Source organism: Corythoichthys intestinalis, chromosome 11 (genome assembly GCF_030265065.1).
Source record: "Corythoichthys intestinalis isolate RoL2023-P3 chromosome 11, ASM3026506v1, whole genome shotgun sequence".
NCBI classification, from domain to species: Eukaryota; Metazoa; Chordata; class Actinopteri; order Syngnathiformes; family Syngnathidae; genus Corythoichthys; species Corythoichthys intestinalis.
The window spans coordinates 22,172,769-22,316,947 of NC_080405.1; the positions used below are offsets into that span (position 1 = coordinate 22,172,769).

Genomic DNA, 144,179 nt, shown 5'->3' on the forward strand with positions numbered 1-144,179 from the left:
GCCCACTTAAAATGAAGAGCCACGGGCAGGCAGGGAATCCTTGCAAGTCTTCATTTCCATTTCTCCATTTCCAAATACTCGTATGATGATATTGCGAGACATTTATTTGCACCCGAAAACATATATATATGTATATGCAAAAATGTTTGCATGGATTAAAATTTAATGTACTAAACTGAGAAAAGTCGAAGGAACGACACATACACCAGCTGGTACAACGAACAGCTATCGTTTATTACATAACACACTTTTCTGGGTTGACAGGCAGCCAAGGAGTGAGTTACAACTCATGACCAAAAAAAAAAAAAAAAAAAAAAGAATAAAAATAGAATTGCACACATTTTCAGAGTACGCACACACGCACAACACAATCACACACAAATCATGACATTTGTGACATCAAACAAGTCTTAATACTTTTAGTTGTCAGTGAAACGCGTGTAATCTGATTTTTAAATCCTTACACAGGACCAAATTAATCCCCGGCACGAATTTTATAACGTTCAAATATTACTCACAATTTAACCATTTTAAATGTGGGACGTCTTCTTTTTGACCACCAGAGGGTAGTACAGCGTTGAAAAAAAAACTATCTGGCAAAAACACGTCCTGATTCATACAGCAATTAAAAACAAACAAACGAACAAACAAAAAAACAATACATTGAGGGGCAGGTACATACCAGGCAGGGACACATTAAAAACTGTTTGGATTCACTCAATTCAATCAAGGTGACAAATGTTTGAGGAATCCTTTGAAGCAAAAACACCAGACAAAGACATTTTCTATTTAGAATTTAACATTTAGAAATTTAGAATTTAAAAATTTTAAGTTGATGCATAATACCTCTTATGAGAAGAAGCTGTAGAGATAGGAGAAGACCACGATTCCAATGATGGCACAGCACAAAGTTATCATCATCTTTTTCTGCAGGTACGAGCAAAAAATAATAATTATTCGTGCATTTGTTACTAATTGCATGAGGTACATTGACTGGGAATAAGGAGAACGAGGGGGAAGATGTGTGGGTGTGAGTATGTGTGTGTGTGTGTGTGTGTGGGCAGGGGGGCTTTTTTTTTTTTTTTTTTTAAATCACATTACAGAAAAAAACCCTACCTACAGTAATTATTCATAGTACTTAACCATAATAAAGTGATCCAAATGTGGCAATTACAAGGAAACACAAATCTTTTCAGAAAATAACTTCAATTTGCATGAAAGTACTATATCCGTGAATGTCAAACAGTGTATAATCACTCATTTTTCCTTGTTAAAGGTGACTTCAAGCAATCTTTTATACAAACGTAACATTCAGACTGCAATCCAATGAAAATGTCTTTTAATGGCAGATGTTCCTGATTACACTGTGCAACTGTTCTACTCATTGATGGCTGTCACCGAGAAGGCCCACTGCACAGAAATCTGTTCTGTTGGGACTCAGAAACAATTTTTAAAGCTAAAAACACATGCAACCCGACATCAAATTGCAGGAATAAAACTTTGTTGAGAATTATTTTTCAGTGTGTTGTGGCTGGTGCCTCACAGAACGTTCACTGCTATGAATGATAAGTACAGTGTTAACCAGATCTTTGAATATCGATTGGAAAAAAAAAAAATCCAATGAAAATAAATTTGATAGGGTATGTCATTTTAGAATTATTTGGTCAATAATCAATCAACTAATTTCAATAAAACAACACCCATGTGACAGGAAGTCACCAAGCAGGCTACAGCTTTGAAATGTGTCCCTTGTGTTTGTGCAACTTTATTAGCATGGCGTTTATCAACAAATAAATTCACATACATTTTGAGTACTGTTAGTACCACTTGTGGCCTTTGGCATAAAAATGTTCACCGGTAATCAAATGGATTTTTTTTGTCTTTCTCCTTTTACGGTATGCTTGTTTGTTGTACGTTGTGTATGATAATAAAATTATTCAATTCAATATTCAGGGCTCAAGGTTGGCAACACACAATACGGAATAATCTGACAATTCGTGTAAAATTCACAAGTTTAATTACAGAAACAAAGTGAAAGTGCTAAAACTCCCAAGAACCTTAAAATTCCCAGTACATTGTGAAATGTGTCAAAGGCTCATAAAAGGCAAGGCGTTTCAAAAAAAAAACAAAAAAACAAGTGGACCGAGATATACTTTAAGAAGAGTGCCAGGTCCTTAGGTTTTTGGGCATTAAAAGTCATTTCCCATCACTTGATACTGAAATGATGCGCAACAATGGAGTGGCAGTACATTGATGAGCCTCATGTTAGGTTCCGTCTTGGGTTTTGTTTTGAGGCAGGGAATAAGCTCAATAGAATTAAGGTCAAAATCCCTTTAGTTTACATGCTTCACTGATTTTCTCATTCCTCTAGACATTGAACAAGATAATGAATGAGATTTAAATACGGTACAGCTGCGATAAGTGTCTTTTCTTTGGTTTTTACGCAGGGAATGGATGGAGTGAAGATGATCATGATGACTGAGGTCCTGCTATAGAGTCTGTGAGAGGATGATGGCGAGGAGGATGACAACAATCACCGCTATGATGACACCGATAATGATCATCTTCTACAAAGAGGGAGAACAACATTAGGGCAAGGTCAAATCCTCAACTTGCATAGGAGTGGCAACTCAGTTGCCGCAAGCACCTTTACTTGTTTGTTGAATAATTGAGAGAAAACACCCACCGCCCACAACCGTCACACCACAAACACTTACAGCAAGTCATCTACACACAAAGCCTTAGTGGGAGAGCCAACCCATGAAAACCCTTGTTCAAAGAAGGCTGAACTCTTTGTGAGAGATTATTTGCTCCCGAGTTACTCACCCTTAGCAATCGTCTTACTCAAACATCTCGTTGGTTGCGCGTCAGGCCCACAGACAACCCGATTATGAGAGCTAGCAGGGCCAGCAAGACCAGAACAATCAGCACTACATACACCAATCTCTGTTGAGAAGTACAGATGGGGGGCCCCTTCAAAAAAACTTTCCACCATGCAGTGCTAGGCATCCTGTCTGGTGGTTCTTGTGTACGTCACGGTATGAGTTTTTGCGATGAAACATGAGACGTAGTTCCTCAAATGGTGGCCTTCATTCTAATGGATGTCATGCTGCAACTAAATGTATGACTCCCTTTTTGCCCTCCAATTGCCATTTTGAACTTTTATTATCATATAGCTTAATTAATAATAAGATAATTTAGCTTTAGTATGTCAGAAAGGTAGCAGAGTAAGACATCATTGACAAGTTTGAGATAAAATGCTGCTCTGTGTTTGGCCAAAGCTGCTGAACACTTCAATTAATCTCCCTCATTAATATTATACTTTCCTACTGTGTAAAATATTACCGTAATACAATTATAAAAGGTTCAAGTACCAATTTTAAGGTACTCACCCTCATTTAAAAATTCAAAATTTCAGGTGCTAGATTTTTCTAGCAACAAAACCAACACTGAAAAATGACATGATAAATCAACCCTCCAATTGTTGGAAATTAGCGAACCTGATGACTTTTCCCCCTTAAAGAAAAAAAAAAAAAAAGCCTTGTGGGAATTTTCTATCATGAACATTTGAAACGTGCTGCAAGAGTTTGCATGTCTCCAATTCCTGAAATAAATGCTAAAACTTGCTACTGAGGCAGATAACAGACAGCATTGATTTGTTTTTGCTCTGATTTCTTTAAATGAGGAACAGAGCAGAAGAATAGCTACCTATTTTCTATGAAAGATTACTATTGTGCTACATTTTCAAAATACTCCTTAATGTTGATATTCCATTTGTTTGTATCTATATTTAAATAGGAGTGCATTTCAGAATATTGCTGTTGTGAAAATATTACATAATTACAACGTCTGAACTCTGATCATTTGTGTCACTCAGAAAATGGACACCTGGCAACCATATGAGGAAATGTGATATTAAAGATAACGTGTAAATTCAAAGAACCAATAACAGTGACTCATAAATTGTAAATCTACAAAAGAAAGTGGGTCAGTTTCAGTACATGAACTTTGAGTTCGTAATTCTTCCTTCTTAAAGGAAACAGTCCACATCAAAACACCCATCAAAGAATGTTAACAATATCATACATATAAGTTACACTCCATTTAATGTCAAAATTTGCAAATTTCAACGAATTGTTAAAATACAGGTACACAATTTTATCACTGATGTTATATACCTTCTCAAATTAAGAGCTTTTAAAAACACAAGCTTAACAAACAACAAGCAAATAAAAATTATAGAAGAGAGGATAGTAATGTGTGTGTGTGTTTATGTATGTGGTATAGTTAGGGGTGGTCTAGTTCTGTTCAGGCTAGGTTAGGTTGGTGGGATCACAGAGGAACAGGCAGGATCACAGTAAGGGTGTGAGAAAGGCTACTGATCTCCCAAAAGCATGCTTAAAGAGGAATTTGCCTTATATGCACTTTTCTTGTACTATCAGGATGTTAGGGAAGGAAACTGATAAATGTAACTATTACAGTAACCGCATGTGTGTGTGTATCATAATGTGTGGTGGTAGAAAAAAAAGGAGTTCCTGACATGAGGCTATAAGTTTAGTGAAGTCAGCATTTTATTTTGCCCATCCCAACTTTAGCTAAATAAGGTCCCCGAAAATATTGGAAACAGGATGCAGTGGAGGTTTCTATCCTGAAAGAGAATACCTCTCTGATCACATTCGAAACGTAGAAATTATTTTCATTGCATAGGCAGGATTTATGATACAGCTCTCGTATCAAATCTCATTGTGATATAATGAGTGTAACGGTTCTTCATAAGATTTTTTTCAGTCTTCATTTCAACAACAAAAAGTGTTCACAATACTGTTCAAACGGTTGACTACATTGTCAATATTAGCCTTACTGTTGTGCTATACCATGTGGCCACCTTCATTTTATCATATTCATTGACAAGAAAAACAGTATTCAAATGACTGAAACAAAATTATTTCCATGCTTTTGGGAAACAGAACCACTCATTTCCACAGCGGTAACTCACGCGTCGAGCCTCTTGCTGAAACTTTGCGGCTTTCTTAGTGTCTGCAACGGCTCTCTCGACAAAGCCCACCGATTGGTCCATGTTGCTCTCAATCCTGTCAATCATTCCACCCTTTCGTGGCGCACGGTTCCCAAAGCAGTTATAAATAATTAATTAATAATAAATACATAAGAAGGCGCACGTTGAGATGGAGTGTTAACTGGTGTGTGTGTGTCTAGTCCTGTGTGTTGTGTAAAATCAGAAAACTGGCATGTAGAATACGTGAGTGGGGGGAAAAAACAACAGGAAGTCAAACTGATAGATAATCAGTTGGCTGTATGGCATTACCTTACGTGCTTTGGTCTGGTACCTAATAGCCTTTTTGGTCTGCTCTTTAGCAACCATGACGTGGTCCACTGACTTGGAAACATTCTGTTCTATGTTGTCTACTATGTCACCCTGAAAAAATCAGAAAAGTCAGTTCGGTAAAGTTTTTTTAACAAGCAAAACAAATGATGCATAAGGATTCAATACATTTTTCGAATGTATGCTTTCTATGTTAAAGTCAGAAAGAAAGAAGAGTTTCTAAAGAAATGGTGTAGTGCGAATTGTATACGTCCCTTACCTCATAAGGAATTTCTCCTCAGAAAGCATGGTGCAAGCAAATATATTCAATTATACAGCATGTGTCATTTATATGCAAAGAATCATGTGACTATGAAGGCTAGTGTGAAAGCTACTCAGATGCTAGGTGTCTTACAATTTTTTTTCCTGTTGACCCACAAAGGATGAGTGATGAGGTAAAGTTGGTAATACACAGTTAAAGAAAAGGTGAAAATGTCATGGCGCTGGAAAAGACAGAAGGGAGATCAACAGTCAGAGCACGGCACAGGAGGTACAACAAGCGGAAACAAGCTGAATGTAGTCAGGATGTACACAAATCAGAGGGAAAGACACCAAAGAAAGGATATTGTGATGTAACCAAAGATGAAGCTAAGAAAGACAGCTGGATTTGGATTGTGGGGCGGGGGCATACCTGGTTCTCCACGAGCATGGCGATGTCTACGAACATGTCATGCAGCTCCTTGATACTACTTTCCAGACGAACAATGTCTTTGTGCCGGGCTTCTATCTCACTCAGGGCTTGTTTGGAAATGCCAGAGTCCACAATCTGCAGTCAGTACAAAAACTATAAGCGCACACTCTTAATTAGTGGTTGAATATTTTTATCATAAGAACCTCCTAAAATACTTAGTGTTCGTCATGATGGTGGAGAAACTATCAGAGCATATCTATTTCATATCAAGCAACTGTCATAGTTTGAGCATTTATAGTATTACAAAACTATACCTGAATAATGAGTCAATTAAAATCTAATAAACATTAGAGCCAAGAAAAAATGAAATAAAAATGTATTCAATATTTAAGTGCCTATGACAGCAAAAAGCATGTTTATTTGAAGCAGTATTTTATGCTCCTGAACTAAATGGACCGCTTAGATTTGTGTGGAAGCAATCGTTTTATTTATTCAATTTTTTGAATCCCGCGCCATGAAAATGAGTGACTTCTGGCTCAGGCCTCGGGTTAAGGAAGAATGCGAATATGACGTCACCCGGGTCAGCATCTCACAACACAGCCATTGCATTATAGGATGTAGATGGACTGCGGATTCAGCTGATTTTGCGGATTAATTTGTTTATTTTTCGCTTCACGCCAACCCAATGTGCTGCAGGCTTTTGTTGCTGCACCAGAGAGAGTGGCGTGAGGCTTTTTGGATTTCCAAAAGATTCTTGTTCACCGCGATGAGCAAAACAAGTCCGACAATCAAGAGACCATTGGACGGATGACTAAGTGAGTAAGCTTCGTGTTTTATATTACGTCAGATACTGGGATCATGGCAAACTTTTTTATAAGGAGGCGGCTTGTATTTTGTGATAATACTACTCCTGTTTTGTCAATATTTTCGGCATTTCCCCTTCTCTCCCCGGCCACGAGCACTGCCTGCCCGCCGCCGTGTGCTGGCCGATCGGTGAAGACAATCAACATCGCTGTCGTGTGTGACATGAGTTGGGGTAGTTTTGTGTGATGTAATTTTCAGCATTTCCCCTTCTCTCGCCGGCGACGAGCACTGCCTGCCCGCTGCAGAAAAAACCTGGAAACGCTGCTCGGTTGTGGTTAGCATGTCGGCTAGCTTTCACGCGTCCTGCTTTGTTTACTCTCTTTCCTCCGTCTCCGAAGCCGGGTCTGGGAATTGACAAAAGCCTAACTCAGGTGGCATAAAATACCGTTCGGGAGGTGCAAGAAGTCTACAGCATTATGCAGTAATTTTGCCCTGTTGTACTGAATAAATGCAGTTTCAATATTTCATACTCCGTTTAGCACAAGACTTATTTGTCATGACCATATCATTTATTTAGCATTTGGTAAAAAAATGCTTAAATAAAAAGAATATCCTGTAAAAATATTGGACAGATTGAAACAATGACATTTTGCTGCTCTCTGTCGCAATTTTCCTCGTTCTGAATCGTCCCCCTCAATGCGCTGAATTCTAAATCAGATAAAATCATGAGTTTACAGACGTCATCCCCCAACTGTGAACACTAGAGCACCTTTATGACAGGTGGGGGTAGACGTCAGAATAAAAGACTAATTTCTTCTCACCTGCGCTTTGCCAAATTGTTGTACTAGTATATAGTCGAATCGTCTCAAAATAGGATTGAAATTCACATAATAATGCTGTTTAAGATTTTTTTATGCTGTCACAGGTACTTTAAATATACAAATGAGTTAAAGAGAACTGAATTTCATGATTTCTTCATAATTGTACTCCAGAGGAATCTGAGCCTGAGTATTACAACAGAATCATAACTTTAAATGTTTGGAATAAAGACACGATCTTGTTATGGAGTCACTCTTCACAATAGCAGTGTAAACCCGCACAAATGAACGATATCCTTTACAATATGTCACCAATTAAGCTTTTCCAAAGATGTTGCTAATTTTTTAATGTCAGATATACTGTACATTGAAAATGACTATTCTACTCTTTGATTGCAAACATGTAATGAATCGAAACCATAGAGTTCATTATTTTGTAAAATTAAAATTGTGAACAAAAGAATATTTGAGGTCTAATGTTGAGACTTAAAACAGCAATGCGTGTTTGCGTACATTATGTAGAATGAATTATTCAAATGCGTTTGGCTCGTTTTATTCTGGTTTTACCCAGATTATGATTACCCTGATTTTACCTCATTTTGCACACTGCATAGCATACCTATATGTTATACATATTTAAATGTATATATTGTATTTTCATACATTACATAATTCAGATTTTTTTATTCTATTTTAGTTAAGTATTATTATTCTTTTTACATTTTTATTTTATTGTTGTGTGTTCCTTTTTACGGTTATTGGGACTGAAAGATCCAAGCATTTCACTGCCAAATTACTTTATGTAATTTTTAGTATGCGACTATAAAACTTGAATTATAAAATTCAGTGTGGTGTTTTAGTAGAGCTTGGAACGAAATAAAGTTACACGTATAACGAGATTCATTATACTGAAAATAAATTAATGAATAAAATAATGAATCATGATACGAAAGCCCCTCTGGAACGAATAATTTCTTGAGGTACCACTGTAGTCATCTAGTATAACCAGTGTTGTTAATAACGGCGTTACAATATAACGGCGTTACTAACGGCGTTATTTTTTTCAGTAGTGAGTAATCTAATAAATTACTTTTCTCATCTTGGCAACGCTGTTACCGTTACTGAGGCGGGAAAGGCGTGCGTTACTATGCGTTACTAAGTTGGTTGAATAAAAAAAGTCAGAGAGACGGACTCACGGAGACGAGAGAGCAAAGCAGGAGTAGGGAAGGCGCCGTTGCAAACGCGATGCTAGGTGGCTCCAATAATACCTGACTGTAGCCTACAAACTACGCCCACATGATACGGTAGATATCACATATTATAGAACTAGATGCAAATCGGACACGGCTGCATTGACAACATGTTTTAAGGACTACATGCGTTACTAAACAGCGGCCATCTTAAAGCAGTAGACCTCTCAGGAAGGCTCTGTTGTAGAGATCCTGCCTAGCGAACCCACTTTTTTTTTTTTTTAAATCTCAAATGGTCCTAAATCGGCAAAATTTTGACTTAAATCTATCTTTAAATTATGAAACAGTTTTAAAACTTACACATGTTGAAAGTAGACAGAAAGGAACTAATGCAATAGCGGAAGCAATTTTAACAACTTTAACGGTTGATTCACAACTTTAAATGACTTCCACACATAGCAAAGGTTACTATCTAGTTATCGCAATACCCTTGTGTCTAGTTAAGTGGAGGGTAAAGAATTGGGCTAGGGCCAATTGTCCCAAAAACCCTTTAAACTTCACATTGTGTAACCTTTTTTTTTTTTTTTTTTTTTTTTTTTGAGGAAAAAAAAAATAAAACATGAAAATGATCACTAGTTACTTTGCCAAGTAACTAATTACTCTTAAATTCAGGTAACTGAGTTACTAACGCAATTACTTTTTGGGAGAAGTAATTTGTAACTGTAATTAATTACTTTTTTAAAGTAAAATTAACAACACTGAGTATAACTAACAGAAACGTCCTGTTAGGGTTTCTGTTCTGATAAGATTCAGTGGTCAACAATGCGAACAGACTTTTTTGCTCACTAGACCAAATCCAAAGCTAAACATTAACCAGTCGTTTTGCGTTTTAATGAGAAAGGCAGCTCGACTTGTGGTAGTTAATGAGCAAGGCAAAGTGCAACACCACATTACTGTAACCACACTCACCCCTGCAGTAAACACAGCGGCATTGCCGCTCTCCAACATCTCCTCAAGTTCATCATCCGTCGTCGCCTTGCCAGCTGCGCATAATTAGCAGTCAAATTGTTTCAGACAACCAAAACCATCACATTGCTGTCCAGAATCTGTACATGGCATCACTCACTGATTTCTAGTTGTCTCTGAATACGTCCTTTACTCCTCTCCCTGAAGTCCACCTGGGCTTCATTATACTTTGTCATGACCTCCACAAACTTCCTAGACAGCACTGCATGCTGGGAGACAGCAACATAATTGTGACGATTGGGAAGGAAGAGCCATTGACCATTCAAAGTCCCATTAACAACGTTATTTACAGTACCTGTGATTTACGTATCCGCATGTCAGCTGACACCCTCTCCTGTTCTTCCGACTCCAGATTCCTCTCAATAGCTGCAGGACAGTTCAGATTAATCATTCATGGTAAAAGGGTTCAAATGTTGCATCAATTATAAATTAAAATTTAAACAATGATGACAATCCCGTGATGATGATTGTATAAAGAGTGCACAATCTGAACCCAACTCACTCTTAATTTACATATACAGTATATGTGAAAGTTGCAAACTCACTTTTGAGTTTATTTCTTGCGTTGTTTGCCATTTTCTTGATGTCATTGGTGATTGCCTCCAAATCATCTTGCGTTTCTAAAAGGAACATACGTGTTAAACAGGCACTCAACTGGAGTTTACCTTCAAAAGTTTTAAATGCAAACTACATTTATCAGAATGATAATAGTAATTTTTAAAAAGTGTTTCTTTGTGGCTACAGAAAAAAGCAGCATTCTCAACAGACACATTAGGTACACCAACATGGGCTAAACTGCATGACTGTATACACATTAGGTAAACCAACATGATGGGCTACACTGCATTACTGTGGACATGTTTTAGAAAATTAAAATTAATGGCACATAACTAAACGTATATAGTACGTGGTACATCAGTATCTTACGTTACAACCACATTATTACATTTACTTTTAAGCATCTATTAAAGCTCTTTAAACTCGAATTTTATCAGTGCACCAAATAAGGAGAACAATTATTGAATTTCTTAACAATGACAAAACCATACAAAAAGTATATAGCATAATATCTAAGCGGAATATGTAGGCAAATCAAATGGCATTACAATTAAACAGTGTCTAAATGTCTTACTCTGATCTGATGTGGGAGCAGATAGAATGACTGAGAAAAGCTTTTTGACCTCAGCAACATTCTCATCAATTTTCTCAATGCTGTTCCTGATGTCTTCGATCTGAAGCATACAAAGCAAGTTAAGTATGTCACTGTCGAGAAATTAAAGAACTTGCAGCAAAATATGAACTTTGAAAGTTCACCTGAGTGAAAAATTCGTCCATGAAGGCTGCATTGTCCATAGCAATCTCCACTTCATCGTCATCTTGATTGCACGTCTGAACAGCAAAATCAGAGCAATTGTCAGCAATAGCAAACCAAAGCAAGTGTGTGAAGAATATCCAATACTTAATAGGATATTTACATACAGTAATAGGGGGCATGGCTGTCTAAGATCTTGAGATTTCTTCTTTTTTTGCTGAAAAGTATTTGATCTAGATTGTTGTGCAGGCACCAAATTTAGTTCTTCTTGAGCTCATTACTCAATCAAATGTTCAAACTTCCTTACACCTTTTAAATCCACTACAGTACATTTATTCATTCGTTTAACAGAAGTTAAAATCCTCTGTGTAATACAATTTAATGAAATCATTAGGTACATGATATTCAGTGTTGTCACTGATTACTTAAAAAATTACTGATTACACCCCAAAAAAGTAATCTAGTTACATTACTGAGTTACTTTGATAATGAAGTAATAAGTTACTTTAAAAGTAACTTATCAGTTACTTTTTACCAATTTTTCTCCTTTTGCTGCCTCAACATAAAAATAACAGAAAAATGTCATCGCGTGTAATTGAGTTTTTCACATAAGGCTTAATCTTTGAGTTAGCGGGGGTTTAATTAGTCGATGGAGTTCATTTCCACCACCATTGACTCGCCCTACCTAGTTTAGCCATTCCGGAGCCCTAAAACTAACAAATAACTGACAAACTGCACGAAATTTGTTTAAATCAACTCCAACCACTAATTAAACCCCCGCGAGTTAACACAATGGCTGAAAGTGGCAACACTTAAAAAAAAAGTCGCTAGTACTTCATCTACCTAAAAGAAACAGACAGCCGCGAGTAAGTGGAGGAAGGACAGCAGACGTGCAAGACATGCTTGCGGAGGGTGGTTGCAAAGGGGGCGGGGGGGGGGGGGGGGGGGGGGCAACACCTCGAACATGATTTCACGTTCATGTGACCATCATCTGTCACTTTATACAAAATTTAAAGTAAGTCAATGCTGTCATTAACATTTCCCAACATTGACGAGAGTTCAGCGTGTTTACAGTAGTGTGTCCAGCGATGGTAAAACAAATACTATAAAGTAATGTAGGCTAGTTAGCATGCCAAGATGGCGAACTAGTTTCCTCTCACCTCACCGCTCCAAACTTAACCCAGAAAAGGTGAACACGCTCACATTCCTGCATCATAACTTGGACTGAGAGAGAAATATGTAGAAAATAAGCAAGTCTCTAAAAATGTTGAGATTAAGCTTTAAAGTCAGTGAAGTGCCTGCAATTTATATATACAGTAGGCTATATATTTTAAATTTTATTTAGAAGTGTTTTTACTTTTTTTATGGCAAATAATAATTTTTGTTCTTGCTCTAATCTTGAGCAACTTGAACTGTGGCTTGTGGATATAGTCTATACCAGGGTTCACTAAATCCGGACTTCGGTGCCACTTTTCCTGACGTGTTTCGTGTCGTGTTTCCTGTCTCCCTCCTCCAACACACCTGAATCAAAATAATCAGGATCATTATCAGGCTTCTGGAGAGGTTGCTGATGACATAATCATTTGATTCAGGTGTGTTGGGGGAGAGAGACGTGGAAAACACGACAGGAAAAGTGGCACCGAGGTCCGGATTTAGTGAACCCTGGTCTATAAGTTCTATTTTAATTTTACTTACAATATTTCAGGTATTTAATTGTTGTTATTTTAACATTATTTTTATGTTTCAATTTGCAAATATGTTGTGGGAAAAAAAAAAATCGTTTTTTTTTTTTTTTTTTTTTTTTTACCCATACATATCAACACATTTTAGACCTATAATTGCAATACCGTGATACCATGAAACCGTAAAGTTTTTAAGCGTTCCTCCAAACCAGTTTGTCACCTTAAAGTTTAAGGTGTTTAAGGCTTAAACAATTGCTATACATCTGAATAACAACATACAGTACATCAAGCAGGATTCACTGGTTTTAGTAGATCGCATGGGGGGACATTATTGTAAAAGTGCGGGTGAAACAAATAGGGCATTCTGGAAATGTGTTGTCCCACAAGGTGAACAGCCCAACAGCTGACTGCAAGACCATGGTGGACTCCAATGAAGCATGGCAAGTCAGTGAACATTTTCTTGCATTACATGGCATAACAGGTGAAGCCACCTTTTCTTCAAGACGTACTGTACATACAAGTATTACAATCCAACTACCTCAGTAAACCACTCAATGTTGTTAAACACATCCTCTTGAGCAAACTAACCTAAGGCTAAAGTAGCTGAGTGATTCTCATTAAGCGAGCCTGAACTATCCTTTTGAAGATTTTAGGGATATAGTCATTCATTCCTTCATCTTCTGAAGCACTTGTTCTCACAAGGGACAAGAGTGCCAAAGCCTATCCCAGCTAACAGCAGGCAGGGTACACCCTGAACTGGTTGCCAGCCAGTCGTCGGGCAGAGAGAGACAAACAACCATTCATTCACATATTACACCTACGGACAATTTGGAGTGTTCAATCAACCGTCATGAAAACCTCCTAAACTAGTTCATTTTTAGTTGATAGATGATTACCGTATGTCTGTTATGTTGCTCAGTCGATGATTTGTCACCAAAATAGTATTTTTTATGTTTTCTTAACTGATTTTAGAGTCGTAAACTAATGACTGTAATGGGCCCATGAGACGCTCTGATGTTTTCATCTCAATACAGAATCATAAGTATTCAATTCTATTAAAAAATATAAAAATGCATTTAAAATTTAGCAGATTACGATAAATTATAATCGTTTATTTTGTATGCAATTTTTTTTTTGCTAAATCTAGTGTCTAAGCATGCAGCTTTCATTATTGTTGCACTGTGTTCATGGTCCCATCAAAATCCTTAAATAGTTATTCTGACCCATAATGTTCTACACAGAAGGCAAGACAAAAATTGGCTACAAAGGTAAGATTGTTTGGCCTTTTCTGGTATTGTTAAATTGTTTTTTTCATGTACTGTACCTACTTCCCCACTATAAGTGATCTTTGCCATAATGTGTAATATTAGATGTTTTTAGACATTAATTAGAAATTTTACTGCAAATAAAATATTAGGGAGCTCAAACTGTTGATGAAAAAAATAGTGAGTCATTATAGCATTCAGCTATTTTAAGCTGGGTTAGGTAAATGTCCTTCATTACCGTAATCCATAGCGTTCATGAGAATCACCCAGCCAACACAATATACACAGAGAGGGTTGTAAATTAGTTTAGAAAAATAAGGAAGTTGGAAAACATATTTACTACTTTTGTGTGTGCATATGTGTGTGTGTGTGGGGGGGGGGGGGGGCTGAAAGCTTGAAAAAAAATGTTTGTTTTCTAAAATGCTAAAATCGTTTCATTTTTGCCAGGTTCTCGACTAGCAAAAAAATAGATTCTATATGAATGAATATTCCACCATGGTGTATGACTCAATTGTTAAGTCACATACAGCACCATTAAAATACTATTGTAGAGGTAGCACGATTATTTAAAAACGATCGGTAATCAAATTATTCAACATATTTTATTCAGTTAAATTCAGAGGATTTGGACAATTTGAAGTTAACTCTGAATTCTGCCCTCCATGAAAGCAAACTGAGTCTTTGTTTAATCAAAATAAGTCGATTGAAATAGTTTTTAAAATATACACACAATGAGCAACATTTTTGCTTACATTTTCCAAGCTGTCAATTTGAAATAATGTTCTGTATTATAATAAATGGATGAAATCTTAATTATCGATCATTACAACAATCTTCACTTGCAGCTCAATGGTATTGTGCTGAGACAACATGGATGGAGCTACCTCATTAGGAGCTTTGAACCAGATACACAACACCAGTCTGACCCTGATCACACCAAACCCATCTTGCACGCTTGAAAAAAAGTCACAAGGTCAGTAAACACAGATGGCACAGCAGGTTGAACAGACAGCTCTCAGCAATGTTGATAAATTGCATTGCCAAAGTAGAGGAGCTCAACCTAATTTAACCAACAACCTTTATTCATAAAAATAAATAAGTCATGCAGAGTTAAACGTAGGCAGTGTAGTGTGACACTGGTCTTTCAAAGGTTCCCATGCAACAAAGTATATATAAGAAATGTTGCTATTACTGAGTAGATCCAGAACTAATTTGGATTGCAAATGAAGCTTTGAAATTTGACTTTGGACCTATTGTGGCAGCTGTAAATGCATACAGGAAGAGTAAGAGGTTTTTCATTTTTCTGCTACCTCAGCAAGTCAAAGAATATGAACCTCGAAGGAAAACGTTTTGAGGCATAAGCGAGCTAGATAAGAGCAAGTGCTCACTTCCTTCCACTGCCCTTGACTCAGCAATATGAAGTAAGGAAAGGAATGCTGTGCATTAGGCATGTCCCGATACGCTCATGTGATCAGAAATTGGGCCGATCGCGCCATTTTTTAGAGGATTAGGATCTGGTGAAAAGGATCGGGTTTTTAATTAAAAAATATATTTGTTTTTCTGTTTCATGCTCGTAAAGCGCCATAGTCTCTCACCCTACCTCCTGCTCAGCAGTGCAGCCAAGCTGTCCGGCTTGCATTTGGTACTAAAGTTAACGATGATTGACAGCTTTTTATTGATCTTGCCAGAGAAGTTTGGTAGCTCTACGATCAAAGGCACACATGTGTCAATCATCGTTAAACTTTCGTAAGTGTGCTGTGGCAACTCATTGTGTAAGTCAAAGTGTGAGTGGATTTGAGTGGACTCACTCAATGAAGCATTTAATAAAAGACAAGCATTTTCTACGTTATTCTTGTTTCAAACAAAACACAAAACACTTTTTTCATGGCATCAGATCAGGACTCTGTATCGGCAGATTCTTAAAATCAGGTGACTGACTCTGTTGCAAAAATATGCGATCGGGACATCCCTAATGTGCATGATGAACGTCAGATGTCTCCAGTAGCATTAGAATAGGGACCAAAGGTGAGTATAGTAGCAAAAAATTTTACTCAAGTAAGAGTAGTGTTACTCCAAAATAATATTACTCAAGTAATCATCCAAAAAAATTTACAAGTAAAAAAGTATCCATTGAAAAGAATACTCAAGTAATGAGTAACATTGTAATTGCTTATTTTTGTCTGATTTTTTTTTAAACATTTTTTTCTCTCATACACGCTTATCTATTTGAACTGTTATTATAATAATACTGTACAATAACCCATTGCATAAGCACATTGTGTCAAAGAAATACTTAAAAAAAAAAAAAAAAAAATTGAATTCCTGCAAGAAAAAAAAAAAAAAAGAAACATTATTCGTCCAAAGAGCATGTATGCCCTCTAGTGGAGAAAATAGTTCCTAGTTTGAATAGTGAAAAGTTCTTTTGTAGTCCATGGTCAATCGGTGCCAAATAAAGACTGGAAGAGAGTTTAAAATCCGAGCTGTCAGTCATGTTGAGGGCAGCGCTCTATGTCAAATACTTCATTTTTTACAGTGCTTTAAAGACGACACTTGATTGAATAGGCTGGCACGATCACAGAACGGCAAGCTTGCGTCTGATTGGTTTAACGGAGTCATGTGATTATTTTTGCGACGTCTCAATGGTGAAATTGGTAGAGCTAGTCTTGGTATCGCTGCCAAAACAATAATAAAGCTAATTTGTAGAATAAAGAGGAAAAATGTAACGACTCTTGTGTAGTCCAAAGTAGCGGAGTAAGAGTATCTTCACAAATTCACTCAAGTAAAAAGTATTGCTTAGTAAAACTACTCTTAGAAGTACATTTTTCTCAAAAAGTTACTCAAGTAAATGTAACGGAGTACATGTAACCCGTTACTACCCACCTCTGATAATGACAACATAGATCGGGGCTGACGCATTTACCACTTAAAAAAAAAAAAAAAAAGAACGGAGGATGAGGGTCGCAGTACTTAGGGAATTTAAGCAATACATGCATGGAGATGACCACACAAATTCTACAAGGTGAGGCACAAACCAATATTCGAAACATAAAGCTTGTTGTTGTGAGAGATATTTGTCCAACCACTGTGCTGCCACATGTGCATTGTACTGTACTTTTTTTTTTTATTAATGACACTACAATTCCAAAGGACGTTTTACCTAGCCTTAATAATGGTAAATGGTGTTATACTTGTATAGCGCTTTTCCACCTTTCAAGGAGCTTATCATCCAACAAGCTTTACAATGGCTAATTAGTAGTTACTGTGATGTTTGCTCATAGGACATTGGCAGTTTCACATCAAAGAAACATTACTGGACCTTTGAATGCATTACAAGTATACTTAGCTGTCCAAAGATTAACCCTTTATTGTACTATACTGGAAATTGTATTTGACACCTGTACTTGAGACACTGTCAATCAACTGTTCATCAAATACACAATAAAACATTACAAATGTAAAAACCACAGAATTCCATCACATGAAAATTATTTCCCTTATCTTCTCTGCCACTCTTTAAAAGGTGCTAAATCGCCAGACTTTGTCTCCAAAGCACATGACGCAAGAGCAGGACGCAGAGGCAGTGACACACATCTAGCGAAAGAATGCCACAATAACATATGGTGAGACTCACAATTAGTGTTGTGACATTATCAAATTATAGCAGATATCTGTTAATGCAGTAGAAAGTTTTGATAATGGGATTTGAAAAGTGACTTTACACATCTTTAATTTTAAAATGTTTAATTTTATATGACATGGATCTTGGTGCTTGAGTCGATACTGCTTTGAATGAGAGTTCATTCTAAATGCTTCGGTTCGATAAGATGGTCTTTTTTGGTGTGGACTACTGAAGTAGCTGGGGGAAAAATGCCACAGAGATGCAAGGGACAGTTGTGAACTCAATCATTTGATGCCCACCTAACTACGCATTTTTGCATGTGTCAAAGATCCCTCATTACATCACCTATGATGGCTCCCTAAGTTCTATGTGACCACAGAGCTTTGTCACAAATGCCGACTCCTGTATATTAGCAGTTCAGCATTGAAGGCTTTTAAGTAACTACTTGAGGATATTTTTGTGTAGCCAATTCTCTATTATATGTATATTTTGAATTATACTAAGTGTTGTTATATAAATTGTTTAGAAATGTTTCTGAAGCATTTGTGTCTGGATATGTATTTATACTCAGCCTTAACTAAACTAGAAAAGGTGCATCAATCGATTGGCTGATCGATGGGTACAATTACATAAATTTGGGGACATGGTGATAGTTTGCTTATTAAAAGTAAAACCGATCTCGTCAGTTAGCCACATTAGTCCGTTAACATTTGGTCTCAGACATAATTGGTCATTGCTATGCGCATATAAGTGCACTTGTTGAGTATATTCATACTTTTGTGACCCCAACATAACATTTGCAATTGTAAGGTTTACCACTCTTTATTGTGTTAACGTGGGCAGGAGTGAAATTTGTACTGTCATTACATATATCGTCACTTTGTAGTATTTGTTTTGCGGCCTCATTCCTCAGTCTTTCCTTTGTGAGTGAATTCAGTCAGTTAATACCAGTTTAGTGAAAGCTCACATTTGGCGGACAATCTCACTGTTGCAGTACAGTGGTGCCTCTACATACGAAGTTAATTCGTTCCAGGACCTTGTTTGTAAGTCAAAATGGTCGTATGTCGAGCAGGATTTTCCCATAAGAATACATTATAATTCCATTAATTCGTTCCACAGCCTGAAAACCTGCACTAATTCCTTAATAAATACTGCTGTTACCATTGCAAATAACAATTACAAAGAGCAAAACAAATACATTATGAATGAAAATCGGAATAATAATAGTAATAATTATACCTGTAATAATGTGACAAATCGGGTTCTAATGTGGCGGTTGCTGACAGCTAAGTGAGCGAGAGTGCAGTTGAGATATTACTTTCTCTTTTAACGTCCTGTTGTTGCTGGCAGTTGGAGTGTTATGTTGCACAAGTTCTGAAATGAATGATTAAAAACCTGACAAAGCCTGCGATCTCTTCGGCGATGGTAACGCAATAATAACTGTCACCTTAACTTATAAAGACTGGCGAACGGAGGTCAGAGGAGTTTTGTCAAGCAGTTCACAGACGTGCACCCCACGCTCATATTTTTCCATCTTCATTTCAATGGTAAGCTTTTTTTTTTTTACTTTACACAAAACTGCTGAGTTTCAATTTTTGGTAATGAAAATTATAATTTAGCAGTTGGGAAAGTTGATAATTTTCCTTTTTTTTTTTGTTTTTTTTTTGTTTTTTACATGTATTATTCAATGTTTTGGCAATTAAAAAAACAAACAAACAATAAACATTAATTGGAATTTGCTGTTGTTTATGAAAAAAATTGCGACCTGCAAAAATCTAGATCGGAAGGTAAATCTTTTCCAAACATTGGTGATTCGCCAGAAAATTGTGATCTGTACACCCCTACAAACTAGTTTTCTGCTAAAGCAAAACTCCACAGTGGATGGCAGGAGAATGATGTGTGTATAGGTGGAAGTCCCACCAACATACATACTTACTCATCCAATCAAATAACTGCAGCTATGTTACATTTGTAGTTGGCAGTAGCAGAAGAAGGGTACTAGGACGTCTGCTTAACTCTTAATAGCCAAACTAGGACTAATCATTGCATCAAAACTAGTAGTCTGTAAGAACATCTCCAAACCAACAGGCCAATTTGTCACAGTGTAGATATTGTGGCTTGGGCTCACCAAACACCGATGCACTAACTTAGTAGGAGATGGCAGACGCATCAGCAATATACCTTTAACTCCGGCACTGTGCTGTGCCGTCAAGTCACCTGACTGCATCGTTAAATTCTTTTTAAATTGTCATTATCAGAATTGTTGACTTCTTCGTACAATTACTGTATATTATGTATCTGCGTGCTTGGAAGGAAGCAGTTTACTACGCCATATTTTTAAAAGGTACAGCGATATTTTTTAGATTTGTGTTTGAATTGCTACATAGGTGTTTTGACATCACAGTCGTCAATTTTAGTGATATACTATTGATAAAGGGCAGTATAAATCACATTTACTGTTAGAGTTAAATATTCTTAATTATTACTGCTACACCACTGCTTCAGTGGTGTAGCAGTGTAAAGTTCAGAATAATTTTAAAATGCAATGAATTTTCCACTTTTTTATGATGTTTTTTTTTGTTTTTTTTTAATGTGATGAATTTCACATTGAAAAAACACATTTCGCATTAAAAGTTTCCACCTTGGGAAGTGTTTACTATTTGTAGATAATCTCTATTCGTGGTCAGGCTAGGTCGCAAGTGTACAGTGCTGGCCAAAAATATTGGCACCCCTGCAATGCTCAATCTCTCCCAGAAAATGATTGCAATTACAAATACTTTGGTAGTAATATCTTCAATTATTTTGCTTGCAATGAAAAAACACAAAAGAGAAGGTAAAAAAAAAAAAAAAATCCTTATCACTTTACACAAAACTCCAAAAATGGGCCAGACAAAAGTGTTGGCACCTTCAACCTAATACTTGGTAGCACAACCTTTAGACAGAATAACTGCGAACAACCGCTCCCGGTATCGATCAATGAGATTCTTACAATGCTCTGCTCAAATTTTAGACCACTCTTCTTTAGCCAACTGCTCCAGGTCTCAGATTTGAACGGTGCCTTCTCCAAACTGCCATTTTCAGATCTCTCCAAGGATGATCTATGGGATTCAGGTCTGGACTCATTGCTGGCTACTTTAGTAAACTCCAGTGCTTTCTCTCAAACCATTTTGTAGTGCTTTTTGAAGTGCGTTTTGGGTCATTGTCCTGCTGGAAGACCCAGCTTTCTCACACTGGGCCCTACATAATGCTGCAAAATTTGTTGGTAGTCTTCAGACTTCATAATGCCATGCACATTTACAAGCAGTCCAGTGCCAGAGGCAGCAAAGCAACCCCAAAATATCAGGGAACCTCCGCCATGTTTGACTGTGGGGACAGTGTTCTTTTCAATGAAGGCCTTGTTTTTTTCCCTTTAAACTCTATGCTGATGCATTTTCCCATCCGCACGATCTTTCGTTGAAATCTCTCATCAATTTTTCTTTTCCGTCCACATCTAGGGAGGTCAGCCACAGTGTCATGGGCTTTACACTTATCGATGACGGTAGACACAGGAACATTCAGATCTTTGGAGATGGACTTGTAACCTGGAGATTGCCCATGCTTCCTCACAATTTTGCTTCTTTAGTCCCCTGACAGTTTTTTGGTCTTCTTTTCTCCATGCTCAATGTGGTACACACAAGGACACAGGAGAGAGGTTGAGTCAACTTTCATCCATTTTAACTGGCTGCAAGTGTGATTTAGTTATTGCCACCACCTGTTATGTGCCACAGGTAAGTAACAGGTGCTGTTAATTACACAAATTAGAGAAGCATCAATGATTTTTTCACAGGGTGCCAATACTTTTTTCTGGCCCCTTTTTGGAGTTTTGTGTAAAATGCCCATGATTTAACCCCCCCCCCCCACACACACACACACACACACATTCTCTTTTGTGTTTTTTATTGCAGGCAAAATAAATGAAAAAGAATTTATTTATAAAGAATTTATTTCCAAAATTAGAGTGGAAAAGAAGTATTTGGTCACCTACAAACAAGCAAGATTTCTGGCTGTCAAAGAGGTCTAACTTCTTCTAACGAGGTGTAACGAGGCTCCACTCGTTACCTGTATTAATGGCACCTGTTTTAACTCATTATCGGTATCAAACACACCTGTCCACAACCTCAGTTACTCAGTCACACTCCAAACTCCACTATGGCCAAGACCAAAGAGCTGTCGAAGGACACCAGAGAAAAAATTGTAGACCTGCACCAGGCTGGGAAGACTGAATCTGCAATAGGTAAAATGCTTGGTGTAAAGAAATCAACTGTGGGAGCAATCATTAGAAAATGTAAGACATACAAGACCACTGATAATCTCCCTCAATCTGGGGCTCCAGGCAAGATCTCACCCCGTGGTGTCATGATAACAAGAACAGTGAGCAAAAATCCCAGAACCACACGGGGGACCTAGTGAATGACCTACAGAGAGCTGGCACCAGAGTAACAAAGGCTACTATCAGTAACACAATGCGCAGTCAGGGACTCAAATCCTGCACTGCGAGACGTGTCCCCCTGCTGAAGCCAGTACACGTTCAAGCCAGTCTGCGGTTCGCTAGAGAGCATTTGGATGATCCAGAAGAGGACTGGGAGAATGTGTTATAGTCAGATGAAACCAAAATATAACTTTTTGGTAGAAACACAGGTTCTCGTGTTTGGTGGAGAAAGAATACTGAATTGCATCTGAAGAACGCCATACCCACTGTGAACCATGGGGGTGGAAACATCATGCTTTGGGGCTGTTTTTCTGCAAAGGGACCAGGACGACTGATCCGTGTAAAAGAAAGAATGAATGGGGCCATGTATGGAGAGATTTTGAGTGAAAATCCGGGGCATTGAAGATGAGACGTGGCTGGGTCTTTCAGCATGACAACGATCCCAAACACATAGCCAGGGCAACAAAGGAGTGGCTTCGTAAGAAGTATTTCAAGGTCCTGGAGTGGCCTAGCCAGTCTCCAGATCTTAACCCCATAGAAAATCTGTGGGAGTTGAAAGTCCGTGTTGCCCAACGACAGTCCCAAAACATCACTGCTCTAGAGGAGATCTGCATGGAGGAATGGGCCAAAATACCAGCAACAGTGTGTGAAAAGCTTGTGAAGAGTTACAGAAAATGTTTGGCCTCCGTTATTGCCAACAAAGGGTACATAACAAAGTATTGAGATGAACTTTTTGGTATTGACCAAATACTTATTTTACACCATGATTTGCAAATAAATTCTTTAAAAATCAAACAATTTGATTTTCTGGGTTTTTTCCCCACATCCTGTCTCTCATGGCTGAGGTTTACCCATGTTGACAATTACAGGCCTCTCTAATATTTTCAAGTGGGAGAACTTGCACACTTAGTGGTTGACTAAATACTTATTTGCCCCACTGTCCGTATTTGCCTAATTTTACCCCCCCCCCCCCCAAAAAAAAATAATAAAATGAAGTTCTTCATAAACATAAAACATTCATGACATATCCTTAGGCGACTATTTTAAGATAATGTGGATATGTATAAGGTCTGTGATATTGTGCAATGTGCATCTTGACACAGAAACATTTTCCTCACAAAATGGCAATACAATGGAGAAAAAAAAAACAAAAACAAAAAAACACTAATTATCATGGCTACATGTGATCCAATGAATTTAAACACATTAACTTCCCAGCATGCTTCAGCTGCTATTTGTTCTTCGTTTCCCTGAAAAACTGGCCAGCTGTGGGAGACACAGAAGCCCCAGGTGATATCGCAGTAGAACTACTTCAAACACAACAAATATTTGGTCAGGACTTGGATGTAGCTATGGCAACACATCCCGAATTGGTACATGACACAGTAAGATTAAGGCCTCACCCCATGTTATATTGGCTCATAATCACCCATATTTGAAGTCATGTGAATCCTAAGGAAAGGGAATGAAGCCACATTTAGTCCACCTTTGTTGCGTTTTGTCCTGTTGGTGCTGTAAGCAAAAGTCACTTCATCCTAACTTGAGTTTAACAATCATCAAGAGGAAGCAGCATTTAATGATGTTTGAATTAAAATCCAGAGCCAACTATCTGATCAAGTGTAAACCAATTATATTTAAAATGGTGTATTTAATTGATTAATGACACGAGTTAATCATATCCTGGACACAGACGATTAAGGGATATACCATGTTGTATATCGCTTAACATACAAATTGATGACAACAAATCGATCATTACTATTGCATTTGAATTTAGTCCCGACTGCACGACACATTTGATACTTTAATTATTTTAAAAAGCTATTTTTCAGCTGTGAAAATTACGTGAGGACTGTGAAGATGTCGAACTTCTGTTTGCATTTGATATTTTCATTGACGCAGGGCAGTTTTATGAGCTGTGAAATAACAAGGTTTATAATTACAAGAAAATGTTGCATTCGACTCACCGCTCTCAGTTGCTCCAATCGGTCCTTCATCTTTGAGCGTGTAGAAAGAACACCTCAAATCCAAATAAATATACCGAAATAAAGAACACTCGCCTCGGTTTCTCTTCTCAGCCAGCTGGCGAAGCAACTAGCTGCCCGACATGAAACCCACCGCCAGTGGCCTTGAAGGCGAATTTAAACTCCTCAAAAGTCCTGTCAGGTTTGTTGGGGGAAAGTACTTTTTCTCAAAACCGGACTCCCCTCGTCGTTTTTCCACACAATATGGCAGCTGGGTTCGAAGCCAGTGCTCTCTCCTGTCTAAATCTCCTCGCTCAAGGGATTAAAACAACAGTTGTGTAGAGCTGTATAATCTGTCTCCACTGGCCACCGCCGGTAATCATTCTAAAACGCACTTTCAGACTCGCGCATGCGCAGATTTAAATCTCAGAGCACAATGAAGCCACGCCCACAGACACCTGCGCTGCCGGTGCGTTCAGGTATTGTAGGACGAAGCACTTACCATTTCTCAATTTTTGACTCACTTATCAAATGGTTTCTTTTTAGGGAACCCAGAGAATAAAATTCCAGATTACGTTTATTGATCATCTGAAGAAAATTTATCCCAAAATTTAGACTGGCAGACTGAAAGAACCGTAGTATGAATAATAATGCGTTATCCATCATTTGGCTGGTCCATACAAACTGCATTCCTAAATCCTTAGTGTAGTGGGCATCTTAGTGCCACAGTGGTCATAATACCCTTATGTAACAAAAACAATGCTGTTGCTGTACACCACACGACTGACCTCTGGTGGTCTAATAAATGAAGACGTTTTTGAGTGTATACTTTTTTTTATTGTTATTTATTAATAATGGCGTCAGGGAGAGAGGAGAGACATCAACATCCAAACTTTTGTCTTTTGCATTTATTTACCAAAACAAGTTGAAATTACTCCAACACAAAGCTCTTGTGGCAAACTTGGGCATCTACATAGCATTGAAAAGCTACTGTGCCAATAACCCCCCCTCCCCGACAAAGCAGAAAAGATAAAAAAAAAAAAAGTAAATGTTTTGAGAACGTCTTTATTCAAACTATTTTAGTGCTTTCCAACACACCGTACAACAGCATTACAAGCTGACTAAGTGCAGTGGATGGTGCGCAAAGAGAAGCATGTTGTCATGCTAACACTGAGGTGGATGGTGTCTCTACAGCGAAATTTATCAGCAACTTTTTCCAGGATCTGCTTTTTTTTTTTTAACTGAGTTTTAAAACAAAAATAAATCAAAAAAATAAAAAATCTGAATGTTTTACAGTTACAGGGGCAAAATTCCAACAAGTTGACTTCCACGGGGGGAGGGAGAGCAAAGGAGGCTCGGGGAACATGTTAGAGGTCTTCGTCGTCGTCTGGGAGTGCCGTTTGCGCAGCAGCCTAGAGGGGGAAAAAAAATTTTTTTTAACGCTTTCGCAGTTTATAGTAGACGTCAGCATGTTCAACATACATTAAGCTCCTTCTCATAATGAGCAGCCATGGCTGGGTCCATTGCAACTTCTGGAGGCGCAAGAGCAGGCATTTCCACAAACTCCATGTTGGGGTCTCCGGCTAATTTTTTTGCTAGCCACAGGAAAGGCTTCTCAAAGTTGTAGTTACTCTTGGCAGAAATGTCATAGTACTGGAAAAGAGAATTAATATGTAACATTTAGGATTTACACATAAAGTGAATATTGCTTGAGAGCATTACCTGCAGGTTCTTCTTGCGGTGAAAGACGATGCTTTTAGCTTTGACTTTCCTATCTTTGATGTCAACCTTGTTACCGCAGAGCACAATGGGAATGTTTTCACACACGCGGACCAGGTCACGATGCCAGTTGGGCACATTTTTGTAGGTGACTCGCGAGGTGACATCAAACATGATGATGGCACACTGGGCTGAGGAAAGAAACCATTGTGTTGGCTTTAAAACAAAAAAAAACAAGCAGAGGATGATGACATGCAAAAAGAGTAGGGCAGGCACCTTGAATATAGTAGCCATCTCTCAGACCTCCGAACTTCTCCTGACCAGCAGTGTCCCATACATTAAACTTGATGGCTCCTCTGTTGGTGTGAAAAACCAGCGGGTGCACCTCCACTCCCAGAGTAGCTACAGGTACAAAAAAAAAAAAAAAAAAAAAAAAAAAAAAAAAAAAAAACAATTAAATACAGAGATTGTCAACATATCTCCAAAGATTCGCTGTATGAAATGTGTATTTCACAACAACGACAAAAAAAGCTAACTTGAAGCTCAAAAAGTCACAAAATTGAAACTTATTCCAGTTAGGAAACTTCTGCAATTTCATTGAAGTTTTATTTAAATGGCGCACTGACAAAGAACAAAAAGTAGTAAATTATTTTGTTATATTTTTATAAGTTATTTTTTTAATGTTCTACTGTGTGCAACTGCTTTGTACCTGTGTTTCGCAGGCTTTTTACAACAAACACCGCCGCAAAAAGAGCATGAAACAGAATTGTTCGTCAAAATAATATTGATAAAATATAAGGTCAAACGTTCCAACTGAAATATATAAAATGCATGATTTCAACTGGAATGTAGAGCACAATTTCTAACAATGCAGATGTTGGGCTAACTCTTTTCAATGAATCTGTTGATTTGTCAAACTAAATGACAAATGTGATCATTTTTACCCCTTAATTCAAAATTGACCAGAAAATGCACAAATAATTTGCTTACTGGTTTACGCCACTACATGCTAGAAAAATAGAAGGAAACAAGTGTTTTTGTTTTCCAAAGTAAAGACGCATTTGTAAATGTCTTGTCCTGCTCAAAGATTTAGTTTTCCTTTATCGAAGACTACAGATATCTAGAATATTTTACTGTCAAAAGGCTGAAGCCAAGTTTTTGAAAAATATCAGCATAGTTTCAATATTAATTTGATGGTGAATCAACTGGTACACTTTTGCATTTTAAAAAGTTAAATGCAACAAAATTGGACTTGGCAAATGTACTTAACAGAATTTTATAAAGCTGGAACTACTGCAACATTAGTTCCTCACCAACTACTGGCAGCATGTAGAGATGCGACTGAAAATACGGCACCGAAAACCATCTGCCAAAAAAAAAAAAACTAAAAACGCATTGTTGGTTTTTGGTTAAAATGTTTTTAAGACCTGAAGTTTATTTGCCTGGCACGGCCAGACTGTTCTCCCTGTATTTTTCAAACAATGAGAGAATAGTCTGGGACCCAGCCCATTAACGGCCTCTCGAGCAAGTACAAGTTCAATCGTCAAATCAGATTCGTTTATTTTCGTGACGTGTTCTTAACGAGCAACGTCACTCTTTCGTGTCGGAAGTCGTCTCCACAACAACACAGATGGCGAACAGGAGAGCTGACAATATGTTCCAATTCACGGTAAAATCAGTTTTAAATGACCAAAAACACATTGACACAAGTCATTGACAACAGTCTGTCTTGCGCTAGCCATGTTGAATAAACTCCGCTCTCCTCGTATGTTTATTCCACGCGCAAGTCCCTCGTCGCTTTGCTAGCGTCACGTTCGCCCATCGCTGATTGGCCCACTCTGCTGTCTGTTTGCTGTGGCTTGCTCCGCCCTGGAAATTATATCCGCTTAATGGTGGCCAGACTCAATAGCTGGAACAGCGGTGAGTCTGGAGTACCAGGCTATAAGTTTACCACCTTTTAGTTTGAAGACACTAGGTCCTCTTGTGATGACGTAATCAAATCATGAAGCAAGACGCAGATGCGACACTTTGGGCTCAAAGCCAACATGTCCGCAGGTTGTAAATATTTTGAGATATCAAAGAAATATGTTTTGATAGTTGTCTGTAAAATCACTTCTGCTGAACTGTCTCGAGGGAGTACAATGCCGAAGAATTTTTTTCACCTTAGGTTTACTGTACATAGCAACTTGTCCTACAAATAATATGACAATGTATAAAAAGCTGACAGAAACTTGGGAAAAACCATGTGCCTCCAGAATACTTCTGAGAGGGTGAAAACATTTGCTTAGGATATGCCAAGGCAAAAAGTGTAAATTATGGGGGGAAAAAATAATTGTACACGCGTGTATTATTTGGTCTTTTGGGGGGTTTTTTTGGCCAAGAGTTTCCAATATTTGGTTTTGGCCAAGAATTTTGCTGTTGGAACATCCCTAGTAGCTTGTGAGATTTGTCTCTGCTAAAATTACTTAAGTCTGAATTAATACTGCCAATAATCTAGTCAAGTAAGCAACCAATTAAAATCCTTATTTCTGCTTTTAAGTAAATTAAACAAGTTGCTTTGATTTAGCTGACAATTGGGGAGGAGAAAAAAAACATCCCTTTGATGTAACTGACTGGTTTCCCCTCAGTTAAACTTACCAACATATTTCTTCTCAAACTCTCCTGTAAGATGTCTCTTCACAAATGTTGTTTTACCAGTACCTCCATCACCGACCAGCACAAGCTGACAAACAGATCATGAATACAAATTGAATTAACTTTTGGTAACTTTTTAAGCTTTTTAAAAATGAATTCATGTGTGAGCAGACGTCACTTACCTTAAATATAGCTGCTGCAGAATCTTCCTGGGCCATCTCTGCGAAAACTGAGAAAACACGGCAGGATTATTTGCATGTTTGGACACCATCATTGGCTACAAGATCCTCAGCAAAGTGCAACAATCCCAAACCTGCCATTTCATTGCGAGTTTAACCCATTGGCATCAACAGAGGTCCAATCAATTTTGACTAGGAGGTATGCAAGTTAACTATCATGTTTCAGTGCATTTATCGACTATAAACATCCGTCCACTCCATATTAACTGGGAGATGTTGACAATGAATAATCACTGCCATGCCTCTAAATAAAAATGGAGTGGACCTCTATAACTGTCAATGGCAGCCAATTACTAAAGAGTATCAACAGTGCCCCCACCCAAGTGAAAACGCTTGGTGGTACCAAATGGAGCACGTTACTTCTTCCAGTATGTTCCATGATAGCTAGCTAAATGGCCGACCTGCGCACTTAATAGCACATTCAATTTTGAATAACAAAATGTTGTGGGGAAAAACAAACAATCGAAAAACATCGTGACAAACAAATTTTTATTGTGAGCCATCCAGTTTGATGAATAATCGAACTACAACTAAACAGTCCCCAGACGAAGCGCATTTACGACGGAAAATAGCTCACACGGCAATATCCACCGTGGACGAGAAGACATTTATCCTGATAGATTTCAAATAATCGATAAGTTTAAGAGAGGGAAACGGCGCGACAAAAGTCTAACTGGCAATCCGGTTAGCACGCAGCATGGGCGCCATTCTTTCTTTATGTCGAGCTAACATGCTAACACGGCTAGTTAGCCAAATGCCAACCTAAATTGTTCCACTCGTCGCACGCGAGGACAAGAGACAATGCCGCAGCCATGTTAAAAAGACACAATTATACTTACCGAGCTATTATATTAGACTGAAAAGGTTTGCCTGAACAGTTGAAAAGCGGAGAGGCCCACGCGGGAAGGACAAGGCAGACTTACCAGTGGCGCTGCGAAGCGAGGAAAGGGTAAATGGCTGCGTACGCGGGAGAATCGGCGTGGACGTCGGACGAGTCAGTTTCCGCCCTTATCATGTGACCAACGCAGCGGCAAAATCTCCCTCCAAACGTAGCTAGCTAAAGTTCTTGTGACGTCACCCTATTTTGTTCCCCTTCCGCTATGATTTCATAATTAAAAGTCGGCCGATTCAAGTGACGTTTGAACGTGTCCACTTTGTTATGTTTGGGGAAAAAGGACAACATACGGCAACGCTTCTGCGAATTTTTGCTTATTCCAAAGCACACGTGTGAACGTGTGTGCATAAATTGTATGTATAATAAATATATATATATATATATATATATATATATATATATATATATATATATATATATATATATATATATATTATAATTCTCAGAATGATTTATCGAATATGAATATATATTATAATTCTCAGAATGATTTATCGAATATATATATATAATTCTGATTTATCGAATATGAATTATAATATATATATATATATATATATATATATATATATATATATTATAATTCTCAGAATGATTATAATTCTCAGAATGATTTATCGAATATGAATATATATTATAATTCTCAGAATGATTTCTCGAATATATATATATAATTCTGATTTATCGAATATGAATATATATTATAATTCTCAGAATGATTTATCGAATATATATATATAATTCTGATTTATCGAATATGAATTATAATATATATATATATATATATATATATATATATATTATAATTCTCAGAATGATTATAATTCTCAGAATGATTTATCGAATATGAATATATATTATAATTCTCAGAATGATTTCTCGAATATATATATATAATTCTGATTTATCGAATATGAATAATATATATATATATATATATATATATATTATAATTCTCAGAATGATTTATCGAATATGAATATATATTATAATTCTCAGAATGATTTATCGAATATATATATATAATTCTATAATTCTCAGAATGATTTATCGAATATGAATATATATTATAATTCTCAGAATGATTTATCGAATATATATATATAATTCTGATTTATCGAATATGAATATATATTATAATTCTCAGAATGATTTATCGAATATATATTATAATTCTCAGAATGATTTATCGAATATGAATATATATTATAATTCTCAGAATGATTTATCGAATATATATATAATTCTCAGAATGATTTATCGAATATATATATATATAAATATATATATATATATATAATTCTCAGAATGATTTATCGAATATGAATATACTGTATATTATAATTCTCAGAATGATTTATCGAATATATATATATATAAATATATAAATAAATAAATAAATATATATATATATATATATATATATATATATATATATAATTCTCAGAATGATTTATATAAATAAATAAATATATATATATATATATATATATATATATATATATATATATATATATACATATATCTAAAAAATATATATATATTCGATAAATCATTCTGATTTATCATCATCGATTCTCTGATTCGATTCTCAGAATGATTTATCGAATATATATATATATATATTTATATATCTATATATATCATTCTCAGAATGATTTATCGAATATATATATATATATATTTATATATTTATATATATCATTCTCAGAATGATTTATCTAATATATATATATATATTTATTTATATATATGATTTATCGAATATATATATATATAAATATATATATATATATACATATATCTAAAAAAATATATATATATTCGATAAATCATTCTGATTTATCATCATCGATTCTCTGATTCGATTCTCAGAATGATTTATCGAATATATATATATATATTTATATATTTATATATATCATTCTCAGAATGATTTATCGTATATATGTATATATTTATATATTTATATATATCATTCTCAGAATGATTTATCGAATATATATATATATATTTATATATATCATTCTCAGAATGATTTATTGAATATATATATATATATATACATATATCTAAAATATATATATATATTCGATAAATCATTCTGAGAATCGAATTCAATGTTATTATATTTCGATACTAATAATAATTGAATTTTATTTCATTTCATTTTATTAATTACAAATTTTACGCCACAGTAATGAAGACGAGATTCATGGCGAGTCTAATTTGTAGTTTACCGTAAATAGCGTGACAATGTTTTTTAATCCCTTTATCAGGCAAGTGACTAATTTTGGTAATTGGGAAAAAAAAAGACAAGGCGTCCACATATGTGGACATCACATTTTGGGTAATTTAAGTCAAAATATAGCTATCCGAGTGTGGGCTTATAAAATACGATGTTCACATACAGTATGTGGACGCCAGGTCTCAATTAAATTACATTATTTATCATATAATTGGCAGGCACAGTCAGGGCTGTCAACAGACTTATAGGGGCCCAGGGACAAGAGACCATTGTAACGCCCACCCCCCTCCTGCCACCGGCTTGTCATGACAACATATGCAGTACTTTTAACGCTTCACAAGCAATAAAAGTGTTAATTTTCAAATTATTTGAGATGGACAGTTAAATTTAACAGACTGTTATGTAATGTGACACAATATAAACAAACAATTTCCATCTATTGTCCCATGTAGGCTACAATTAAATACAACTGAGGGTGCTATGTCTGCCTCCTATGCAACAAAACATAACTAAACATCCTGTGCCTGCCCCCTCCACATCCCTGGGGTTATTAAGCCCTCAAACAGTGATGCGCCTAGATTTTTTGACAGCAAAGTCATTTATAACATCAGTGAAATCCAGTTTTTGAGCAAGCTCACGCTCAATGGAGAGCATGGCTAGGTTGTAAAGCCTGCCCGGACAAGAGTCTGTTCAGCCTCGCGCACCTGCTCTCCACAGACTAACATATATCCCTGACATCCCATCACCTTCTCTCTCCTCGGCTCAACGCGAGCAGCATGTCTTGTCATACCGCAGCTCAATAGGTTACAAGCAGCTGGTGACAGACTCGAATCGGGCTTTGGTCACGGTGATCGCAAATGCAAATGTTCAGTGTTAGTGGCTGTTGTTCACTTACCGACATCACCGTCCACAGCCAACTCTAGCCCTAATTCTCTGGCTTTTTGTCCCTCTTTTAAAAACTTCATCATTTTTTTCTCGTTCACCTCTATGATCTTCATCTCTCTTTTTTTTTTCTTTTCTTTTCTGTGTACCCGATTTATGATGGCTTGCCATGTTTAGAGTTTGTAACAATGACGGATTTTAATTTCCCGCTTCAGGGCACGTACGTAGTGTAGCCTTGAGTGCGCCAGAGCGGGGTCAAACCATTCTCTGCTAAGACAGAGGGGGTAGGGGGTGGGGCGTGGTGCAAAAAAAGGAAAAAATATATATTTGAAATATTTAATATGTTAACGTTTTTAAGTATGTATTGAGTAAAACATAATATTTAATCAGATGGTTTAAATAAAAAAGAAAATGTGAATGTTGAGTAGGATAAATTAAGGGTGATTCAGGGGCCCCTAAGGTCCCCCTGTCGACGGGTTTGGGCACGGTAGAAGAGTGGTTACATGCACCCAAGGGCGTAGGTTTGGTCTGAACATTGGTAGGGACGATGGAAGAGCATAACCTTCATGTACACTTTTTGCTCGGAATGGGACATAAATAAGACCAAACAGATTGGGTGAAGGGGGTCAGGGCTACATTTCTCACGAATATGAACCGAATTAATTGATAGGCTAAATCAGGGGTGCTCATTACGTCGATCACGGTCGACCAGTCGATCACAACGCTAGTGTGGATAGCTCACGACATCCCAAGATTTTATTTGTACTCTTAATGTACATAGTTAATTATGATTATGTTGTGTGTATGTTGTGTTGTGTGAGCAACATATGATTTTTGCAGCACCCCTCTCTCGCTAAGCAGCTTCTTGCTCAAGTTTTTCTGGTTCTATTGTTTTCAGCAGAGTTCGCTACATTGCTCAGTTTAATTAATGTTAACAGTACAAAACACAAACAGAAGGACACTTCTACCTAAGCAGCTTGCTACTCAGGTTTTGCAGGTTGGCAAGTTCACACAGATTAATGTTTATGCCAGCTCTGATGCAGGTCGGACTTTCCGTAGCAGAAATAGTGGTGGGTTTCCCACCTTCACAACATTGATGTCTTCTGAAATTACTTAAAGTGGCTGCTGCTGGCTGAAAAAAAAACTTCTAATTTCCCTCCTCTTCGAAGGGGGCGGAAGAGGCGGCATGTTGTCGACATAGGGGCTGTGCGAGTGCAAGCGTGCATGTGTGTCGGGGGCGGGTGAAGTCATCAGCCAATCAAACGTGTGTTTGAGGGAGAAAAAAATGGACCGGCGCATCCAGCAAGTGAAAAGAGGTAAATGTAAGTTTTACCTTACTGAAAATAATTCACTTCATGATGGTAGGGTCAATTCTTTTCTTGCAACATATGGAATGACAATCTAAATTACCTTTATAACTGAACCCATTATATAATTGATACAAGTTTGCTTAAAAGTTGGTGGGGACAGTTTGAGCATCCTGAAAAGTTGGTAATGTTATGTCCCTACTATCCCTATGCAAACCTACGCCCTTGCATGTACCCCTCACAGTTCAGAGGTCAAGGGTTTAAGACCAGGGAACGTAGGACCTTCCAATGTGGAGTTTGCATGTTCTCCTTGGTGTTTCTCCAGTAGACATGTGCCGATTACCGGTTTCAACTTATACGGTGGTATAAAAACGTCAAGGTTTCAAAGCCGCTAAAATTTTTCATCAAACCGCCCCTAAAGTATTAGCTATTTTTTATGTCCCAAAAACGCATGGAGAAGTCCCTCACTTGCAGCTACAAGTCTCAACACTCCCCCACCAGTTGTTGCTCAGTGTCAGTGAGTCAGCTGTCAGTCAGATGAAACTCCTGAACTTTTTCCCATCATCAAAGAAAATGAAATCGCTGGTATGGGAATACTTTAGCTACAGAAAAAGTTACTGACGCCCGGGGCTTAGAGGAGGAGGGCCAACCGACATGTAAAACATTTTTGCGGAGGGTGGCTGCTGAGGACGAAATACCGCTGATTTTGCATTTATAATTAAAGTTTAGTAAACACTGTCATGAACGTTTCCCAACAGCTACGAGAGTTAACTCAGGCATGTTTAGTGTGTCTATCGGTGGTAAGACCTTTTTTTCTCTCTATGGCAACTGTCTATGTTGAAAAAGAGAGTATGTAATAATTCAATTATTTTTGCTCTGATGCTAATAATGTTGAGCTGTGGCTGTGGATTTAGGCTCACCCAAAGGGCTCCATTTATTTTTGTATTACACTTACAGTGGGGCAAATAAGTATTTAGTCAACCACTAATTGTGCAAGCTCTCCCACTTGAAAATATTAGAGAGGCCTGTAATTGTCAACATGGGTAAACCTCAACCATGAGAGACAGAATGCGGAAAAATAAAAAAACAGAAAATCACATTGATTTTTTAAGAATTCATTTGCAAGTCATTGTGGAAAATAAGTATTGGGTCAATACCAAAAGTTCATCCCAATACTTTTTTTTGTACCCTTTGTTGGCAATAATGGAGGCCAAACGTTTTCTGTAACTCTTCACAAGCTTTTCACACACTGTTACTGGTATACCAAAAAGTTCTATTTTGGTTTCATCTGACCATAACACATTCTCCCAGTCCTCTTCTGGATCATCCAAATGCTCTCTAACGCACCGCAGACGGACTTGGACGTGTACTTTCTTCAGCAGGGGGACACGTCTGGCAGTGCAGGATTTGAGTCCCTGGCGGCGCATTGTGTTACTGATAGTTGCCTTTGTTACTGTGGTACCAGCTCTCTGTAGGTCATTCACTAGGTCCACCCGTGTGGTTCTGGGATTTTTGCTCACCGTTCTTGTTATCATTTTGACACCATGGGGTGAGATTTGCATAGAGCCCCAGCTCGAGGGAGATTATCAGTGGTCTTGTATGTCTTCCATTTTCTAATAATGGCTCCCACAGTTGATTTCTTTACACCAAGCGTTTTACATTTTGCAGATTCAGTCTTCCCAGCCTGGTGCAGGTCTACAATTTTGTCTCTGGTGTCCTTCGACAGCTCTTTGGTCTTGCCCATAGTGGAGTTTGGAGTGTGACTGACTGAGCTTGTGGAAAGGTGTCTTTTATACCGATAATGAGTTAAAACAGGTGCCATTAATACAGGTAACAAGTGGAGCCTCGTTAGAAGAAGCTAGACCTTTTTGGCTGCCAGAAATCTTGGTTGTTTGTAGGTGACCAAATACTTATTTTTCACTCTAATTTGGAAATAAATTCTTTAAAAATCAAACGATGTGATTTTCTGTTTTCCACATTCTGTCTCTCATGGTTTTAAATATCAACAATGTGATTTTCTGTTTTCCACATTCTGTCTCTCATGGTTGAGGTTTACCCATGTTGACAATTACAGGCCTCTCTAATCTTTTCAAGTAGGAGAACTTGCACAGTTGGTGGTTGACTAAACACTTATTTGCCCTACTGTATGTTCCAATTTGCTAATGTTTTGAAAAATAAAAACCCTGTTCAACGGAAAAAAGTTTGTTTTTTAACCCAGATATTTCAAAGTAACACATTTTAGAGCTGTAATTGCAAAAACAAGATATTGTGAAATTTTGGCTAAAGACAAATTGGCTAAAAGAGTTATCATACCGTCAGAACATCATACCGGCAAATGCCTATTCTCCAATCACTACGGTTTACTTCACCATCCGGTGGGCTGGTTGAACTCGCCAAATGAGTGTGTACGTGAATGATTGTCTTTGTTTTTGTGCCCTGCGAATGGCTGGCCACCAATTCATTGTGTACTCTGTCTGATGCCCATAGTTAGCTAGGATAGGCTCCAGCACAACAGCAACCCTCATGAGTTGGGTTGCCAACTCCCTGGGGGGAAAAAAAGGGACACCTCATTGGTAGAGCCGGCCGGCTGGATAACAGTCACTTTTGAAATTTTTTTTTGTATCGGAAAAGTTTTTTTTTTTTAAAATAATAAATTTTACTCAAATCCAGAATTGGGTACATATTTGATATAAGCATATAGAAAAACAATATCATTGTTATTGTGTTTCCCTGCATATTCTTGTAAAGCAGCATACCAGTATTCGTTCATTCTACAAATAAGACACTACTTTCGAGTTTCATGATTAGACAGGACAAAGTGTGTCCCTTGAAAGTTCAATACGGGATGCGTACTTTTGTTTTAGAATACAGAAAAATTCCAGTTTTCAAGGGACAGTTGACACCCTACGTGTGAGGATCAGCAGCATGAAAGATTAATTAATGGATAAATACAATGCAATTATTATACTTGTACAATGTAAAAACAAAATGAATAAAACTAATAGGAATAAAAAAAGACAGTACTCTGGGAATGGCTTATAACAATAAAGTTGTTTTTTTTCTAATCGTATGTAACTCATCAGCTGCCATTGATGGCGTTAGACATCCAATTAATTTATTATTTAATGCTCATCTTCCATCCATTTTGATTCGCTTTTCTCGTTCAAAATGGATTGGATGTCAATCGCCATCAATGGCACCCAATGAGATAATGAGTACCCTAAACATGAGAATGCTTGGGACAGTCATACGGAGTACTTTTTTTTTGTACACAAACACTGCAATTATGCCACAATTTGTGATCAAGTGTTTGTACAAAATCAAATCCAATTTTGAAAGTTGTGGCAGTCATACTACACCGCAGATCATTAATAACAAGGAAAATGCCGTGGAGACATTTTTGAAAACCTACTTTATTGTGATTTTCCTGGCATAAGCAAAAACACGAACAAAATGCTGCTTTAAAGTACTGGCTGTAAAACAAATACAATAAGTTATTTATGTAGCTGGACATGGGTAGAGACTGTTTAGGTTGTAAAACAGACATGGTGTAAGACTATTGCTCCCAAGTGACAAATATTTGTGATATAAGTCTCTCTGATGTACTGTAGGATAAATGATCTTTTCACGAACATATACAGACAGCGCCAACCCATTGATCTATCTGTAAAGGTAATCTGCTTGGATGTTGGCAGCAATCTCAGCCTCCCATTTGTCGCCATTGTTGAGCAGCTTTTCCTTGTTGTACAGCAGCTCCTCATGTGTCTCTGTAGAAAACTCGAAGTTTGGACCCTGTGTGGAAAACAGAACAGTCAAAAGTTCCTTTATGCATTTGTACTTGAGGAATTAATATGCAAATATCATTGCTCACTTGTATTTGTGCTTTTCACTCACGCTATGCATTTAAAATGTGGTTTTGGAATTTCATTTTAAGTCCTTACTCTTTTCAAAAAAATACAAGTAGTTTAAAAAAAATCCTCATCTAATAATAGCTCATTTTCAATCAAATTAAGAAATACTTCGAAATACGTATTTCCAAAGCTCCCACCTCAACAATGGCATCTACAGGGCAGGCTTCCTGGCAGAAGCCACAGTAAATGCACTTGGTCATATCAATGTCGTAGCGCGTAGTTCGCCTGCTGCCGTCAGCGCGAGTCTCTGCCTCAATGGTAATGGCCTTTTTAAAAAAACACATTTTTTTGCATTGATGAATCACTGATTGAAAAAATGGGAGAACAACGGATACAAAATTGCAGGATAATGTTCACCTGAGCAGGGCAGATTGCCTCACAGAGCTTGCAAGCGATGCAGCGCTCCTCCCCACTAGGGTAGCGACGAAGGGCATGCTCCCCACGGAAGCGAGGTGAGAGAGGGCCCTTCTCAAAGGGATAGTTGATGGTGGCTGGTTCACGGAAAAGGTAACTCATGGTCATACCCAATCCTGAAAAAAAAGAGAAGCAAAAGCAAAAATAGTTAATTCTAAAGCTCCTCGTGATCCCCCCTCCACCTCACAAACAAAAAGGGTAAAGAAAAAATGTCTGGCTTATTTAAATGATTCCTAGATATATTTGCTTTAGACCCAAATAATTGCTTGTTATTAACAGGCTTTTTCTTTGACTGGAAAGTCCCAAATCATTTTGTCTCTACCTCCCAAGAGAATATGTCATAAGACATGGAGATTTATGAGTCCATGGGCTCTGATTGATGTTATATATCTATTACCAGTACAGTATTAGAAATCATTTAGAATAATTTAATAAATTCTAAAACTTGACATATAAAAGGCTTTCAGGGCCCAAAATGTTGTTTGTGTGTTTTCCAAACGAAGTAATCATGTTAGCATATCGCTATAAGACACCTCTGAAGAGTTCTGTCCATAGAAGAGTTGTTGCAGCACGGTCGGTGATGGACTTGAGGTCATTCTGCTGCTCCGTGGCATTTACATATTCTATAATTTGAGGGACAATTTTCAAAACATATTGAACACAGACAAGTAATAAATGATCAATTCGCCGTTTTTTTAGGACTCACTAAAGCCATTCCGCTGCACGCTGACACTGAAGGGACGGGAAGTAGTGCATCCCAATGTGGCTGCAAACAAAAAGAAAATATTTTCTTTGTAAAATTAATTATGCCCATATTTTGTACCCAAGTGTTGAGTAGGCAGTACCTGGCTTGGAGCAACAGTAGAGAAGACGCAGCCCCAGTGAAGCAGACATCTGAAAAGCATCATTAATAAGATCCAGGTTGTGTTTGGAATCACTCACTCAAGACTTAAGATGCAATATTAATTCATTCTGTGACTATGCTCCCAAATTCTACCTCAAAACAATTTCATTTCACATGATTTTCCTCCATTGATATGAAGGGAAATTCCATTCATCTATTCCTGTTTTAAATTTGGGAGACAAAAATAAACAAATTTTGTGATATGTATATGTAAAACTAATAATGATCACCATTTAATACTCAAGCCAACTATGCTGCTTTTTTTGGTGTGACCTCCTTTGCTAACACTTGTACATTGCTGTCCGACAAACAAAAAATGGACCGTCTATGACAGTTACTCAAAAAGGTGCTGAACTATCAGCCATTATTTTGTAGGATAAAGAATTTACGCATGCGAGTATTGGTTTATTATATGTGTATATGTTGCCCCACTGTATTTAAATATATACTGTTTGAAAAGGTGTAACACATACAGTACTACTCGGGTGCACTGTTTATTCAATAATTGCTCTCGCCTTATTATGATGTAACGGCTCACCATCTTACATAACTACAGTGGTACCTCTACATCCGAAGTTAATTTGTTCCAGGACCTTGTTTGAAAGTAGAAATGGTCGTATGTCGAGAAGGATTTTCCCAAAAGAATACATTGTAATTCCAATTCCCAAAAACCTACACATTACTTAATACAGTGCCTTGCAAAAGTATTCGGCCCCCTTGAATCTTGCAACCTTTCGCCACATTTCAGGCTTCAAACAAAGATATGAAATTTAATTTTTTTGTCAAGAATCAACAACAAGTGGGACACAATCGTGAAGTGGAACAACATTTATTGGATAATTTAAACTTTTTTAACAAATAAAAAACTGAAAAGTGGGGCGTGGAATATTATTCGGCCCCTTTACTTTCAGTGCAGCAAACTCACTCCAGAAGTTCAGTGAGGATCTCTGAATGATCCAATGTTGTCCTAAATGACCGAAGATGATAAATAGAATCCACCTGTGTGTAATCAAGTCTCCGTATAAATGCACCTGCTCTGTGATAGTCTCAGGGTTCTGTTTAAAGTGCAGAGAGCATTATGAAAACCAAGGAACACACCAGGCAGGTCCGAGATCCTGTTGTGGAGAAGTTTAAAGCCGGATTTGGATACAAAAAGATTTCCCAAGCTTTAAACATCTCAAGGAGCACTGTGCAAGCCATCATATTGAAATGGAAGGAGCATCAGACCACTGCAAATCTACCAAGACCCGGCCGTTCTTCCAAACTTTCTTCTCAAACAAGGAGAAAACTGATCAGAGATGCAGCAAAGAGGCCCATGATCACTCTGGATGAACTGCAGAGATCTACAGCTGAGGTGGGAGAGTCTGTCCATAGGACAACAATCAGTCGTACACTGCACAAATCTGGCCTTTATGGAAGAGTGGCAAGAAGAAAGCCATTTCTCAAAGATATCCATAAAAAGTCTTGTTCAAAGTTTGCCACAAGCCACCTGGAAGACACACCAAACATGTGGAAGAAGGTGCTCTGGTCAGATGAAACCAAAATTGAACTTTTTGGACACAATGCAAAACTATATGTTTGGCGTAAAAGCAACACAGCTCATCACCCTGAACACACCATCCCCACTGTCAAACATGGTGGTGGCAGCATCATGGTTTGGGCCTGCTTTTCTTCTTCAGGGACAGGGAAGATGGTTATAATTGACGGGAAGATGGATGCAGCCAAATACAGGAACATTCTGGAAGAAAACCTGTTGGTATCTGCACAAGACCTGAGACTGGGACGGAGATTTATCTTCCAACAGGACAATGATCCAAAACATAAAGCCAAATCTACAATGGAATGGTTAAAAAATAAACGTATCCAGGTGTTAGAATGGCCAAGTCAAAGTCCAGACCTGAATCCAATCGAGAATCTGTGGAAAGAGCTGAAGACTGCTGTTCACAAACACTCTCCATCCAACCTCACTGAGCTCGAGCTGTTTTGCAAGGAAGAATGGGCAAGAATGTCAGTCTCTCGATGTGCAAAACTGATAGAAACATACCCCAAGCGACTTGCAGCTGTAATTGGAGCAAAAGGTGGCGCTACAAAGTATTAACGCAAGGGGGCCGAATAATATTGCACGCCCCACTTTTCAGTTTATTTGTTAAAAAAGTTTAAATTATCCAATAAATTTTGTTCCACTTCACGATTGTGTCCCACTTGTTGTTGATTCTTGACAAAAAATTAAAATTTTATATCTTTATGTTTGAAGCCTGAAATGTGGCGAAAGGTTACAAGGTTCAAGGGGGCCGAATACTTTTGCAAGGCACTGTAAGTGCTGCTGGTGCTATTGCAAATAGAAATTACACAGAGCAAAAAAAAAAAAAAAAACATTCTGAATAAAAATCTGAATAATAGTAGTAATAATAATAATAATACCCTAATGTAATGAATCGGGTTCTAATGTGGCAGATGGGTTTTGCGTGGTGTACTGAGAGAGAGAGGGACTTTTTACTTTCACTTTCTTCATCTGCGGCAGACAGTAGGCATGTTGTGAAGCACAAGTTCTGAAATAATTAAAAATCTGACGAAGCTGGCGAGTTTACCACAATAATAATTGTCACTTAACTTATAAAGACTGGCGATCGGAGATCAGAGGAGGACTGCCAAGATCGTAGACATTTTACGGCCGTATTGTCGAGCCAGTTCACGGACGCATGCACCACGCTAATATTTTTCTATCATTTCCATCTTTATTTCAATGGTAAGTCACCTTTTTCATGTTTTCACCACCTACACTAATATTCTTGGAACCCTTGTTGATTTCTCTCACAAGAAAATTCGCTGTGCGTCCAGCTTGCGGGAAAACCAAGAAATTGCGGCGCTGTCATAAATCGTCGTCTTTTGAGCATGTTGTCGGCTGTAGAAAAAAATGGCGAGTCAAATTTTACGTCGGATGTCGAAAAGATCGTGTGCCGAAGCGATTGTATGTCGAGGTATCACTGTATTGTTTTAAGAGCTGGGATAGGCTCCAGCACCCCGACAACCAAAGTAAGGATAAGCAGCATGGAAGATAAAATGAAAGCAAATTATATATATATATATATATATTTTTTTTTAAATCGTTCGGTTTTTGTGTTGTGTTTATGAGTTATTCAAATTGCAGCACTTGTGTTTTAAAATATATTTTGGACACCTGCATAGTCCAGCAACCTTTCTGAAAGAAAGCCTCATACTAAAGCAACCTCTGTTTTGGCGCCACCTGTTGGCAATCACTGTTTTAACATCAATATGGTGATGCATTTAAGGTATGTCAGAATAATAGGAGAAAACGATACAACAGCGTTCACGTGTTATGTTAGGGAGCGTTCGCCTTTGAAATTAAATAATGCGATGTTGAGGGACACAAATATATCACATTAAATACGTATACCCGACCTTAAAGTCGCTAAAACATTCTCCTCGTCATACTTAAATTAACCGTGGTTACTTAAGCAATTAAATCGTTCTATCAGTGAAATTACGTATATGAACGCACATGCAAGTTCAACAATCGTCCGCACATCCTTGCTCATCCTCGTTTGATCAAATTAAAAATAAATAGCAGGCGCATTAACCAAAAGGATGGTGATCTGTTGGTACGAGTGTGTCTCTGACGTTTGATAACGCTTGCACAAGTCATTTCCCAAATTGAAATCTCACGGGCTAACAAACAAGCTAGTTTAGCAAAACAGAGGACACTCCTAATACTCTGTGCGTTCCCTTTGTATTTGTAGCTCTTTAGAGTGGTCGTCAGTCACTCGTCACAACTCTGTGTTGACCTCTGAGAGAACAAACGCGAAGTCATATGTCGATTATGTTGACCTTTGAAGAGTCTTACCTCTGCTGTCTTTCGAACTCCTACCGGAAGACGCCGCTAATTGTCATGCGCAGTGAAAGTCAAGATGCATTTGGGTCCCTCGGTCATTTGTGCTTCATCTGTGAATTAGTGATAATCAGGGGCATGGTAATAATTAATAATAAAGTTGTAGAATAACATAACCTTGTTCTTTCCTTCGGAAAGACCAAGGTAACTAATAGGCAAGTCAAATTTATTTGTACAGTACAGCACAATTCAACACAATGTCATTCAAAAATTCTTTCCATCACATTATAATCACCAAGAAACAATTAAGAAATAGAAATAAGAACAAAATAAAGGATACATAATTTCACATCAGTAAGACAGCTAAAATAAGAAATAGAGATAAAAACCAATGCATTGATGAATAAAATAAAAATGTATTCGTTATTTTTCAAAACTATTTCCAATGGCATCTTGTTCTTTTTCCAATGATAGATTCAAGTGTATGAAAATAAGCTCTTTCTTAAAGGTAAAAGCACATTTGTTACTCATGCTGATGTCATTATGAATGTGTCATTTTCCAGCATTAACTATGCCCCCCCCAAGAGACGCTTAATTTCCATAAATGTCTACATGGTTTAGTTACAGAGAAGTTGATTTGAGACATCATGCGTCAGTAACAGTGGGAGATGGCAGCAGAAAAAAGGGGAGGCGTCGAAGAGGAAGTTGTTTATTTTCCACCACCACAGAATCTCACACACCTTCAGTTCAGTGATTTTCGGTGATGAAACAAGCAGGGCATACAAGAAGGTAATTTCTTTTTTTGTATATTGTTTATACAATATATGTTGTTTGTAGTATAAACTTACACGTATAAAGGTTGATTTGAAAGAAAAAAAATAAAAACACCAGCTTGAAATTTGTCATTTTTCATCTCATCTTCCAGTGAAATGCTGAGGCCATCAAGTCGTACAAATTTAAAGACGGTCAGTGATGAGGATAGTTCTGGATCTGGTGCGGGGTCAGAGGTCAGTCCTGAACTAGAGACAGACCGTTTTGGCTTCATAGTTCCCAGTGGATCTGAAGCTGGGTGAGTAGTTCTCCGTTCATGATATGGGTAGCCTAAGATCGTATTCTTTTGTCATTAAACAGACATTGTAATGAAATTTGAGGCCCTGTAGTGGAGTGTTAAACACGCTTTACAATTCAAACTAGTCTTCCAGTGCTTGTGTAGGCTTTCTCTGGGTGCTCCAAAACAAGTATATTAGGTTCATTAAAAAATCAAAATTGTCCTTATATTTGAATGTGTTTTTTCCCCCTCTGTGCCCTGTAACTAGCTGGCAACCAGTACCACTTCTCACCTAAAGTCAACTAGGATAGACGCCACCTCAAACTACAACTGGAGAAGATATTGAATGTTATTTCTGAACAAATTTCATTATTACTAGTATAATATTACCACCCACACATGTGCACGCACACACACACCTCATCTTTATGAGTAATACACAAACCAACAAACAGTCATCAATTTCAAAAGGCACGAGACCTGAAAATACACAACCAACAGAGAGCAAATATGTATTATGAAACACAGAAAGTTAAAGTCAAAGGTAATTGCAGCACACGGGTGAAAGCACAGTTGAACTTAAATGAAATATTTGTACTAAAAATATTCTGTATTTGTCTTTATATTCCACACCGATTACATACCTACCTGTCACCATGGACCCATCTCAACACCGCGGTGTGGTTTTCCTGTTTCCTGTCTTGCTTTTGGAGTGCTTCTGTAATGAAAGTACAGTTAGCATGAAAGCAATGCATGCAGCAACATTTCACAGTTAATTTTGTTGTTGTTGAATTTTTTCATACATTTAATGTATTATTTGTTCATACATCTATGGCAGTGAAGTATAGTGACAGATCAAATAAATGGTGTTATACTTGTATAGCACCATTTATTACAGTGAAGTATAGTGACAGATCAAATATTTGCTCTTTGACTTGTTTACAATACCTGTACACAGCTGTAGTAATACAATAAAAATAATGAATATAAGCAAAACATTGCAATCACGGATGACAAGTGTCACGACAACAGGAAAAATAGGAATTGTAATACACTAGGAGTTGTAAGTCTGCAAATAATTATTGTTATTAGGCAGCCCTGAGACAAAAACATATAAAAACATTTTCCAACGATGGATGCATATGCATCCCTAGAATATACCTACAAAATTTCCTTCTGATCCATCCACAAATGACGGATGCATAGCACTTTTAAAAGTAATTCCGCAATTCGCAGCCCTCTACAGGCTGAAGGCTACGCGCGCATGCTCTCTACTGGCTAGCTCGTAACCAAGAGGCAATGCAGGCAACAATAATTCCGCAATTAATTAATCAATCAATCAGCAAGGTTCCAAGTCGATTGGTTCACAAATGACAGAGGAGATGGAGTTCAAAGTTAGTATCCACATGAACAAGAACAACAGCAACCACAGAGGCGACCCGCAGGCTCTGAGCCTGTAAAAATCAAACTCTAGCTCCAAAGATCGATGCATATATATGCCTAAATTGTACCTACCAAATTTCATTCTGAACCGTCTACGAAGAACAGAGTAGCAGATTTAGTGTCCTCCCCAAAAGGTAGAACAGGAAAAACAACAAGAACAAATTAAGACTTTGAGACCTCCCTCCGGGCGGTCTAGAAAAAATTGCGGTCTTTCAGGCATTGTCTTGCTGACAGGGACAATTGACACAATAACAGTTACCTTGATAACTGAGGGAAAAAAATAATATTAGGGCAATACATACATTTGGACTAATGTTTTTGACTGCTGATGCAAAACAATGAACACAAAATACAGTTGAGCCTTGAGAGAAGAGTTGAATTCGTGTGAGTGCAATTTCTTTCTTTCGTCTTTATGCTCAAAACGTTCAGATCTCAAGTCATTTTTCTCCATTGAAAAGAAGTTCCAATGCCTTTTAACATGATTGACATTTCATGCTATTTCTGAGAAAAGTTAAAATTTCATTTGCATGTTTATGATCAGGTTTGTGGGCCCACACCCTCAACTTGTTAGGCAGAGGGAAGCCAAATGGATCAACATCATGGACCAATGGCAGAGCATCTTATTAAAGAAGACTAATATGGTATGAGATGTGATTAAAGGCTCCAAATTGGCATGATGATTGTTTGACAAATGAGATGTTGACTGACATTTGCTATTCTCTTGGAAGTTAAAGTGTCGACATACTGTACATGTTAGAAACATGTGACATCTCAAATGTGACAGGTCAAAGTGCAGTGTCAGAAAGGCATTCCGACATCACTCAGAGCAAAGTGTTGGCCTCTGCTGTGCGGTGCCACCAACAGGATGAAGCACAACAAACAACTTTTCCAGGTATTACATAAAACTGAATTCAAACAGGATTAGGGAAAATTAAAAGCTGAATGCAATGCAATGAACGATTTTCAGGGTGTTTGACCATGCCCATTTGTCTAAGGCCATGCCTACACCTAGCAGTTTTTTATTATTATTTTTTTTTTTACTGAGGATCCTGCCCTAATACATCCGGAAAAATAATTACGTCTACACCAGCACGTTTGTAGAAAAAAAACGCTTCCACAGCCAACCGCATTCATACATTTTTAAGTACATTCATAACAATGCGTGAAAAATAATTTTTCATAACACCCCCATCTTTCGCATGTGTTCTTCAATATGAAGCACCGCAAGTGTTTGTAAATTAATGGAAGCAAAAAAAGCACCTGTCTAATTTACTCCAAATGTAAACATTGGTCTCATGTGTGACATGGGGACAAAGTTTGTCTCAGTCAGTGACATTTCGACAGTTAAATCTTCGGTGATCAGTGTTCACATGATGGCGCCACAAACACAGAATTCTCACATCTTCACTTTGGACACAGTTTTTAAGAACCCTTGTTTAAATGTGCGTGTGGGTAATAGGCCAAACCGTAGAAAAAGTTCTTCTTTTTTCCAAATACCCTGCTACATGTAGACATGGCCTAAGGCATTCGGCAGTAGCAGTAGCCTACTGAGGGCTTCCACAGCTAGGCCAGTAGCTTCATATTGAAGAACACATGTGAAGGTTAGGGGTATTATGGGCTAATATTTTTCACTCATTGTTATGAATGTACTTAAAAATGAATGAATGTGGTTGGTTGTGGAAGCTTTTTTTTCTACAAATGTGATGGTGTGGATGTAATTAGTTTTTCCTGATGTATTACGGCAAGATCCTAAATAAACCCTGCTAGGTGTAGACATGGCCAAAGTTAGTAGAGGGCACTACTGAGTGAATTTTAGAGGTCATGTTTGGGATCGCTAAAATGAATAAATGGTCGCCATGGCCTCCTTTCAAAAAAAGCAAAACCTGTTGGCACACTTAAATTGCCTCAGCATTGGAAGTCACATAGCTGATCACTCATTAGTTCATTTTTCGTGTCAGTCTCTTGACTCACAGGTAGCTCTGCAGAAGTGGGTGGACATCATTAATAGAGATCTGGACCGGCAATTTCCTTTCCACGAGATGTTCCTCTCAAAAGACGGGCATGGGTATGGTATCTTTCTCCTAATATCGTAAAATAGGAAAGACAAAATAGTCCGAAATTTTTGTGAGTAGGCAGCAAGGTTTGTTCCGGGTGTTAAAAGCCTACACTCAGTATCAACCAGAGGAAGGCTACTGTCAAGCGCAAGGGCCAGTGGCTGCTGTTCTCCTTATGAACATGCCAGCAGAGGTGCTTATAATTATCTATTTAAGTAAAACTTCATATTGTAGTTTTGATGTCATCTTATGGATGGTGACCTTGGCAGGAGGCCTTCTGGTGTTTGGTCCAGATTAGCGAGAACTACCTACCAGGATACTACAGTCCTCTACTGGTGAGTATGTTCTATTTGAGTGGTCACCAACCTCTATTGAGCAATGGCACATCTTTTACACGAGAAATAAACAGCAGTCAATGTTCAGGAATGCTGAAACATTTGATATGAACTGCAATGTGTGGTGCAGGAAGGAGTCTTGTTTGATGCAACCGTGTTGACATGGGTTCTGAAAAAGACTTGTCCGTCCGTGCACAAGCACCTGCAGCTACACGAAGTGGAGCCTCTCATGTTTGCCACGGACTGGCTGATGTGTTTGTTCACACGCCACCTGCCTTTTAATACTCTCCTCCGAGTGTGGGACCTGTTTTTCTGCAAGGGTAAAAAATAATTTAAACAATTTACTGTACATGATTCTTGCTCTTGAAGTTACTTTGACTGAACAAAATGACACTGAGATGTCATTTAGATATCTGGATTAAAAAAAAAAAAAGTAAAATACTGCGTAATTCCTATTATGACAAGACTTTCAAACAAAGTAAGACCTCTATCCTTACCTGTCACCCTCGCTCTCTGCAATGCAAAGGGGTGCGGGTGCTACTACAAGTAGCAGTGGTGCTGGTGCGTCGCGTGCTGGGTCAGGCCGGGCAGAGGAAACAGTGTCAGGGCCAGATGGAGACTCTGCAGAGGCTGAGGGACGTCAGGTGTGAAGTCCAAAAAGAGGACAATGCCTTCATAGAAGAGGTATCAACAATGTAGAACCCACATTCTTGCTTATTTATCCTATTTTCAATAACAACTTGGCTTCTGCTTGGTATGTTTCTTTGGTACGTTCCATAATACATAGGTCTTAAAATGCTTTAATTACAGGTGTGTGCTGTTCCACTTTCTTCCACTGATTTGAAAAAACACACAGAGAAGGCACTGGCAAAGTGGAGAAAAGACAGACCCTCATCCACTTTTGACCCCAGAGGTCGCTGCCATGGATACCGAGTGGCTTGGGAAAGGGTTCAACTCAACCAGGCGGAGCTGGACAAGAATGAGAGAGAGACGGGCAACCTGTCTGCACCACTTGCCCGCTCAGCCTCCTGTCTGTCGCTGTCACCTTCTCTGCTTCAGAAGAGATGGCGAAAAGGCGGGGATGTCAGAATACAGGGGGTTGGTCGTGGAGTTTCGAGGCACTGCTCAATGGGGGCAAATGATTGGCAAAGTTGCTATGAGTTGAACTTACAGTTCATAAGGGAGGATAAAGGTATTAAACGACAAAGAGACCCATATAAAAAGAAGCAGACTGTAAAAGAGCTGAGAAAAACGACCTTAAGCCCAGTTGAGCAACATATTGCTTTGAGACTGCATTCCTCCAACCAGAACCTGGAAGAGATAGAGGTGACAAGGAGTCTACCAAACCAGAGAGCGGAAATAGATTTAAATCAGGATGCCCTGCCGTCAGAGGCAGAAGTTACAAATCTGGCAAAGATGCACATGGTTGATGAGATTGCACTATGCGAGGGCCCGACCCAATCAGAACTGGTTCAGAATAAATCAATTGGAGATGTTGTCATGGTGACTGACAGGAAATCATCTGAATCATTAGCAGAAATCGACATCACCCCAACATCTCATGAGACACAGGCTGATGATGTGATAGGGAATCACATAACCGAGGAACAACCATTAGATGCTGTTCAAAATTGTGCGATGCTGTACTGCACAAATACTACTTTTAAGTCTCCGAATCAGTGCACCCAACAGTTAATTACAAGTGAAGTGTGTTCTCTTTGTTGTCAGACAGAAAGCAACAACAAAATGACGAAAAACCAAACACATGAGGAAATAACTCCCCTGCTGGAACAAGCGTGTTTGACCGGGACTCCCCTCTTGTCAGGTGACATCCGCAAGTCTTCCAGCTCCCATGGCTTAAAGTTAACAAGACGCCTCGCCGAAGATCTTTTCACCAATCCCAGTCAAAGCCCCTGTGAGTCCAAACCACCAAACGTAATTGCTCATCAAATCAAAACAGAATACGCACCTGCAGAGCCTAACCAACATGCCAATGTTTTCCACAAGAAGCCCAAAAAGAACACAGGGAAAGTGGCAGCCAGAATCCAAGTTCCCACCATCTTGATCCAAGATTTTAGCGATGTTTTGGGAAAACTGGTTGAAGAGGAGAACGCAAACACCAGGGAGAGGAGGTGGTGGTGGCGGCGGCATGAGCAAGAAAAAAGGGGGAAAGATGAGGAAAATTTGAGGACGAAGACAGCTAAAGAAGTGATAAAGGGGAAGGAAAAAGAGAGGAAGAAACCACAAACAAGGGGGAAAAGTTTTCAGGTCCAAAAAGACAACATGAAATTTTCCCCTTCATATGCCGAAGCTTACTTTTGATTCAGTCTCTTTTGTTAACTCATTTATTTCCGGCAATTGACATTAAATCAATTTTAATTAGAATGATTGGTATTGAATAATAATGTTTCAGTGTCAATGGCGGCACTAGATGTCCAGTCTGCAGTATTTGGACCATTCGATCACCGCCAGCCTCTTCCACTCCAAATGGATTGGACATCTAGCGCAATGGCAGCCAACGAGTTATTGTTTTAATTGTGTTAAGGCACTCAGATGCTTTATGCCACATCAATAAACAATCAAATTTTATTTCTTTTGTTTAGTTTATTCAAAGAAAAATATTTGCATCCCTGATTCAAAACAAGTGCTTCATGGTTAGTTTCAACATGATTTCACAAAGTTCTTGATGCAAATATTAATACAAAAATATGTTGATTATTTTACACTAGCTGTGGAAGTTCTCTGCATAATCTTCTCACAGCAAAAAACGTCCAGTGGAAAATTAACAAATATTTTTTTTTCAGTCAGTCTATATTTGTGTGTCGTCCTCACTGTCACTGGCGAGTACTTCCTGGTTGCTCTTCGGCTGAGTGCTCATTTGAGACGACGGGGGAAGCACCGATCCGAACAACAACGAACAGAACTGTGACAGCACACAACAGGAAAAGAAACAATCAAAATTTCATTAGACAATGAGGGATCGTTTCATCTTTATAACTGCATTGCTGAACCACAGTGGTTCTTAAGTTGTGAGTATGAGTGACTCGACTTTTGAGTTCATCGGGATACAAACCGTTATTTGGGTGATTAAAAAAATAAAATTTTAACTTGCAATCAAAAAATTTAAGCATGAACCTGATCACCGACCACTTTTAACATTTATCTCAATCCACTACAGTCTTTGATTTCAGAGAAAAGGTGAAAAATGAACCTTCTTATTTGGTGGCCCATCTTTTTCTGCCATTTCCTCCTCTTCATCCTCTTCACTGGGCAGGCTGGTCCTGTGATTTACTACTGAATGTCGTATTGAATTTATGGATTCAGGTGCAGATGGACCCGGGGAGATACTGGTATCCATGGCGATGAGGTAGGAATCCATGTCATCTTTCATCAAGTCGTCAGATGGGGCAGCTGGGGGACTGTGCCCCCTGACCAAAACCGTTGAACATATAAATTACAACTTAGCTTACATAAGCATGCACTTTATTCTTTGTTACCTTCTTGTCTGGTTTCTGTTATCGTCCAAAAGTGTGGCCAGAACAAAGTTTCCCTCCATGACGGTGTCTGATACAGAGAGCACCAAAGGGCTGAAACACACACAAATAAAAACACTGGCAAATGTAAATAAATAGCTGCAATGTCCAGTTAACATTGTTCATTTAGTAAACATGCATACCTGCCCGGCTCATCAAAGTACATAGAAATAGGAAGACCGACAGTCTCGGCAAAAGGTAGCATACCCTGCAGAAGAGAGGACAAAAATAATCTCATCAAAACTTAATGCTTCAAATAAGCCTCCATTCAAAGCTCTTTAGTTCCCACCCGTAGCTCCTTTAGACAGAAGGTGATGCTGATGTGAGCTTGGACAGCAAAATGTTCAAATTCGTCCGAAGCTAGAAACAGTTCGGTTAGCATAGCCTTGGACTGCGCTAAGAGGCAAAAAAAAGAAGTTTAAAGTGAACATAGATGAATCCATTTTTTTTTTTTTTAAGTTGCTGCTTTACTTTAACTACAAAAGGCAAAATTTATTAAAGGGATCCACAGATCGAAAGACTTGTAGTTCTTAAAAGTTAAAACGTTATTATGAGTTAAAATAATTTGATATTGAAACCCCTCTTGATGTTTTCGTTTTTATACAATTTGTAAAATTAGTTTAACTAGTAGGTCGCCATTGTTGTTGACATCACATGGTTATGCTGCCGGGCTTCTAGAGCAGTGTTTTTCAACCTTTTCTGAGTCCCGGCACGTTTTTACATAGGAAAAAATGTTGTGGCACAATACAAACCAAAAATGTTCCAAAATTACTTCCTGTACAGTTTATTTAATTATCCAATAATTTCTCAATATTTATTCTAACTCAGTGTGACTTGAGCCTGTTTAGATGAACACAAAGCCGATAGATATCCTGGAATTGAAGAAAGACTCACACGAAGCTCTTCTTCAACACCTCTTTGTCTCTGTTTTTATTTTTTTTTTTATCGCAGTTAGGCTTGAAAAGCTCAGACTTATCAGACAGGAGGACTTTAGCAATGTCTTTAACCGCATCAGGGCCAAGCATCTCGCTGACAATTACTTTGCAAGCAGGTAGTATTAATTTCTCTGCCACAATGTGGGACTTTTTTAATTTAGCAACAAGTTCAGCAACAAGGCTTTGAGGGCTTTCTAATTTACCTTTGTAGCTTTTCTCCAAAAAGTTGCCTGTTTCTGTATTTTCACAAAGGCAAACAAAATAGTTTATCGACTTGTTTTTAAGGGTGTTTCGTTTGGAGATGACGTTTAAGCTTGTTTGGCACCATGGCGCTGTTTGATAGCTGCTCATGTCGCATTCAAAAACTGCACTGATTTTTAGCCATCGGCCACCTTGCTGTCCTCGACAATGTGTTGGAATAAAACACGGGGAGGATAGACGGTCGTCACATATGGATAAAATAGAACACTTTCGTGTATATCGACACTCGATGAGTCTAATCCAATGACGTACAGTAGACGTACTGGGGTCCACATTGTCGCGGACAGCGAGATGGCAAGAAATTTGAGCAGTTCTTGAACGCGATACCAGCAATACCTCCCTCATTTGCACACAACCGAAACTTTCTACCTAGTCTAGTAACCTAGCAACTCTACCCGACAACGTAAAAAAAAATATTTTTTTTAAAAAATGCGATATTGGATAATATCTCGCAGCACACCTGACAATCTCTCACAGCACACTAGCGTGCCGCGGCACACAGGTTGCAGAACACTGCTCTAGAGTATGACTCTAGCGACATAAATATGTCATCTGTTCAACCCTTTCAATTTGAACCCGAGAGGAACATTAATGAGCATGACAGCACTGTCGGTATTTCACAAAACGAGCAGCAAAAGCAAAATGAACAGGAAAGACGGGATGAGAGGACACAAGAGTAGGAAAAAAAAGGGTGTTCTGCAAAAATGTGCTACACCGGCGAAAAGTCTACAAGAGGCGAATTTGACACCCAAAGTACTACCGTGCGCTTTCAGCTTTTGTTTAAATGCATAGTCAGAACATACTAAAGATGCCTTATGAAAATACTTAAACGTAGTAATATCAAATAAGGCTGGTTTAAATATGCTACGTGACTAATGTGGTCAAAAGATCAACAATTAGCTTTAAAGCTACCACAAGGAAACGCCATGCCTAAAAGTATGAGAGGGAAACATGCAGAAAGTATTTTGAAGCAGTGAAAAGGTAACGAAAGACTCAATAAAAACACAAATGGTTAGAACTCGCCGCTTTTAACCGATGAGCGCATGTGTTGGACGTCTTGCTGCGCCGAAGAAATTGCAGTAACCTGGTAGCATTCATTGAGTGACAGTGAAAATCTACGTCATCACCCCAAGCATCAATTGCACGCTTAAAACATAGTGCCCTCTGTAGGTCAAAACATGTACTAAATATTACAGATTTTTAAATCAATGGCAATATTTTATGTGTTTCTAATAACGTATTTTAGTAAAAGAACAATTGTGGCTTATTAGGGCCTACAAGTCTTTAAGTCCGAGGTTCCCTTAAAGTCACCTAAGTCCTCGTCCACATGACTCCTGAGCCACATTCGTTCATCACTGACTGAAAGGGTCACTTCCTCCAGAGATGGCGGGAAATGCGCAACTGTGTCCACAAGCAACCTGAGAAACACAAGGCATGTCAGCAGGTAGTGAATATCGCTTTGTACATTTCGTCTACGCCTTTAAAATTTAAAACTCAGTTTCTTTACAAGCAGAGAATGAACATGGGCCATTGGGAACCAAACAATAACAACGCACTGACACCGATACTGTACATCTGTATTTGTAAAAAAAAATCTCATACTCCAATTGCCCATCCCTAACTGTCATGTAATTTGCAACATTGTCTTCCCAGAGTGTGAGTTGTGATGATTGGCAGCTCGTTAACAGTTCTTTGAAAATCATCAACATACATTTGCATTTAGATTTTTATTACCACTCCTAGTAAAATTTCCGTAAAGCTACAGGGAAATCCCAGCATATAGTGTGGAATCCTGAAATTAAAAGTAGAACGTACATACTAGTATGATGTAACATCTGTAAAACAATGAAGTGTAAAAGGTGAACTGCGATAAGACAAGAGTCGACTGCTGTACAGTCTACACATTTGTTCTTTTCACAATATTTTATAAGGCATATTTTAATCAAAATTACAAGACATAGCAATTTTATAAAGTATCAGTACTGTACAACTCAACTGCTCATCAGAAAAAAGTGCTATTAAAGGGAACCTCGGACTTGTAGGCTGTAATAAGTCACAACTGTTCTCTTTTACTAAAATATGTTATTAGAAACACATAAATATTGCTATTGTTATAAAAGTTTATAATATTTAGCACATGTTTCAACCCACGGTAGGCGCCATATTTTAAGCGCGCAGTGGACGCTCTGGGGTTGACGTAGTTTGTCAATCACTAGATAAACACTGCCGGTCTTCTGCAATTCCTTCTACACGGCGAGACGTCCAACACATGTGCACATCGATTAAAAGTGACGAGTACTTACTATTTGTGTTTTTATTGAGTCTTTTATTACCTTTCCATTGCCTCAAAATACTTTTTGCATGTGTTTCCCTGTCATACGTGTTTTCTTGTGGTAGCTTTAAAGCAGATTGTTGATCTGTTGACCACATTAGTCACGTAGCGTATTTAAACCACCCTTTTTTGATATTACTACGTTTAAGTTATTTTTTAAAGACATCTTTAGTATGTTCTGTCTGTATACATCCAAACAAACAAGCTGAAAGCTCATGGTAGTGCTTTGGATGTCAAACTTGCGTCTTGTAGGACGTTTCACCGGTGTAGCACATTTTGGCAGAACGCCGTTTTGTCATACTCTCATCTCATCCCGTCTTTCCCATTCGTTTTGCTTTTGCTGCTCTTTTTGTGAAATATCGACAGTGCTGTCATTCTCATTAATGTTCCTCCCGGGTTCAAATTGAAAGGGTTGTGGGATTTTAATATCAAATTTCTTTAACTCGTAATAAAGATAATCTTTTAAGAACTACAAGTCTTTTTTTATCCGTGGATCCCTTTAATGCCGCTCTACTGAACAACAAACCTTGGAATGGCTCGAAATACATTCCTGCAACTGTCCTTATCAAACACAGCCTGTAAGCTCTCACTGTCCTGGAATGACAGGTTGTGAGTCTTCAAGAGACCTGCAGATAACCAAACAGTGGCGTGATGCAAATCAATGGAAATGGCGCTCATGTTTAGAGATGTGAGCTGATGGTGGAGGAGGAGGTGACGGTGGTGTGACCATGCATACCATGTTTGCAATGCAGTGTGAAAGTAAGGCGATCTTTTTTCTCGTCCAGCTTGATGTGACACTTTTCCACCGTCTTCTCCAAAGATGATAGTGACTTGAACACTGACTGAACACTCTGGATGTATTTATATTAAAACAAAACATACACACAAAAGGAGATTAATTTCATGTAAATGTAACATAATTTAAAGAATATTTGCAATCCGAGTATTTCTTTAACCAATTAGATTTTAGACACTTTAGAGAAAGCTGGAGAAAACCCAGGCGAACATGCAAATTCTGCACAAGAAGATTTTCGAACCCAGAACTCAACATGCCTTTATTGCCATCTTGCAGCGGAAATGATGCCCATTGGGGTTGGTGTACCTGCACAAATCAGTGAAAATGACAAATAGTCTAAGATTGAGCCATGCAAACGTGGACGACGTTCACTGACACTTCCAGTCTAACCTGCTGAAGAAGAGAGGTGTAAACAGGAAGCAACCGTAAGCTGACCGAGAGGAGTTCACAGATCGCAGGGCTAGCTACAAAATCAGCAACAACAAACGACAACTCTTATAACAAATAACAAGTGACTATAACTGGGAAAAGTCAACAAAATAAGTGTACCCCATCTTGCTGCGACTCAACGTAGAGCTCGTCGCCAATTCTGGACAAGGAGTGGATAGCTTTGGCCAACACTTAACAAGACATAAACAATTAATGTAACTTTTAACATGATAAAAGCAGGGCACAAAACTGAAAACGAGGAAAAAGATGCAAGACGGAGGAACAAAGCGAAAATGACCGCTTACCTTTCACCATTCCGCCCGTCACAACGCAGTCCATTTCTGGAGTTATAGTAGTTTACTTGCAATTTGCTACTAAACAATAAACTATCTGCTAAGGAGGAACAGCACTGTTTTGCACAGAAGGCGAACGTATTTCACATGGCGTACTCATACTCCGTTTTGAAATTTATTAATATTAATAATGAACGGACTGAAAAATCACACAGTTGATCACTGTTGTTTACGCCGCGACAAAAAACACTTCCGGAATGTGGTCCAATCGGAAAGACGAGACTGCCATGTAAGGGGCGTGTCTTTACTTGACACATGCGTATTCAAACAACGCATTTACAAGACCAGACACATTACTATAAAGAACGCTAGATGGATTCTGTCGGAGTCGGTGGCGTTAGTGACCGGCGGCCATCTTAAAGCAGCAAACTTCTCTGGCAACGAACCGAAGGTGAGTCATTTTTTCCCACTAAAATATTCTTTACTTGGCAAAATCTTGACGGATATTTCAGTGGTTTGCTTTATAACAAACCGTACTATTATTATTACGTATGTACTTCATTTAATCCATCTCTAACGTAAATGAAAAACCAATTGAAAATCGGTGAAAAGTTAGCAATTTATAGCTATTTCAAAGTACACTCATGTTTGGTAAATGGCACTCACACAAAACGGCCGACAAGGAATGATGACCGTTTCGTTTGGCTCACAGCGCGCATTGTACATCTACCTCTCTAGATATGTGATATCTATGTACAAATCCGTCTTTTTTTATTTTAATTTTATTTTTTTATTTAGTTCTTGTTTCCATAAATCCTCCAACTTAACCAATATACTAAATAATAATTTGGAAAACGAATGAACAAACAAAGAACTAACTAACTAAATAAATAAATAAAACTAATTTACTCACCCCCACCAAAAATTAACAAATTATTACAGTATTAACGCTTCAAATAGAGTTAAAACAAACAAAAATCAAAGTGTGAAGTACAACTTCTCTTGTTGTAAAGCCAATCAGTGTCAGTTACTCCTCCTCGTCCTCCTTTATGTTGATCTTCTAAATAGATATACCCTTATTTGAAGTTTGAAACAAAGGTAGCTTGAAAAAACTAATTGGTGACCACCCCCAGAGAATTCACCAAGCGAGGCAAAAATAGAGGGACTTCACGACTAAATCTGAAATTGAAGTCTGAAGGATTAAAAGTGAAAGAAACATCTTCACAGACAAGAACAATTAAGTTGCTTTGAATCAACCTTTTTATATTACCTTGACTGAGAGACTGCACAGACAAACATTTAATTCACTTACCACTGGGATGTTTTCATGATTCTTAAAAAGAACTGACAAGACAAAAGTGTAGCAGATGCTGCACAGGATGCTTTCTCCACCACTGCCATGGAACTTTGAACCGCATGGAAAGGCAATACAGAGAGAGAAAGAGAGTTGCTGTCAGGGCACAATTATCTCACCTCACTGGTCTTTCTTGTAAGTCTGCTTTGCTGTTTCACTGAACATCAGGAACATTGCTGAGCACTGTCTGTCCGCCCATCGTGTCTGACATGGACGTCTCCTTGAACTAAACGGAACAACTGGATATAATTTGGACTGATTGAGGACGAAAACGGACAAAAAAAAAAAAAAAAACAATCTCAGAAAACTAGGACAAGATTGGTCCTATATATCTGCTCAAGCTTTGGAGAAACAGGAAAAATATGAACAGGATGACATTACATTGGACAAGAATCTCTTACTTGAGGAAATTTGGGAATACAATCGTAACTGAAGAAGAGGATATATGTCCTAGCATTAAGTGAGGAAAAAGGTGAGGAAAATCATGGGAACAAATTGGAACGTGTCCAAAAATATTAACAACCAGTCTGTGATTCTTTTTAACAGTATGTGTCATAAAAACTCAGTTTTTGACCACATTCCTTAAAGACGTTCTGAGGTGTGTCTTATTCTGTGCATCATAACAAGCTGTGACTTTTAAGCTTCACTGTTTTCCAACTCGATGTCTCAGACGGACAGTCAGGCTTTACTACAGTCTATGTTGGAGAGACTGAGACTCCAGCCTGAAAGGGAGAGGAACGCATACGAACATACAGGTGAAGCACTCACCCTTGCCCCCATATGGGGCTCAGATGGAGTGGGATCACTCCCTAATCAAGAAATTGAAACGGATGTTCTTACAAATGGCTATGCAATTGATGGCCCTGCAAAAACATTCGGAGTACCTTCTTCAGTGGATCGCAGTTTCAGCCCTAAAGATGTTGAGAGACTTCAGCCAGTTCATGACTTTCAACAGTACAGAGGTCACTTTTTCTTTCCACCTGCAAAAGACAACAGCCACATGACTGTAAATCTAGCATCGGAGAATGCCACAACAGGGCAAGACCTCTCAGGAAAATCTCTCCACTACTCAAGGGGAACTGGTACTGGATCACAAAAGGACAAAATATCAGAATATAAAGAATCGGATCATGGTTTTAAACACAATGTTCATAACTGGTCATGGGGTAGCCCAGATTTCACAACAAACAATGAAGGGAATCATTCCTTTCACGTGGGGAATGGAGGATTTGAAAATTTGTCTAAATGGAAAGGCATGCAAATGATCCCTGAAAAAATGACCAAGAGGAAACAACGATTTTCTGAAAACAAAGCAAAGCGATGGACTCAGAAACTCAAGGAAAGATGGATAGAAAGGTCTAGCAAAAAAGGAAAAGATGGGTCCAAGGAGGATTGGATGAACAAGGTAAGTGTTACAAAGTAGCTCATTTCTGCTCAGGACACTAACATCTGATGTTATTCTTAGATTTCAGCAAAAAACCATCTTATCAACACATTACATCAAGACGCAGAAGGGACCGCCCCATCGCAAGACAGCATTGAAAACCCTACTACACAATTAGAGGACGACACGATTGACGCATTCATGAGGTAATAATGCCGCAATAGTGTACTAGAAATGAGCTAGAACTATTGAAGGAGTCTGCAAAATGCTGGCTGGTAGTTTGACACCCCCAAGCAAAATATGTCAGATGTTTCCAAATGTTTCCAGTGACTGTAATTGGCTGTTTTTTCACTGCTACTGTTTGATGTGTAAATTACCGAGAGCCTGTGTCAACGAGCTGCCTGGAAAATCCCTAAAATAGAAGAATGCATATTTGCCACAGATCATACATTGCATTTCAAATGATATTGACCCGTGTACTGAGGCATTTGGAGGGGCTGTCCCTTAAATCAGACCTTCTATCCCCCAACACTGCAGCTGTCAACAACAACCATGCTAAAAATTTTGTTAATTAATACCTTCACAGGCAGCACGGTTAATTAGTGGTTAGAAAGTATGCTTCAAATTTAAGAGGTTCTTGGATAAGACCCTCCTGTGAGCAGCTAACATGGGCCAGACAAAAGTATTGTCCCCCTCAGCCTAATACTTGGCAGTACAGCCTTTAGACAAAATAACTGTAACCCAGTTTCTGTTATTGTCTGTCTTAAAAGTGAGAAAAGATTTACTCTCTGGAGAATGAATAATAACATCTTGAATTGCTCAAATAGCAAAGATAAATTAATTGAATCAATTAAGAAATTCCTTGAATTTAATGATAATGATGAGCACTCCCCTGGTACCTTATGGGATGCACTTAAAGCAGTTATAAGAGGCAAAATTATAGCACTATCTACTTACCAGAAGAAAAATAAAAACTACAAATTAGCAGCCTTAGAGAAAAAATTGTTAAAACTCCAACAAGAGCATTTTGGATCATTGAAAACTGAAACAAAGATTGAAATACAAAATTTGAAAAAGGAAATAGATGATATTAACACTGCGGACGTACAAAGGAAAATTATTTTTGCAAAACAGCAACATTACGAAGCTGGTGGAAGGTCTTTGAAATTGCTTTCTTATAAATTACGGAAACAACAAGCAGAGAGGACGATATACAAAATTAGAAATCCTTTAAATAACCAAATAGAATTTGAACAAAACAAAATCAAACTATGCTTTCAAAATTACTACAGAGATCTATACTCTCAACCAAAAATAGACAACCATGAACAAATAGATTCCTTTTTGGCACAGTTAGATCTACCAACTTTGACAAATGAACAGAATGATAACCTCCTCGCAGCAATCACAAAAGAAGAGATTCAATGGGCTATTAAGAAGTTAAAAAATGGAAAAATGGCAGGAGCTGATGGATTTGGTCCAGAATGGTACAAAATAATGGAGATCCACCTGATACCAACTTTGCTTAAAACATTTAACTGGGTGATGAAAAAAAAGGAAATCCCAAATTCGTGGAGGGAAGCAATAATATCAGTACTGCCAAAAGAAGGGAAAGATGTATTAAACTGTAGTAGTTATCGCCCAATAAGTGTTCTAAATACGGATTATAAAATATTTACATCCATTCTTTCAAAACGATTAGAAACACTTTTACCGTTATTGATACACAAAGACCAGACTGGGTTTATAAAATACAGACAAACACAGGATAGTATTAGGAGAGTTTTAAACATTGTGGAACATGTCTCTTATCAGAAACAAGAAATGTTGATTATTGGGGTGGACGCAGAGAAGGCGTTTGACTCTGTTAGGTGGACCTTTTTATACAAGGTATTAGATAAATTTAAATTTCACAAATCTGTAATTGATATAATCTCAGGAATATATAATAAACCATCTGCTGGAATAAAAATTAATGGGGACCTCACAGAGTCAATCATATTACACAGGGGAAATAGACAAGGATGTAATCTTTCGGCACTTCTCTTTGCGTTATTTATTGAACCGTTAGGTCAGTGGATGAGGCAAAGAAAAGATATTAAAGGAATTATGATGGCTGGTGAAGAACAAAAACTTGCTTTATACGCTGATGATTTACTATTAACATTAACCCAACCTACACAAACATTACCAATAACAATAAAAGCACTAGAACAATATGGAACCTTTTCTGGTTATAAAATAAATGTAAATAAAACACAGGTAGTAACTCTGAACTATAACCCACCCCAACATATTAAGGAGGAATATAAATGGAATTGGGATGCAGAATCGGTGAAATATTTGGGTGTTACACTACATAGAGACTTCTCAAAGATGTACGAGGTTAATTACGGACCTTTGAATGCCAAATTAAAAGCAGATCTCCTAAGATGGAATGTTGTGCCATTTATGGACCTCAACTCCAGAATCGAATCAATAAGAACGAATGTCCTCCCTCAACTGCTGTATTTATTTCAAAGTTTACCGTTTTTAATACCATCAAAACAATTTATGGAGTGGGACAAAATGATATCAAGGTTTATATGGATGGGCAAAAAACCTAGGATTAAATACTCTGCATTACAATTGAAGAAGGATATGGGTGGTAGAAACCTTCCTTGTATTCGTGAATATTTTTCATCTGCCCAATTGAGACCGCTTGTTTGTGTGTGCTCCCCAGTTTACACATCAGGTTGGAAAGATCTTGAGAAAACAAGACTAAGTATCCCATTGAAAGCTCTATTGTTTGACGCAAAATTACAGCAGGCAAATAGCTTTAAGCAAAAAATTTCCAGTACCATGTTTGTAGCATTAAACGAAATTATTAAAATATGCAATTTGGAAAGGGAAACAAAAATTTATAGATGGTGCGCCTATGACTCAGAATTCACTCCTAATAAATATGATAACAGATTCAAATTTTGGATTTCAAAAGGATTAACAGATTATAAATCATTTACTCACGAGGGGACACTTCAATCATTTGAAGTTTTAAAACAAAAACATGGTTTGGGGTCTCATGACTTTTTCAGGTATTTACAGGTCAGGCATTACATAAATCAAAACATCCCAAAAAATGTTGCTGAAGGTTTTTTACAAACATTTATAACTCTAACCGAATCACCCCACCCAACAAGAATACTTTCTAAATTATACAACAGTGTACTGGTGAGTAAAGGGGGGAGCACACATTATGTGAAGGAGAAATGGGAAAAAGAAGGGAGGATTATTATTACAGAAGAAGAATGGACCGATACATGTAAAACACAGTGGATTACGACTAGGTCAAACAGCTGGCGTGAATTTTGTTGGAAGAACACAATGAGGTTTTTTGTCACACCGGTCCAGAAAAGCTATCAAGGGACAGGAGATGCATGTTGGAGATGTAGCATCAGAAGAGCAAACCATTTCCATATATTCTGGGAATGCGTTGTTATACAAAAATACTGGTTGGACATTCATTATCATCTACAAAAGAACTTTAATTTTGACATTCCCATGTTCTTTGTTACCATGTACTTATGTAAAATAAATGTGCAACAAATTAGCTGTAATGAAAAGAAACTCATCCACATTCTATTGGCTGCAAGCAAAAAAGCATTGACAAGAAAGTGGCTTAAACCTGAACGACCAACAACAGAGGACTGGATTGACGTAGTTCGAGAGATTTTCATGATGGAGAGGATCTCCTACGCACTAAAATTACAACTGGACATGTTTTACTTGATATGGACAAAATGGACAGAATATGTTAAGCCTGTACGAAATGATTTTGGGTAATATATGCTCACACAACATTATAAAAAAATTTTTTTTCATGTAAAAAATATGGCAAAATAATAGGTTCCCTGATCCTCAGTTTTTTTTTATTTTTTTTTTTACTTTATTATCTATTTTTACTTTTTATTTTATTATTATTATTATTTTTTATTTTTTTTCTTTCTTTGTAAAACCTTAGTTTGGTTCAAAAAAAAAAAAGGAAAAGCAGAAGAAAACTGTAAAACAAATTTTCTTTTGGTTTCATCTGGTATGTTGAAAGAACAAATGGCTTTTCAATAAAAAACAATAAATGTGAAAAAAAAAAATAATAATAACTGCGAACATTTGAAGGGTGCTTTCTCCAAATTGCAATTTTCAGATCTCTCCACAGGTGTTCGATGGGATTCAGGTCTGGACTCTTTGCTGGCCACTTTAGAAGTCTCCAGTGCTTTCTCTCAAACCACTATCTAGTGCTTTTTGGAGTATGTTTTGGGTCATTGTCCTGCTGGAAGACCCATGACCTCTGAGGGAGACCCAGCTTTCTCACACTGGGCCTTGCAATATGCTGCATAATTTGTTGGTAGTCTTCAGACTTCATAATGCCATGCACACGGTCAAGCAGTCCAGTGCCAGAGGCAGCAAAGCAACCCCAAAACATCAGGGAACCTCCGCCATGTTTGACTGTGGGGACAGTGTTCTTTTCTCTGAAGGCCTCGTTTTTTTCTTCTTCTGTAAACTGTATGTTGATGCCTTTTCCCGAAAAGCTATACTTTTGTCTCATCTGACCAGAGAACATTCTTCCAAAACCTTTTTGGCTTTCTCAGGTAAGTTTTGGAAAATTCCAGCCTGGCTTTTTTATGTCTCTGGGTCAGAAGTGGTGTCTTCCTGGGTATCCTAGCATGAAGTCCCTTTTCATTCAGACGCCGTCGGACAGTACGGGTTGACAGTCGTACCCTCGGACTGCAGGATAGCTTGAACTTGTTTGGATGTTAGTCGAGGTTCTTTATCTGCCATCTGCACAATCTTTCGCTGAAATCTCTCGTCATTTTTTCTTTTCCTTCCACATCTAGGGAGGTTAGCCACAGTGCCATGGTCTTTACTTTTTGATGACACTGCGCACGGTAGACACAGGAACATTCAGGTCTTTGGAGATGGACTTGTAGCCTTGAGATAGCCCACACTTCCTCACAATTTTGCTTCTCAAGTCCTCAGACAGTTCTTTGGTCTTCTTTCTTTTCTCCATGCTCAATGCGGTACACACAAGGACACAGGACAGAGGTTGAGTCAACTTTAATCCGTCTTAACTGGCTTCAAGTGTGATTTACTTATTGCCACCACCTGTTATGTGCCACAGGTAAGTAACAGATGCTGTTAATTACACAAATTAGAGAAGCATCACATGATTTTTCAAAGGGTGCCAATACTTTTATCCGGCTTATTTTTGAAGTTTAGTGTAAAATGATATGAAGTTTTTTTTTCTTCCATTCTCTTTTGTGTTTTTTCATTGCAAGCAAAATAAATAAAGATATTACAACCAGTGTTGTTAATAACGGCGTTACAATATAACGGCGTTACTAACGGCGTTATTTTTTTCAGTAGTGGGTAATCTAATTAATTACTTTTCTCATCTTGGCAACGCCGTTACCGTTACTGAGGACGGAAAGGCATGCGTTACTATATTGGTCGAAAAGTCTGAGGGAGACGGACTCACCGAGACGACAGAGCAGAGCAGGAGTAGGGAGGAGGCAAGAAAGTTGTGACGCCGAGCAAACGCGATGCTAGGTAGCTCCAATAATACATGTTGTAGCCGATAGCCTACAAACTACGCCCGCATGTTATGGTAGATATGGTAGACAAGGTAGATATCACATGTACTGTACATAGATATAACTAGATGCAAAATGACAGACATGGCACTAAATGAGTTAGTAGACAGCCGCCATCTTAAAGCAGTAGACTTTTTGGGACGGCTCTGATGTAGAGAACCTTCCTAGCGAACCTAAGTAACTTTTAATCTAAAATACTTCTAAATCGGCAAAATCTTGACTTGAATCTATCTTTAAAAGATGAAACAGTTTTAAAACTTTCATATGTCGAAAGTAGAGAGAAGGGAACTAATGCAATAATGGGAGCAATTTTAACAACTTTTAACAGTTGATTCAGGGTAAAGGGTAAATTAGGGTAAAGAATTGGGCTCGGGCCAATTGTACCAAAAACCTTCACAAAAAACTTCCCATCGTGTGGCCAATGTTTTTTTTTTTTTTTTTTTGAGGAAAAAAAAAAAGTAATTATCACCAATTACTTTGCCAAGTAACTAATTACTCTTACATTCAGGTAATTGAGTTAGTAACGCAATTACTTTTTGGGAGAAGTAATTTGTAACTATAATTAATTACTTTTTTTCAGTAAGATTAACAACACTGATTACGACCAACGCATTTGTAATTGCAATCATTTTCTGGGAGAAATTGAGCATTATCTGACAGAATTACAGGGGTGGCTATACTTTTGGCCAGCACTGTATGTAGAATGAACTGGTGAGCCCTAATGGGATGAGAGGATAAACATTTTCAGAACAGTCCAGTTGTAATCAAATAAATGCTCTGAGATTGAAATTGCCTATAGGTGAATAATTTCAGGCCTATTGAATAGCAGTGATGTATCCAATGAATGGAATGACAATGATTAGTGTGCTTAGTTTTTGAATTGTTTTTAAAATAACCAGGCTTGATTTTTTTTTTTCAAACTATGTGAAAAAGAGGTAAATGACGTAATTTTGTGACAGTGTTAATTGTCTGCTCTGAATTTTTTTTCTTTTCAGATCAGGTGATAACTTTCAAATAAATTTCAGTTCCGCGAGCTTGCTGGACGAGATTATCTCAGGTCAAGAGTGGGCCAAGTTCCTTAACTCTGCATCAACTAACCAGAGAACACCAGAGAAGACGTTGAGCAGCCTGAGCATCACACCAAAACCAACTCTTAATGGGCCGTCCACTTTGTCAACACACCACACAGGAGGTTTGAACAGGCAGTGGAGCTTCAGAGGTTGCGAGTCATTGCCAGTATATAACTTTCATGGCAGCGTGAATATTCCGTCTACAGTGAACAGCATAGTACACAGTCAGGCTGATCAGTTAGAGCCAATGGAAGAAGGTCAAAGCCATTCCCATGTGCAATTGAAGGAGAGTGGACTTTCGCAATCAAGAACTTCCTATGTCGAGGTTAGACACCACTTAATTTTTCTGACATGATTTTATGATGATCACATTTTGAACATGAGAGAGGTGTTTCCCAACTTTTATTGAGCCAAGGCACATATTGGGTATCCGACATCATTATCTTGTATGGTTGGCAGCAGGTAAAATCACAGGAATATGACCCTTTGTCCCTTTTGTTGATAGTAAATAAATATTAATTTGGGATAAAATAAGGGCAATTGGAGGATATCCCACCACACTAATGGAATCACTATATTAACAAATATAGTATGTTGCATCTTACATTACGGTATTGGTTCCAGCGTGCAGACATTCTGGATGATTCACCACCAACCAGCAAAGTCAACAGGAAGAGACAACATCACTTGGCCGAAATGTCTCAAATGAGTTGGACACAAAATGGACAAGGACAACCAGGTCAGAACCCAAACTTTAACATAGCAAAAACCCGAATGATAAGGTTGAAAGCAGTGCTGTCAAATTTATCATGTTAACGGGCGGTAATTATTTTAAAAAATTATTCACGTTAAAATATTTGACGCATTTAACGCATGCACGGAATAACCTGCTCATGCATTGCCTCAAACAGATTACAATGACGCCGTTTTGCACATTGAGAGCTAAAAGGCAGTGAAATGCGAGTGGTCGCAGACATTCATTGGACCGCGCCTTTTATTGGGATAAGCTTGGCAACTTTTTCACAACAAACATAACTTTTATGGCGAGCGACGTGGAGAAGAATGAAAGGAGATGATCTTTTTCTTAACACACTTTACTGAGCACAACGCAGAACATATACCATTTGCAGCCACCACTGACAGTCATGGTTGCCCAACCTCCCATCATGCATTTGGGCGGAACAGTTAAGTCGCTACAGTATCATTTAGTGAAAGCACAACAAAAATAATATTCCTATCTCTCAAAAATAATGTTCACAAAAAGAAAAGCGCTCAATGCAAAGAGAACTGGCATTCCCAATCAAAATAGCCATGCAAAATACATATAAAACTTACTCAGACTTTGCCTTGGCCAGATTAATTAATTAATTTAAAACTTGCCATTGACACCTTGTGGTATTTTTCAATCACTACCTTACGTAGTTAAAGACACTGTTGAAGAACGGCAGGGAGCCCATGTGACGTCCCGCTCGGCGACGTCAACAATGGCGAGCTATTAGTTTATTTTTTGATTAAACATTTTATAAATTTTATTAAGACAAAAACATTAAGAGGGGTTTTAATATAAAAATACTATAACTTGTACTTACATTTATCTTTTAAGAACTACAAGTCTTTCTATCCGTGGATCCCTTTAACAGAAAGAATGTTAATAATGTTAATGCCATCTTGTGGTTTTATTGTTATAATAAACAAATACAGTACTTATGTACAGTATGTTGAATGTATATATCCGTCTTGTGGCTTATCTTTCCATTCCAACAATAATTCACAGAAAAATATGGCATATTTTAGAGATACTTTGAATTGCGATTAATTACGATTTATCATTTTTTAAAGCTGTGATTAAAAATTTTAATCGTTTGACAGCCCTAGTTGAAAGATATAATGAATATTGCTGATAAGTAAGGGTTGAAATCTGTCTTTGGTTTTAGAAGAGTCACCAGAGAATCATGTGGTTGACGACGCAGAAGAGAACAACCCACCCTTCATCAGGCCTCAACCCACCAATGTTTCTCCTTGTGCTCCAACTCTCCGGGGTGTCCTCCGACACTCCACGTTCCAAAATTCAGATTCCTCACGAGAAAGCAAAAGGGTGAGTGTCAAGAAACTCTAAGACGAGTGAACCTTGCTTGGCCCCATGGCCAACAATTCTACTTCGGACACCGCTTGTCACAACTCTGCTTTTGTTGTGTAACTTTTATGTTCTATTTATATGACCAAATCCACTGACAATTCAGTGGATTATGTTTTCATTTAACTAGACACATCTTTCTTTGTTTCAGAGACGATTGGAGCCCAACCGGCGGGTTCATTTTGCAGAGACAGTTCATGAGATACCGCCAATTGAAGTGGAGCTGGATACTTTGGACTCAGATGACGAATATGGGACAGAGCTCAGCTCTGGATCAGATGAGGAAGAGAAGGAACGTATGGCAGTAGAGGAAGAGAAGGCAGTGCCAGGGCGCCGGCCTGTTCTTCCTGCCTGGATACGGGCTCTGAAGAGGAAGAACACTGTGAGGAAGCACTTATAGTATTTGTGCAGTGAAATCTGTGTTTTAAATACATATTTTCACAATGCATGTACAAGCTTTATAAGATCAAATATATAGTAATACTTGCATCAAAATTGTGCCTTGAAAAAGGTGATAGGTCCACATATTGATAGATACTTTTTGGCCTCGTCATAATCTCAAGATAAAGTGACATGAAAACGTATCTGAACCTTTTGGAATTTCTCACATTTTTGCATAAAATCACCATCAAAATTGATCTGATCTGTCAAATTGACAGATGAAAAAAGTGTCTTCTTTATCTAAAACCACCCAAACATTTATAGGTTTATATATATTTTAATGGAGATATTATGCAAACAATAACAGAAGGGGGGAAAAATAAGTACGTGAACCATCACATTTAATATTTTGTGGCCCGCCCTTTGGCAGCAATAATTTCAACCAGATGCTTCCTGTAGCTGCAGATCAGCTGGCACATCAAGACTAATCTTGGCTGATTGTTCTCATGGTTGAGTCAGATTCCTGGGATGCCTGGCATGAATCACTGTCTTTAGGTCATGCCACCGAATCTCAATGGGGTTCAAGTCTGGACTTTGACTTGGCCACTCCAGAACGTGTATTTTATTCTTCTAAAACCATTCTGAAGTTGATTTACTTCCATATTTTGGAAGATTGTCTTGTTGCAGCATCCATCTTCTTTTTAGCTTCAACTGTCTGACAGACGGCCTCAGGTTTTCCTGCAAAACATCCTGATAAACTTTTGAATTTATTCTTCCATTAATGACTGCGAGTTGTCCAGGCCCTGAGGCAGCAAAACAGGCCCAAATCATGATTTTCCCCTCCACCATTCTTCATGGTGGGGATGAGGTGTTGATGTTGGTGAGCTGTTCCATTTTTCATCCACACATGGCGTTGTGTGTTACTCCTAAACAATTCATCTTTGGTTTCATCAGTCCACAAAATATTTTGCCAAAACCTCTGTGGAGTGTCCAAGTGCCTTTTAGTGAACATTAAACAAGCAACAATGTTTTTTTTATTTTTTTATTTTTTATTAGACAGCAGTGGCTTCCTCCTCCAGATATTGGACTGTGTCAGTGATATCTGTAAGTCTTTTGCAGACACTCTAGGGTTCTTTTTTTTACCCATATGAGTATTCTGCGCGGAATTCTTGGCATCATCTTTGGTGGACGGCCACTCCTTGGGAGAGAAGCGACAGTGCCAAACTCTGTCCATTTGTAGACATCTTTTCTGACTGTCGATCGATGAACATCCAGACTTTTAGAGATAGTTTTTTAGCCTTTCCAAGCTTTATACAAATCAACAATCCTTGATCGCAGGTCTTCAGACAACTCTTTTGACCGAGCCATGATGCACATCAGACAATGCTTCCCATCAAGACAATATTTACCAGGTGTGTGTTTTATAGTGGGCAGGATAGCTTTAAGCCACTCATCAGTGATTGGGCACACACCTGACTTAAATTGTTTGTTAAAAATAGGTTTCAATTGCTCTTAAAGTCTCCTCAGGCAGAAGGTTCACTTACTTATTTACCCCCCCCCCCCTTTATTGATTACATGCTATCCTCATTAAAATATGAAAACCTATAAATGTTTGGGTGGTTTTAGTTAAATCACTGTTTTTACATCTGTGTGATTTTGACAAAGATCAGATCACATTTGATGGTAATTTTATGCAGAAATGTGAGAAATTCCAAAAGGTTCATATACTTTTTCATACAACTGTATTTACATTTTCCGTTTTAATCGATGCCTTCAGTATTACCTAAAAATATTTGTATTATAGTGGTTGTTGTTTGCAGTGGTGTTGAACTAAACAAAAGGGGGGAAATTGAATAAACACCTCTCAAAGTATTGTGCTGTTTCTCATCAGATTGTATGGCTTAACCTAATGAAGCAGCAAGTAAATTCATGTATTTGAGTTGTTTCACAACTCTGTAAGCACTATTACTGGCATTAATTGTATTATATAGGGTGCCATCACTTTTAACAAAAACAAACATATTGTATTAAAAAAACAACAACCTGGCAGCGCAGCAACATTTGGCTTTCTCTTTATTACTGTGACCAACACTAAAATCACAAACCCTCAAAATTCTACACTGACTTCTTATTCCGCTTCAACTCATTATTTGCCACTGAATCAGTGTTTATCTTGGATGAGAATTTACTGTTCTTTCAGAGCAGAAGTTCAAGCCCTGTAAGCTTTCAAAGTATCAGCTCATCATGGGAGCGGCAGCCCATGTTATGAGGTGTTAAAGGTGTTTGATGATAGAGATAATTAAAGTATTGTTTATTATGATTATGTGTTCTTTATTAAAACAATTTTAATCCAGATTTTTAAATTACTCTGAACCCTCAGAACTTTGCAGCAAAATGAATTCTTAATATGTCCAACTAGTGACTTGCGGATACTTAACCGGGTGAAAAAATGATGACCTGCTCACTAGCACGCCCGCCTCGTAATCAATAGATTTTGGTTTTGAATCACAGGTCTGGCTTCTTGCGACATTTGCGTGTCCTTCCCATGCGCTGTTGCTTTTCACTTGGTACGCGGGCCTCCTCCCACATTTCAAAAACATCCACACCAAAGAAACTCCAATAGATTCTTTTATGCATGTGCCTTGGCAACCATTCCAGGGTGTACCCAAGCATACAGGGTGTGACGCGGGCAATCACAGAATGACTCTACACAACGTTTCAAAATAAAATATGATGCAAATTCCTGTCTGCCGGCTCCAAAATAGATTGTAAAATAAAGTTCAACAAATAATGAGTCTTTTACAAAGTATATGCTTATTTTGTGCAACAAAAACAGCTAGCTGTTCTTTCATCCAGCATGTGATGCTGGCACCTATAGTCGGCCTAACCCTTTTCCTGCTCTTTTTATAGGTTAATAATGACGACATCAGTGCATTTTAGGTAAAAATAATTTCTTATTAAATGTGCATTTATTCACAGTCTCAGATTTAGACTGATATTTTGAGCCACACCTCATGACACAAAGAATAACACCAGGCCCTTTTAATAGCTACTTTTCTGCCATATCAGGCAAATTATTCAATCATTAGCTGCGGGTAGCATCCCATCACGCCAGGTACACATAGGCACATTGCTGTGTTCAGGCGTTCCTTCTTTGCTATATAGTGATCACGAGAAAGCATTCAGTGAGTTAAGAGTACTTTATAATACTGCCATTTCCACAACATGCATGATATTGATTGCTGTGATCAAATTAGTGCATTAAACCCTGTGTCTAATTGCTATCAATTCCTCTGAGTCCTCCCTTCTCCGTCATTGTCTTGATCAGAGCCATAAAGAGCCTCTTAAGCTAATCTAATAACCACTCGGTGAAAGGAGAAGGGCTCTATTTCGACATTCCGCGCGTTTATAAGAGACAATCTGGTTAGCAACTGAAATGAAATCGTGGATGTGCAAAATAAACAGAAAACCTCCAAGCAATAATGCAATTTTTCACCGGATAAAAGAGGAAACTCAGCGTAGTCCATTAGTGCTCCTGCTGACCACGATTGACCAGAGGGAGACTAATAATGGTCCATTTGGAAATCTCACGCAAGACACACCTTTTGTCCTGATGCTGACACACATGCTGTCTAAAGGGGTGTAAGGAACGCATTCTTGTGTGCAGTCCATGTCCACACAATGAAGACGCGCACAGACACACATTAATATTTATTTTGTGCCAGGGAAAGGAATTACTGCAAGTATGTGTGTACATTTTTTTTCACATTGTCTCATGTAAGCGAAGCAAACAAGAGACAGCATTAATATCACAGAGTTGATGTGGGTTCGTCATAACTATAGTTACAATCCTGTAAAATGAAACCACTTGCAATGAAATTCTCTGTAAGAATTCATTAAAGCTGCATTAATCGTCCAATAATAATAATAATAATACTAAAGGCAAAATCTTGCATCTTGGTTGAAAACGGTTACTTTTAGACTGGAAAATACTTACACTGAATATGTTTAAATATGGAAATAGTAACTGATGTCACTTAGCATTTTTTGGGCGACTTCAGTGAGTCATATTTACTTAATTCTACTAATGTGTTTCAAAGAATGTTACCTGTGCTATAAGACCAATATACAGTGATGGCCTGATTTACTAGTAACCCAACTTGAGTTTTTCGGGTTACGGGCAAACACAGATTGGATTTATTTATTTATTTATTTTTGCTTGCGTTGTTAGCAAAAATTAGCACCAGAATGTTAACCGTAAGATGATGCCAAAGAACTTGATGACATTTTCACAACATCGTCATTTTGTGCTCACATTTTTTTTTTTTTTTTTTGTGCAGCAATATTGCAAAATGTTTTTTATTTCCTTACAATGGGTCCCAAGAAAGTCAGTGCTGAGATCTGGATGATGGTCAGCGGATTAAAGGATGAAATAATAAAAATATGTACATGTGGCAAACAAGGCAAACATAAAAAAATATTGTAAAGAATCAGTTCAGAAAACTAAGTAAACATTTTTGCAACAATAGATTTTTTTCTCTAAAAAACTTTTATTACGTTGCATTCAAACAACACTGGGACTGTTAAAAATTTTGTGAGTGTTCTTTTTTGGAATGGCATTTCCAGGAGCAGAACTTAGGGTGCTAGGGGTGCAACCTCTACACTAGGACGGATAATTTTTTGCCTTGTAATTTGGACAATATTTTATACCTGTCCACACTACATTTAAGGTGTTTTCATCGCGAGTGGAAACACACAACAACAACACAGAAGATGATACATACAGGCGTTGGCTCTGTGGATATTTTACAAACATTAACAAAGAACGTAGGCTCGTGGCAGTGTTTCCCTTTCTCACTAACTCGCTCACTGGCTTGGATGCGGCATTTCTTCTTCTTCGCGCTCTTCTTCGCGTTAGGAAGCGCAAGGGCGCCACCACTTGAGCGTGAAAGTGCCATAAAAACTAAAAGGCATGCATTTCAATATACTGGTAAATAAAAACAGGGGTCCCCAAACTACGGCCCGCGGCTCCATATTTGGTCCGGCCCCCTGAACAATTCCAGAGAGCATTTTGAATTTTTTTTGTTTTTTTTCTCCCTCAGTAGTGTTATTTATTTCCTGGCCTTTTTCAGTGAATAATTCAGAGAGGGTTATTTGGTTATTATCTATTTAATTAATAGTGCTATTATTATTTATTATTATTGTATTATATTATTATTTTTATTTTATTTACTTTTGTTCCGAGAAGAATCCACAGAGGGTTATTTGATTGTGGCTTTCTGAAAAACAATATTTTTTTTACATTTCGCACTCCTGCAATCGTCACACTTTTTCTGTTACAAACTGAGCCCGGCCTCTCATCAGAGAAGGGAAAAGTTATTTGGCCCTCACAGGAAAAAGTTTGGGGACATTGCCAAAGGCAGAGCAGCGACCTATATGCCAAAATACAGGTATACCAATATTTTTTATTTCTATTAGAAAAATGTTTCAGTAAAATGTTACACATTCTTGTGCATTTGCCACTTATTGCCACAGTTAACATTGAGGCTTTGGGCCTCTTTTGACCTCGTTGTGAGTTTGTAAGGTTGTGACTTCTGATTAAACAAACTTGACGCCAATCAAAATGTTTGTTCTTCTTTTTCCCGAAATTAGAATCGATAAGAGAATCGATAAAGAATCGAATCGTTAAGCAATATCGATAATGGAATCGGAATCGTAAAAATCGTATCAATTCCCATCCCTAGTAGCCGGTGGCTACACTAGATCGGGTATCCGGCATTTGAGAAACTATCTTCATCTCTAGCCCGTGCAGTAAAATATCCCGACAAGAGGTACATTAGTGTAGCAGACATGCTGTATAGAAGGCGTCTCCAAACCGGTCTTTAAGGCCCGCTGTGGGTGCTGGTTTTTGTTCCAACCGATCCAACACAGACCGTTGAACCAATGAGTAAAAACAAGTAGCACCTGACTGCAATCAACTGATTGTACTTGTAAAACACCAGATTGGTGAAAAGCTGTCAACTTGTTTGCTTGGAACAAAATCCTGCACCCATAGCGGACCTTCATGGAATAGGCTGGGGACCCTTGCTGTATAGTATAACTAATTGAATGTTTAAGACCATTATCCATCCTAGTGTAGACGTAGCCTGAGGGGCCCAGTTTGTGAGTGTAACGTGGGCGTGGTTGGGTGAGGAGAAGGTCAAAGAGAAAGGTAAGATGATGCACGCAGCTGTCATACACTGATCCCTTGTTTTTCGCGGTTAACGTGGACCAGAACCCGCTGACATTAGTGAAAAACCGCGAAGTAGCGTACCCTCCCACAATTTTTTTTTTTTTTGTGTTTAGTGCATATATTCAGATTTAGCATTGGAAAGAGATACATATAAGAGATGTTTTTTCACTTTTTTTCCCCCAAAGTATAATTAAAAAAAAAAATTATATATATGAAAAAAACATATATTTTAGTAAATGGTTTTTAAGCACTTCAAAAGTAATAATTATGATAAGTTTTAAACATGCTACTGTCCAACAGAATTATTTTTAAACAAGAATAAAGTAGTAGAAAAATTCTTGGCTTTATTCAATGCTCATTGAGTGAGCTCAAGCTGCTCACTTACACACAATAAGTTGTCACAGCAACTGTTTAACAAGTTAAACGATGATTGCGCTTTGAAGTTTGTGTCTTTGGTAAGATCAAACCCAAACATCTGTTGATCAAAGAGCAGGGAGCGGGAGGGAGAGAGAGTGAGACTACGCGATCGCCATGGGACAGCTCATCTGTATTTTTTTTTTTTTTAATTGAAAAAAAAATCCCTAATAAACTGAGGGAGTGAAGTTTGAAGCGTGAAGTAGCGAGGGATCACTGTATAATGTTTTAAATGTTAAAATATCTCTGCCAACCCCAACGCCCGCTTGCCTGCCCCCACACACACTGGACGATCGTCTTGACGAGCCCTAGAAATTGTCCACTAGCAACCCCCACCCCGTAGGACGATCCACTCCGTGGGTCCCGTTTATACTCATCGCACCCGGGCTCTGTTCACATTTCCATTTCAGTGGGGGAAAGTTAATTTGAGATACGAGTTATTTATGAACATAGAATTAAATGCGTAAGGGTAATAGGTCTTATTTTGTGGTTGAACGAGTTAAATTTTTTTTTAAAAAGGTATAAATAAAATTTGATTATTTGTGAATTTTTCCCCTGTGAGCTCTAACCGAGTGCTCATAAATACCAGTACTCCAGGAAGTTGCTCTGCAGTGCAGTCCATTTTTATACAATTCCTTAAGCGTGTTGAACAAAAAGTGCAGGATCCATAGGCTTTGAGGGAAAAGCAAGATGTTCTGTTCATTAAGTAGGGTGTCACACAGGCTGGTCAGCAGTGGCCAGCGAAAGCGCTCCAGAATCGCAGGAGCTCTTCATACCTTCTTTAATTGACATCTGGCTACTGGGGCTCGGAATGAGGCTCGCCTCTATCTGAGCCTCCGACACCTATAAGTACAGGTGAGAAAAAAAAGTGGGTTACAGGCATGATGGTCAGTTGTTGGTGGTTAGTTGTTATTATTGTAGGTAATGAAGCAATCGACAATAGTTTGAGAACAAATCTGTCAAATCTTTTGGACACCGGAACGTTGTAAAAATCTGCCTCTTCCTCACTTTGCGTGAGCTGCACGGCATTATGTTCCCTCAAGATTGGAAGTCTGTTATTATTATTATTAGAATGTAATGAGTGAAAATAGTTCAGTCAGATCCTGCTTTGTTAAAAGTTTATGACTGATATTCTTTGCTTCAATAAGGACGTGCAACAACCAATAAGGAAAAATGCTACCAATTCAATTCTTCATAATCAAGTTTTACCTCTTCAAATTTCTTGGCTTTGTACTGCTTCGCTCCTTTTAGGAAGTTCAGTAGAATGAGATCACAAAGGACGGTACCCTGTCAAAAACATAAATTGAAGTTGAGACTGATAGTTTACATAGCATGCAAAATGTTAAATCCATTAATAGGAAACCTACAAGTCCAATGGAAGTGAAGGCAGCGACCAGGTTGATCAGAGTTGGGATTGTGTTAAACTTTCCTGCCTGAAATGACAAAATTAGGAAAACCGGAGAGGGCTGAATTTAAAAGAACATGAAGTTGAATTCATCAGTTTTGTGCAATATTAACAGGATTTACAGTACTCTGTATCACATGTCATCTTCAGGTATAAGGTAGTGTAAATTCGAATTGTCTATTTGGACAGAAAATCCATCCTTTTACTCACTTGGCCAGTTACCATGACATCAAAGCGGATGGCAAAAGCCTTGTGCAGCGTCCGGTATTCAGTACCGTTCGGTGTCTTATAATATTTGGCAAATCTACATAAAGAATTAGACAAAGAGGGAAGAGAGAATGAGAAGGTGATGGATAACAGTGGGAGTCAATGAAAAACCAACCTGAAGTTGAATCCCTCTGAGACGCGGTTCTTGGCAAAAGGTGCATCGAGTCGGGTGAAAGAGTACTCGGGGACGCAATACTCAATGTTCATGTCTAGATTACACTTCCATTCAATGTTTATTCCAATTTCACCACCCTGGTAAGATTTGAGGAAAAAGTATACCTGTATTTACTTTGAATTAATTAATTCATTCATTGAAAAATAATTAACTATTAATTAATAATTTTGTGAGTCAATGCATGTTATATAGTCTTATTAAACACACAGAAAAACAGAAGTCATTAGAAGGCAAATCCTCCCCAAATATCAATTTAACCCCCTCAAGGATAGAGGTCACTACAGTGGACAACGTGGATGACGATAGACAATTCATTTAAAAGACTGGCTGTGAATGCTCATGTTTCAGTGCCCCTTGACGGCGCTAGAAAATGGACTGGATGTCTAGCGCTGGCAATGCTAGCCAAGGAGTTAAATGAGTGCCCTGAAAGGGTAAAAAAACAACAACAACAAAAAAACATACTGTAATTCATGCAAGAAAGGGTTAAAGCAAAGTTAAAGTCTATTAATCTTCAAGTTTCTCAAGATAGTAAATTTTGACTTTGTTCCCCTCTTTCTTTTATGAAAATTATCATGAAAATAATACAAAAATTAACTATATTCTCTGTATGTATTGAATCTACATACCATAATTTTGGGACTACCGCTACTTTCCTCATTTTGAATCCAGCGGCTTATAAATTGCGGTTTATTTTTTGATTTATTTGGGTTAATAGGTAACACTTTATTTGACAGCCGCGTCATAAGACCGTCATAATTATGACATGACATTATAACATGGGAATTAATGAATGCTTATGACAGATGTCATTACGTGTCATATGGCAAATTACAGGTATGTCACTAACTGTCCAGATCTTTCACACCTATTCAAAAGAGAGATAATTTGCCGGATGACACAAAATCACATCTGTCATGCATTCATTAATGCTCATTGTAGTCTCATGTCATAATTATCATGGTCTTATGACAGTCTGATAGCGCCACTGTCAAATAAAGTGTTACCAAATTCCATAACTAGCAATTAATGAAACAACTAGAACAGTAACTGAAGAAATAATTAGTGCAGAACATGAATTTTGATGTGTTATTTAGATCCGTAGCACTGCAATGCATGATAGAGGGCATGTTGAATGACAACAGTGTTGACAGCAGGTGGCAGCAGAGGTTGACTGTCTCTGCCAAGAGACCAGTGATGGCCAAATGAAGCTTCTTGAAGCAATGAAGCTTTGCAGCCAATTGGTTTAAAGCTTTATGGTGGTTCATTTGGTCTTATGACAGTCTTTTATGATGCAGCTGTCAAATAAAGTGTTACCGGTTGATATCTTTTGTAGGGCTGTCAAACGATTAAAATTTTTAATCGAGTTAATTACAGCTTTAAAATTAATTAATCGTAATTAATCGCAATTAATCGCAATTCAAACCATCTATAAAATATGCCATATTTTTCGGTAAATTATATATATATTCTGTAAAATAAATTGTTGGAATGGAAAGATAAGACACAAGATGGATATATACATTCAACATACGGTACATAAGGACTGTAGTGGGCATTTCACTCTACTGTCATTTAAATCTGTCTATGCTGTCCTCACTCCGAAGCGTCTACTTTTTCCAAAGCTAGACAGCTATTGAACGACGCCTTAATAATCAGACTTCTTCCTTTTTCATCTGATTTATTAACAAAATGGCCTCAAACCTTTGTCCTCTTTAGACCGTAGTGAAACTACAAAAAAAAAGTACACAAGCATTGCATTAGCAACAACGTTAGCTTAGCACGCTATACAGGTTCACTAAACATAAACAAAAAGCGCCTCATACAAAAAATATAACATTTCGCTTACTAACATAATATGTACATTCTTTACAACAACCATACTTACGGACAAATCTTGTCCAAGGATCATATAAGCACAACATTACAACGTAGGCGTCAGCCCGAGACGTCATGCAGCCATATTGAACTGGCAAGAAAGCAATAAACCATGTCGCAAAGCGACCACAAGAGTTCGCTGTTAGACAGCACAAAAAACCTTGCTGTAAAACTTACCAAAAGGCAGAATACTGTCTGAGCGAGACATGTGCGTTAATTGCGTCAAATATTTTAACGTGATTAATTTAAAAAATTTAATTAACGCCCGTTAACGCGATAATTTTGACAGCCCTAATCTTTTGATGTAAATATCCCAATATACAGTGAGGACAGCTGCAGCTTATTGTCCAGTGCGGCCTATCTATGAACAAATGCCGTTTTCGTGTCAAATTTTGTCGGTGGCGGCTTATTGTCAGGTGCAGCTTACAGTGCGAAAATTGCGGTAATGTTGTACATGATTTTCAATTGCTATGGGGGGAAAAAAGTTGAAAAAAATATATAAAATTTATTATTTTTCATTAATATTTTATTAATGAAGATCTGTACATTTAAATTTAAAGACCTGCCAAACTACAATAATCTCGTTTTACTCAATGATATGTTGTCTTTATTGTTTAGTCATAACTTATAATTCACATTGAAACAGAAATCATTATGAATTAATGAAAAAAAACCACCCAACCATAATAATTATTTGTATTATCTGCGTACAAGCAACTATTACTAGTTCTAATCATAAAAATATGAATGATAGAATGTGCTTACTGTATTAGTCTTGCCTACTAGATGCAGGCCCGAGAAAAATGAAAGTTTAAGTGAATTTTTTTGTGTGTACATTCATTTTCTACCTGATTTACAGCTTTGAAATAATGGTTTGAACATACAATTTCAGCCATCCAATTTCTATAAAGCCAATATGGTTGCTAGAGAGCTTGAGTCCATCCCAGCTGACTGGGACAAAAAGCAGGCTACAACCTGTAGTGGTTGCCGGCCAACCTTATACCGTATAGATAGGCAACCGCTTACATCCAAGGGCAATTTAAAGTCTTTACAAATTTAACATGGATGTGTTTTGAATGTGAAAGAAAACAGTGGCAACTGAAGAAAACAACAATCAAGTAAAGGAAGAAGCTCTACCTTTTTTGCTAGGGCAGAAACATTCTGTCCTGTGTACTCCAGTATGTCACCCACACCAAAGATGGGACAGAAAGGGTTTGTTTGGGGATGGTATTTACACCTCTTTATTTCGTTAGACGTCATCTTGGAAGGAAAGTTTCCTCTGAGGGAGGAATATTCAAAGGAGTTACAATGCAAAAAAGTCGTCCAATTATGTATGATTTACCTGGTGACATTGAAGAGAGGAAAGCGGATGCTATTCTTGATGAAGATTGTGAAGTTTTGCACATCCACCATTGGATCTCTGATGGAGAGAAAGAGAATGAGAACGAAGCAAAAGTCATGCTCAATTATCAGCCATGGTGTGACTTGTCTCACACGATGACTCTGTCGTTCTCGGCTGGACACCATCCCTCGACCTCGCACTGACCGCTGTGATGGCACACACCTGTAATTCTTCCTGGTGCATCAGAGGGATCAACAAGAGCTATGAGGTCACGACAATGGATGCTACAGGGCCAAACCAGCAACCCTTTCATGCACGAATTATGATATATAGTTTTTAAGCCTTACAGGGCACTAGAGCAAATGAATGCTAATTCATTCACCCCTCCCAGTAAAAATGAAGTGGATGTTTTTTCAATATCTATCACCATCAATGGCAGGCAATGAGTAAAATACTATGAAAAAAGAAAAATACATTTAAAAAAAAAAATCAACTTTAGAGCATTACCTATTTAGGGCAGTAACCAGAATGCATTCCTGTTTTATCCATTTTGAATTCATTAAATTCATATTTATTATCATTGTTTACATTCGTAAAAAAAAAAATAATAAAATTGAAATGAAATAATGAGTAATAACACCATGTAACACATATTGTGTTCCCAGCTTCTTTCTAAGTGGTATTTACTAATTTGTTTCGTCGCATTGACATATAAAAACACTTTTGTTTCCCAAAAAGTTTGAGTTTGTGGTCATGACTTAGAAAATCCATTTTCCACATTTCTTAACTGTTGTATTTTGTAATGATTTTATATGAACAGTCGTAGACATCATCATTATTGACGGGTCAGCTCGGCCATGCACTGCGCAACTCCTTCAAGCAGGGGGCCACCCACATCAAGAGGAGCTATTCACAAACACGCACGCAGCGAACTAACGTTGGATTTCGGTTCAAAAAGTACGAAAGCTGTGTCACATACAAACAGGAAGGATTGTCTCAGGAGTCATTTGTTCGAGGATTCAAGGTAATTTTTCGTACCATGCATGCATTTTGAAACGTTTTGAAAAAAATGGAGAAATTAGCCGCTAAGGCGTTGGCATCATCATTTACAATATTTACGTAAAATAAATGCTAACTGTATTTTTTTTTTTTTGCTTTTAACCAAGAATCGAGACTGTTTTACATCCATATCTATAAAGAATTCAGGTATTTAAGCATTTATTCACAAGAATTTCAACATAAAAATCTCTGTTGTGTTAAGGCAGCTCCACAGTGAACTTAAAGACGAGCCGCACATTTGACATAATTACGTAAAATAAATGCTACCTGTACATTTGTTTTTTTTGCTTTTAACCAAGAATCAAAACTGCTTTACATCCATATCTATAAAGAATTCAGGGATTTAAGCATTTATTCACAAGAACTTCCACTCGGTCAAGTTTGATGGCCTCGCCAACAATGCAGGCCCCCTATTTATCGGCCCTGCGCCCCGTGTCCCGTCATTACATTATGAAGTCTATGGTACAGTATATGTACATTTTCCTCCTTATTTTATAGACTTAGTGGTAACACTTTATAATAACTATCCGTTTTACTAGTTAATAGATCATTAGTAAACTGTTGATAAATGATTTATTGTTGATTTGTGAAGTATTTGTTAACAGTTTGTTAAGCATATACAGGGTGTTCCAATATGGTTGACCCCATTCTAAATGCCCTATCAGTTGATGGATCTTAATAAAACTATATACACTTTATGTTGAAGGTCATAAGTGTTTTTGGTTAAACATACAAAGAAAAGTACAAATATTTGTTGGTTCTATGGCAGATTTTCATAAATGTGCAACGTCAGCGCTGCCTGCAAAATATCTTATCAAAATCAATCAATCAATCAATCAATCAATCAAATTTATTTATATAGCCCTTTACAAAACCCGAAAGGCCCTCAAAGTGCTTTACAACAAAACATGGCTCAAGATAAATAAAAGGCAGGAAAATATAATACAATGACATTTTTAAAAAATAAAACAAGAAATAAAACAAAAAAAATAAAACAAAGACGGCGCATCGCAATAAAAGTCCAACAAATAAAACAATAAAACCGATAAAATCCAAAGACATTAAAAGGACCCTTAAGCAAATAAAACCAGGCTATCCTAATTTGTGTGAAAGGCGAGTCTAAAAAGGTGCGTTTTTAGCTGAGACTTAAAAAGACCTAGATCTTTGATGGTGCGGATTTCGGGGGGAAGGCTATTCCACAGCCTGGGGGCAGCAACCGCAAAGGATCGGTCTCCCCAGTGTTTAAGTTTTGATCTCGGAACATCTAAAAGAAGTTGGCCGGTCGAGCGAAGAGTCCTGCCAGAGTTACGAAAAGTTAAAATTTCCGACAAATAAGATGGAGCCTGGCCATTACTAGAATTAAAAACAAACAGTAAAAGTTTAAAATCAATTCTAAAATGGACTGGAAGCCAGTGGAGTGATGATAGCACGGGTGTAATATGCTCACGTCTAGGTGTACCTGTTAAAAATCGAGCAGCAGCATTTTGAACAAGTTGCAGCCGAGAAATCGAGGACTTGGGAAGGCCAACATAAAGTGCGTTGCAGTAGTCCAGCCTTGAGCTTATAAAAGCGTGAATTGCTTTTTCAAGGTCGTGGCGACTAAGAAAAGGCTTCACTTTTGCTAAGAGACGGAGTTGGAAAAAACTTGCTCTTACAACAGAACTTATTTGTTTTTCAAAGTTAAGCCTGTTATCGAATATCACTCCGAGATTTGTAACGTGTGTCTTAAAAATGTCAGCCGGAGTGCCAGAGTTGGGCTTAAGGGCTTTCATCATGGAAGGTGTGCCAAAAGTAATGAATTCAGTTTTGCTCTCGTTAAGATGTAAAAAGTTTTGTGCAAGCCACTGCTTCACATCAGATATGCACTCCATCAATTTAACAAGAGTAGTTTTTTTGTTAGGTCTCAGGGACAGATTAAGCTGCAGGCAGGGGCGGACTGGGACCAAAAAGCAGCCCTGGACTTTGACTCAGCCCAGCCCACAAGAATCGCTGTACGATGGGAAACACAGACCCTCTAGGGTAGGGGTCCCCATCTGCCGGGCCGCGGACCCCGGTCCGTGGCGCAGTTGCTACCGGGCCACACAGAAATAATAATTTAATAACGACCGAATTCTGGCCGAATTAACCCTGTGCCCCTGCTTAACACACCAATATCTCTGTCTACTCTAGATATAATGCTACGGGATAGATTACAATTTTGTCATAGAAGTCCATTGATTGGACTGCTAGCAGTACATCTTGTTTGTGTATATAATATAGCTATGTGAGCTTGTCCTCGATAATAACGTATTACTAGGCCGCGGGCGCAGCACATTTGTTCCCGGAAATAATTAGCCCCCACATGAGCGAAGATAACTGGAAAACAGACGTCTTTGGAGATATTTTTACGGCGAAAAGGGTACCTGACAAGCCTACAACCTCGAAGACCCACGAACTGCGAAGGAGTGGATTCGGGACCCGTTTGTGAATAAAATGAGAGATCGCAAATGACGGCGACCTTATTAAACGTACATTTGAGACAACAACGCTACCGAAGTTCTGGATTAAAGTCATTCTGGAATATCCTGACATCGCGACAAGAGCATTGAAAACCTTGCTACAATTTCCAACATCGTATCTTTGTGAAGCGGGCTTCTTAATTAATGTTTAACGACAAGGCGAAGTCGTTAATGGTGAGCGCGGTGTGCAGCTGTTGTGTGCAGCTTACATGGCAGGATGAATCTGAAGAGAACTTTTCTACAAGTCATTCCATAATCAAACGTAAGTTAATATTCCTTTCTTTCAAGAAAGTTTGTAGTGTTTACTTTCGAATCGCTGCATTTGCGCATTTTGCGGCTATGTTTAACGTTACGCGCATGCGCAGAACCGCATCGTTGCAATTTTAGATGGGTTGCAAAATTTGTCAGAACACCGGTCCTTGAAAAAAAAGACCCAAATAACACCGGTCCGTGGTGTGGTGCAAAAAAGCTTGGGGACCCCTGCTCTAGAGGGGTCCGGGGGCATGCCCCCCTGGGAGAATTGTTTTTTTTTTTGTTTGTTTTTTTAACATTTTATTGTAAAATTGTAAACACTTTGAGAGAGAAAAAATGAAGTGGCTATGAAGAACTACACATTGCATTATTATACATATACAATATAGTTTATGATTTTCTTCGTAGTATGTTAGCCATTTTCTATCTGTGCCATCTTTGCGTATGAATACTCTTTGTACAGTCAGGTGTTTTCTGAGGGTGGTAAGTAAAAAAATGTCTAGACTGTGACTGCCTGACTTGGAGCGCTCAAAGTACTGCAAAGCTGAAAACAAAACGATATATAAATGATTAAAAATATAATATCAATTTAGCTACCTAAACTTTAAAGTAAAACCATTAATTTCATTAATATTTTATATTTCTTCTGAATTAATATTGCTAGTGTGTGTGAATACGTTGTTTTACAGCTAAAATATTTTTTCTTAGAAGACGGATAGTAGGACTAATATACTGTAACTTGACACGATTTCAAACAGGCACATGGACTTGCTGGCACTAACCCTTTAATTGTCATATTTCATTTAAAATGTAGCTACCTGGTGGATAACAATTGCCAGTATACCGAGCAAGTAACCCTCTTCATCCCTACTTACTTGCTCTGCGCTTGTCTGGGGAACTTCCACCAGTTTATCATTACCCCCTCCCTCTTCTTTTCTCTCTCCCTGCACCGGCTGCACGTCAGAGCGGCTGCCGCTCCCACTCTCACCATCGCCGGGGGCTGGGCAGTTGTTACCCAACGTGGCCGTTGCAGCCAGACTGCTGCTTGTGAAAATATTTGTCAACTTTTGACATTTAAATGCTTCGCTCTCCAGTTTCTTTAATTCTTTTTATCTCCCTAACCTTCTCCGCGCCACCCATCTCTCTTCTTTTTTTTGCCACCACCATCCATATTGTGCATTCAAGCTCGTCGCTATTTTGCTTCCACAAGGAAGTTGAAGGAACCAATGAAGGCAACTCTGTGCTTTCTTCGTTCTTCTAACAGCCAGGCGCATTGCTGCCACCTGTCGGATTGGATGCGAACTGTAGATCAGAGGATAGGGGGGATAAAAACAGTGATGTATAATGAATGGCGGCCGCCGGCTGTCCAGGGCACCGGCCGTTCTGTGATCCTCCAGAAGCCACAGATTACCAGTCCGCCCCTGGCTGCAGGTCATCAGCATAAAAATGAAAAGCGATATGTTTTTTTATAATTGATCCTAAAGGTAGGAGATAAAGCGCAAAAAGGAGGCCTAAAATAGAGCCTTGCGGTACCCCGCAAGACAGAGAGGTTTGTGAGGAGGAAAATTCCCCAATCATTACCGAGAATGTTCTATGTTGTAGGTACGATTTAAACCATTTTAGAGCATTTCCACGGATACCTATGACATGTTTTAAACGAGATACGAGGACTGTATGGTCAACTGTATCGAATGCTGCTGTGAAGTCCAGTAAAACAAGGATAGCCGTGTTTCCATTATCCACAGTAAGGGCAATGTCGTTATGTACTTTTAACAATGCTGACTCAGTGCTGTGTCAAAAGAAAATGCCTTTTCTTTTGAAATGAATGGCATTTCTTAACCTTAAAAGATAGAAATGCCAAACGTTACACACAAAAACTTTAAACGTTTCTACACAAACTGTGTTTCAGGTTAAGAACACCCTATAAATGCTTAACAAACTGTTAACAAATACTTCACAAATCAACAATAAATCATTTATCAACAGTTTACTAATGATCTGTTAACTAGTAAAACGGATAGTTATTATAAAGTGTTACTGACTTACTTTGACCTGAAACATGAAAAAATGACATTAAACATACAGTAAATATTATCTGCATAACTAGGAAGTAAAATCTCTAATTTTAGCCAAACCTTTACCTTTTTAGTGACACTTTTTTTGTTGAGTTTAGACCCATTCAACACAAATAAAATGATTACAAACCAGGATTTTTTTCCTGTGACATGATCTAATTAAAAAAAAAAAGTATATATAGTAATAATAATTATAATATATATATATGGTCGCGTTAACCGGATATTTTACCGGTTTTTTAAAACGGTGACGGAAAAAACTGAAGTCCGTCCGTCATTTTGACAGGTTGCAATTCACACCCCAGACCACAGGGTGGCGAGTTAGCATACTAATTAGCTACTGTCTATCTCAATGCATGACATCGTTGGCTCTTCTGTCAGAATATTGTAGCGTCACCGAGGTCTGGCGGCGGCACCGTGATTGACACATCAACGCGAGGTTCCTATTGGTGCACCCGGTGTGCCAGCGCGTCATCCAATTGATGGACAAGATTGCCGCCTGTGTATAGACCCTACCCACGTGACGTCACAACTCCGCCCTCCTGACTGGTGCCGCCCAATTGTCCGTCAACACATCGTGTTTACCTGTTACGGCTACGTACATTCCTCCTATTTACGCCGTGTTTTTCTGCTCGTTAACATTAATAATCAAAATGGTGAAGGCGTGTGTGGCGGTCGGTTGCAATAACAGAGAAGATAGACGGAGAGACTTGAAGTTCTACCGGATTCCGAGAGACCCGGAGAGGAGAGAGCGAGATGGGCTGCTGCAATTCAACGAGAAAACTGGGCTCCAAACGATTACCACAGATTATGTAGTAGTCATTTTATATCTGGTAAGATGCATTTAATATATATTTAGAGGGTTTTGGGCTGACAACCACTATTAAGATCATTGCTAGGCTAATCGCCGACAACATACACGTATGTATGTAGTGAGAGTGCTATCGCTAAACCATATAAACATTAAAAGCCCTAGCTCCATTGACAAATGACATGAAATACATTAGACTTGACAGTGGATGTTAGCAAGAACAAAAGATTTTGAATTGAAAATTTCGTAACTCACCTTTCCAAGCACAAGATAGATTCCTGCCGAATTTTCGTGGACGAGGACCTGTTTCACCCAACCAGCAACGAAGTATTTATAAGCCTCCAAGCTCTTAAAGTTTTTCAAACTTTCGTGAGAATAGGCTGATTTTGTGTGGACAAGATAGTTGTAAATATCAGGGTCAGCTAGCAGATGTCAGGCAAATACGGCGAAGACAGCAGGTCGAAAAACATCGATTTAGGCCTCAAATATGGATCTGGCGAATGGATAAACTGAAGCTTTTCCACATAACGCCTTTTATGCAACACATCCAATGAGTTTTCTGGCATCCGAAAGCACCGGGTCTTCCATGAAATGCATTATAAATTGCTCGATCAATTGAGACCATTGATAATACAGACACAAAATGACGGACAGGGGGGCGGAACAATACAGCGATCACGTGATTTTGTGACGTCGGTGGGTAGGGTCTATAGACCCCAATCACATGACGTCACAACTCCGCCCCCCTGACTGGAGCCGCCATATTGTGTGTCAGCTCGTCATGTTTACACATTACCGCTACGTACATGCCTCCTATTACGGCGTGTTTTTCTGCTCGTTAATATTAATAATCAAAATGGTGAAGGCGTGTGTGGCGGTTGGTTGCTGTAACAGAGAAGATAGACGGAGAGACTTGAAGTTCTACCGTATTCTGAGAGACCCGAAGATGAGAGCGAGATGGACTGCTGTAATTCGACAAGAAATCTGGGCACCAAACGATCACCACAGACTATGTAGTAGTCATTTTATATCTGGTAAGATGCATTTAATATATATTTAGAAGATTTTGGGCTGAAAACCACAATTAAGATCATTGTGTGATGTTGGTGATTGGGGTCTATATCGTTGCCTCTTTTTCTTTGGGGGCGGAGTTGTTGGCGGTAAGCAGAGTAAAAAGGGAGAAAAATACCACGACTTCCGTGTCTAATTTTTCGCCGCCAAGCAAGCGTTACAATATTAATTAAAAATGAATGAAAACTAAATACTATTGAATATGTCATCATTATCATTTTAAAAATTTAAGTGACGGGTAAAAATAGACTATGACTGGATTTTTATGACCCTGTCAGTCAAAATGACAGACAACGAAAATGTCTAGCGCAACCTCTGATATATATATATATATATATTTTTGATGATGAAAGATAGTCACTTCCCTATATTAAAAGTCTTAAGTGTCCAAAAAAAAGTTTTTTTTAATTACCCCAATGAGTCACTTGCTCTATAAATGTTTAAATGTCTGAAGTGTCAACTTTTGAGTAGATGTGTCACTGTATTGACAACGGTTTAGTCAAAAGAGGTACACTTTCGAGTTCTTCTAAAATTCATCCAACTGTTTTCAGTTTATCCTATTTGGGGTCACAGGGAACTGAAGTCTATCACAATTTGGGGCTAAAGCAGTACTTCTCAAATAGTGGGGCGCGCGTGTGACCTTGGGGAACATGCTTTTTTTTTTTGCCGTACTAGAATAAAGTGTACAACACATCCACTCAGTGGGTGGCAGTGGCACTCTCATTTTCAAAGTGCGCGCAGTATTTTTGAACTACGCAAGAGCACACAGAAGAGACTCATGAAGAGCTGGAGAGCTGTGCGCGGTTTTCGAAAGCCATTTTCCGGCCGGACTCACGCAGCGACCCACTGTCTTCGGTTGTCACATGTCCGCCTGAGAAGTGCCATTTTCGGCTTGGGATTGTCACAATGACCGCCCTCACCTACGGTTCTCCCTCGGCCGCCGAGAATGCGCTTTTTTCGGGCCGTTTGCCTTTTGGCTTTGACATTTAATACAGTGGTAGATGAGGAAAGACCACTGTTTACTGTGTCTAAAAATGATTATAGCGGACAGCCGGAAGCCAAATCAATTAAGACGCCACTTAAAGACATTAGACCCCAATCTCATTGATAAGCCGCTTGGTTGTTTTTCAGCGAAAACGTGCCGAATATTGCCAACAATCGTCCCGCTTTGTCAGTGTTATATCAGTAAACCAGTGAGCACTGTTAGCATGCTCAGTGCAAAATAACCCCATACCATTGCAAACTGGAGGTGATACTGTGAGCAGCGAGCAGCGAAAATAAAAACTGTCCTTCTGTCCAAACACACTCTTTTTTTTTTTTCTTCTTCTATTCAGCTTGGTTTTTCGGTCAAATTTTTTGGCATATTGTGCTCATGAGTTAATGTTTCTAATAAATTTGAATTTGTAATTATTTACTGACTTTATTTTTCAGTATCAAATGGTCAAAAATGTACCTTGAGTGTATTTTTACAGTTTTGATGTGACTTTTTTTTTTTTTTTTTCCAGGCAAATTGATGCGTGTTAAGTCTTTTCTGTTACAAAAAAACAATGTAAATACAGTTATACTTTATAAGTTGATCTCTGTTATTTTCTCTAATAGAAAAAAAGGATACAATGTGAGGCAGAGGCATACTTATCATAGTTATATTATAGACAAATGATACCATTTACAGTGGCGGCAGAGTTTGGGGGGGGCGCGAAATATTTACGTCTTCCTTGGGGGGGGGGGGGGGGGGGGGCGTAACAGAAAATAATTGAGAAGCACTGGGCTAAAGACAGGCAGTTGACTTTAGGATGGGTCCACTCTCAATCCCATAAGAAAGCAAAAGTTAATTTACCATTTGTAAGGATGGAACCAATGTGTTGGTCACAGTCGGTGTCGTTCATGCAGCTGTACCGCTTCCCATTCTGAAACATGCAGATACATTTTTTGTACAATCATTTTAAATCCCTTTACAGTACCCATCCAAACACAGTTAACACATCGAAGAAAATTATATAAAAAATAAAATAAAAATATAAAAATGGCCACAGTCTGAAATATTTTTCTATCTATGCAAGAATTGTTTCCGTCACCCACACAGGTTGAGACCCACCAATTTAAAGACCCATCGGTGCTTCTCACTATATGACTGCTTATGAGCCATAGAGACTCACGAGATATGAACTGGAGAAAAATGCGAGGAGTAAAATCCTGACAATTACATTATGACACAACTACCCCTAGGAGTCTCTTTTGGGCTCATTGTACAACTTGTATGTTACATTAGGAGTAAAAAATACTTGGTAAAATAATAATAATAAACACTACCTCTCCACATTTTCCTTGGAATTGATTTTCAGTGATGATGAGTTTAGTCATGATGCAAAACACAGCTGCACCCTGTAACACACACAGAAATGCACATGCATAATGTTGTAAAAAAATTGCCCATTTTTCTAATTTTGTAACTTTCCACAATACTCGTGCTCCACCGATACAATTTTTTGGCTCCCAATAACGATACCTGGCTATGTGGTATTAGCCAATGCTAAAACTGTACCGATACCAAGTTGATAAAAATATATACATGAAATGATTTTTGTCTTCTTTCAATACTAAATTACTGTATGCTCACTTGAATGTAAAGTAACTGCTGTTTTAGTTAGTCGCAGCCTAACTCATTGACTGCCATTGACAGCGTTACACGTCTAATCCATTTGACGTGGGACCCTCCCACTTCAGATGGACGGGAGGTCTACTGTACTAGTGTTAAAGTCAGTTAATTTCACAACGGAAGGCTGATTGGACGCCACACATTTAGATGTTCATCATTGTCTTGGGAAGAGTCCTACTTTTTCTACGGTGGCGTGTGTAGCTGGCGGCCATCTTGGATAGGACGACCGGCAGTTAAAACATAGATCTTGAAACATATATTGATAGATATTGCATTATTTCTTAGTACTCCCCGAAGATGTAATTTTCATAAGGGCCCCTGAATGACCCTTAATTTATTGTACTTTACATTCACATATTTCTTTTTTATTTAAATCTTTGTCCTAATTAAATATTATGTTCTACTCAATATGTACTTAAAAACTTTAACATATGAAATATTTCAAATATATATTTTTTCCTTTTTTTGCACAATGCCCCAGACCCCTTCTGTTTTAGCAGAGAATGGTTTGAACCCGCTCTGGCGCACTCAAGTCTACACTATGTACGTGCCCTGAAGCGGGAAATTAAAATCTGTCATTGTTACAAACTCTAAACATGGCGAGTCGTCATAAATCGGGTGCGCAGAAAAGAAAAGAAAAAGAGATGAAGCTCATAGAGGTGAACGAGAAAAAATGATGACGTTTTTAAAAGGGGGACAAGAAGACAGATAATTAGCGCTAGAGTTGGCTGTGGACGGTGATGTCGGTAAGTGAACAACAGCCGCTAACACTGAATGTCTACATTCGCAATCACCGTGACCAAAGCCCAATTCGAGTCTGTCACAGGCCATTTGTAGCCTATTGAGCTGCAGTATGACAAGATATAGCCGAGGAGAGAGAAGGTGATGAGAGATAAGAGATATATGTTTGTCTGTGGGGAGCAAGTGCGCGAGGCTGAACAGACTCTGGTCCGGCGGCTGGATTTATCTTGGGTTTACAACCTACTGTGTATTATGAAGGGAATCGTTACCTTTCTCGCACACACCATATAACTGTTTGCATTACTCTAACACACGTAATATAATTAATCAGGGAATATTATCATTTCTCATATTTACTGTAGGACTGTACTACTTTAACACACCTAATACAAAATAAATAGCACACCACGGTTTAATGAATAGAAGCAGAATAGATACACAACGCCATCTTATCACAGAAGCCTAACGTGTGCGTCACGAGCAAGATTGACGCACCAACTCTTGCTATTAGTTCTCCCGGCAACTCCAAGGACAAAGAGCAGGGCGCTCTGTCCTAAAACAAGTAGTGTCTCGCCCCGCCAGGATAACAAAGTTGATAGCGGGCGCTTGGGATGTCAAGAACAGCGTCAGTCGCTGTGGCAACCACGTCCCATCCAAGCACGAACCTAACCGCCCAAAACCGGCCACAGAGGGATTATCCCAAGACAACACCCAGCCACACCTTTGGCCCTGCGCACTCCACCGTAGCCTTCAAAAAGACTGGACACTGAGATAACAGACGGTTCGCTGCTCGGGAACTTTTCTATGCAGCCTTGTTGTTCAACTGTCGTCTGTTTTTGCCTTGTTTTTTGACCATTGTCGACGAGTAAATTGTCAACCTGTTTTCGGTGAGCCTTCTCCTAACTTTTGCAACATGGAGTCAGTACAAAGGGTTAACACAGGGAGTGAACGGGCGGAATTTCGGCCCCACCGATTGACTCACGGAGGCGGCATCAGCAGAGCGGCACTTCGTTCGGCTGTCGCCGTTTCTGCGGCTTGGCGGGGGGGGGGGGGGGGGGGGGGCTGAATTCCTTCAATTATTATACTGTATAGGAGAGCGAGCTTTCAGTAAAATGAAAATATTAAAAAACTACCTACACTCCACCATATCACAGGGCAGGCTTAACAACCTAGCCATGCTCTCCATTGAGCGTGAGCTTGCTCAAAAACTGGATTTTTAATGATGTTATAAATTAATGCTGTCAAAAAATCTAGGCGCATCACTGTTTGAGGGCTTGACAACCCAGGGGATGTGGAGGAGGTAGGCACAGGATGTTTAGTTATACAGTTTTGTTTCTTAGCAGGCAGGCATAGCACTCTCAATTGTATTATATCGTAGCCTACATGGGACAATAGATGGAAATTGTTTGTTTATTGTGTGTCATACCACATTACGGTCTGTTAAATTTAACTGTCCATCTCAAATTAAATGATTTGAGAATTTACACTGTCATTGCTTGCAAAGCGTTAAAAGTACTGTGTATGTTGTTGTGACAAGCCGGTGGCAGGGTTGGGGTGGGGTGTCACTATAATGGTCTGTTGTACCCAGGCCCCTGCAAGTCTGTTGACAGCCCTACTAATAGGTATCGGTGCAACACTGCAAAATACCAGAAGAAACAGAAATTTACAAAACTGAAGGTTGTTGACTTTCAATCAGGAATTTGAATATGAGGAAATTATGTAACAGAAAAATCTTAACCTAAGAACTATACATATATATACACATATATATATATATATATATATATATATATATACAGTGCTGCTCGAAAGTTTGTGAACCCCACAGCGATGGTCAGATTTTTTGTAAAAAAAACTAAAATAACCTTATTAAATGTTAAGTTATACCCAAATCCACAATACTGACATTCCAAATAATGGAATGAAACAAAAGAAATAGTTATATTGTCATTCTTTATTTAACAAAAGTGGTTGATTTAAGAAAAACTCAGATATCATGTGTGCAAAAGTATGTGAACCCCTTCAGTTAATAGGATATTGCGCCTCCTTTTGCAGAGATTACCTCAACCAAACGGTTTCTGTAGTGACTAATCAGCCTCTCACATCTACTTTGGGGGATTTTTGCCCATTCTTCCTTGCAGAACGCAGTCAGTTGAGAGAGGTTTGATGGGTGTCTGGCATGAACTGCTCGCTTCAGGTCCCGCCACAGCATTTCAATGGGATTTAGGTCAGGACTTTGACTGGGCCAGTCCAGAACACGAATCTTCTTCTTTTTCAGCCATTCCTTGGTTGTATTGCTGGAATGCTTTGGATCATTATCATGTTGCATGATCCACCTTCTGCCAAGCTTTAACTTCAAAACAGATGGCGTCAGGTTATGTTCTAGGATTTGACAATATTCCTCAGAATTCATGATTCCCTGGACTATGTGGAGTTGTCCAGGTCCTGAGGATGAAAAGCAAGCCCAGATCTTGACATTCCCACCTCCATGCTTCACTGTTGGGAGAAGGTTCTTTTGGTGGTATGCAGTGTTGACTTTTCGCCAGACATGGCGGTTTTGGTTGTGACCAAACAGTTCAATTTTGCACCTACATCAGTTGATGAAAACTCTTTTTAATTTAGTCTCGACAACACAACTGTTAAAAAAACAAAAAAAAACTACTGAATTGATTGATTAGGAAATCAGGTTGAAATAATAGAAAATTCCAAAATGTTGAGGGGGTTCACAAACTTTTGAGCAGCACTGTATATATATATATACAGGGGTGCACATAATTTTTTTGCCCAGGTTCTCAGAGGAAGACCTGGAGATACGACTTGGTCCTCATTGAGCTTGAGAGCCGACCCGCCTGATGCGATAAAATTATGACAAGCTTTACTTGGAGCCAATTGCCTTAAATTAATTTTATTAACAATTAACACTTGATTAACATCAACTGGCACAACAAAATTGCCATTACTCTGAAGTGAAATGTAAAGAAATAAACAGGGGTACGCATATTTTTTTTGCCTCCCACATTAACTCCAAGCCTTTGTAAAAGTGGGATGTCCACCTCTTAAGAGCTCATTGAACGTGCATGTTTAGCTTTGTGAAATGCGAGCAAAAACACGTTTGTCAGTGCATGGCGCTGCTCTTTATTAATTTTATTCCGCCACTTGTCCATAGTATGGTCCTGTCTGACATCGATAGTTTGCTTAATTGCCATCATGCTCTGTTTTTTTTTCGTGATTTTCAAAGTTTGGATGGCTGAAATTCTTTGACCCTACATAAAATGCACTGCTCTTATAAGCGACATTGAGGTTCTCACGGCAAATTTAGCACCGCATTTCCATGACAGCATCATTTGCTTCTAGCCATGGTACCTCCTGCAGGCACTTTTCAGCAAAAGTCCTTTTTTTCCGGAGCTCCGGTGACGTCTCTGTCATCTGCAGTTTTGTTAATTTTACTTTAAAAAAGTAATTAATTACAGTTACAAATTACTTCTCCCAAAAAGTAATTGCGTTAGTAACTCAGTTACCTGAATGTAAGAGTAATTAGTTACTTGGAAAAGTAACTAGTGGTAATTTTTTTTTTCTCAAAAAAAAAAAAAAAAAAAAAAAAAAAAAAAAAAAAAAAAACAGGTCACGCAATGTGAAGTTTAAAGGGTTTGGGGGACAATTGGCCCTAGCCCAATTCTTTACCCTCCACTTAACTAGACACAAGGGTATTGCGATAACTAGATAGTAACCTTTGCTATGTGTGGAAGTCATTTCAAGTTGTGAATCAACCGTTAAAGTTGTTAAAATTGCTCCCGTTATTTCATTAGTTCCCTTCTGTCTACTTTAAACGTGTGTAAGTTTTAAAACTGTTTCATCATTTAAAGATAGATTTAAGTTAAGATTTTGCCGATTTAGGAGCATTTTAGATTAAAAAAAAAAAAAAAAGTTACTTAGGTTCGCTATGAAGGATCTCTACATCAGAACCTTCCTGAGAGGTCTACTGCTTTAAGATGGCGGCTGTTTACTAACGCATGTAGTCCTTAAAACATGTTGCCAATGCAGCTGTGTCTGTCAATTGCATCTGGTTCTATAATATGATATCTACCGTGTCATGTGGGCGTAGTTTGTCGGCAATGGCTACAGTCAGGTATTATTGGAGCCACCTAGCATCGCGGTTGCAACGGCGTCTTCCCCACTCCTGCTCTGCTCTCTCATCTCCGTGAGTCCGTTTCTCTCAGACTTTTTTTATTCAACCAACTTAGTAATGCATAGTAACGCACGCCTTTCCCGCCTCAGTAACGGTAACGGCGTTGCCAAGATAAGAAAAGTAATTAATTAGATTACTCATTACTGAAAAAAAATAACGCCGTTAGTAACGCCGTTATTAACAACACTGGTCGTCTGTCTGTCTGTCTTTTGACGGGGGTGGGGGAACACGGAAATAATTATTCAGTGGGACCTGCCTCTTTGACATTTTGAGAATAGATTTTCTCGTGTCCGCCGCAAATACAGTGGTCAGCCATCGGTACGCAAAAGCGTATTGAAGCCGTTGAGGGCCAGCGCATTTGTCTACGTCCAGTACGCATGCGGACCACTTATGTGCACCCCTGTATGTATATATATACATATATATATACATATATATATACACACACACACACATATATATGAAACCAAAATATTTTTTTCAGGGATTTATCCTCAAATATGTTGCAACTTTAGATCCAATGTAGTGACAGGAGCTTTTCATACCTGTTGGGGGAACACGTAGTCTGCCACATCCATGATGCGGTTTTGATGGTAGCCGAATCCCTTGACCTTTGTCATGACGGACGACTCAATGCCGGAGTCGAAAACCTGGTAGGCTTTCTCATGGATGAACACCCAGCTGTACCGCAAAGTATTTAAATTAATTTTGAAACATTGACAATATACATCAAACTCAATTAAGTAGCAGACTGAATTGTCATAATTTTGTCCAAATGATTATAAATCAATCAGATAGTATATTTTCTCATGAGAACAATTTCTTTGTGTTTTTTTTTTTTAGGATAAAAGGAAAAAGTAAATTTTTAACTGACAAATAACGCAATGTTTTTTTTTTCAAGTCATTATAAACGGTGTGCAACTTTATGAAGTTTATCCTTCGTTTTCTTGATAAACAAGTACAATGGGGATCTGAGTACATTATAGGTGAATTGATTTCAGAAAATATAATGCAGAGTTCGATATTTTATCGTAATGAAATGAAACCCTGCTGATGCAGAAAAACCTGTGACAAAAGTATTCTAAAGTTCTTTGTAATGTACTTTGTACCAAAACAGAAATAAGAAAGGGATAAGAAATCCTCATTGTAATTTTGTAACACGCATTTACAGTCAGGAAAGTCTTTAATATTTTTTAGTTTGATGTTGTTAGCTTCATAATCATAATTGCCAAACTTGTCTTTTGTAATATTAATATAAAAAGACAGCTTTGTGATAGGATGATTTTCTTGATGTCAATGTGAATTCTCATGGTCATGAAGAAGCAAGTGATTGGCAAAAGTTGACTCGATGCAGGTTTTTCTTATGAATTTGCTGTTGTTTCCAATATTTTCTCATCTCACGTATGTGCAGTTCTACACCATTGCAAACAATAACCAGATTCATAACTGTTTGAATCGATAATCTTGTTTTATACTTAATTTTGTTTATTTTACAGATTGCAAGTAACTTTGTAATTGTGATTCCTGTACGAGTCCGAAGTAAAAACATTCTATACAAAAACGAAACTTTTTTTTATTTTTATTTTTTTAAATCTAGCGTGTCAAGTTGACCAGCACAGACAAATTTGACACCAACCACTCACCCAACAAAATATGCGATGATCAAGACTTGCACAATCCTGTTGATGATGCCCACCGACCAGCTCTTGACCACCACGGATTTTGTGGTCTCATAGGTGAAGAAGTCCGAGACCCAGCCCCACACCATAGTAGTAATGCTGGATATCAGTCGATGTGTTTAGTGGGAATTCAATATTTGAAAATTTCTATACTTGAGTTGAGTTTCTCCTTAAAGACTAACCCGGGCTCAACTGAGATTTATTTATTATGATGGGATTGAAGGTTGTCCTTTGTTTTCTGCCACTCCATCACTGGACCTCCCCTTTTTCTGTGCAAGCGTGTGGAAGAAAGTGTCCCTCCCTCTTTATCCTCATTCTCATTTTCCATTCACCATAAACCACCAGTCCCAGTGTCTGCATTTGCACAACACACATACTGTATTATTCAAAAGGATTCACAGGATTTAAGAAAAAAAAAACTTTGACAAAAAAAAGGTGAAAAATCAACACAATGAAAATCTAATTACAGTAGAGAAAAAGGAATGATTATTAATGATGTAAACATATGTATGTATCAAAATAGCAATCGCAAAAAAGTCAGAAAAATTAACAAAACAAGAAATAAACTACGACCACAAATCATAGTCGTACAATGCTACTTCTGCTCCTTCTAATCCTAATAGTAGTAAGCGATTTCAAAATATTTTAAAAAGAGTGATATTTAGCTTGTATTAATAAATTAAAACAGGCAAAGAAATAAATAATATAAAACAACATAGCCTGACAATCGGTCTCCAAAAAATGGGAATTTTAGATTAAACAAATACACTGAATGTTTAAATATTTGTACATTGTTTAAATGAAACCTATTTGCAAATCATAGAATGAAATACAAACTCATTTCCATTTTTTTTTTTCCCCCATTTTGTAGATCAAATATGATTTTGTCACCAAATTACTTAAGTAAAAGTACAAGTATCTAAGAAAAAAAAATACTTAAGTATAAAAGCACTGCTTTTTACTTGCTTTACAAGTAAAAAGTAACATTTTCTTCTCCTGATGCAAAAATTTAACATTTTTTAAAATATTGTGGCGTCCCAGTGCAACAGAGGCTCGGCAACTTGGACGGTGAAGCCCCTGGGAAGTGACCATCAAACCTGCGGGTGATACAGAGGTGGTTGGGAGCTACCCGAAAAAAGAGACTAGAGGCATTTCGTGGCGTGGCCGTGATCCCCCAAGAAGGGAAGGTTTGTTTTGTTTTTTGAATGTTGATTTTGTACTTTTTGATCAATGTTTGAATAAAAAAGGGCCACAACAGCCCAGTGGTGTCAAAACCTCCGCCTGCCTGTCCTCCTTCCAACCCCCGTCGTTTACAATATGCTATAATATAAATCGGGTGGACATATGCCAGATGTACAGCAAATTCCGGCCCAATTTCGTAAAACAGATCTACCCCAGTATCGTTTAGAACAATGGCCCAAACTCAGTAGGGAGGAACTTGCCGAAACAGCAGCCATTTCGGGCCAGAACTGGTCCAAAGTAACAGACATTAGATCAATGTATGGCCTGGATGTGGCACAAATGTTACCGAATTTTTTCTTTCTTTTTTTTTTTTTTTAATTTGGTGTCCATTTTGTTCAATGTATGATACTGTAATGTGTTTATATTGCAAATTAAATTTGTCTATTAAAAGCAATAATAACACTTTGTCATGCCGTTTATAAATGCTAACATATTAATGCACCATAAAAATACGACATTGTTTTTCCACAAAATATTTTAATTGGAAAAAAATTAGCTTAGTACCGGGATTACAAGATTTCCTGTTAGCTGAAAGTCATGTTGGTGAGTAGGAGTGGGAACCTCTTGGTACCTCACGATACGATACGGTTTGCGATACAAAGCCCACGATAACGATGATCTGATGATATGGCGATACAACGATTATCGATACATTGGTCAGGAAATCATTCTAGGATATTCTAAAAACAACTAATAAACAGAAAAACCAGCTTGTGCTGTGAATTAGAATGAGTTTATGACTAGTAGATGTCCAATCCATTTGAACTGGGAGGGTGGCAGCTTCTATGGCCATCAGTGGCAGCCAATGCCAGGCAACAGGGTCATTTGGTGACATTTTAGGTCATTACTTGTTGATTTTCAGTCACTTCCTTTTGATTTTGGGGCATTTTATGGGTCACTTTCTTTTGATTTTGGGTTACAGAACAGGAACTGACTCGAGAATGTCCCCGAATGAATACGAAGTGACTCAAACTCAACAGGAAGTGACCTGTAAATGCCCTAAAATGAACAGAAAGTGGCCTGTAAATGGCCCTAAATTTGAAAAGAGTGACTGCGAATGCTCTAGTTTCGAGTAAACGAGCGTTCATTCGCCCTTCCTGGTCTTAATGGATTGGGCATCGAGCGCTATCAACGGCAGCTGTACAGTTAATTGAAACACTATTATGGTGGAAGATTTTGGTAGCAACATGTTGGTTCCTTTTTTTTTTTTTTTTTTTTTTTTTTAAAGACATTGACACCTTTTTCAAATGATATCTCGATTCTTGCAGGAGCATATCGATAACCTTTTGGGATACAAAGCTGCTGACAATGATCAGCGTCACCTGGTCCTAGGCTCACCCAGGCCCGGAGTGACTAATCGGGAGCTTCTGGACGATTCCAGAAGGGCCGGCCGGCCAGATGGGCCGGTCCGCGTTTTATTAAAAAAAAAAAAAAAAAAAATTACACTGTTATCATTTTTTGTTTGGTATTTATTTATGACAGTGTCACTGAGTATAACTTACATTCTGTTACCGCTGTCCCTGTGGGCCGTCTTAAAAAAAAAAAAAAACAGTATTATTTTTTTTTCCAGACTCATCCTCACGTGTGCAGACGAAAAATACAGCATGCAGCTCCGCCCCCTAATTGTAGTCTGTATTGAGCCAAATTAGCTGCTATCTCGGTGCTCGGATGGATAAAAAGAGCAAGGGTGGCGCTGAAAAATAAGAATTAAAAAGAGAAAAGCACTCGTGAAAGAATCGGCAAAATGCGCGAAAATAGCTAATTTTTTTCATGCAACGACCTTGCTGCCTCAAACTACAGAGGATTACAACGAAAGTGGTAAGGCCAGATGGCGAATAAAATGCAACTTGCACCGTGTGATACGACAATATGTAATTGTGGAAACTTTGGCTTCTTGTAGCACCTCACAAGGGATATGTAGCAGCAAGCATTAGCCATAATGAACACACCACAGGTGCAGAGCTGGAAGGTAGGATTGCCATGTCGTTCAGCGAGTGAACATTAGAATTAATATAATCAATTACGTGGCGTTTTTAAAGTGGAAATGGAAAATGGATAATAGTATCATTAGAAGTTGTTACAATGTGCAATACGTATTCTTTATTTTTCATATTGTTATGTTGCTATGTTTGTTTTATCTGTAAGCACTCATTTTGTTAATATTTGATGTTGCAGAAAAGGTCTTATTTATTCATTTATTTTGGGGCTGCCAAAATTATCGCGTTAACGGGCGGTAATTAATTTTTTTAATGAATCACGTTAAAATATTTGACGCAATTAACGCACATGCCCTGCTCAGACAGATTTAAATGACAGTACAATGACATGCCCACTTGTTAATTGTGCTTTATGGAGTTTTGCCGCCCTCCGCTGGCGTTTGGGTGCGACTGATTTTATAGGCTTCAGCACCCATGAGCATTGTGTAAGTAATTATTGACATCAACAATGGGACCCTCGTGAGGAATAAGCGGCATGGAAAATGAATGAATGAATGAACAATGGCGGGCTACTAGTTTATTTTTTGATTGAAAATTTTACAAATTTTATTAAAACGAAAACATTAAGAGGGGTTTTAATATAAAATTTCTATAACTTGTACTAACATTTATCTTTTAAGAACTACAAGTCTTTCTATCCATGGATCGCTTTAACAGAATGTTAATAATGTTAATGCCATCTTGTTGATTTATTGTTATAATAAACAAATACAGTCCTTATGTACCTTATGTTGAATGTATATATCCATCTTGTGTCTCATCTTTCCATTCCAACAATAATTTACAGAAAAATATGGCATATTTTATAGATGGTTTGAATTGCGATTAATTACAATTAATTTTTAAGCTGTAATTAACTCGATCAAAAATTTTAATCATTTGACAGGCCTAATTTATTTTTCAAATGTATCATTTAATATAGTTTTTTTTAAAATCCATTTTTAAATTTGTTCAAAATATGTTGTGTTGCACTTGTTAAAATAAAGCCACCTTGTTAAACAACCATGACCTGCACTGAATTGGAATACACAGAATTACAGTACACGGCTTTAGAGAACACTGAACTTAACACGTGTATGCATAATGACATAATTTTAAATGAGTGGGCCGGTCTGAGGCATAAAATTCCAGGGCCGAAAATGAGTCCCACTCCGGCCCTGGGCTCACCCATCAGTGCAATCAAGGCAGTGACACAAAAACAAGGATTAGGAGCTCAGTTTGAATAATAGCATTCAAACATTGAAACAGTTACAGCAACACAGAGTAAACACTTTCTCCCTCCATATGTTGTTCTGCAAACAATTTTGAATTACTTGCAGACATGGCACATCACTTGACTACACAGGCCATTTTATTAACACTCTGTTGAATAACTTGTTTAGCAGTCAAGAAGTGACTTACAAACACAATTATGACTGAATAAAGCATTTACCATAAAAATTTCCGTATGCCGAGATATCGTGTCCTGAATTCTGCGTGTTCTCCTCTTTAGTTTCGCAGCGGATGCTTGCCTTCAGGGTGCGCACGCTGTTGTGGCGTCACACGTCAGCCGTTAAATTTCAGATTTTTAGCTTGTCTAATCTGCACGGTTCGCTGTGGACCGCATCTGGCGCACTGACGTTCAGCGGGCGTGATTGCTATGTGAATCTGGCGAGTTGAGGGATCTGAAGGCGCGCTGCTCTTACTGTTGTTTTTTATTGGTCAATATCTTGTTCACCTGCCTAATCTTGCTTGTACTTGTGTTGCTGCCTGTAATGCTCAAATATGGTATAGTTGCACGCGGCTTATCGATTGTGCCGGACAAACGAAAACGAAGCTATTTATTCACAATGAGAAAAAAAAGAAAGCAAACAAAAGTAATGTGTAACGCAGATGACAATTTGAAAAGTATTGGAGTAAAAAGTACTGATACATGCTGTAAAATGCAGTGAAGTAAAAGTAAAAAGTACTAGAGCTGCAGCTATCGATTATTTTAGTAGTCGATTAATCGATGAACTAGTTACTTCGAATAATGGAGTAATTGGATAAGGAACATAAAAAATTAAAATACCTGACCTGAGCCTCAAACGATATGAAAAAAATAAATAAATGAGGATATATGTACAACAAAAGAACAATTGGCCAACTTACATAGCATAATACCACTAGTTTAAATGCTATAAAATGCCAACGTTTTTTTATAATGCTCTTAACAAATAGTTCAAATACACATTCCCACAAAAAATGCCTAAACATACCTTTAAACTAAATTACGAATGCATTTAAAAAAACTTTAGCTCAAGCAAAAACTTAGCTTATGTTGGTCTTAACAGGGAGCAGCTGGGTTCAGTCATGTGCAATGAGGCAGACTAGAGGGCAGTGTAGCCACCCAGCCACTTTCAAAACAAACCATTACAACACCACTTTAACGAAACGAATACTCGAAGTAGCAAAATTTTAATTTGAATATTTTTTTTTCTAATCGAATACTCGAGTTAATCGCTTAATCGTTGCAGCACTAAAAAGTACCATTTCATATTTGTACTTAAATAAAGTACAGATACACAAAATTTTACTTAAGTTCATTCCACCACTGGTCACTAGGATCATTTCCATTCAGCAGCCAGGAGAATTTTCCTCAATGTTGAAAACAACAAGAAATTGCACCCCCTTTAGATACTGTAGATCACTATAACAACACCAAATGCTTAAATTGTCATCATTAAACATCACACTTAGCACATCAAGTAGAGTAATGCACAAGTACAAATGAAATAAATTGGATTCTGAGCATTCTAAATGCATTGTAATACATTACAAAATGTAGCGTAATTGACAATAACAGCGACATACGATACGAACATTTCTCAATACACTCATGAGCATCGGCAGCATTAATGCTTGAGATAATGTAGTGATGCAATGACAGTGTATGTACAGCACAGTACAGTACAGTATTTGTGTGCGCGCGCTATGGGACGGTGTCATTTCTTAAGTGGATCCATTATGTTTGTGGTCAGTTCATTGTAATGCAATCCAAGACCATGCTTATAGGAGGGCTAGCCAAGATCCCTTAGGTAGACCATTAGACTTCCTGTTATAGACCCAGTGAAAACAATTACATTGATGCCAATATGACACACCATTTGTTTTTAGCCTGTATGCAAATGAAAGTGTTGTGTTGGCAATGGCTTGTCCTCATGCAACTTCACATCACCTATGAAAGCGCATACATATTGATGACAGCAGCATGTGAAGAAAAACCTTGAAGTCTGTGCTAGTCAACGTAAAAATTTAGCAAATGCATGGTCTCAGAAAGTAGATGAGATGAAAAGACTACAGGAATTACGTTGTCATTGTATTAGACTTAAATTGTAATGTAATTATGGTAAGAATAACATGGTAATATAGTGAGACAAAATCAGTGGCGCTGGAAGTCAGTCACAGCAGGGGGTGCTGAGGATCTTATTTTGTGTTTCCCATCAAATAACAGCTGTTTCTGTCCAAAATTGTCATGCTCACGCTCTTTCTCCATAAAAGCCTTGCACAATGCCAGTAAACATGCATTCTGGATAGTTTACTTACTACTACTAGGCTACTACAAAGATAGCGTTCTATTACAGTGGGTATTGGAGTTTTGTACAGGAATTAAAAGAGCCCATGTATCATAATGCAAATCCCCGCAGCTGGAGGGCGCAATTACACACACACACATTTAAAAACTAAATGTTTCCATAAGCTTCGCTTTAACACCCACTTTTCACAACACAAATAAATTGCACACGAATATCCAACAGTGCTCTGCGCGGCGGCAGCTTCATAGCAACAACAAACAATAATATGGTGACAATGCAAGTTCTCCACTGTCTAAATCTGCAGCTAAGTTTTCCTCCCTGGGCACTATTATAAACTATCTTAATCATTTTCATTTTCGACCTCGAATTGAAATTTAAAAAATGTAGCCGTTTTTGTGAAGAAAAAAAATCACCAAATTGTTTTTGCGCCATGTTAACGCCTACTCTGTCAACAATTTTCCCTAATACCAATGGCACCTTATTCAACATGAACAACAAGCGACAATGTTATCAACAACAAAAAAACTTTTTTCAACATATATATTTAGTTAAATTAAGTTAAATACATTATTGTTTCAATGTTTTATTTATTCATTTATTTGGGGGGGGGGGGGGGGGGTCTACCAAAACACTTTACTCCCAAACACTAGGGGGTGCCGCAGCACTCTCAATATCCCACTTCCCGTGCCAGTAGACATAATTAGTAACTATAAGTTTTGTAGTGAAAAATTTCATATTTCAAGCTAATAAAAACACCCCTGAAACTGTATAGATATGAAACAGAGTTGCAGCAATTACATAAGTGTCACGTCATAGTGGGTTGTGTCGTGTCGTTCATTAAAAAAAATATATATATATTACAGGTATTTGCCAGAGAACCAATGTCATTCCATGTTTGTGACATTTAAAAAAAATACAATTTATTGAGCCTTGGGAATTTTAAAATGACTTGTCTGATGTACAAGGTATTACAAGGACTCACCCCACCTCCCATGTCGGACTAAAAAAAAAAGTGCTCACAGAGGTCTCAGGACTGGGGCCTCCTCTAGAAGGGACTGTGAGGTCCCACTCAGAGAAACAGCCTTTGGTTAAAACCCTATCTCTGTAAAGGCCAGTAAGATCTGGAACAGTCTACAACTCGCGATCAGGCAGTGTTCTTCATTACAAACCCTCATAACCAACCTCAAGCAGTGGTTGAAAGTACAGTGTTGGCCAAAAATATTGGCACCCCTGCAATTCTGATAATGCTCAATTTCTCCCAGAAAATGATTGCAAAAACAAATGCTTTGGTAGTAATATCTTCATTTATCATTTTGCTTGCAATGAAAAAACACAAAAGAGAATGGGGGAAAAAAATTAAATCATTATCATTTTACACAAAACTCCAAAAACGGGCCTGACAAAAGTATTGGCACCCTTTGAAAAATCATGTGATGCTTCTCTAATTTGTGTAATTAACAGGACCTGTTACTTACCTGTGGCACATGGCAGGAGGTGGCAATAACAATCACACTTGCAGCCAGTCAAAATTGATTAAAGTTGAATCAACCTCTGTCCTGTGTCCTTGTGTGTACCACATTGAGCATGGAGAAAAGAAAGAAGACCAAAGAACGGTCTGAGGACTTGGGAAGCAAAACTGTGAGGAAGCATGGGCAATCTCAAGGCTACAAGTCCAACTCCAAAGATCTGAATGTTCCTGTGTCTACCATGCGCAGTTTCATCAATAGGTGTAAAGCCCATGACACTGTGGCTAACCTCCCTAGATGTGGACAGAAAAAAAATTGGCAAGAGATGTGGCGGGGCTCTTGCTCCCAAAAATGGCAACCGAAGCAGAATGATGTTTTTTGAAGTGTTTTTATTAACAACGTTCCCAACAAATAACAAGCAGTGTTCTGTGACAAAGTGCAAAAGTGATTATTTACAAAAGTTAATCCAACATTCACCATATTTACAAAAACATTAATTGCATGACAAATAAAATAAAAAGGTCTGTTACCTGATCTGCACCACTGCGTGACTCCAAATGACTGAGGTAGGAAAGGTAGGTCTGTCCTTATATTTCTCCTGGCCCCTCCCCTTCAGCCAATTAACTCAAAAAGTTTAGTTTTCTGTTCAACAACTCCAGTTTGTTCAATATTAGCTTCACTATAAAGAAAAATACAATAAACTAAATACTGGTACTACCATACCGAAAAAACATTTGGAAAGAAAAATAAATTTACGATGGCCAAAAACTCAAGCCGTATTGAGACGTCACTCGCTGACGGCCCGCTCGCGATGTCATAAAACCAGGAAGTGAATGTGCGCTCTGTTTTGACAGTTCAGCATGGGAATTGAGGATGACTACATGTGGAAATGTTTGTTAGGAGTGAGTACGGCATAACGATGTTGTGGCGGCAGTCTAGTGTGCACCCCAGACCCCCGCGATGCCTAAAGATTCAACAGGTACGGTGTGAATGTACGTGCGCACGTGTGTGTGAGTCAAAATGAGCAATATTGTGTCAAAATGAATACTATTGATAACGCCGAGTCCACCGTGTCTCACGCGTTATATTGCGGACGCCGAGTCTCCCCGGGATCTGACGGGGCTACTCCGTCACACCATCCACCTCCTCCCGAAGGTTGACAAAGTCTTGGCAACCTAGAGAGGTAGTCAGCTACCAAGTTTGATTTCCCAGACCGGTGTTTGACAGAGAACTGGAAGGGCTGCAGCGAGAGGTACCAGCGTGTCAACCGGCTGTTATGGTCTTTCATGGAGTTGATCCAAGTCAAGGCCCTATGGTCTGTCTCTAGATCAAACTCTCTCCCCAATAAATAATATTTTAGGCTCTCCAGAGCCCACTTGATGGCTAGTCCCTCCTTTTCCACCACTGAGTATCTGGCTTCACGTGGCAGTAGTTTCCTGCTCAGATAGAGGATGGGTTGCTCAGCTCCAGGGTCACCTTGTGCAAGAACTGCTCCGAGGCCAACATCGGAAGCATCTACCTGGACCAAGAAGCGATTGTTAAAATCAGGACTGCGCAACACTGGAGATGAACAGAGGAGTGTTTTTAAGTTTTCAAAGGCAGTTTCACACTCCCTTGTCCACGTCACTGGATTCTTTTTGTCCTTTGTAGTCAGAGCAGTGAGTGGGGCAGCGATTGTGGCAAACTGTGGGACGAACCTGCGATACCATCCCGCAAGGCCAAGGAAGGATCGCACCTCCTTTTTCGTGCGAGGACGAGGACACCTCTGAATTGCTTCCACCTTGTCAATTTGGGGTCGTACCTCTCCTCCGCCCAGTTGATACCCCAGGTATCGGGTTTCCTGGCGTGCCCACTCACATTTGGATACATTTAAAGTCAGCCCCGCCTCCTTGATCTTCCCTAATACTACCCTCAGGTGTTTGAGATGTTCTTCCCATGTGATACTGAAAATCACCACATCATCCAGGTAAGCTGCACTGAATGTTTCACAGCCTAGAAGAACTCTGTCCATGAGGCGTTGGAAGGTTGCTGGGGCGCCATGCAGGCCGAATGGCATTACTGTAAATTGATACAGGCCGGTAGGTGTTCGGAAGGCAGTGTATGGTCGGCTGGAGGCCTCTAGCGGTACCTGCCAGTAGCCTTTACACAAGTCCAGGGTCGTAATGAAAGATGCTGAGCCAATGCGATCTAAAAGGTCATCTATTCTTGGCATAGGATAAGCATCGAAAGCAGAGATGGAATTCAGCTTTCGGAAATCAATGCAGATGCGCAAAGAACCGTCCTTCTTAAAGACAATAACGACCGGGCTGCACCACTCTGATGTTGATGGCTCAATGACTCCCAGTGTCAGCATTGACTCCACTTCCTGCTTCAGCTGTTCTGTCAGTTGCTGGGGGATCCGGTATGGGCGTTGACGAATGGGGTTGGTGTCCTTCAACCGGATTACATGCTGGGTTACGGTGGTCCTGCCAGGCTCCGCCCTGAAGATGGATGGTATTTCCTCGAAGATGTTCTGAAGGTCGGCAGCTTGGTCAACTGAGAGGTGAGCTATGTGAGGGTCAGATGGATCGTTGACTACAGGAACACCAGGATCTTCATCATCCATGTCCATTTTCCTCACTAAACAGGTGATGTGTGGATTTTCTGGAGAAGCCGCCTTCCATTCCTTCAGCAGGTTCACGTGGTAGGTCTGCTTGGTCTTTTTCTTGTCTGGCTGATGTATTTCGTAGGTGACTGGTCCCATTCGTCGCAGGATGGTGTAGGGGCCTTGCCATTTTGCCAATAACTTGCTGTTGGATGATGGAAGCAACAACAATACTTTCTGGCCCGGATGGAAGTCACGGTGTCTGGCTTGTTGGTCATACCATAGTTTTTGTTTCTTTTGCGCCTCTTTCAGATTCTCTTCAGCCTCCTCGAGATAGTCGGACAGCCGATCCCTCATTTGCAGCACATACTGGACGATTCCCCTCTCACTGGCTTTGGACTCCATTGCCGCCCATGTTTTGCTCAGCAAGTCCAAGGGTCCCTGCACGTCCCATCCATACAATAGCTCGAAGGGAGAGAATCCAGTGGATGCCTGAGGTACCTCTCGGTAGGCGAATAAAAGGAATGGCAGCCATCTGTCCCAATCGCTACCGGTGTCGCCAACAAATTTCTGCAACATCCTCTTGAGCGTTTGGTTGAATCTCTCGACCAGGCCGTCTGTTTCCGGATGATAAGGTGTGGTGCGCAACGCTGTGATCCCTAACTGTTTATGAAATAATTGTAAGAGACGTGAAGTGAAATTGGTTCCCTGGTCAGTCAGGATTTCATCGGGGATCCCGACTCGGGAGAATAACTGAACGAGGCAATGGAGGACAGCTGGAGCAGTAATGGTACGTAATGGAAAGGCTTCGGGATATCTAGTGGCATAGTCACAGATTACGAGAATGTACTGATGGCCCCGAGCACTTCTGACCAACGGTCCAACAATGTCCATGGCAATTCGGCGAAATGGTGTGGATATTATCGGCAGTGGATGAAGGAGAGCCCTGTCAGATCTGCGAGGTGACGATGTTTTTTGGCAGGTCGGACATGTGGTGCAATATGTTTGTATGTCATTATACATGCCTGGCCAATAAAACCGAGCACTCACGCGCAAATATGTTTTGTGACGCCCAAGATGTCCAGCCCACGGAAGAGTGTGTGCAACGTGCATTATGATTTGCCGACAGGACGCAGGAACAACCAGACGCTTTTGAGTATTGTTAACAATGTATAATAAATTATTGATGAGGACAAACTGTTCTTTACCCGTGGCACTAGAAGTAGCAATAGCATTAGCATTCACGTTCTTAAAACAGTTTTGTAGAGTTTTATCCTGTCTTTGCAATTCTGCGATGTTCTCAGGTATCTTCCACCCCTCCTCAATATTCAAGTTGGTAGAGTTTGAGCCACTTAGGTTTAGCCGTTTTTCGATTCGCCTCTGGCGTTTTGACTTTCTAGGCCCTTTGAGGCCTCCTTCACAGATGCTGTCATCTAAATTTGGTAAGGGCTCTAAGCCCATTTTTGTTTGAGACCGTGTTACAACCGGACAGAAACCATGGTTATTCAACCCATTCACTCCCCCTTTTTCATTTTTCAAAAGTTCTAACAGTACAGGGAAATCTGTACCAAGGACCAGGTCAACTGGTAAATTTTCCACTACTGCAACAGTCATCAAGTAAGATTGTCCATCAATTCTTACAGTCACTTCTGCTTTGGGATATGTATGACTATCACCATGAACACATACAATATCAGTTTTTTTGTTATAGTCTATACAGGTCAGTGGAACCAAGTTCTTTTTTACCAGTGAGGCAATACTCCCACTGTCCAGCAGTGTTGTCACTGGCTGGCCGTTTAAAGTCACAATTTTTAATACATGCTTGTTCGAATCCTGGTTAGTTAACAGTCTACCCTCTGCACGAGGCGCGTAACAGGCCCCAGTTAGCTTATCCCTTCGTACTGGGCACACAGAAGCTTTATGTCCCTGTTGCTGGCAGTAATAACAAATAAAGGGCTTACCCATCCCAGGCTGGTTTGAAGCAGAGTTGGGTGTACCTCGCGAGCTGTTCATAGGCTCCCTCGTATGTCGTGCTGGTGTAAACTGCTGGGCAGGTCTAGGTGCTGAGCTGGTGGGTCGTGGAACTCCTCCCCGACGAGCGTTTTGATACTGCAGTGCCAACTTTGCTGCAGTCAGACCATCGTCAGGTTCATGCTCTCGGACCCAGGTGCGGACGTCAGCAGGCAGGACACGAAGCAGCTGCTCCAGCATAACGAGCTCCCCGATTTGCTCCTTGGTGAGCTGGTCTGGACGCACCCATCTTCGGTAAAGGCCTTTTAAACGGTGGTAGGTCTCGGTCGGTGTCTCTCCAGGTGGAATCATGGTGGTGCGGAACTGCTGTCTGTAGGTTTCGGGTGAAATGTCGAACTTGGCCAACAGGGCTGCTTTTAGGTCTGAGTAGCGGTGTGCTTCCCCTTCATCCATGGCTGTATATGCTTCCAGCGCTTTCCCCGAGAGAAGTGGCACAAGCCGGCATGCCCACTCAGTCTCTGGCCATCGCCAAGTCTTCGCTATTCTTTCGAAACGTAACAGGTAGTTCTCGAGGTCTTCTCCCTTCTCATATGGCGGAATTTTCGGCTCAGCTGCATATGGCCTCGGCTCCATATTTGGCGGTGGAAGGTTGGCTCCGGCGGCGCTCTGTTCTGGCCCCGCCCGCAATGTTGTGGACTGTCCTAGAGGCCGCCTTGACTGGGCAGGTGTAGGCAGCGCCATCCGCGGGCTGCCCACGCTGGATAACCCGTCATGTTCCGCTGAAAAGGCCGGGGTAGCTGGTCTCAGCGAGACACGAAGGTTGCGTATCTCGTCCAACATCCCCTCCTCTCTCCTCTGCTGACCCGCCATAAACTCCTTCATGAGGCCAAGGAGCTCCCCTATGGGTTGCTGTGCTGCTGCAGCCCCCTGGTCCACTGAGAAGTCTTCCTCCTCCTCCATCTTTCGCTGTTGGGAACGTCGTTTTCTTCGGTTTGCCATCCCACCACTGCCACCATATGTGGCGGGGCTCTTGCTCCCAAAAATGGCAACCGAAGCAGAATGATGTTTTTTGAAGTGTTTTTATTAACAACGTTCCCAACAAATAACAAGCAGTGTTCTGTGACAAAGTGCAAAAGTGATTATTTACAAAAGTTAATCCAACATTCACCATATTTACAAAAACATTAATTGCATGACAAATAAAATAAAAAGGTCTGTTACCTGATCTGCACCACTGCGTGACTCCAAATGACTGAGGTAGGAAAGGTAGGTCTGTCCTTATATTTCTCCTGGCCCCTCCCCTTCAGCCAATTAACTCAAAAAGTTTAGTTTTCTGTTCAACAACTCCAGTTTGTTCAATATTAGCTTCACTATAAAGAAAAATACAATAAACTAAATACTGGTACTACCATACCGAAAAAACATTTGGAAAGAAAAATAAATTTACGATGGCCAAAAACTCAAGCCGTATTGAGACGTCACTCGCTGACGGCCCGCTCGCGATGTCATAAAACCAGGAAGTGAATGTGCGCTCTGTTTTGACAGTTCAGCATGGGAATTGAGGATGACTACATGTGGAAATGTTTGTTAGGAGTGAGTACGGCATAACGATGTTGTGGCGGCAGTCTAGTGTGCACCCCAGACCCCCCGCGATGCCTAAAGATTCAACAGGTACGGTGTGAATGTACGTGCGCACGTGTGTGTGAGTCAAAATGAGCAATATTGTGTCAAAATGAATACTATTGATAACGCCGAGTCCACCGTGTCTCACGCGTTATATTGCGGACGCCGAGTCTCCCCGGGATCTGACGGGGCTACTCCGTCACAAGAGATTTCAACAAAAGATTGTGCGGCTGGTGGATAAAGAACCTCGACTAACATTCAAACAAATTCAACCTGCTGTCCAGGCGTACAACAGTTTTAACCCATGCTGTCAGCGTCTGAATAAAAAGGGACTCTATGGTAGGATACCCAGGAAGACCCCACTTCTGACCCAGAGACATAAAAAAGTCAGGCTGGAGTTGGCCAAAATTTACCTGAGAAAGCCAAAAACCTTTTGGAAGAATGTTCTCTGGTCAGATGAGACAAAAGTAGAGCTTTTTGGGAAAAGGCATCAACATACAGTTTACAGGGAAAAAAACAAGGCCTTCAAAGAAAAGAACACTGTCCCCACAGTCAAAAATGGCGGAGGTTCCCTGATGTCTTGGGGTTGCTTTGCTTCCTCTGGCACTGGACTGCTTGACTGTATGCATGGCCTAATGAAGTCTGAAGACTACCAAAAAATTTTGCAGCATAATGTAGGGCCCAGTGTGAGAAAGCTGGGTCTCCTTAAGAGGTCATGGGTCTTCCAGCAGGACAATGCTGAAGTGCATCCTGTATGTAAATTGTTTTGTCATGTCTTATCAGACACAAATTCAATCAATTAATTCCACCTACACAACTACGGCAGACACACCGGTCCATCGCAGCTTCTCTTCTGTGGAGATTATACAGGGCCTTGCAAAAGTATTCGGCCCCCTTGAACCTTGCAACCTTTCGCCACATTTCAGGCCTCAAACATAAAGATATAAAATTCTAATTTTTTGTCAAGAATCAACAACAAGTGGGACACAATCGTGAAGTGGAACAAAATTTATTGGATAATCTAAACTTTTTTAACAAATAAAAAATTGAAAAGTGGGGCGTGCAATATTATTCGGCCCCCTTGCGTTAATACTTTGTAGCGCCACCTTTTGCTCCAATTACAGCTGCAAGTCGCTTGGGGTATGTTTCTATCAGTTTTGCACATCGAGAGACTGACATTCTTGCCCATTCTTCCTTGCAAAACAGCTCGAGCTCATTGAGGTTGGATGGAGAATGTTTGTGAACAGCAGTCTTCAGCTCTTTCCACAGATTCTCGATTGGATTCAGGTCTGGACTTCGACTTGGCCATTCTAACACCTGGATACGTTTATTTTTGAACCATTCCATTGTAGATTTGGCTTTATGTTTTGGATCATTGTCCTGTTGGAAGATAAATCTCTGTCCCAGTCTCAGGTCTTGTGCAGATACCAACAGGTTTTCTTCCAGAATGTTCCTGTATTTGGCTGCATCCATCTTCCCGTCAATTTTAACCATCTTCCCTGTCCCTGCTGAAGAAAAGCAGGACCAAACTATGATGCTGCCACCACCATGTTTGACAGTGGGGATGGTGTGTTCAGGGTGATGAGCTGTGTTGCTTTTACGCCAAACATATTGTTTTGCATTGTGGCCAAAAAGTTCAATTTTGGTTTCATCTGACCAGAGCACCTTCTTCCACATGTTTGGTGTGTCTCCCAGGTGGCTTGTGGCAAACTTTAAATGAGACTTTTTATGGATATCTTTGAGAAATGGCTTTCTTCTTGCCACTCTTCAATAAAGGCCAGATTCGCGCAGTGTGTGACTGATTATTGTCCTATGGACAGACTCTCCCACCTCAGCTGTAGATCTCTGCAGTTCATCCAGAGTGATCATGGGCCTCTTGGCTGCATCTCTGATCATTTTTCTCCTTGTTTGAGAAGAAAGTTTGGAAAGACGGCCGGGTCTTGGTAGATTTGCAGTGGTCTGATGCTCCTTCCATTTCAATAATGGCTTGCACAGTGCTCCTTGAGATGTTTAAAGCTTGGGAAATCTTTTTGTATCCAAATCCGGCTTTAAACTTCTCCACAACAGTATCTCGGACCTGCCTGGTGTGTTCCTTGGTTTTCATAATGCTCTCTGCACTTTAAACAGAACCCTGAGACTATCACAGAGCAGGTGCATTTATACGGAGACTTGATTACACACAGGTGGATTCTATTTATCATCATCGGTCATTTAGGACAACATTGGATCATTCAGAGATCCTCACTGAACGTCTGGAGTGAGTTTGCTGCACTGAAAGTAAAGGGGCCGAATAATATTGCACGCCCCACTTTTCAGTTTTTTATTTGTTAAAAAAGTTTAAATTATCCAATAAATGTTGTTCCACTTCACGATTGTGTCCCACTTGTTGTTGATTCTTGACAAAAAAATTAAATTTCATATCTTTATGTTTGAAGCCTGAAATGTGGCGAAAGGTTGCAAGATTCAAGGGGGGCGAATACTTTTGCAAGGCACTGTAAGTTGGCCGTGCGCTGTATTCGGCATTATGAATTTAAAAAAAAAAAAAACAGTGGTGTTCCAATGACTTATCTTTCGCTATCCTTTACAAAAAATGGACAGGAGCAGTGTATTCCAGGTCCACTGTGTATTTTTAAGTAGTTGTTAATGACTTGATTTTTCCTCAAGTTAAACAAGCACGAGTCAGGAAGAATAATTGTGTCTCATTCGATCCTTATACGAGTATGATTAACAAACAGTAAGACCATATTAATCTCACAATTACTCAGCCCTGGTACACAATATCAAAAATCAGGGCACAAGGGTGGATAGACACTGGCCCAAGCTACATACTTACCAAGTTTCCAGACAATCAAATTACGAATGACAGAAGAAATAGGACTTCAAAATCAGTGCCCACAAGAAGAAAAGCAACAACAATCAGCCTGATGACTTGACAGGCCTTCAGCCAGTCAAAAGCTCCCAAATATGAGAAAAATCTTTTTTCGGACTAATGAAACATTTATTTTTTGGCCATACAACACTGCTAAACTGTTAATTTCACAAAAATGTGCCAATTCAACAGCGTTGTGAAGACTTTTAATATACCAATGTCCATTTTACACGCTGAGTGCATTCTAGTAATGGCAGCATCACTCTATGGTTAATGTTTTTCTTTTGAATTTCTCCATGAAAGTCAAGAACAGCGGCAGTGACGAGACTGTCTAACAAAGTACCGCTGACCTGATGATGACCAGGAGGAGGTCAAACAGAGATCCGCCAACAGGAAGTAGATGAGCAACTCATCATAGAAATTGGAGTCAGAAAGGCAGGAGGTCAACCACACACGCCGCCAGTGTCTGCCTTTTAAAACCCAACCACTTGAACGTCAAATCATGCACCTTTTAACAAACCTCTGTGTACTTTGGCATCATCAGCTTCCCTCTTGAAACCAAACCTCTCTTCCACCACCAGTGTTACCGGCTGACTTTGCCCCGTTAGAGCACACTCGCAAACCGCCTGCCTGGTTAATTTGGCCTGATGCACGACGCCGCAGCGCATGGGAATCCTGAGGGATTTTTCGGAAGCGGAGCAGCTACAGTAAGAGCTTTTGGTAATGGAGGAAAGGTCATTTTAAGATGTCAATTAATGTGGTGTTATCGTTTAAAAGCTACTTTCTGAAACAGCAAAGTAGAACATGAAGAATGTGACAGAAATTCCCGAACACAACCTTTGGGGGAAAAAAGCAAATTGACCACCAACCATTTTTCAGAATGCTTGGGACCCTTTGGGACCCAATGATCATTGCCAGCTCTTTCCAATTCAAATGTATTGGACTTGTATCTAGCAACAAACTAATTTAAAGAGGCACTAAAGTGATTTTCCAGTACTTTAAACAGTTTCATGAATAGGGTGAAATGGAAGCCCAGGTAGAAGTGTGTTATCTTTGTAGTTTGATTCCATTTGCAAGTTAAATCCTTTTGCAAATGGTAGGTTTTGAAATTAGTCCTAGTCACCATGCCTTAAAGACCTCAAAGATTTGTAGGCTCTAACAAGCCACAATTGTTCTCTTTTACTAAAATATGTTATTCGAAACATAAAATATTGCCATTGATTTAAAAATCTATAATATTTAGTACATTTTGACCTACTGAGGACGCCATGTTTTAATTGCATAATGGACGCTCAGGGTGATGACATAGATTGTCGCAGTCACTCAATTAATACTATCGGGTAACTGCAATTCCTTCTACCCGACCAGACGTCCAATACATGCGCACATCGGTTAAAAGTGGCGAGTACTTATTATTTGTGTTTTTACTGAGTCTTGTATTAATTTTTCGCATGTGTTTCCCACTCATACACTTCATTACTTTTATATATTTACACTTCTACACGTTAAAATATTTGACGCAATTAACGCACATGTCCCACTCAGACAGTATTCTGCCTTTTGGTAAGTTTTACAGCAAGGCTTTTTGTGCTGTCCAACAGCGAACTCTTGTGGTCGCTTTGCGACATGGTTTATTGCTTTCTTCACAGTTCAATATGGCTGCACGACGTCTCGGGCTGACGCCCACGTTGTAATGTTGTGCTTATATGATCCTTGGACAAGATTTGTCCGTAAGTACGGTTGTTGTAAAGAATGTGCATATTATGTTAGTAAGCGAAATGTTATATTTTTTGTATGAGACGCTTTTTGTTTGTGTTTAGTGAACCTGTATAGCGTGCTAAGCTAACGTCGTTGCTAATGCAATGCTTGTGTACTTTTTTTTGTAGTTTTACGACGGTCTAAAGAGGACAATGGTTTGAGGCCATTTTATTAATAAATCAGATGAAAAAGGAAGAAGTCTGATTATTAAGGCGTTGTTCACTAGCTGTCTAGCTTTGGAAAAAGTAGACGCTTCGGCGTGAGGACAGTATAGACAGATTTAAATGACAGTAGAGTGAAATGCCCACTACAGTCCTTATGTACCGTATGTTGAATGTATATATCCATCTTGTGTCTTATCTTTCCATTCCAACAATTTATTTTACAGAATACATGTATAATTTACAGAAAAATATGGCATATTTTATAGATGGTTTGAGTTGCGATTAATTGCGATTAATTACGATTAATTAATTTTTAAGCTGTAATTAACTCGATTAAAAATTTTAATCGTTTGACAGCCCTAATATATATATATATATATATATATCTGGATCAGAGGTTGCGCTAGACTTTTTCTTTGTCATTTTGACTGACAGTGTCATAAAAATTCGGTCATAATCTACTTTTACCTGTCACTTACATTTTTAAAATGATAATAATGACATATTCAATAGTATTTAGTTTTCATTCATTTTTAATTAATATTCTGTCCGAACAAGCTTGACAAGAGGCAAACAGACAGCAGAGTGCACCCATCAGCGACGGGCAGACGTGCCGTTAGCAAAGCGACGAGGGCAGGACGAGGGACTTGCGCGCGGAAGTAAACATACGAGGAGAACGGAGTTTATTCAACATGGCTAGCGCGAGACAGACTGTTGTCAATGTCTCGTGTCGATGTGTTTTAGCTCATTTAAAACTGAATTTACCGCGGATTGGAACATATTCTCGGCTCTCCCGCCATCCGTGTTGTTGTAGAGACGACTTTCGGCATGCAAGAGTGATATTGCTCGTGAAGAACACGTCACGCAAATAAACAAATCTGATTTGTCGATTGATTTTGTACCTACTCGAGAGGCTGTGTCCCAGACTTTTCTCTCAGTGTTTGAAAAATACAGGGTGAACAGTCTGGCCGTGCCAGGCAAACACTCAGTTGCCTTGAAATTTTTACGAGTAAGGCCAACGACGTCATGCATCAAGAGAGACAATAGCTAATTAATATGCTCACTCGCCACCCTGTGGTCTGGGGTGTGAATTGCAACCTGTCAAAATGACGGATGGACTTCAGTTTTTTCCGTCACCATTTAAAAAAACCGGTCAACGACGGAAAATATTCGGTTAACGCGACCCCTGATCTGGATCAATATTGGTTTATCATGGCATGACATTCCATTTAGCTCAGCTCCATCTTGTGGGTGCATAACGCAACGCCAACCACGACTACTACTACTACTGCGCCTTATAATGCAGTCCAAAACCTGGTCTAAAACACCTCAGATTTAGTCAGCGTACAAAATAGGGCTCTCCGTTTAACCTTCACCGAACCCCTGGGTTCGATCGAACCCCAGTTAAGAACCACTGCGCTAGTCATACTCTGGAAGCCCGGCAGCGTAACTATGGCTACGTTCATACTACAGGTCTTAATGCACGAATCCGATTTTTTCGTGTTTTTCCGACTCGAGTGAGGCATTAACTTGACGGTCTGAACGTGACAAGTCGCATAGATCTGGACCATTTCAAATCCGATCTGGGTCACTTTCGTATGTGGTTCAAATCCGATCTGGGCCACATTTTTCCAGACTGTCGTAGCGGTCTGTAGTGTCCAGTCTCTCAAATCGGAATTAATGCAGCAATTACGTCATCAAAAAGCGAGAGAGACGGCACGGTAGCGGACCTAGCGGTGCAGCTGTGCGTTATTATTATTTTTTAATTTTATTTATTTATTTATTTTCCCTTCAGGCATGACAAATCCAAACAAACATACAGCATTTATATGTGTTTACAATTAATTCAACCCGAAAAGAAAAGGGCTGACGGGAGAAGCCGAAGCTTATTGAAACCAGTCCCCAGTATACCATAAAGGACGCAGAAAATGCGTCCTTCGCCTTCAAGTGTCTGTGTCTTAGCGCCTAGCTTGCCTTGAACACTGCTTTTTAGGAAGAGTCGGACTTGACAACAGTCATAAAAAAAATTAAAATGGGTTGAGGATAAGCCTGAGAATGATCGGTTTTCTGTCTGCTCCATATAAGCAATATTTCAACATTGCTCACACGGCAGAGGGTCGGGGCAAACTGCGCGTATGTGTGTGTGAGACATGCATAGACAGAGCGTGCATGCTATCGATCCATATACTTTGAATATAAGACTTAACTGGGATTATTTATGTCTGTTATTTGTGTCCTCTTTTTAAAAAGCAAAATATGATATCCCTGGAATGACGGATGACAACCAGCATGTGTGGTCATTTGTTTTGATGCTTCTGCGCATGCGGGTCGTCTTGCTCAGCGCTTGTCGGACTGCGAATTAGTCCACATGCGTAACACTTGAATGGTCTCAATGGACAAAGGCAGTCTGAACAGGCACGCCCAAAAAACAGATATGACAAAAACTCGGATTCGTGCATTAAGACCTGTAGTATGAACGTAGCCTAAGTGACGTCACCGCCGTGCGACGTGAACAACAATGGCGACCTACTTAACTACCGTATTGGCCTGAATATAAAAGTGTTTTTTGCATTGAAATACGACTGAAAAAGTGGGAGTCTTCTTATATTCGGGGTCTAGACATACTCATTCACGACGCTAGATGGCGCCAGATAACAATTAAGCAAATGCTGAACTTGAGGAGTAATGTTCTGTCATGACAGATCTCAGCTACTTCAGGCATGAAAATGGGTCAGGGGTTAAAAAGGTGAGAAGGGTGTGGAGGAAATATGTTCCAGTACACTGTACACCCCAACAAAATATTGAGCTCTGTTGACCCACACTGTGTTTCAGCAGGGCCATGCAGATACCGGTGGAGGGGCGGGTGCTCGTAGATCAAAAGGGGCACATGAACAAGTATTTAATACACCTTAAAACAACATAACTTCAGTTTTAACCAGCTTTAGATAATAATTGGCTGCGACTGTGACATACTTTAATTGGGAGGGGGCAACAGTGAATAGAAATCAAAACTGTCATCAACACTTTCTGGCTGAGACTCAGTCAGTCTGCCTCTTTTCTTCCTTCAACCTCTGCATCAAAACTTCCTTCCTCAACTTGTTCATCTGAGAACAAACCACATCAGATGGTCACTGAGGCACCAATAGCACAGTTTTCTCAAAACTATTATTTCATTATTATCCATACTTAACAACTCTAGCACCTAACGATTAATAAAGCAATGACATAAAATCTTATAGAAAAATAACATTGTAATTGTGTTTATAATTGTATTTAATACCCGACTGTCCTTGCAAACTTGTTCTTACCAGGTCTGCTATTCACCCAGCTGATGAGGTATCCACTGCCTTTAGCAGCCTCATCCAACTCCTTTTTTATCCCTCAATCTCCTTTCCCTACGAGGCATGTCCATGTAATGAAATATAAATATTAAAAAAAAAAAAAAAAAAAAAACTGACTCCCCGGTGGCTTTTCGTTTTAAAGCTTTCTTAATTTCTTTCTCTCTCAATAACGATGGAGGTAGATTTGTGTTTTTATTATTCAATCAAAAAACAAAGTTACTTCTATCAAAAACAAAGTTGCTTCAATCAAAATACAGTATATACTTTTAATCCCCAAAAAGTCACTTCAATAACAAAAAATGTTTTTGATTGCAAAAATAAATTTGAGACAAAAAAAGCATTTGAAAACTATTTTTCTTGATTGAAACAAATTTTTCCATTGAAGTAATGTTTTACGTTTGGGCCACATTTTGGCTAGGACATATGTGTCTTTATTATTCAATCAAATAAGTTGCTTCAAACAAAAAAATATATATAAAAAGAAAAACTTTGCACATGTGTCAATCACCGTTTACCAAAGCCTTATTAATTCTTACATTTTGAAGTGCTTGAAAACCATTTATAAATGATACTTTGGTGAAAAAAGTGAAAAAAAAAGTCATATATATATATATGTATATATATGTATGTATATGTATCTTTTTTCCAATGTAAAATCTGAATAAATGCATTGAACACGCACAAAAAAAAAAGGGGGGGGGGGCGCTACTTCGCGGTTTTCACTTATTGCGGCGGGTTCTGGTCCCCATTAACCGCCAAAAACGAGGGATCCCTGTATTTCTGAAAAGCTTTAAGAAGCAGGACTCATTCCCACCACTCGTCGGGCCGGTGTTGTGCCGACAACGGCCGTCAGCTCAAATCCAAGCCGAAAATAACGTGTCTCCGGCGGACGACGGGAGCGATGTGAGGCGCCCCCTCCATCCGAGAGGATGCCGCTTAATTTGACTCAACAGTGTGTTTCTTCGTTTATATTACCGCTAAATACACAAGCTTGACGCCAATTTAACGGGAGCTATTTTTTTTCATGGGAGATATGGCTAGCTCTGGCAGTGTTCAACGCAAGCTGCAACGAATGGCAGTAACTTTTTTATATCGCAAAATGTGAAAACGATTGAAACCATTACTCACCAAATTCAATTTGCTGTCAAATACAGGCAAGTGTGTATGCTGCGCTCTGGTGTGCCCCGGTGTGGATAAGGCCTGCTTTTTGTTTTCGCAGCTTTGCAATGCAACCAAAGGCTCTCCGAGCACTCCATGTACAGTAAGGAGTGCGCGCGTTTGGAATAATGGAACGCAGCTTGGGCCGATGATTGGTTCTCGTCAGCGAAGCATCTAGAAGGATTTGCTGACTGTGTTCTTAATTGCTCAGTTTACATACTAAGTTAATCACATGATGATAATAATAATAATAATAATTAAATAAAACCTCCCTCCCCCCTCCCCCCCCCTTCCCAAAAAGAATTTCTCCTCGGATTTACGCAATTCACGTAGGTCGCCCTTTTTGACCTCAAAACGGCGAATTTCGCCGAAAGGTGAGAGATTTTCATGCCTGTACTTTCAAGTTTAACCAGTTTGCATTATTTTACTGCAAAAATTTTCCTTATTCAGATTTGTTTTAAGACTAGTTACAGTTAGACCTCACTTTGATGGTTAATGCAGTTATTGCAATTTTTTTTTTTTTTTTAATCACAATAGATTGGTTTATTTACATTTCAAAAACCAGAAGCCATTCATTTACAAATGTGATTGCACTTTAGTTGACATATTTAAATGTTCAGATCTTAAGATTTGAATGAGGCAAAATAACATGCTTTTTCTCTCAAATATATTGTTAAAATCATGTTTCAGATGTACTGTTATTATTTTCTGTATAAAAATTAATTTGGTGTTCAAAAAGTCTTTTTTCAAACTTGAGTCTTGAAAAAGGGGGGGGTCTTCTTATAATCAGGGCCATCTTATATTCGGGCCAATACGTTAATTTTACAAATTGTATAAGAACGAGAACATCAAGAGGGGTTTCAATATCAGATTATTTTAACTCATAGGAACATTTGTCTTTTAAATTTTTTTTTATTTTTTTTTAAATCTTTTTCGTTAAACCCTCCCATTTAGCTGCTTCGACACAGAAGAGGAATCTGAGTGTCCTTGTGTTCAAAACAGTTTCAATGCGTCACATGGGAGTTTGATATGCTCCCATCGTGGTTGTTCATTATGTTTTATTTATTCGGAGAAAGCAGCTAACAGGAATAGGTTTGAAGAGGGGGGAGCAGACAAATGAGGAAAAAAACAAATAACAAAAAAATACATTGTTAAACGTCTATGCAACCTATGAACATAGCGGTGCTATAGACCCTACTCACATGACGTCACAACCACGCCTCCGCACCATATTGTCCATCTACTCGTCGTGTTGACGCATTACCGCTACGTAAATTCCTCCTATTATGGCGTGTTTTTCTGCTCGTTAACATTAATAATCAAAATGGTGAAGGCGTGTGTGGCGGTTGTTGCAATAACAGAGAAGATAGACGGAGAGACTTGAAGTTCTACCGTATTCCGAGAGACCCGGAGAGGAGATGGGATGGACTGCTGCAATTCGACGAGAAAACTGGGCTCCAAACGATTACCACGGATTATGTAGTAGTCATTTTATATCTGGTTAGATGCATTTAATATATATTTAGAGGGTTTGGGGCTGACAACCACAATTAAGATCATTGCGAGGCTAATCGCCGACAACATACAGTTTCAAATTCAAGATGCTTATTTCTTCCACCAGCATTACATTTTGAATAATATTTAGCTGATACCAAGTGAAAGAAGCTGGCCTCGTCTACGGATCATCAGTTAAACAGGTGTGTCCAACCCTTTTGCAAAGGGGGCCAGATTTGGTGTGGTAAAAATGCGGGGGGCTACCTTGGCTGATTTACATAGAACAATATATTTAAACAAATGTTAGCAAGCCCTTCTGTGTGTCACATTTGCTTTATTATTTTTTTTAATTCATAATTTCAACAGTCTCGTCTTTGTGGCGTTCTCTTTCGACACTCGGGCTCTTGCGAAATACTGCTGTTGTGAAATTAAACTAGCTTCAAGTTGCTATAATTTCTCGCTGCGTATCTTCCCTGTAATGTTATCGTACATGTCAGCGTGTCTTGTTCGGTAATATCATTATCACGTCACATCGAACTCTTTGAAAACAGCGACTGTCTCTTTGCAAATGAGGCAGACACAGTTGTTGCGTGTTTTATTGAAGAAATAGTCCAATATCCACCTATCTTTGAAGCGTCGGCCATCGCATTTTTTTTTTGATTGTCGCCATTTTAGAAATCACACAGGGTAATGTTGCTTAGAGTGCTGCTCTTTGTTTTTTAAAGTTTCGTGAGAATAGGCCGAGTTTCTGTGGAAAAGATAGTTGTAGATATCAGGGTAGCAGATGTCAGGCAGAGAGGGCGAAGACAGCGGGTCGAAAAATATCGATTTAGGCATCAAATATGGATCTGGCTAATGAATAGACTGAAGCTTTTCCACATAACGCCTTTTATGCAACGCATCCAATGAGTTTACAGCATCTGAAAGCACTGGGGCTTCCATGAATTGCACTATAAATTAAAGATACACGATAATATCGGCTACCGATAATTATCGGCCGATAATGGCAATTATGACGTCACACAGATAATACAGATAATAAAAAAATCAACCGATAATGCAATCCGATAATTATATACTTGATTTAGCCTCCAAATGTGCGCAACCAAGCAGTTTTCTCCACTTCTTCACTGCCGCCTGCTCAACCCCTCCCCTCTCTGAAGCCCCTGTGGGAGGAGGGGTTTAGGAGTACGGCGTCATAGAGGAGGCGGTGTTACACATCAGTGTTGACACTGTTGAGGCGCTCTCACTAGCGTGCGTTGCTTTTCCCGTGTGTGAAATGAAATAAACGATGCTCTCGCCATCTACAAAACAGTTCCTCAAGGCCTAAAGAAAGCGTCCTCATTGAACACAACTAGCACTAACCCAGCAGCCATTTAAAACTGCATCACAATGATTTTTGGAACGAATATGAGGCTGCTGCTAGCATGAATGCTAAAGCTATTGTTAACAAATAAACTATAAAGGAAGCTACGGGGCTTGTGACGATACAGAGACGCTGCAGTCCTCCCGGAGTCGGGGGGTTTGGGAATGCAGCCCAAAGCGAGTGGTAAACTCCCATCTATGGCTAAACACCTCACGAGATCGATAGTTGACAAGTAGCTGTCTTCCGACGGAGCCCGCCGGTCCGGCAGGCCGCCGCCTCGCCCTAGGCGGGTAGAGGATGAGAGCAGAGCCATGCACCGAATGCGCCGTAGCGAGCCGGCCGGGGCGGGCGGATATCCGGTGCGAACTTAGCTGCCGCCGCCACTCCGGTTCAAGACAGAGGCCTGGCGCGGGTGCTAATTTGGCAGCCGGGCGGACTGAAGGGCACAGGCGGGAGGAAATTCCCGAAATGACCCGATAGCCAAATCCCTGGATGAAAAAATAATGCAGTTTATACGACCACGATTCTTCGTGAAAGACATGCCGATCACATCAGTTTTACCATGGACATTTACACAGGTGATGTCAACAAACCATGTTTATCATGATGGCACAGTGGTTAGTTGATAATTGTAACATGCACCAAACGACACAAAGAAGTCATCCAGTCAGTAATGCATTCAGTACGCTTTAAATTTATGACGTCTTAATCAGATCATTCTTCTTAAATCTAGTCAAATAATTTTCCCCATCTTGTTTGAGTGTTGAAGACTAGTTGAATGCGCCAGATTATTCCACTTACTTCAACTAAATATTGCAATTTGTTCTTATTAAGCCCAAACATCTAAAAAAATAAGGTCATTTTCACCTAAATCAAGAAAAAATTGCTTTCAAATAATGTTTTGAACCATACATATTCTTGAATAAAGAACATTTCTGACAAGTTTTTTTTTTTTTTTACGATTATGTATAATAATTTATTGCTTAAAATAAGGCTGTTAATCTTATTTTCAGCTGGCCATTTTTCTTCAAGAAATCTGAGTGAAATATACTTGAAGTGCTGGCAGTTAATTTAACTTATTTCCAATAGATTTACACTGAAAACAAGGGACTTTAACTAGTCTTAAGGAGCTGTGTTTTTGCTGTGTAGTAATGTTATACTTTAGGAATGGCATACTTTTAAAGCCATTTTTGTGCAATTTATGTATTTACTCTGTAAGTAATTGTTGCCAAAAGTTTACCATTACACAATGTCAGACAATCTGTCTTTATTTAGATGTTGGAATTTACTACTACTACTACTACTTGTTCACATTTGATGTTGAAAAAAAAAAGAGCAATATTATTTTTGCACAGCAATATTTTCTCTTGTGTATACTTTAAAATTTTACATAAATCTTTAATAAAATTATCGGCTTGACATTATCGGTTATCGGTTGGAACGAGGAGGAAATGATCAGTTATCGGTATCGGCTGAAAAATGCATTATCGTGCATCACTACTATAAATTGCACGACAAATTGAAACCATTGAGAATACAGATAAACAAAGACGGACAATATGGCGGCCGGATACAGCGACACGTCATTCTGTGAAGTTGGTGAGTAGGGTCTATTATGCAATTACCTGACCCCTTTGTTCTTCCTTCACGCCCACTACTACGGGGAGAACCGCGGAAGCAAACAAACTCATCTCAAGTTCCTAGCTTTAAAAAAATGTGTGTGTCTGATTTGTCGTTGCTAATGATACCAGGTGCAATGGCAGGAAAATGTATGTCAACGACAGAGTACTGTATAGTGTACACAGTACAGCCCACACAATACTGAAGAGGTCAATTTAGCCTCACAGAACATGCGTGTTGGTGATTTATTTGTAAGTTAAAGAGATTAGCGGTCATTTCCCCCCATGTGTCTAACTGATTTGAATTGAATTATAGGCAACCATCAAACTGCAACCCATCCGCATAAAATTCACAATGGATGTAATGATTCAGCTAAAAAAAGTACATTCAAGTAGGTTTTTCAACTTTAATTAAAAAATGATTTATTTGTATTTAAGCCTGAATTCTACAAACGAAAACTGAACGAATAACTCAATGAACGTTTCTGTGCTATAAAACTAAGAATCCACATGGGATAGCAAGGGAGGGAAACAACAAATATCCAAACTGAAAAAACTGCTAACAGTGAGGAGTGAACTGCGGAGATTCGGAGTTGGGCACATTGTGCTAAATCTTACATCAAAAAGTACAACTCTGTTGATTTATTTTGTTTTCAGTCCATGTGTAAGTTATCAACATGAGTGTAAAGGCTTGGTCCTTTACTGATTGAGTGTGTGTGTGTATCTTTAGTCTGACTCTTCCTCGGAGCTTGCGGGTGTGGACGCAGCCTCCTCCTCTTCGTCTTCTGATTCCTGGTTCAAAAACAAACAAAGATAATTGAGTGGCACTGAAGTTATAATATCCAGTTAACACCAGTTAGAATTGTTTTTTTTTTTTAACGAATTAATGTGCAGGTCACTGCAGGCTTAAAGGGAACCTTGGACTTAAGGACTTGTAGGCTCTAATAAGCCACAATTGTTCTCTTTTACTAAAATATGTTATTAGAAACACATACTGTATATTCTTGCCATTGATTTAAAAATCTAATATTTAGTACGTTTTGACATACGGAGGGCGCAATGTTTTACGCGCGCTATGCACACTGGGGATGACGACGCAGTTGTGCTGGATTGGGAGAATAGCTGTGCTATCTAGCAAGCAAAGCTAGTATGACGACTAGTGCGATTTTGTCACATTCTGTGGCAGGTCAGATTGTTTTGTTACGAAGCTGTGGGATGAGTTCCCAACGTCGTACCTGCACCTAATTCCAGCTCATCAGCAGCGTCTTTAAACCGATCCTAGGTGGCTTGCCGAGATATTGACTTGCTGCCATTTGACAGTTTGTATATCCCTCCGTTGCCAGTTGCATCATTGCCTTGTTTTTTTCGTTTGTCTGCCTTTCACCGCGGTTTTCCCAAAATTTTTATAATATATATATTTTTTAATCATTCCGACCTACTGTCATGGACCCTTTTTGTGTCTCCTTTTTGCGAACGTGTTTTTTTGTGTGTTCAATAAACCCCTTTACGCAATCCCTATGTTATTGTTGTCTGCTTGCTGTCTGAAGTGAGCCACGTTTTCTAATTCCGTGGTCAAGCCAGTCGCACTTTCGTTTCAGTTGCGTTTCTGTTGCAGGTTTTACCACACAGAGACAGACAACGCATGTTGGATTGCGATTGCTTTATAAAGAAAATAATGACTAACGTCAGGTGGAAGTTAGGCCTGTCGCGATAACAAATTTTAGTGTGCAATAATTATTCTCATAAATTGTTACGATATGCGATATTATTGCGCCCCTCCAATTTTTTTTAACCAATTTACAATGACAGTGCGAATACAGTATATATTAATAGATCATGTACACCCATTTAAACGCGATAAATATTTACTCCTAAATTTAAAAACACTTTTTAAGAAATCACAACTAAAAACAATAGACCATGCCTCTTAAGTAAAAAACAACAATATTGATACTGCACAGAAACAGAATAAATAAAATGTGTTTAAAAAAAAAAAAAAAAAAAAAAATTGCACTTAATAATTTAAGCATTTAGGCAAATGAAAACTTTCCCCCCTCATAGCTTCTGCAATGGTGTTCCATAGGGATGCAATGATACAGTTAAGTCATGGTTCGGTACGATTTTTGACACGGGGGACACGATTTTCGATCCAATTCAATGCATTTAATGCTCTGTTAAAAAAAAAAAAAAAAAAAAAATTCGTTTTTTTTGTTGTTTTTGTTTTGCTAACGAGCAAAAATTAAATTACCATCATATAAACATGCATTTTAGTGCATAATATTTATGTGCTTACTTCTTACTGATCTGAAAAAAAATTGTATAAAAGTGCTGAGAACAATCTTTACTGTTTGTAAAGTGAGGCAGGGCACACTGTTGATTGCTACAGCTCTCTTAGCAGCTAGGTTTACTACATGAGCAAAACATCCTATTTGTGTTCCGAATCCATCTGTGTCACGTACCGAATTAACAATATTTGCAACATTATCAATAGTCACTGGTATGGATTGATTTGGCCTTCTTAACTTCCATTCAGTCATGACAGTTTAGAATTCATCGATGTAGTATATGGACTACGTGTCCCATAATCACGACACGACGACAGCCCCAAAACATCACTGCTCTAGAGGAGATCTGCAAGGAGGAATGGGCCAAAATACCAGCAACAGTGTGTGAAAAGCTTGTGAAGAGTTACAGAAAAACGTTTGGTCTCCGTTATTGCCAACAAAGGGTACATAACAAAGTATTGAAATGAACTTTTGGTATGGACCAAATACTTATTTTCCACCATGATTTGCAAATAAATTCTTTAAAAATGAAACAATGTGATTTTTCAGTTTTTTTTTTCTCACATTCTGTCTCTCATGGTTGAGGTTTACCCATGTTGACAATTACAGGCCTCTCTAATATTTTCAAGTGGGAGAACTTGCACAATTAGTGGTTGACTAAATACTTATTTGCCCCACTGCATGCAAGTCTAATGTTTATCAGTACATTTGGGAAAATTAACTTTATCACAATATGCTAATTTTTTAGAAGGACTAGTACTAGTATATACCTTCTTTTTTTTTTAAAAGAAAAAAAGAAATTTCCATATGTATGCTGCACCATGGTCACTGGGAGGCAGCACTTCGCAAATAAGCACTGGACAAGACAACGCTCTTTTCCTTTTTTTTTTTTTTTTTTTTTTAAATCGATGATTGCTAAAAGTTTTTGAGCTGTGTACTAAGAGCATATGCCTGTGAGCATTGTTCTATGTCTTGTTTATGACAAATGCCATTCGGGGAAAAAAAAATGTATTTTAATTCTCAGTATACAGCAAGTAGAGGGGGGAAAACTGCATCCTGTTGGCATCACTTAAGTCGTATTTTGAGATTGTGGAAGCAAGATTCTACTGTATAACTGATAGACCAAGTTGAGGACGGCTTTACTTTTAACTGTATGGATTGCAACATTACTCATAAGCAATTTGGAACTTGAGGAGACAATAATGCAGTGAATTGTTTTCGACCGCAGAATTTGCTATAACACATCCGGGAAGTAAAGAAAGCCACAGATAAAGTGGATAAGATAATGTGTGTCGTCACTAGCGATCTTATTCACCTCCTTCTTCTTCTTCTTCTTCTTGGACTTGCTCTTGTGGTCCGAGTCAGACGAGCTTTCGCTGGTCTCAATGAATTCTTTGCTCTTGAAGCTTTCATTGCCTCCCCCACGCTCCCGCTCCTTGTCACCTCCGGACGATTTCCTCTTCTTGTCATCCTTTTTGCTCCCGGACTTTCTGTAGAGACCGAGAGGTGGGCGGGGGGCTCAGATGAAGGAATACTTGACCGACATAAGCCATGTGATGTTATTAGTCTTACTTCTTGGAAACAGAAGAGTCTCCTCCACCGCTTTCCTTATACTCTTTCTTTGCAATGTCATATTCTCTTTTGGCTTCTCCCGCCTTTGTTTCCCACTCCTGAAGAAAGGATAACACATTGTTCTAAAATGTTTGTTCTTAAAATAAAATCATGATCTTGTTTACCAAAACAAACCAAAGCAAAAAAGCCCCACACACACGAAATGGTGATATATCGTGATACTTTGTATCCCAAAAGATTATCGATATGCTCCTGCCAAGAATCGAGATATCGTTTTAAAAAGGTGTCACTGTTTAAAAAAATAAAAATAAATAAAAAAGGGAACCAACAAGTTGCTCCCAAAATCTTCCACCGTAATAGTGTCTCAGTTAATTCTAAGGCTTGACGCCCAATCCATTTAGATTGAGAACTTTTGTTCATTCAAAATCAGTGCATTCACAGTAGGGATGTGACAAAATAACGAGATGGTGATATAACGTGATACTTTGTATCCCAAAAGGTTATCGATATGCTCCTGCCAAGAATCGAGATATCGTTTCAAAAAGGTGTCACTGTTTAAAAAAAGGGAACAAACAAGTTGCTACCAAAATCTTCCACCATAATAGTGTCTCAGTTAACTATAAGGCTGCATTAATGGTGCTCGACGCCCAATCATTTAGACTGGGAACGTTTGTTCATTCGAAACCAGAGCATTTACAGTCATTCTGTCCGGTTTTCAGGGCATTTACAGGTCACTTGCTGTTCATTTTAGGGCATTTACAGGTCATTTCCTGTTGAGTTTGAGTCACTACCTATTGATTCGGGTGATTCCCAGGCCACTTCCTGTTCTGTAACTCAAAATAAACAGGAAGTGACCCATAAAATACCCCAAAATCAACAGGAAGTAAGTGAAAATCAAAAGGTAAACGACCTTAAATGGCCCAAAATTACTTCATTGCCTGGCATTGGCTGCCACTGATGGCCATCGACGTTCAATCCGTTTGAATGGCCGTTCAATCCGTTTGAACTGGGAGGGGTGGCAGCACTGCCACCCTCCCAGTTCAAATGGATTGGACGTCTAAAAACTCATTCCAATTCACAGCAGAAGCTTGTTTTTCTGTTCATTAGTTGTTTGTAGAATATCCTAGAATGATTTCTTGACCAATGTATCGATAAACGTTGTATCGCCATATCGTCAGATCATTGTTATCGTGAGCTTTGTATCGCAAACCGTATCGTATCGTGATGTACCAAGAGGTTCCCACTACTACACATAAAACATGAGTATTTGATGCATCATTCTTCCCACTCGTCCCTCACCTCTTTCTCGTCTTTTCCCAGCTGCCTCCACATTTCTCCGGCCTTCTTAGAGATCTCTGTGACAGAGATTCCGGGGTTTTCCGACTTAATTCTCTCACGACTGGAATTGAGCCACAGCATATAGGCACTCATCGGCCTTTTGGGGCCACCTTTATCTTTCTGCTTCTTCTGCGGTAGTTGGAAAAAATATTATACTTTTGCTCCTGATTGTGTGTGCCGACCCATCTTGCGGCAATGCAAGTTGCAGCTTTTCACCTCTTTGCGTGGCTTCCTTTCTTTTTTCTCCTTCACCACTTTGGGCTTCGCGACTTTCTTCTTCTTAGGACTGTCGTCCTCGCTGCCGTCACCTTCGTCGCTGCTGTCGCTGGCTGACGCTTTGCTGTCGTACCTAACGTAGGAGGTGCAAAAGTTATGTCTAAGAGGGGGGGAAAAAACTGTGAAATTATGGTTTCAGGATACAAGGTTTTCCATACTCCTCTGCAATGTCATCGTCTTCCTCTCCAGGATTGAAAGACTCATCTGAAGAAGGGAAAAGCGGGAAAAAGCCTTAGACCCACTTAACATTCTAAACCAAAAATGTCAAAATGCACCCCACAAAAGTTTGCATCAAAAATTTAAGAACTATAGTGAGGCTCAAAGTTTGGCTAGCATCATGACAAACTATTTTTTATTTATTAAAATAGTACTAAAAAAAAAAAAAAAAAAAAAAAAAGCCTGTTGAATTAATACCTATTTTAAAGAGTTATGAACAAGTAGTCATTTGATTTTTTGTTAAAAACACTGCAGAACTGAAACCTTGTCAGCCAACGACTAGGTTCGCTGTAGTTAACTTTGTTTAAAGTAACCAAAAACAAGAAAGCAAAGTAGTAGTAGTAGTAGTACAAGGAGGACCGGGAGTGCAAAACATTAAAATGCTTCTATTTCAATATTTAATTCCATTTATATTTATCTATTTCAATTATTTATTTCAATTTTTATTTAGTTTCACTTTTTATTTGTTTCAATACACGTTCATGTTTTTCCATATTTATTTATTTCAATTTTTATTGGATTATTTCAACATTTGTTTTTTATTTATTTCAACATTTCTTTTTCCTTTTCTTTTTTTTTTTTTTTTTTAATTATTTCAACATTTATTGCTGTTTTCATTTAATTCACTTTTTATTTATTTCCTTCTCGCACTTGTTCCCCTTGTACCACATGAAATAATTTTACCTGTCATTGGCTCATCAAACTTAGTAGGCGGTCGTGAACTGGGCGGGGTTTCAGTGGCTACATGGCTCTGGAGCAGGGGTGGGCAAACTATTCCACAAAGGGCCGCAGTGGGTGCAGGTTTTTGTTCATACCCATCATGAGGACAGCCTTTCACCAATCTGGTTTCTTACAAGTGCAATCAGTTGATTGCAGTCAGGTGCTTCTTGTTTCCACTGAAACCTCATTGGTTAAACTGTCTGTACTAACTCAGTTGGAACAAAGACCAGGACCCACTGCGGCCCTCGAGGACCGGTTTGCCCACCCCTGCTCTGGAGTCAAGCCATTGCTCCTTCCTTCCCAACATGGCAGCGATTGCTAAGGTTCTGCATGAGCTTTCTCTGGATTTAATAACAGACGTTAGACTTAGCAGAACACATTGACGGAGGAAATTCGGACCCTGAGCACGTGGCTTACAAAACAGCGATTTATCGCAGGAACATGCAGAACGTCAGCAATCGCTGCCATGCTTGGAAGGAAGGAGCATTAGCTTGACTCCAGAGCCATGTAGCTTGACTCATTGTCTACTTGTCTATCGTTCACGCCCACCCACCGAGTTTGATAAGCCAATGACAGGTAAAATTATTTCATGTGGTACAAGGGGAACAAGAGTGCAAGAATGAAATGAATAAAAAGCGAAATAAATAAATATTGGAATTGAAGCATTGTAATGACACATTTAATAATTTATTTAATTGTCTATTTATTTAATGCACAACTTGCACTCCTGGTCCTCCATAGTAGTAGACTCAAACTATAATGTTTGAATCAGCGTTTTCGTCAACAATGATAACGAAAATATTTCGCAACAAACAATTTTTTCATGACAACACGATGATGCGCATAAAACGTGTCTCGGGAGACTAAAACATAACAGTGGATGCCAGTTGTCGTGTGACGACATGAGAATGAGAAGAAATTCACAATGTGTGATATTTTCTTATTGCATGTGTATTTAGAACGCATTTAGCGGTGTTTGGTAGTGTCACTCATGTGTCGAGCTGCGCCCCCACCCGCACACACAGATGCGCTTAGTCAGTGCCCATTCCAGGCTCATTTTGTAAAACATATCTGTCAGGTTCTGCTTGGTAAGTTTTGCTTTCTTATCATGGCTAGATATTCCATGTTGCTTCAGCCTTTAAAGGTCTGTGCTGAGTGATGATCACACACTTAACTAAATTGTAACGTTAGCATAGAAAATTCTAACGTTAGCATAGCGTTCGCAGTAGCATATCGTTCATGTTAGCATTAGCATTTAGCACGGTGACTTCTTAAACTCTTGGAAAACATTCGAGTTAAACTAATCACAAATAATGTGCAGTTTTCCTGCTGAGTGTGTATCATCATCATCATGAAAATGGTGATGTCCTTGTAGACTCAACAGTTATGTACTCCGTCATGTTCATTCGAAATTGTTGGAAACCTTATTTATTTATTTATTTTTATTCACGGACTAAAACATTTGAAGTTTATAGATGAAAACATTTTGAGAATTGTCGACTAAAACGAGACGAAATTTGAGTTTTCATTGACAAAAACTAAACAAAGACCAACACAGTTTGAGGTGACTAAAATATGACTAAGACTAATAAGTATTTTCGTCCAAAAAGACTAAGCATAAATTAAAATGGCTACCAAAAACAACACTGTTTTGAATGTTCTGAAAACAAGTTTGACACCTCTGTTCTAAACGCACGATTGCCAACTCACCGCTGCCGCTGTCGGAATCATCGCTATCGTTGCCCTCCTCTCTGATCTTGCCCTCGGCCTTCATGCGCTCCAGGTAGGCGTCGTGTTTGTCCTCATCCGAGTCGCTGTACTCATCAATCTTGCCCTTCATGCCCTAAAAGCAGATTACCCGGTTAGAAATCACTGACAAAGAAGAAAAAAATAGACTCCCTACACAATCTAGCTCAAAAGAGGTACATGTTATCCCATAATGTTAAATTAACTTTGGGCTAACACAGTGTGTGGGTGTGTAAATAAACCATTTTGTTTTATCATGTATACGTGTGTTAGCATTGTTTTCAACCATGGTTATGTTACTGCACACCAAAAGCCTCCCCAGACCACAAATCTGCACAACGCACACAGTTGTGTAACACCCCCGCTCCCGTCCAGACAGCAATGTTAGCCAAGAAACACTCCTTTCATTTACCCCAAGTCCAAATCAAACCTCATCACACCAAACCAAAATGTAAATCAACAAGATGGGGCTTCATTTTGGGCAGCACGCCATGCAAGCACATATCACATCAATCACGAAACGAACATACGCACCTTCTTCTACACAGGTACAAGCACACGCGCACAAGTACAAGGAGAAGGGCGACAAGTGTCATTAGGTGGGATGGATTATGATTGAAAAAATCGGCACCTCAACTGAGCGAGGACGACTGTCTTACCTCTTTGAAACCTCTGTTCTTGATGTTGAGCTTCTTGGCGTTGACAAAGTCAAAAAGTTTGCCGTACTCCTCTCTGTAGACAGAAGAAGCGTGTTAATTTGCCCGATATCCTTTATGTCTTAAAGCTTAGGCTATTTTTAACCAGTGATTTCACGATATCACCTCTCAATGCTGCTGAAGGTGTACTGGTTGCCCTGCTTGGTCTCGATCTCAAAGTCGAAGGAGCGAGTGGTGGTGGTGCCTCGTGCGAAGTTGACGCAGGAGATTTCCTCGAAGCGCAGGTGCACGGGCGGCTTGTGGACGTAGATGAAGCCCCTCTCCAGGGGGTAGAGGAGGCCTGAGGAGGCCTTGTAGGAGCAAGTGATGCACTGAGCACCAGAGTGGCTAAGCAGAAAATGGGCAAAGGCAAGATTATTTACTAAAGATCTAAAACAAAAACAATGAGTGTATGCAATAGTGTTTGGGGGAGGAGCGTACCCCTGGAAGTTCCCAGGCACTGTGATCTTTCTGTTGACCAGGGCCTTCATCACCCTACTGACAAGCTCATAGAGAGACCCTGACATGTTCTTACTGAGTTTGCCCTCGAAGCGTCGCTCCACATCTTCCCTGATGAACAGAAAAATGACTGTTGTTACTTAGGAGAACTGTGCTTCCCTCTAGTGGAAAACTCCATTACAACCACTCACTTGGACAAATTATTCAATAATTAATGAAAGGCGTACCGCACGCATGCTACTATTTTTAGACGTGACGTCGCATCGTAAAGCGGAAGTAAAGCAGGAGTGGAACATTATCAGAGGCATCGCGTCCCATTAGGCAATCCAGGCAATTGCCTAGGGCCCCCAGCCAGCGGGGGCCCCCAGAGGGCCAACAGATTTAGCACACGCAGCTTTACTGCACGGTCGCAGCGACAAGTGCGACAGTGTCAGTGAAAGCCTTGTGTCTGAGTTCCCTGAAGGGGCCCCTAAACTCGCTCTACACCCCCCCCACGTGACTCAGAGTGGGAGTGAGCATCTATTTTGATTTTTTTTAATTGCCGTATATCCAAAATGAAGAGAAGTTATCTGTCTGAAACCGGCAAAAGAAAGAAAAAAAAGCAGAAAAGGAAGCAAGACAGCGGTGAGTGTAATATGTTACTGTAGGCCCTTTGAGTGTCCTAAAAAGCGCTCCATGAGACCGAGGCATTATTATATTTTAATTAATGCTCCAACTCCGACTGTCCCCCTTACTTGCACACGCTCGAAGGGCCCCATGTTGCTTGTTGCCTGGGGCCCCTGGGGCCCCTTGCTACGCCTTTGGACATTATAGACCCGCCCTCGCATAGAAACCAATGTTAATTGTGCTTCTTTTCTCCGGTAATCTTTCAAAAACGAGCATGCCGATCACACATTGCTTTTTTGGAATTTGTAGAAACGACTCTAGACATTACGACATATGAAGGATGTTTTCTTCATACGTTTCCCAAAACCAAAAACTCGGAGGAAAAAATGTGAAGACAATCAACTTGCACGGACTTTTAACGCCTGCTCGGTAGTAAACATTTATGCAGTAAACATTTTGTTGAGTTGGTGTTGTCTTTCAGAGGACAAAGAGGTAGGCCATTTTGATATTTTTTAACTTATTTTTTAGCGTGACGTTGTGCCGTGCTGCTTCTGTCTGACTATGAATGACCTGAAAAGAATTAAAATGGTATCTGACAGCCACCGCTACATTTTCTGTTGTAAAAAAAAAAAAAGAAAAAAAAAACTTTAGTAAGGGGGAAATGTAAATAAATTATAGAATTAAGATTTGGTATCAATGAAAAAATTAAAAGTGTTTCTTGGCTGGCTGTCACTGAGTGGCATTTGCGATAGCTACACAAAACAAACAATATAAATTACCTCCAAGAACGATCAGAGAAGTACAACAACCAGAGGACATAATATATAAGAAAGACAGGGCTGGGGGTAAAGGATAGCTTGTTGAAACAGGAGAATGTCATTGTCAGTAGCGTCGATAAAAAAGCTAAGGCTATGCTTCGGTCGGCTCGTTATTTTTTAGTCTTTTTCAGCCCTCCACACTTAAGCAATCTCTTTAACTGAACATTTTTATGTTCTTCCACATCTTTGCCAGTGAATTTGGCACCAGGGACATCATTTTTGGAGAGAATTGGTAGGTTTAGCTCTGTAAAAATCTCCTTCGTACACGATTTCGATTCATTTCCTATGGGGGACAAACGGTCGCGTGCCCCCCCCCCCCTTAGCAACAGTAGCTAACGTCATGAATATTAATGAACGAAAGTGACATGTTGCTTGCGGTACGCCATTACTGGTACATCTTATGAGGGTTTGCAATTTCATAAAAAAACAAAAATGGAGATTGCGATTCTTATTTGTATTGTTAATGTGTTATTTTTAACATTAGCAATGGCAATGCCCAGTGATGAAGCCTGTGGAGATTTCCAAACAGAGCATCTGCGCATGTGGGTTTTTGATATGTCCTACCACTCTAAACCAGTGGTTCTTAACCTTGCTGAAGGTACCGAAATTTTGACAGCATGTTTTGTAAACAGGTCAAAATTTGAGAACACGCTGCCCATTCTGTTGTATTCCCTCATACTAAGTGAGAATCAACGTTCCACTGAGCAAACCAATTCCTCCTCCCATCAGATCGAGGACTAGCAGTTAAAAGAAATGGATTAAGCCTGTAAATTGGGAGCAAACCAGTCCGAAGCCTTGTCTAAAAGGCCACTTTGCCTAGATTTGAACAGCGTACGAAAATAAGCCTCTGCGTATCTTTACCTTCGCCGAACCCCTTAGACTTACTCAACGAACCCCAAGGGTTTATTCGAACCCGGATTAAGAACTACTGCTCTAAACAAAGCCAAATGGGTCCCAACCAATATCATAAGCGTAATTTGGACATACCCTCAGTAAGACTGCACTACGACAAATACTTAATGAATTCATTTTCAAGGGTAGCTAGCATTGTTGTTTTTTGTCAACAATTACGATAAAGAAAACATTTCATCGACAAACCATTTTTTCATGATGATGACAGGCCAAGAACATGGCTAGGGAGACCAGAACATAACGAAACGAATGCCAGTTTTTGTCTAACGAGACGAAAATACGACATATGGTAGTTTCTGTCATTTGTTCACAATGCGTGACATTTTCCTATTGTACGTGGAGTATGTCAACCTGCATCACAGCAGTGTTTGGATCGTGTTGCTCATGTGAGATCTCCTCCACTCTCCTCACCGGTGTTTAGGATGTTTCAACCCAGATAGCCTTCGGTCCAGCTTGATTATTTGGAAACACATGGTAGGATTTGTTTTCATGTCTTGGCAAGAGAGAATATGCAATGTTGCTTTAGCCTTTGAAGGTATGTCCTAAGTGATTATCACACACTAAATGTAACTCTTGGCATTTACATAGCATTTGCATTAGTATTAGCATTAACATTAGCTTGTCCAGCATCCTCTTACACACTCGGACAATTTTTATTGTTTAAACATACAGTTCATGGCTTCTAAGTAAATTTAATTGAAAATAATGTACTGTCTTTCCTACTGAGTGTGCATTATCATCACATAAGTTGTTCATCCTATGTTCATTCGAAATTGTCGGAAACCTTTATTTTCGTACTAAAACTTGAATTTTACAGATGAAAACACTGCGTAGCTGTCGACTAAAACTAGACGAAGATGAACACATTTTGAAATGACTAAAATATGACTAAGACAAATAAGTATTTTCGTTCAAAAGACTATGACAACAATTAAAAGGGCTTTCAACTGGTAGCTAGTTGTAGCACATAAACTTACTCATTCATGTTGAGGGAGAGGCTGATGTTTTCTTCTTTAGAGAAGAGCAGAATCAAGAAGTGATACCTCGTTTGGCCCTGCTTGATGGGCGGATCCAGACTGATCTACATCAAAAGAGCACATGTGAAAAGTGAACATGCCTGGCTTTCACAAAATACTAGTCGAAGCTGAATTAGGTTTGAAAGTAAACCAAAAGGATCATTTACCACAAAGAACATCTGTCTCTGGTCCTTGTGTGGCAGCAGGAATAGACGTAGGACGGTGGTGTAGGGAATCTTGTAGTCAAACGTCTTACCGTGGAGGTGAAGGAAGGTTGGGTAGATGCGGATGTCGTATCTGAAATATACAGAACATGTTCAGTTGTTGAGAGGTAAAGGCTCCAAAATTAGGAGTGGGCAAACTATTGTGCTTTAGGGCCATATTTGATTATTCAAACAGATGGGCGTCTTTGTAGATTGAAGAACAGCACGGATTATACCATGCAAATCCCTGTTCTAGATTTTATCAGCATGCAGGTGCTTTACCTTCCTCTGGGCGTAAGACACTGTAGCTCTTTGAAAATACACACAGCGTCTCCTGTGGCCTGAATCACATCAGCCTTCGACAACACGTTCTGGGCGAAGGCCTGAAGAACACATGTCAAATATCAATAAATCCCTTTATTGTCAATTTCAATATTGTAAAAATGCACTAAAATCTACAGTACAGTCCTCTTTCACGAGATCGATGGTGCTTATCTCACTCTTCGTGACACAAAAATGCGAGGTCACCTGTTCTCTAATGTTGGTGTAAAAAAAAAAACTTTGTGAGACAAAAACGTGAAACTTGTGCTCTTTTGACTGAGCAATAGGAACACAGTTGCTCCTGTGCACCTCATCATACTGCTATACCTAAAATGAAACATCAACAACAATAGGGAAATAGGAGAGCAGAATTCCATTACTGAAGCATGATGGGACAGATTATGACCAATAGGGCAGCAGGATCTTATGGCGTGACATTGAAAATAAAAAAGCACATATGCATCTTTTACAGTATTCAGGGTTTCCCATTCAAATGAAAGAAAATAAAAGTGTCTTTGACCCAAATTGTCGCATCCTAGCATAGCATTTGCCTCAGGCTAATTAAATATTTCTGAATGTGAGGCTCATGTTCCGAGGAGTAGAAATAACCAAATGGTAGCGGCAACCATTGTATTTTAATGCTGCGATAATGTTTTCAAAAACGGAATGATCCAAGATCACAGCTTGAGACTTATATAAGGAAGACACAATTACAGGCATTCTGGCTGGGACCCAACATGCACAAAAATGGCAAAGTTGAAGCCCTGGTTGTACCACATAAAAATCAAGCAACTATTTTTATTCATTATGATTGTAATGTTTTAACTTAAGTTACAGAGTTGATAAAGGTTTGTTTATAATTTGGCATACTCCTGATCCCAAAAATTACAAAACAGATGGCGAATTTGCATTGAAGTATTTTTCATCTCATTGAAATAAATATTATATATGTATATTATATCAGTTTGCACTATTGACCAACTTCAACTTCAACAAACAATCAGAAAAGGGACACCCACAAAGACACGTCAGTTTTGACTTACCGTAAATTGAATTGACTAACGTAATCTGTGAAAACATGGTTTTGAAACAGTGTAGTCCTGATAGCTAATCCATTGAATGTGTTTCAGAATATGGACCAGGTCAGCATGATGTCAAAGATGTCATTACAGACCGATTAAAGAGGAGGGCTGTACCCTTGATTGAGCCAGCTGTCGGCCATTACATTGACAGTGCCCATCTCAACAGTGAACTGTGAGAGAGATTTCTCTGCAATGAAAAGAGTAAGACATTTCGTCAACTGTACTGTGTACAGAACTGTACCCTGTGACTGCTTGTGTGTCTTCATTTCCTCACATTGACTATATATGGACTACCTATTGCTGGATTCCCTCAAGTTTTTTTTTTTTTTTTTTTTTTTTAAATATCCAGGAAAATCAAGTGCAAGCAGGATGCAAACTTTGCAAAATGGAGGGGGGGGGGGGGGGGTGTCTTATTTATCATGATAAGAAACAATTTTGCTGCGGCACGCTTTCCAACTCCGATGCAGCCAACCACCACCACAGCTTTTAAAAAATCCTAGGGGAAACCCTGGTATTGTATATAGCATTTTTGCCTCTCTTAACCTGAAATTTCTTTCTTAACAAGAGGCAACATTTTCCCGTTTAGGCGTGTCGTAACCTGAAAATTACGCTTGTAGAGACGTTCGTAAGTAGAGGTACCAATGTATAATGGCCCAAACAGTGATAAGATTTTTTCCCCATATCACCCATCACTGAAAGGAAGCAGCGAAGGAAACACTCACCTCTACTGGGTCTTGCCGTTCGTCGGCTTGACCAGGCGGAACGTAGAAGCGTACTTCCATGAGCGAGACTTCGGCATCGTCATTCTGGTGGAACTCCAGGGTGACTTCATTTTTGCCCGTGGCGCACTGTGACACGTTCGATAGCGGGACCTCGAAAGCTGTGTTGTCATTCACGTCAAATGATAACAGCGGCCCTGCAAAGGAAGAAAAAAGCCTAAAACTACCATAAATCCAAAATTAATTGCCAATTGGTGTGTTGTTTTTTTACCAGAGAACTTGGCTGTTCCCCAGTTCCACCCCTTGACGCACATGTCCTTCTCTGCTAGTTCCACGCTGTAGTTTGCTTTGAAAAACTCTGAAATCTTCTCAAAGTCCTGATGCAGGAAAACAAACATGGAAGATATGAATTAAAGAAAATTCTGCGGTGATGCATGGGTTACAGCTTGGCAAAACATTTCCTCACCCACTAGAAAAAAAAAATGGACGAGGGCTCGAGGGGCTAATTAAATTGACGCCGTTAAAACCACGCCTGTCGTTCGGGCCTCCCAGGACCACAGGAGGTGAACACAATCCATCTAACTACTTTGTCCTCCTCCATTCAACGCTGCCGCTGACAGACAAAGTTTATTTAGATTGCAGGCTGGCTTACAACCACACAACACACACACACACACACACACACACAGGCACTGTCCTCGTCATTCACACACACATGTGGAAGTGATTGTGGCGTGCACGGAAGAAGAGAATGAGACTCTGTGGGAAAGAGTTTACACACCTGGATACGTGCCTGTCTGCGTGCTTATTACTGCTAATTAGAGCCTATATAATCAGTGTGTATATGAGCGTGAGCATGTGTGTGAGGCTCATCAATCCGTTTGTTAATGCCGAACAAGACATTGTTGAAAAGAAGGGTACGCGCTTTAGCGGTTTGTGTTTCACATTAGACTCATTGTTAACTGTGCTTTTAACAACCGCACCGCCACATTGTCATTGTTGTAAAACGCAGGTGTTAAACTTGCCGCCCGGGAACCAAATCCTGCCCATCAAAAGGTTTTACATGTTATAGTGAGAATGGAAAATATTTTAATTGCAACACGCCATTTCAATTCGCCACTTAGCGATGTGGCGAATGGGCAGTGCGCGCCCCGGTTTTCACATGAGTGGAAGAAGCGCGCAGGCAAACCGGTTTATTGTGCACATGGAAGAGATTGTTGCCTGCGCAAAAACAAGTCACGGCAGAGGAAGTTTTGGGAAATGTGCGTTCAAAAAACTTTCCTGAGATTGGGTCCTCGAAAAGGGTCTTACAAAGCTCTCACTGCTAAAACTAATAGATATTTATTTCTAAGTGCTTTGGATGCAACTGTAGTTTATGAATGGCTTAACGTGCCTATGACAGGATAAAAAAAAAAAAAAATCTTAAATAGCATTATTATGTGAATTCGAATCGTATTTTGAGACGATTTGACTATATACAACAATTAAGCAAAGCGCAGATGATAACAAATTAGTCCTTTAATCTGCCGTTTAGCCCCTGCCTGTCATTATAACGTTCTAGCGTCCCTAACAGGAGGATGACGTCGGTAGGGTCATGGTTTCATCTGATTTAGAATTCAGCCCATTGTGGGGGTATTATTCAGAGCGACAAAAATGCGAAGAAGAGAGCCGCAAAATGATATTGTTTCAATCTCTCTACTCCGATATTTTTACAGGATATTTTTTAAAAGAAATATTAAAAATGCAGGATATTCTTTTCATAAAAATACTAAAAATGCATTTATTCAATACGACATGGCAAAATTACTCCATAATGGTCAAAACTATCAACTTCTTGCACCTCCCGAACAATATTTTATGCCACCGTAGTTAGTCCGGCTTTTGTCATTTCCCTGCCCCGGCTTCGGAGAGCGTAAACAAACCAGGAGGCGTGAGAGCTAGCCGACATTCTAACCCGAACCAAGTGATGTTTCAAAGTCTTATTTTCGCTTTTCGATGCGAAACATCACACAAAACTACCCAGGATCTTATCAAATGGCAGCGGGGTTGTAGTTGCAGTGAGAGAGCAGCGTGCAGTTATTGTGCAGCTAACATGGCAGGATGCGTCTGAGGAGAACTTTTGTACATGTCCGTCCACGTCCATGATCAAATGTAAGTAACTAGTCTTTTATCTAAGAAAAGTTTGTAGTGTTTACTTTGTAATTGTCGTCTCCACGGCCATTTATAACTCAAAGTTGCAATTTCTGATGGGGTGGAATATTTGACAGAACACCGGGCACACATATAGGGCAATAAGCCGAGTACTTGTATAGTGCTCTTCCGGCGAGCCAAGGGGGGTGTACGACAAGCCGCCGGTCGTCGACCGAGTGGCATTCTCGGTGGACAAGGAGCATTGTCAGCCACAATATGCAAGCCCCCTCCGTATTAAAACGTGTGTATTTGTAGTATTTGACATTATACAAAATACGATGTTCACTCACTTCCTCGTAAGTCCAAAGGTCCCACAGTTGTTGGACTTGTTTTGGCCATTCTCCGAGGGTGAACGGGAACTTTTTGAAACCCAAAAAGGCTCACACTCCTCTCCCTGGTGTGGCAACAAATCCCTGCAGTACATTTGGCTGGCGTGATGCGAAAAATAAACGAATTAATCCGCAAAATCAGTTGAATCCGCAGTCCATCTGCATGCTATAAAGCAATGCTGTATTGTGAGATGCTGAACTGGGTGAAGTCACATTTGCATTCCTCCTCAAAACAGGAAGTTATTCATTTTCATGGCGCGGGATTCAAAAATTGAATAAATAGAATCGCTTCCACACACATCCAAGTGGTCCATTTCATTCGGGAGCGTAAAATATAAATAAAATACCGCGTAATATAATGAAATAAACATGCCTTTTAGTGTCATAGGCACTTTGAACACACCATGTTCAGGAGAAAAACGGGACAGCTGGTAACCAGACGCAGGTGAGGCACACATTTTTTTCTCCTTGGATACCAAAATTTGGCATCAAAAGATAAGGCATGTTCCCATACTCGGTACAACCGAAGCACTTCAACCGGTCCCTCAGGAGAACCAAAGTTCGGTACTCATCCCTACTTCTTTTCACATTTAAACGCGAGATTGGTCAGCGGGAGAACTGCTCCCCTGGAACAAGTCCTACATCTTGCTAAGCATACATATAAGACATTACATTGTCTACACAGCAGGAGGCTAAACTAGCAGTCATCGATGACCAATTACTGACACTGGCTGAGGGATACAAAACTATGACATCACCGGCAGTGCTTGGCGACACAAGAATTTATCTCCAAGAAGTGTTGTGATTAACCCCAGGAGACGCTGCTCACGCCACCTCGGGTTATACCGGGACTTTCTTTCCACTCATTTACTGGCATTCTGACAATCTCTGTGCACGCACGGCAGCGAGGGAGAGGAGGAAAAAAACACACAGGAAGATAAAAACAAAACTTTTTTTCCCCTTCCCGAGCAGTCTGAGCCAAATTGTTTCAGTGAACTGATATAAACACTGACTTACATGAGGCCGTGATTACTCTGTTTATGCAGCACATGTGCGAGCGCCGCTTGCGCTCATTAATCCTATTAGGGGTCGACACACACGCTTGCAAACTTTTCAACACGTGTTCACATAGTGGCAACACTGTGGCGCTGTAGGTAACTATTG

At 39.0% G+C, this 144,179-nt stretch overlaps 8 protein-coding genes across 19 annotated transcripts in view; 2 read left to right on the top strand and 6 right to left on the bottom strand.

Annotated features, from left to right (window-relative positions):
• Positions 1-218: 218 nt before the first annotated feature.
• Positions 219-24,561, bottom strand: stx3b (syntaxin 3b). Of its 8 annotated transcripts, XM_057850032.1 has the most exons (12): positions 24,163-24,561; positions 11,164-11,238; positions 10,982-11,081; positions 10,395-10,469; positions 10,145-10,215; positions 9,950-10,058; positions 9,793-9,866; positions 6,012-6,146; positions 5,324-5,434; positions 4,997-5,107; positions 847-927; positions 219-752 (listed from the first exon to the last, which is right to left on the bottom strand). In XM_057850032.1, the coding sequence occupies exons 1-11, from the start codon at positions 24,190-24,192 to the stop codon at positions 850-852; spliced, it is 969 nt and encodes a 322-aa protein (XP_057706015.1). In that variant the 5' UTR covers positions 24,193-24,561; the 3' UTR covers positions 219-752; positions 847-849. The 8 variants fall into 8 exon arrangements, 7 of the variants coding, with proteins under 7 accessions (XP_057706015.1, XP_057706010.1, XP_057706008.1 ...); XM_057850027.1 differs by lacking the exon at positions 5,324-5,434; XM_057850025.1 differs by lacking the exons at positions 219-752; positions 847-927; positions 4,997-5,107 and adding exons at positions 1,038-2,567; positions 2,827-2,946.
• Positions 24,562-24,973: 412 nt separating this feature from the next.
• Positions 24,974-29,795, bottom strand: ran (RAN, member RAS oncogene family). Of its 2 annotated transcripts, none has more exons than XM_057850311.1 (7): positions 29,675-29,795; positions 28,695-28,741; positions 28,516-28,600; positions 26,155-26,280; positions 25,882-26,069; positions 25,642-25,812; positions 24,974-25,571 (listed from the first exon to the last, which is right to left on the bottom strand). In XM_057850311.1, exons 2-7 carry the CDS (start codon positions 28,728-28,730, stop codon positions 25,527-25,529), a joined length of 651 nt encoding a protein of 216 aa, XP_057706294.1. In that variant the 5' UTR covers positions 28,731-28,741; positions 29,675-29,795; the 3' UTR covers positions 24,974-25,526. The 2 variants fall into 2 exon arrangements, with proteins under 2 accessions (XP_057706294.1, XP_057706295.1); XM_057850312.1 differs by having other exon boundaries at positions 29,591-29,697.
• A 7,685-nt stretch (positions 29,796-37,480) lies between these two features.
• ndufs8b (NADH:ubiquinone oxidoreductase core subunit S8b) lies at positions 37,481-43,267 on the bottom strand. Its single transcript, XM_057851266.1, has 7 exons — positions 43,175-43,267; positions 39,254-39,302; positions 39,115-39,174; positions 38,942-39,031; positions 38,352-38,524; positions 38,132-38,260; positions 37,481-37,875 (listed from the first exon to the last, which is right to left on the bottom strand). Exons 2-7 carry the CDS (start codon positions 39,300-39,302, stop codon positions 37,744-37,746), a joined length of 633 nt encoding a protein of 210 aa, XP_057707249.1. The 5' UTR covers positions 43,175-43,267; the 3' UTR covers positions 37,481-37,743.
• tbc1d10c (TBC1 domain family, member 10C) lies at positions 41,968-50,556 on the top strand. The gene is made up of 11 exons (XM_057851265.1): positions 41,968-42,058; positions 43,781-43,948; positions 44,085-44,228; positions 46,192-46,291; positions 46,435-46,542; positions 47,609-47,715; positions 47,783-47,897; positions 47,974-48,039; positions 48,170-48,359; positions 48,566-48,723; positions 48,850-50,556. Exons 2-11 carry the CDS (start codon positions 43,923-43,925, stop codon positions 50,359-50,361), a joined length of 2,526 nt encoding a protein of 841 aa, XP_057707248.1. The 5' UTR covers positions 41,968-42,058; positions 43,781-43,922; the 3' UTR covers positions 50,362-50,556.
• Positions 50,557-50,637: 81 nt separating this feature from the next.
• rad9a (RAD9 checkpoint clamp component A) lies at positions 50,638-58,036 on the bottom strand. 2 transcript variants are annotated; one of them, XM_057851133.1, is made up of 12 exons: positions 56,631-58,036; positions 56,446-56,516; positions 56,287-56,360; positions 56,154-56,202; positions 55,837-55,951; positions 55,627-55,726; positions 54,080-54,186; positions 51,862-51,968; positions 51,716-51,780; positions 51,537-51,626; positions 51,251-51,467; positions 50,638-50,962 (listed from the first exon to the last, which is right to left on the bottom strand). In XM_057851133.1, the coding sequence occupies exons 1-12, from the start codon at positions 56,662-56,664 to the stop codon at positions 50,849-50,851; spliced, it is 1,143 nt and encodes a 380-aa protein (XP_057707116.1). In that variant the 5' UTR covers positions 56,665-58,036; the 3' UTR covers positions 50,638-50,848. The 2 variants fall into 2 exon arrangements, with proteins under 2 accessions (XP_057707116.1, XP_057707117.1); XM_057851134.1 differs by having other exon boundaries at positions 57,931-58,027.
• Positions 57,861-71,627, top strand: zgc:113229 (uncharacterized protein LOC550612 homolog). 3 transcript variants are annotated; one of them, XM_057851132.1, is made up of 7 exons: positions 57,861-59,377; positions 59,438-59,562; positions 65,979-66,175; positions 66,260-66,378; positions 66,678-66,792; positions 67,988-68,148; positions 68,339-71,624. In XM_057851132.1, the coding sequence occupies exons 1-7, from the start codon at positions 58,634-58,636 to the stop codon at positions 68,585-68,587; spliced, it is 1,710 nt and encodes a 569-aa protein (XP_057707115.1). In that variant the 5' UTR covers positions 57,861-58,633; the 3' UTR covers positions 68,588-71,624. The 3 variants fall into 3 exon arrangements, with proteins under 3 accessions (XP_057707115.1, XP_057707114.1, XP_057707112.1); XM_057851131.1 differs by having other exon boundaries at positions 65,979-66,378; positions 67,991-68,148; positions 68,339-71,627; XM_057851129.1 differs by having other exon boundaries at positions 65,979-66,378; positions 68,339-71,625.
• A 4,147-nt stretch (positions 71,628-75,774) lies between these two features.
• Positions 75,775-97,910, bottom strand: p2rx3a (purinergic receptor P2X, ligand-gated ion channel, 3a). Its single transcript, XM_057849383.1, has 12 exons — positions 97,271-97,910; positions 96,173-96,308; positions 90,355-90,426; positions 89,882-89,951; positions 80,431-80,512; positions 80,279-80,356; positions 80,074-80,215; positions 77,002-77,138; positions 76,830-76,923; positions 76,582-76,647; positions 76,424-76,501; positions 75,775-76,057 (listed from the first exon to the last, which is right to left on the bottom strand). Exons 1-12 carry the CDS (start codon positions 97,393-97,395, stop codon positions 75,929-75,931), a joined length of 1,209 nt encoding a protein of 402 aa, XP_057705366.1. The 5' UTR covers positions 97,396-97,910; the 3' UTR covers positions 75,775-75,928.
• Positions 97,911-125,909: 27,999 nt separating this feature from the next.
• Positions 125,910-144,179, bottom strand: part of ssrp1a (structure specific recognition protein 1a) — a 28,340-nt gene continuing 10,070 nt past the window's right edge. The window contains exons 4-18 of the mRNA XM_057851144.1: positions 140,768-140,873; positions 140,500-140,693; positions 138,657-138,757; positions 138,339-138,468; positions 138,133-138,236; positions 134,802-134,930; positions 134,487-134,708; positions 134,325-134,397; positions 133,630-133,762; positions 131,142-131,187; positions 130,924-131,056; positions 130,669-130,836; positions 129,370-129,467; positions 129,113-129,287; positions 125,910-126,304 (exon numbers count right to left, since the gene is read on the bottom strand). Coding sequence (XP_057707127.1) covers positions 126,239-126,304; positions 129,113-129,287; positions 129,370-129,467; positions 130,669-130,836; positions 130,924-131,056; positions 131,142-131,187; positions 133,630-133,762; positions 134,325-134,397; positions 134,487-134,708; positions 134,802-134,930; positions 138,133-138,236; positions 138,339-138,468; positions 138,657-138,757; positions 140,500-140,693; positions 140,768-140,873 — 1,878 coding nt within the window. The 3' untranslated portion in view covers positions 125,910-126,238. The remainder of the gene's footprint in view (positions 126,305-129,112; positions 129,288-129,369; positions 129,468-130,668; positions 130,837-130,923; positions 131,057-131,141; positions 131,188-133,629; positions 133,763-134,324; positions 134,398-134,486; positions 134,709-134,801; positions 134,931-138,132; positions 138,237-138,338; positions 138,469-138,656; positions 138,758-140,499; positions 140,694-140,767; positions 140,874-144,179) is intronic.

What these genes read in the sequence shown, in the direction of transcription:
- stx3b (XM_057850032.1), bottom strand. Translation starts at nt 24,192, where the DNA reads ATGAAGGACCGATTGGAGCAACTGAGAGCG. An exon ending in TGCTCCCACATCAGATCAGA is followed by an intron (nt 10,470 to 10,981) that starts GTAAGACATTTA and finishes TGTTCCTTTTAG; the next exon opens with AAACGCAAGATGATTTGGAG. An exon ending in TGCGGATACGTAAATCACAG is followed by an intron (nt 10,059 to 10,144) that starts GTACTGTAAATA and finishes GCTGTCTCCCAG; the next exon opens with CATGCAGTGCTGTCTAGGAA.
- ran (XM_057850311.1), bottom strand. Translation starts at nt 28,730, where the DNA reads ATGGCCCAGGAAGATTCTGCAGCAGCTATATTTAAG. An exon ending in CTGCAGCAGCTATATTTAAG is followed by an intron (nt 28,601 to 28,694) that starts GTAAGTGACGTC and finishes TCTGTTTGTCAG; the next exon opens with CTTGTGCTGGTCGGTGATGG. An exon ending in ACCGCAAGAAGAACCTGCAG is followed by an intron (nt 25,813 to 25,881) that starts GTAATGCTCTCA and finishes TCTCTTTTCCAG; the next exon opens with TACTATGACATTTCTGCCAA.
- ndufs8b (XM_057851266.1), bottom strand. Translation starts at nt 39,302, where the DNA reads ATGTCTGCTTCACTGGGGCTGCGTCTTCTCTACTGTTGCTCCAAGCCA. An exon ending in CTACTGTTGCTCCAAGCCAG is followed by an intron (nt 39,175 to 39,253) that starts GTACTGCCTACT and finishes TTTTGTTTGCAG; the next exon opens with CCACATTGGGATGCACTACT. An exon ending in CGTGCAGCGGAATGGCTTTA is followed by an intron (nt 39,032 to 39,114) that starts GTGAGTCCTAAA and finishes CTCAAATTATAG; the next exon opens with AATATGTAAATGCCACGGAG.
- tbc1d10c (XM_057851265.1), top strand. Translation starts at nt 43,923, where the DNA reads ATGAAACAAGCAGGGCATACAAGAAG. An exon ending in TATTAAAGAAGACTAATATG is followed by an intron (nt 46,292 to 46,434) that starts GTATGAGATGTG and finishes CAAATGTGACAG; the next exon opens with GTCAAAGTGCAGTGTCAGAA. An exon ending in GGACCTGTTTTTCTGCAAGG is followed by an intron (nt 48,360 to 48,565) that starts GTAAAAAATAAT and finishes TGCAATGCAAAG; the next exon opens with GGGTGCGGGTGCTACTACAA.
- rad9a (XM_057851133.1), bottom strand. Translation starts at nt 56,664, where the DNA reads ATGGACTGCGTTGTGACGGGCGGAATGGTGAAAG. An exon ending in TTGAGTCGCAGCAAGATGGG is followed by an intron (nt 56,361 to 56,445) that starts GTACACTTATTT and finishes CTGATTTTGTAG; the next exon opens with CTAGCCCTGCGATCTGTGAA. An exon ending in GCTGCAAGATGGCAATAAAG is followed by an intron (nt 55,952 to 56,153) that starts GCATGTTGAGTT and finishes AAATACATCCAG; the next exon opens with AGTGTTCAGTCAGTGTTCAA.
- zgc:113229 (XM_057851129.1), top strand. Translation starts at nt 58,634, where the DNA reads ATGTCTCAGACGGACAGTCAGGCTTTACTACAGTCTATGTTGGAGAGA. An exon ending in ACGATTGACGCATTCATGAG is followed by an intron (nt 59,563 to 65,978) that starts GTAATAATGCCG and finishes TTTTCTTTTCAG; the next exon opens with ATCAGGTGATAACTTTCAAA. An exon ending in CCTCACGAGAAAGCAAAAGG is followed by an intron (nt 68,149 to 68,338) that starts GTGAGTGTCAAG and finishes TCTTTGTTTCAG; the next exon opens with AGACGATTGGAGCCCAACCG.
- p2rx3a (XM_057849383.1), bottom strand. Translation starts at nt 97,395, where the DNA reads ATGGTGTGGGGCTGGGTCTCGGACTTCTTCACCTATGAGACCACAAAA. An exon ending in ATCATCGCATATTTTGTTGG is followed by an intron (nt 96,309 to 97,270) that starts GTGAGTGGTTGG and finishes TTTGCGGTACAG; the next exon opens with CTGGGTGTTCATCCATGAGA. An exon ending in GAGAACGACAGAGTCATCGT is followed by an intron (nt 80,357 to 80,430) that starts GTGAGACAAGTC and finishes TCTCTCCATCAG; the next exon opens with AGATCCAATGGTGGATGTGC.